This window comes from Adiantum capillus-veneris, chromosome 5 (genome assembly GCF_014529385.1).
Source record: "Adiantum capillus-veneris isolate H3 chromosome 5, ASM1452938v2, whole genome shotgun sequence".
NCBI lineage: Eukaryota > Viridiplantae > Streptophyta > Polypodiopsida > Polypodiales > Pteridaceae > Adiantum > Adiantum capillus-veneris.
In genome coordinates, this window is record NC_140935.1 from 105,033,320 (window position 1) to 105,177,498 (window position 144,179).

Consider the following 144,179-nt stretch of genomic DNA (forward strand, 5'->3'; position numbering starts at 1 on the left):
TTAAAGGCACAGTCGCCTTTAAGTGGGAGGTTGTTGGGGTATAGGCGTCTGTGCCTTGCCCGGCCGCCCAGAGTCTGGGCGCCCACTGACTTGTATACCTTATACATAGCATAAGTGTATAGGGGGATGCTCACTCTTTGTGTCTCCCCACCCACATCGTGTGTGTCTCCTTCTCTCTCTCTCTCACTCTCCGTCTGAGGTGCTCCCCGATCCCCTTCAGTTTGTGACTTGTTAATACAGTTGTTTAAGAGTGGGGCTGTTTTAGGGCTGATTTGCAACCATATTTTATAGCCATACAGGAGCTTGGTTTCCTTTACAGGAGCCTCGTACAATTGGCATTTGGGATTTGCATCATTGCCATTTGTGGAGCACAGTGTGGTTACACTACTGCGAGAGATTTTATGTGTGGATTCGCATGAGCATTGTAGGTGCTGGTGAGCTCGTTTTTTTTAGAGCATTTCCTCGTTGCAGGTTGCTTCTTTTGGATTAGTTGAGTGCATTTCATTGCTATCGTACCTAGAGTAGAGTTACAGCTCTTGGTTATTTTTGACATTCAGTTATTTTTGACATTCACTTATAGTAGTCAATATGTGTGAGACTTTCGAGTCTAGGACAATGACTCATGAGAGACGGCGTTCTCGTTCGTGTCGACACTTGAGATGTTGGCATTGTGGTCACACAGGGAACATTAGACGGCGATGCTTTTGTCGTATGAGACAGCACAGGAGACAGGCTAGTCTCAAGGATGCAATAGATGCTATAGGCTCCGTTGACTTGACAGTTGCAGGATCAGATACAGTGTCTGAGTACCCTAGTGACAGTGAGATCACATTTGCTTCCTGTATTACTCCTGATTTTTTGACGTTTGAGGATAGTGCACTTCTTTTGCAGTGGGTGCTAGACAGGGACGCTACTTTTCATGTCACTCCGTATCGTGACTCGTTCAGTAGCTATTCTAGCAGAGTGCATGGAGTGTGCGATTGGCAGATGGGTCAGTGCATGAGATTACTGATTCAGGAGATGTGAGACTGTCATTACCGAGTGGTGCATCGTACGTACTCAAAGATGTGCGTCATGTGTCAGATTTGACGATGAGTTTGATCTCTGTTGGTCAGCTCAGGGATAGTGGATGTCGGGTATTGTTGCTTGAGCGATCTTTTGCGTTGCATTTGGGTTCGCTAGTGATTGCGAGAGGTGCTAGAGTTGGCACATGGTACCCATTTCACGTAGTACTGGTGTGAGATGGTCGAGTCTCAATCTTGTTACAACCATGCAGAGAGCGAGAGACCCGGACAATCTCTTTTGCTCATGGGTTGCAGGATGCTTTGCATGGAGTGCAGAGTAGTGAGCTCGTTGTGCACACAATTGGGGCACGACTTGAGCAGTCACACAGAGAGGTGACAGAGTCAGATATGCATGCTTTGCTAGTGACTGAGCAAAGCAGAGAGTCAGTTGTGCGAGATACTTCTATGCAGGATAGACAGGTAGAGCGGTCTTGCTCTAGTGAGTCACGACAGGAGGACGTTGTGCAAGAGTCTATGCATACGGAGTTAGAGCATGAGAGCTCTCGTGAGTCACAGTAGATTGAGTGGTCATGTTTGCAGTGGATGATTGCAGAGGAGGCTGAGATGTCAGTGATTATGCAGTCATTCCTTTCTATGCTTGACAGTGAGCATGGGGATATAGTTGTGCAGGATATGTCTTCTAGCAAACACCTAGAGCAGCTGGTTTGCTCCGAGGTTGCACGACAGGTTGATGCGTCTTTTGCGAACAGTCAGGAGATGCATGTGGATGACACGCCTTGTTAGTCAGAGATGCCTATTGCAGGAGATATATATGTTGATGCATGCTCCGTAGAGCTAGCAGGGCCCGCTAGCATTTCATCGGCATTCGGTGGTCTCATGTATAAGATGTTGATCTTGAGACCAGATATCGCAGCTGCAGTGGGAGCATTTGCAGTTGGGGTTGTTAGTCGTTTGTTAACTGATGATGGCATAGTGCACGAGGGAGATATGCAGGTATTGCGTACATACTTGCAGTACGTGTGCGGTACGTCTGGTGGTGTATGGACTTACACGGGAGCAAGACAGTCGGATGCACACGATCACAGTCAGCCAGTGGGCATCGGTTGAGAGCGATTTTCTCTCGCCTTTTGTAGTCTTTAGACTAAGTTCCCTTGCTTAAAGGCACAATCGCCTTTAAGTGGGAGGTTGTTGGGGTATAGGCGCGTGTGCCTTGCCCGGCCATTAGAGTCTGGGCGCCCACTAACTTGTATACCTTATACATAGCATAAGTGTATAGGGGACTGCTCACTCTTTGAGTCTCCCCACCCATATCTGTGTGTCGTGTGTCTCCTTCTCTCTCTCACTCTCCGTTTGTGGTGCTCCCCGATCCCCTTCACACTGGAAGCCCCAACTCGGCTCCTAACACTAGGAGTCCCCCTCAGTAACGGAAAGAAGCACGCATCTTTTTGTGATTATATTAACAAGGAAGAATAGCGCCCCTCTCGTCTGTGTGGTGTGTCTGATCTATGATCACTTATAGTTTGAAATTTGCACAAACATGTCTTGCATTAATGTCTTTTGATAGAAACGTTTACATGAAGTAGCTTCTAACACTTTTCTCTTACTTGTGTGAGAGGTAAAAGGAGCCAGACCATCCTACAGCTAGCACTATTTCAACCTTGTGCCAATCAATATTTCATTTGTAGGTACATCATCTCCTTCTCTCTACTCATCTTCCATTAATGAGTGTTCTAAGTTACTATGTTCACATAAAACTCTTACAGTAACAACAACTTGGTACAATTATGGATAACTACATTATATTCTCTTCTTTATATTCAAGTTACAATTGCTCGAAACAACAATTATGGATAACTACATCATATTCTCTTCATTATTTTCAAGCTACAATTGTTCAAGAAAATATAACTACATTATATTCTCTTCATTAAGTTCAAGTTACAATTGTTCAAAACAACAATTAGTGAAACACTGATCGTGGCAAAATGGAGCAACTTGCCTGATCAAACTACAACACATTTAGATACAATGCTCTATTTCTAGCATAATTACAATCTCATTTTTGCATCAAATATATGTTTCAGAAGATATTTTATTTTCACCTTGATATATTATTCGCTATAAGAATTTGTCTGAGTATGTGGTAACGATTTGAAAATGCATGATAAGTGGAATAAAGGGATTTGATGGGGAAATTTGAAAGGGTCTAGAGCACGAGAGGGAAATGGGTAACTCCAATCTGCATTAAAGCATAGATATGTCTCCTTTTTCCTCCCTTTTGATGTGTGTGCGTGCGTGCGCACGCGTGTGTGGGCAAGGTGCCAAAGCACGCACGCATGAAAAGGGAGAGAGAACTGCACAAAAGGAAGGTTGTCGTGTTTCACTTGCAGAGGTTCCGATGATTTAGTGTGGGACACGGGAGTCGATGATGAGTGGATGGAGAAGAGAGAAGCTGCACAACTCAGTGGCTCGTTCTCAGCTTGGCTCTGGGAGGTGTGTCCACCATCTATCCGCATACCATGTCCTCTGCATGGAGCTGTCAAGAAAGAAGGGGGGAGGAGGGGGTGTGGGTGTGCGACAACAAGGTCTGCCGCAGTAAGCGTATGCAGGGAGAAGTCAAAGGTATCCAATCTTTTGGGGGTAATTGATTTTCAGACTACATAAGTACTCCTTAGTAAAGGGCTGGATTTTGGGTGCATCTCTGGCCCATTGGATAAAGCTTGCGGATTAGTGCCAGAGCAAGTTAATGATAATAAACTTTTTTAAAATTATTTCTTTTAGGCCGATGTGAGAGGTTGTGGAGTACATTTGTGTACCTCTCTCTTTAAAGAGGGACATTGAGTATTGTGTCAAATATTAATTTTCATGCTTTTGGAATATATTGTAATCTGCATAGTTCATTGAAGCTACACTTGTTTCCAAAAAACATAATATTTCATTGTGATACCACATGTTTTAAAATCATATTGTATGAGTATCCTACTATATCTTGAAAAGATAAATTGCTAGACTGCAGTCAAACGGGAGCTAGCTTAGTTGATTGATCTTTGTCACCCATGTCATGGGTTTGAACGGCTGAGTGATGCCCAAAAGCGCACTTTGTAGCTTACGAGCGGGAATGCTCCTACTTTACAAAAAGAAAAATAGCAAGTCATAAAATCACGAGGTTTGCCAAAAACTATTATGGGACGAGAGATAAGGCACACACCGAGATACAAACCAAAATTATATTAGTTAAGCTCATCACAAGAAAAGAGAAAAGAGAAGAGACACTTGGGAAAAACTCAAAAAATCCCTTTTTTTGTGGTGAAAATTGAAGGGGGTGAAAATTGGAGGGGGATGCGTACTTTTTGCAAGTATGATCACGGGATCTATGTTCTAGGCACTAGTTGTTGGGGCAGTTCTCCCTATCTCTCATCTTTGAAAGTGAATTCTCGCAAGCATCTCTATCTCTCTCTCTCTCTCTCTCTCTCTCTCTGTCTCAACTCTCTACTCTCTCTACCTCGAATCTGAGGAGGATGCAACAAGTCCAATACCGAGGGAGGAGGTTGCAAAGTTCTGGCATCCTTCACCCATGCGATCTTCTAAGAGTGCTTCAGAGAGAGGGCTTGCAGGAGGAGAAGACACAACTCGCCTCTCCTAGAGGAGCTAATGTCAAGGAGGCGTGACAATGATGAAGCAGGAGGAAGAGGGCACAAGAGTTTTGCTTGGATGCCTCTCTCTCTCTCTCTCTCTCTGTGCACAAAGGTAGGCTCGTATCATCATGAATTGCAGTTTTTATTAGTACCATCAAATACAGTGCAGCACATGAAAAGAAACAGTAAGCTACAATTGAAACACTATTCTATGGCCATTTTCAAGCATGAGCATCCCCAAACAATCTTGAGACTGAAACCTGCCATCAGCATAGCACCGATAATAGTGTCTTGCTTTGCTCCTCCCTTGAAGATCATCACTGTTGGAATACTTCGGATCCCATACTCAGTTGCTGTCGAGGGGATTTTATTTGTGCTGAGCTTCAAGCACCTAACTCGGGCTTTGTACTTCTTAGCAAGCTCATCCATCAAAGGGCCAACAATCACACGACAGGGTCCATCGTCAAAACACCGATAGTAGCTAGGGGTTTCTTGTAGCCATTCACACACGATCCTACGAGAAGCATGCTTGAGGGACTCTCCTCAACCCTAAGCAGGCAGGTAATGAGGAAGTGTGGGAGAAGAAGAAGCCACAAGGGACACAGTGGATCCATGAGCCTCTCTCTCTCTCTCTCTCTCTCTCTCTCTCTCTCTCTCTCTCTCAGGGCTAGGGTTGGCGTGTGAGATTGTTGCCTGGGGGATTCACTCTATATAAAACCGAGACGCCACCTGCGAGCGAACAACTTTGATAAAACCCCTATATACGACTCATATTAGGGAATATGACCCCCCTTTCTACGCTTATACGACAATCAATGCAGGAAATTATCATACCTCTATCTTACATATAAAATTTTGGTCTCAGATGATCTAGCTGAGTAAAACTAGTCAAAGAGCGAGCAGCATAGTGACTGGCAGCGTACTAAGGAACCACTAATGTTGATAAGTAGATGTACCCTCAATGTGTGTTAGTTTGACTTTCAAAGTATGTACCCGCTCAACTTGCACTCTAGCTAATCGTCCAATTCTACCCCATCTAAATTACTCAAAAAACATGGTCATAAAGTTGTGCTATACAACTCTTTATAGATTTCATCCCTCAACAAATGAACTATAGTCACAAAACAAACAATTGATACAAAGCAGTGTTAGTTCTTGCATGGATCTTTGTAGCTATTGACTCAAAAGTTCAAGGGAAGACTCTTTTGGGAAGCCATAATTTTGAAACACAAAAATATCCTCTCATTTTTTCCTTTTCTCACCCCCCCCCCCCCCAAAACCAATAAATATAATACCCCCTCCCTTATTTTGAAGCTTGGGAGATAAATTATTGGGGGCCTACCCTTAACTTATATGCTTATGTAACTTGTTAAAAAAACCCCCTCCCTTGCACTTACGTGGTACGATAAGTTTTTCATGGTGAATCCCTCGAGGGTTGTTGGAAGTTGGATTCGTAGGGAGCTCGAGCGTGGTCTTGAGGTAGCACGAGTGTGGTCTGCGTTGTCCTCTCTCTCTCTCTCTCTCTCTCTCTCTCTCTCTCCGCACAAGGGCGGCGAGAGAGATCAGAAAATTCCACATTTGCTAAGTAGTTTTTTTAAAAATAACTAGCGTAGGGGAGGTAGGGTAGAGGGATGATAGGAAGGGATGATGGTAAGAGCTGGGCTTTCTTTTCCTTTGAAACTTTGAGATCCCGTGCTTCTTTCACATTACGATTTCAAAAAATCTTTGTATTGAGTGTCTCCAAAGCTCTATCTTTATAAATCTCTATAATAAGTGTTTGCTCTCGTAACTAACAAATAAAAAAAATGTACATTTTTTTGAAACAACCTCTCCTCTTTTCATTAGGAAAAAGGGAACACATCAATGTATGGGAAAAATCATTTTTCCAAACATACAAAATTCCTTTCCTTGAATTTGACAAGAAGAAATTTTAGAAAATTAGGTTTATTTTGTGGGTTTTTACACTATTTTTCTTTGTTTTGGGACGGAAATTCTCCATTTCCCCTTGCCCTCAACCGGCATGTTTGAAATTGAAAACAACACGATATTAAGGTGAGACACATTTTTCCCGAACATTGGAACACATCACTATGGCATGAGTCCTTGGGTAGGCCAAAAAATTGCTAGACTAGTAAGCAGGCCAAAAATGAGGTTTTGGGACGATGTTTAGGCTGAAGCCCCGCCTCCCCTCAACACTCAAGAGCATGGGCAATTAAATTAAGCCCAAGCGGTGGGATCTACAACAAGGGAACTAGGACACGCAGATCGGGACACGCGCAACCGTAGGATGACCTAGAGTAAACTAGGACATGAAAAGGTAAACTTGAACACACAAGGAGGCTGTCCGGGTTTACTTATTTTGTATACGTTTGGGGAGTCTTGGATAGGTGACAAACCTTGCATGGTCCCCACCCCGGTTTAAATCCAACGCGCGATACTTGACACCCATTTTTTTGAGCCCTTAAACCTCCTTGAGATTCGTGCACAAGATTCCCACCGTTGATCCTCATTAAATTTCCGTACCCTTTAGTCTGCCTGCCTCTTTCTCTCCCTCTCAGTGACACTTTTTCTGTAAATCCTACACACACACACAGTGACACACTCACTCTCTCTCTCTCTCTCTCTCTCTCTCTCTCACACACACACACACACACACACACACACATTCTGCGCACGCGCGCACATGAGAACCATGGGCTTGTAATTGGTGAATTTATGGGGAACAAGCGGCAACGTCTGGCGAAAAAGCGCCTTAGAGGAGCGGAAGCTCAACAAACACAAACAGAAGAAGCTCGCCCGCCCCTCAAGGCTGCCTGCAACTCCCGCAAGATTTCAAAGAAGCATCCTCTACGGGTCGCAGGAAAGAAGCCTGGCGATGGCTGCTTCATCTGCAAATCCACCGATCATATTGCGAAGGCCTGTCCCCAGAAACTGGGCAAAGAGAGGAAAATGGTACTCCGTTCTGTTCTTTGCTCGTGTGCTTGTCCACAGGATTCCCAGTGCATGTTTATTTTAAATTTGTGCTACAGGAAACTGTAAACCTCTGGATTTTCAACGGGTTAAGCCATGTCTTTTGGGCTGAGGAGCGCTTTTTGCTAATACTGTTATGATTTCAAATTCAGTGCAAAACACATTGCATGGGAACGCCCCTTCTCCATGTGAGCAGCATAGGGAAGAGAATTGTGTGGATTTGGCTTTCCTTGTCCTCTACTTTGAATGCATTGATAGCATGCATATGTAAGAGTTCAGATTCTTGTCCGTGTGGTGGCTCCAATATCTCTCAAGAGCAGATTAGGGAGTGCATGAGGTGGGACCCTTGTTCCTAGGGTTTCTCGGTGTTAGAGAGTCTCGAGTGTTCTGCAATTGTGTTGTTAAATGTGGGTTTAGGTCACTTTTCAGTGAGTTTGCATATTTTTGAACATTTTGGCTTTTTGGCAATTTTTAAGTCATGGGGTTTCAAGCCGAGTAGGGCAAATCTAGGATTTTCCTATATAGGCAACGCTCCCCCTTTACTTGTTGGCATGTTGTGATCAGTGAGCAAAGCTTCCATCGTTTGGGCTACATCTCTCTCTAGGATTTTCTCTCTCTAAATGGTGTAGCATTTTCTCTCCCCTAACGTTTTCTCATGCATCATCGCCCTCTGCCTAGACACCCTACATAACTAGTGTGCGCCTGCGGGTTGTTTCCGTGGCCGTTTGGTGGGTGTTACGTGGTAGGAGATCGTGTACGAGGAGATTTGTCGCGATAGATCCGAGATATGTTGGCTGCTCGATCGCGAGAGGAGGTTTGCTTGTGGTTGTAGACGAGATAACCATCCTGTTCACCCTTTTTCATTGCACCTTTGACATGGTATGAAAGCCAAGACGTGCTGTTGAGTCGGATTGGTGATTTGTGCAAGTTTTTGGTGTTGAATTTTTCTGACAAAACAGGACCGTTTACTGTTTTTTTTTTGCGTTTTTCACTCATTTGGGATTGTAGTGGGCAAATTTGAAGGTTTCTCTCCCTCTACCTCGACCTAGCGTCGTCACATGCCCAAATTCTCTCACACAATGGAGAGGAGTGATGATTTTGTTAGCCACTCAAGTTATGGTAAAGAAGTATGACCTAAGGTAGCACCCGATGGTGGAGAACCACCTGTTAACGAGGAGTGGGAAGATTGGTCCCAGTTCTACTCCGCATAGGTGATCAACCAATCAAGATACCTACCTTTCCCTTGGATCAGCAAGTGAATGGCAACAACTATGCAATACGGAAATCAACCATGATTGCAATCTTCGACTCTTACGAGCTTGGAGGCTTTGTTTCGAGCAACTTTTAAAGCCAAAGGATTTGGGAGTGAAGTCATGGGAGTATGTCAACGCTCGAATCCAATCTTTCATAATCCTCAATAGTACACCATCTATTATTTGTCAAGGAGGCGTAGTTTAATTGGGATCGGCTTTCTTCTCTATATGATCGAGTCTCCTATGAAGCGGATAGCTTTAGAGGTGTAGTTGAGGACCTTGGATGCGAAGCACTCGTCCATGAGAAACTATATCAATAAGATGCAAGACCTTCAACAAGAGATACTTCATATGGGAAAGCTTATCAATTCAAAGGACATGGCCATCTACCTTTTGGTTCAATTACCCCCTCGGTATATCAATTTCTATTCTTCGCTGATTACGAGTGGCAAATTGAATACTATTTCTTGGGACGAAATTATTGGTTTTGGACCAAGAGGAGAGGTTTAATACGGGAAAGAAGCCAAGCTCCGAAGCCTTGGCCGGTTCTTCCCACATAGCAGAAACAACAAGTAGAAGGGTAAAAGAAAAGCAACAACAAGCCAGAGAGGAGTGCTGCTGAAAAGGATGCATTGAAGGCGGATCGGAATTGCAATCATTGTGGGGAAAAAGGCCATTATTGGCGGAAGTGTCCCATGGGAGTTGGAGATGCTCTGACTGCTACGGCGGCTGCGGCGGTGCATTCACCAACTTTTGTTCATTTGTCGATTCTACCCTTAGAGGACTCTCCACGGACAATGAAGGTTGAGATGTCTCTTGGGGTTCGAGATGGTCATGATTGGATTCTTGATAGTTGTCACGTGACACATCCAACCCTATGTGTCCGTGGACAAGCTACAACACGACAAGGGTTCAGTTCAGTCAGTCAAGTCTAGAATAGGAAGTGATCTGGCACTTTTGTGAGTTTGTTCGCAGACCGTGCATGTCCAGACACTTAGATTAGATGCATATCCTCTAGTTGCACACAACATGACCATCAGATTCCAGTCAGATCCCATCAGTAGCATTTTTACAGTGCATAGGCCTATTTTCCCTATTTTTGACATTTTTCACTTATTATTTTTAAGTGACTTTTGTTGGAAAGTAGGTAGGGCAATTTTGCTAAGTTTGTATATAAGAAAACCTAGCGCTAGCGCTTTCTGGCAGAAGAGGCAGCAGGAGCACCTTGCTCAACAGGCAACTTCTCAGCAAGACCAACACCTGTAGTAGCCCTAGCGTTTTCAGCCATCTGAGGACCCAGCATTTTTGCATCAGATCAGCCTTGGCGTTTTGTGCATAGTAGATCAGCCCCGGTGTCATCACGACACAGCAGATTAGCCTAGCATTTTGCATTTGCAGAACCACCGGCGACAGCAGGACCAATTTCAGCCCTAGCGTTTTTGGTTTGTAGCACAACCTTAGCATTTTTGCAGATCATCGCGACAGAATCAGCCATAGGACCAACGTTTTCAGTTTTCAGCCTTTAGCACTCGCAGATCAAGTTCCGAACCTTGCAGATCTCACCTTCCCGCAGCAGTTCCTCGTCGCACGATGGGATCCATCGAAGTTTGCAGTTTCAGCCCGGAAAATACAGATTTCAGCATCTGCGTTTTCAGCGCGTCGTCGTCGCATCGTTGCCATCGACATCGTCACCGACACAGAGTCAGAATTCAGCAGATAGAAGTTTTCGGATTTCAGCCTGTCTCGTCGTCGGCCTCATCGTCATCGACATCGTCGGCAAGTCCAAGCATTGTAGAGATTTGTGTGCAATCATAAGTAGACCGCTCTCGCCATAGAGAGTGGGGCCTTCGGAGGAGGGTTTTACAACATCTCTGGTGTCGTATTCTCTTCTCTATCTCTCAGTCTCATGCACTTCCATTCACAGTGTCCATTTACTTTGTTTGTGTCCATTGCACTCTCTCACTAAAGGAACGGAAGGCTCTTCCTTCCGTAAGTAAAAGGAACCTTGTGTTGCTAAATTGGCTTTATTTGACAGAAAAATAATTCTAAATGAATTATTAGATTTATAAGTGAGAGGGTTTTCTCGCTTGGAACACCAAGAAACTAATTCTAAATGAATTATTGGAATTTTAAGTGTGAGGGTTTTTCTCACTGGAGACATCCGAGAACAGAGTATTCTTAGTGCGTCATTTAAAGTAATGACGGGAGCACTGAGAACGGGAATATCTGTAAGGCCACCAGGAACGGGTACTTCTGATGCGTCACATCGGATGGGTGACAGGGAGCATCGGAAAGAAGTATCCGACCATCCGGGAACGGACATCTCTGATGCGTCATAGGATGGGTGACATAGAGCATCGTGAAGGGGATTGTACCGTAAGTTCGGTAGGAAAGGACTAGGTGATGGGTATTCTTGATGCGTCACAAGGTGGGTGATGGGTGCATCGGAAAGGGAATATCCATAGTCGAGAGGAAATCCGAACTGGAAAAGAGGAATACGCGTAAAGACGCAAGCACAAGAATAAAGATGGGTTATGAGAAGCTTTTCTTAAAAAGCGGAAAATTTGAACGAGTTTTCCGGGAAGAGCAAACGCTTTCCCGCGAGGAATCTATGTTTGCATTGCATTTGTGCATGTGGTTGCATCCAGGGACGCTTGGGAAGTGTTGTGAAAGCATTGATTTTAACTTATAAGGTTTTATTGAGTTTTTGGGCAGGTTCAGACCAATTTTAAAAATATGCCGGTCGTCCACTTAATAAGTGGGCAGCCACTTAGAAAATAAAGCAACAAAACCAGCCAGGGAATTCTCTCTCCCTATTTCGGGTAGAAAAGAAAAAAAAAAAAAGAAAAGAAAAGAAAAAAACGGCCGCGATCTCTCCGCGAGCAGCTATTCGTGCCATGGTGAAGGAGCTATAAAAGCACCACATGCCCTCACTGAAGGGGGGTTATCAACGCCAGCAAGAGAAGACTCTGCCGCCAGAAGACGCGAGAGATCGCGAGACTACGAAGCACGGAAGTCGCTTTTCTCGTGCAAGAGCGACAGGTATCTATTGTGGATTCGCCATGCGAATTGTTGTCGTGTGTTTGCGTGTGTGTTTGCAGGTACTTCATCGCGAAGGAGAAGCGAGAAGGCTTCGGCCTACGCTTGGGAATTCCGGGAACGGAATTCGGAAATTGTCTGCGGAGTCTCGACTCCGAGTACAGACGGAAAAAGGATTGAGAGCTCGTCTCTCGGATTTCCCTTACGGGAAGGAACGACCATCGAGTCAGAGATTTAGAACGGAGGGGTTTTCTCCGGTTCTTGTACTTGTAAAAAGATTCTCCCTAATAAAGAATTCTCTTTAAGGGGGGGGACTAGCCCATCTTCTGGTCCCCAGTACTGTGTCGATCTTCTCACTCTCTATCTCTCTCTCTATCTATTTCTCTCTATATCTTTGGCTTCAATATTAAGTGATAAATTCTATTTATCCGAGTATATTTTATATTGTTATGCGCTCTCGTTTGTGACACCTTGAGCACAGTTCGGAGCACTCATCTTGAGCAAAGTTCAACATTCATTCCGCTGCACCTTACATTGGTATCAGAGCTTTGGCAGTGTTCTGTATCACTTAAGGAAAGAACCACAAGAACCACATAATTTTTTTTGCTTGTTGAGGTCGCACGAACCCAAGTTCGCTTGGGCGTGTTGATTCCTATTCGTGTTTTTGAAGAGTGACAGGAAACCCAAGAAAGAAGGGCTTGTCCAGCCTCCCCTTGTGCCTCTTTTTACTCATTGAGAGCGGACCGTGCACTTAGCGGCCGGCCAATCGACGTGAGGTGGGAAAAAGCAACCTTGGTGTGAGCGAAAGGCGCCAAGGGGTGTGCCTGCGGAAAAGAGCAGAATTCGGGTGAAGGGAAGATTCTTCTCTAACACAGATTGCAAGCGAAAGAAGACCCTCAAGAACCTCAAGAACCTAAAGAACTCAAGACCCCCAAGAACCCAAGAACCCAAGACCCACAAGAACCTAAGTTCCTCGTGAACTTAAGAACCAAAGATCATAATGCATGGTCATCACCCGAAGCGGAATGGATACTTCGCATACAAGTGATGAGCATGAGAGAGGCGACGAAGAATTTTTCCCACCAGGAGGTTTTTCCGACCCTCCCCCTTCCCCATCTACGCCACGAGTTGTACCAAATCCTATGAAGGAGATGGTCAAGTCGATGTTGGACATGATGGCACAACAAGAAGCGACTCACATTGCCTTGGAACACGAGCACGATGAACGAAAAGAAAGAAAAGCACAAAGAAAAGAGGAAGCCGACGCAAGACGAGCGACCTTGGAGGCCGAGCATGAGGTGCAAAGGGACCTCCGCACTCAAGAATTGATTCAACAAGTACTTGCCTCAAAGTCTGAACCAGCCAAAGATGTTGGGAGTTCATCAAGTGGCGCAAGCCGAGATTCGGACTCCAAGAATCCAATCAGAGAGAGAAGTTTACTTTCAGTAAGTATGATGGTAAGATGGATGCTACGGTTATTCATTCTTGGTTGCATCAATTTAAATCTTATTTTGCGACAACTAAGAAGACAGGAAATAGCAAGGTTTTGACGGCAGCTATGTACCTTGCCGGTGATGCCATCAATTGGTACCACGCATAGCAAGAGTCACAGTTAGCCGCGCACCTAGAGGAAGCCGATGAATTCATGTCCCTTTCCTTCAATTGGGCTGATTTCCAAGACAAGCTCAAGGCGCGATTTATGCCACCTCAGTACCTCGCACGATTGAAGGACGATTGGTGCGCTCTGAAGAAAAATGGTATGCCAGTTATGTCGTTTTCTCATCGTGTTTTGCAGCTAGGTACCCAATTATGCAAGTCGGATGATGAGTGCAAGGAGACATTCCTTTATGGATTGGACGAGTATATCAAGTACGATGTCGAGGTGCTCGATCCAATCGATCTCAACAAGGCGGTAGCGAGTGCTCTCGCATAGGAGATGAAGCACAACAAGGGAAAGCCTAAGGAGAACAAGACTTCCACAAGTATCTCACAGACTTTTCAGAACCCTCAGAATGGTAAGAACGGTAAGAATGGTAACTCTTCTAACCAATCTTCCAACAGTCTCTCAGAAAAGAACTCTCAAAATGAACCTAAGGGTAAGGCTAACACAATTGCTAAACCTAAGCTCACTCCATATGAAAAGGTAGCACAAGGAATTTTAGGAGGATACATCACGTCGGAAGAGCAAAACACTTATTCTAAGAAAGGTCGTTGTTTTCATTGTCACTTTAAGGGTCACATAAAACGAGCATGTCCTAAGCTTGACTCTAATGAATCTAAAGAATCCACAGAACCCACTTCCTCTGTCAATGCAATCAATGACAACACGAGTGTGCCTCAAGTTTCTCCTGACCCTCCCATTGATGAGTCTCTCATTAAATGTTATGGTCATATGACGGGGCAACGTTTTGTCATATTGTTTGACCCAGGGAGTATGCATGATGTGATCAGTCCTGCTCTTGCTGAGAGAGCCCGCCTAGAGGTTAGTCAGAAATCGCCTCTCGAGGTCTCTGGCTTTGCTCCCGGTATGGACTCTCACACCACGAAAGAGTGCCTCGATGTGTTGTTTACAGTTTAACAAGTTGCTTTCCGTAGAAATTTTTTTGTCTCTCCTCTCTCAGGATGTGATATGATTTTGGGCATTCGATGGTTTCATGAGCATAACCCTCTCATTGATTGGGCGGAGAATACGTTTACTTTCAATGCCAAAAGTGATTCTCCCATTGTCATTCGTGGAGAGCAAGTTGTTCATTCTCCCTCTCATTGCTAATGTACAGGCGAAGATTGAACGGATTCAGGAGAAGGAGACTCTGTCAGTCTCTTCTTCTCCAAAGCATGACAAACAAGATTTGCATGATGATTTGGATGACAATGACAAACATGATGATTTGCATGATGATCAAGATGTGATTTCTCACAAGCATGATGAGTTGCATGAAGATGATGTGATTGTTCACAAGGATGATGTGTTAGTTGATACTTTCTCTAGTGAAGCTAACTTCATTGCAGATGCGATCAGTCACGAAGAACCGATCTTGGCTCTTGAGACTAGGTCAAAAGAACCCCCTTAGGAAGAACCGATCTTGGCTCTCGAGCCTCGGTCCAAAGAACCCTCATAGGAAGTATTATGTGTTCGCATGATTCATACGCATGCATTGTTCGAGTGTTTCATTCGTGATCGGTTCCTGTATTTTCGTCAGCATCTTTATGTGATCCCTTTTACTAGGCATGACATATTGTAAGTTGAGCACGTTTCACTCATGAATGAGCACAAATGTATGAGGATTGTTCATGAAAAGCTGAAAAGTATGCATTCAAGGAAGTCACATTCCATGTCTCTTCCTTGGCACGACACATTCGTAGAAAGAGCACAAGCAAGTATGAGCACCAAGCATGGGCATTTCAGTTGTGAATTGCCAAAGTTGATTGATTTAGATCAGAAAGACACTATTCGATCTCATTGTTTGCGTGTGTGTGGTGAACGGTTTGGCACTCCATCTAATTGTTCATCTACATTGCATGCACAGTCTTTAGCAGTCACTTTACATGGAATGGGTATGTTCATGTTTTTGTGTTGGAAGTGGTTTCAAGAATTTTCAGCCATGGAGATTCTTAAAGACGGAAGAAGCATGACTCTAGACGAAGTTGAAGCATCGAAGGAGCCACAGAAGACTTTGTGTCGCTTTCGGCGCGGCCCAAAGAAGCAAGCGTTGCAAACCTTTATGAAGTTCAAGTACTGCACGACCCACACATCAGAGTGGGCCGGCGAAGAGTCCCTTCCAGGATTCCGGATGCTATTGGCGATCTCCATCGATGCCATACAGTTCGGTACCAGTACCTCACTTTGAAAAGGAGGGAATATCACGTGACACATCCAACCCTATGTGTCCGTGGACAAGCTACAACACGACAAGGGTTTAGTTCAGTCAGTCAAGTCTAGAATAGGAAGTGATTTGGCACTTTTGTGAGTCTGTTCGCAGACCGTGCATGTCCAGACACTTAGATTAGATGCATATCCTCTAGTTGCACACAACATGACCATCAGATTCCAGTCGGATCCCATCAGTAGCATTTTTACAGTGCATAGGCCTATTTTCCCTATTTTTGACATTTTTCACTTATTATTTTTAAGTGACTTTTGTTGGAAAGTAGGTAGGGCAATTTTGCTAAGTTTGTATATAAGCAAACCTAGCGCTAGCACTTTCTGGCAGAAGAGGCAGCAGGAGCACCTTGCTCAACAGGCAACTTCTCAGCAAGACTAACACCCGCAGCACCCCTAGCGTTTTCAGCCATCTGAGGACCTAGCGTTTTTGCATCAGATCAACCTTGGCGTTTTGTGCACAGTAGATCAGCCCCGGCGTCATCACGACACAGCAGATCAGCCTAGCGTTTTGCATTTGCAGAACCACCGGCGACAGCAGGACCAATTTCAGCCCTAGCGTTTTTGGTTTGCAGCACAACCTCAGCGCTTTTGCAGATCACTGCGGCAGAATCAGCCATAGGACCAACGTTTTCAGTTTTCAGTCTTTAGCACTCGCAGATCAAGTCCCAAACCTCGCAGATCTCACCTTCCCGTAGCAGTTCCTCGCCGCACGGTGGGATCCATCGAAGTTTGCAGTTTCAGCCCGGAAAATGCAGATTTCAGCATCTGTGTTTTCAGCGCGTCGTCGTCGCATCGTTGCTGTCGACATCGTGACCGACATAGAGTCAGAATTCAGCAGATAGAAGATTTGCAGATTTTAGCCCTTAGAGTTTTCGGATTTCAGCCCGTCTCATCGTCGTCCTCATCGTCGTCGACATCCTCGGCAAGTCCAAGCAATGTAGAGATTTGTGCAATCATAAGTAGACCGCTCTCGCCATAGAGAGTGGGGCCTTCGAAGGAGGATTTTACGACGTCTCTGGTGTTGTATTCTCGTCTCTCTCTCAGTCTCATGCACTTCCATTCACAGTGTCCATTCACTTTGTTTGTGTCCATTGCACTCTCTCACTAAAGGAACGGAAGGCTCTCCCTTCCGTAAGTAAAAGGAACCTTGAGCATAGTTTGGAGCACTCATCTTGAGCAAAGTTCAACATTCATTCCGTTGCACCTTACAATAGTGGTGCTTCACGGCACATAACACCTTCAAAGGATCTTTTGTCCAATATGCGATGGCACTATGGTACTATTTTCATCCGCGAAAAATCTGAAACTCCTATTCATAGGGAAGGATCCATGGAGTTGATTTTAGATAGCAGAGGAAGTATATACCTCCCAAGGTTCTTTATGCTCTAAAGCTGGGATTTCATCTCGTCTGTGCACGAGGTGTGCAAGCTAGGCATGGAGGTGATTTTCACAGAGGATGCAGTGTCCATTCAGGATCGACACTCCGGTAAGGAGGTCAGAGGGAGCGGAGTGGAGAATGGTCTCTACAGGCTCCATGTGACACAAAGTGACGACGTGGCATGACCAACTGGAAGAGAAATGGCCAAGTGGACAAGAGAAATAGAACCGACCACCTTGAAGAACTTACGAGCAGTGGTGGTGGGACCTAGAACCCTAAAAGACAGAAGCTTGGACTCTGTGAGAGATTTCCACACTTTTCGTTGTTGGTGCTACGTGGTAGGCTATATGGATTTTCGCAAATTACGCTTGTTGCTTTTGGAGAGCCCAACGCTAGCTTTTGAGAGCAGATTCTTTTGGGTTGATGTGCTTTTAGCACTGAAGCTTTTTAGGGCTCTGCTTTTGGGCACCCTTGTAAGTTTAAAACAGCCCTTGTATGGTTGTAGAGTTAGAGAGCAGAGCGAGTGTCTTCGTTTCGAAAGATTACTTTGAGGGACCAGATTGAGCGGTTTTGTTGTGGTTTTCCAAAAGAGATTCGAGAGTGTTGTTTAGAACAGAAGTCTGACTCTATTCAAAGGCTTATGTGACATTCTAAGCAATGATTTGGAATGCATGCCGGCTCATTGACTTATCCTACAGACAGGATAGTATCCACCTCACCAGGGCAAGAGTCTTCCAGTACAGAGAATGAATCAGGGGAACCGGATGACAACTCATCACAGGATTCTGGAGCAGTAAGAGAATCAGATGGTAGCGCATCCGAGGGTTCCGACGAACTAAGGGAACCAACTGCAAGTTCATCGAAGGATTGCGGAGAAGAAAGCGGACCAAATGATAGTGTGTCTTAGGGTTCGGATGATTGAGACTGACGTGCCAATGGATAGAGGAGGCTAGCAAAGCTACCCATAGGTCCCAGGGCACAAGGAAAGGGAATCAACTGGTAGATCAGAGAATACCCTAGATTCAGATTGAGGTGCCAAGGACAGGGAGGCCAAAAGCGCTACAAACAGGTCAAAAGGGCACAAGAAAATAACAGAAAGGGAAGCTAGGTCCATCGGATAATTTGGTCAAGGGTAATTTTTGGCCCTCGATGCAATGTGGATGAAGGAAGAGAACCTCACAAATTCTCTTTAGAGAGAGCTGCACCTTGAAGCTTTTGGCCTATTGGTAGTGTCTATATGCCTAAAGTTGCCAATGAATCAGCAGGTTGAATCTAGTGCGGTGCAGACTGCACAAGAGGGAAAGCCACTCCACTCCTTTGTCACAGATTTCCTAGATTGAATAAAGTCACTAATTTCTCTAAAGAGATTTTAAGGTACTAATGGGCTGACATTATTTTGCGGAATGGCTTTATAAACTGTGTGCACTGAATTGGAAATTCCCTTGTTTGAAGTGAAAACATGTGCTCTTTCATGTGTGTATTGTTAGAGACATGTAGAGAAAGATGCAATGTCTGTAGCATTTTGTCTGATGAATGATTAGAACTTAGTGCATCAAGACATACGTCAAAGATTGGTGAGATCTGGATGTGATGGGTAAGTGAATGAAGAATAAATGTGATATAAACTTAGCGCATATAGACATTTGTAAGAGATCGGTGAGATCTAGATGTGATGCCTAAGTAAATGTAAATTGAATGAGATTCTAGTGCAGTAAGATGTCTATGTGGATGAGATGATTGGATACTGTTATGAGTGCATCAAGAGTTCCGGAAGGATGAGATGGTTGCACAGTGATCTAGGTGCATCAAGAGTTCTGGACGGAATGCGATGGCGGGATTAAATGATTGAAAACACAGTGTTCAGTGTGAACGCTATATGGATGTAGTGTCTTGTGGGGATGGTCATGGGCATGGTTTGCTTAATTGAAATGTGAAAAGAAAAGATATGAATTTGATTAGTAACAAGATTTAGTAGATCAAGACATCCATGAAAGCTCACCATGGTCTGGATGTGATTGCTAAATGGTTACAATGATCATGATTTGTATGTGAGACTCTCGATAGAAATGTGATTGATCAGTGACCGATGTCTTTGTAGAAGTGTTGGATTGGTGGAACCTGGTGCATGAATACATAGAGTAAGTGTCTATTGAACATGGAAGCCATGCAAATCGATACGAGTACCTCACCTTGAAAAGGGGGATGTGAGGTGCACATCTAACCCTATGTGCATGTGGACAAGCTACCTCCTATTTCTAGGGTTTAGGACAGTCTAGGAAGGGTTCTGGCACCCTTGTGAGCCTGTACTTAGGACCTGCATGTCTAGGAACTTTAAATTAGTTGCATACTCTCTGATTGCACTTGAGCATAGCTAGTGTCGGTTACGTGTAGGCACTCTAGAGTGCTCCCATATAGTTGCATTGGTACCTAGCCTAGGTATTTATCTGCATGTGACCCATGAGTTATTTTTTTTCAACTCATTAATAAGTCACATTTTCAAAAATTGTGGGATTTTTGTCGGCATTGCCCGACCTAGCTTTAATCCCGTATATAAGCGACCCTAGGGGTCACCTCTCAAGCATAAGTCAGTACCCTTAGTACCAGCCAAAGTACTCGTAGTACCTCAACATCTTTGGTGTTTTTGCACCAAATCAGCCAACGTTCTTGCACCATATCATCCAACGTTTTTTCATTAGATCAACCAGCGTTTATGCGCCAGATCCGCCCTAGTGTTTTTGCATTAGCATCATTATCTAGCGTTTTGCCAGATCATTAGCATGGAGCACTCAATATTCAACATTTAGCCATTGTATCAATATCTATGCAAGCAATTAAAGCAAGTACTTGCTCTGGGAATAGAGCAAGGGGGCCCTTGAGAGTGGTTGGGACCCCGACATGTGGTGTCGTCTCTCTTTTCTCTCTCTCTCTCTCTCTCTCTCTCTCTCTGCCTCTCTCTTCATGTATTCACTTTAGTTCTTTCAAGTAAAGTAACCTTGTGTTTTTGCGAAGTACTAGTTCTGAGTTAAAATCCTTCAACATTCCGTTGCACCCAACATTGGTATCAGAGCTTTGGACGTGCTTCGGCTTTGCGAACTAAAGGGAAGCATCAAGAACCCAAATAGAACCAGGAACCCAAAGAACATCTCTCAAATTTTTTTCCCTCAAAAAAGTTTGTCCTTGCCTTGGACTTAGTAGTGGCCACTCTCACCCTTACTCCATCGCGCATCGGGCGCGCTCTCGTCTTTTTCGCTAGGTCTTTGAACGAAGATCGACATGGGATACACGAAAATCTAGATCTTGAATATCAAGATCTGCTTGCCTCGAATGCGGATATTGAAGGAGTTGGAGAAAGGATTTCTAACCCTCCTTTGTATTTGCATTTGCATTTAGCGTGCATTCACTTACGTCGACATGGAACCATTGGATATTCCTCTGAGCATCCTGAGCTTTCATCTTCACCCGCAATGTTTTCACGACAAGACTATTCGGGTGGTAGTACTTGCTCGCAAGGCAGAGTCAGCATCAAGGTTGATATTCTGTGAGAGTAGTAACGCTACCTAGTAACTCGACTAGTCGGTGTTTACATTGCAGCAGTACCTACATCCGCAGTATTTGCAAGTTTGGAGGAGTTTTCATCGGTTTATGCATCCACAAGCATCAAAAGCATTCAACATAAGAAGTACAGAAAGCATCCACACTTGAGCCACATGGACAAGCTACTGCTATAGTTTATTGTTAGTCTTAGTTAGCTTAGGATCGAGCTTTGCATTTTGCTGAGCCTCTTGAAGGACGTGCACGATCATGCAGGTCATAGTTGCATACTCTCACTTGCAGAGTACAATCACTTAAGTATATAGGCATATGAACACTCACTTAAGTTATTTATTAATAAGTGACTTTGACATGACATATATAAAAAGTAGGTAGGGCGAATCGGGAAAGAACCTATATAAGCAACCCCTTGGTCCCTTGTAACAGACTTGGACACACCAAGTCGAGATTCTACCGCGACACCACAAGAATTCACTTCAAAACAGTTCACAGTTCACAATTGATTCGACATTGGCTTGACAGAGTTTCATGCCTAGAGATATTGGCCCCAAATATTGGCGCCCGTTTCGGTATTTCTTTTTGTATTAATCTGCAACTCAAAGTACAAGTGAGTGGTCGAGACTCACTCTCAGACTCTGCGTCCAGATGCTCTGAGAAGTGAGAGCTCAAACCACCATTAAATAAATTTACAAGGGATGCTAAAAGCAGAGCCCAAAAGCTTCAAAATCAGAAGCTTGTCTCTCTCTCTCTCTCTCTCTCTCTCTCTCTCTCTCTCTCTCTCTCTCTGTGTCACAAGCTCTCTCTTGAGAGAAAATAAAGCAAAAGCTCTCTCACTGCTTTCTCTTGTAAAATTGCGTAGCCAAAAAAACAGCCCAAAACTGTCGTAAATCTCGCCGCAAAAAGCGGACGTTCGTACAACATGCTACGTGTCAGCCAGTCCCGCAGAATGCGCCGCTTTTTATGGGCCTGTCCGTACATTGCAGCCACGTCATCAATTTTGCCGGAATTCGCGGGACTGTCCATGCTTGAAGGAGTGTGTGTGTGTGTGTAGTGGATAGCGAGCAGCCACGTCACCAGTTTGTGACATACCGCCCTCTTGAAAGCATTGTAATCGCCCTCGATTACGCTTGCAAAACAGATAGAAGCCATAAACTGTCTTAGCAGACACTAACTGCTAGTACCGACGTAGGAGGAACACACATCTAGCACATGTACCAATCGACAGTTACATCACACAGCATCACAGGACATCACTTGACATGTAACAGACTTGGACACTCCAAGTCAAGAATCTACCGCGACAGCACCAAATAACCACTTCAAAACAGTTCACAGTTCACAATTTATTCGCACTGGCCCGAAGGAGTTCCATGCCTAGAGATATTGCCCCAAAGACTGGCGCCCCTTTCGGTATTTCTTTTTGTATTAATTTGAGTTCAAAGTACAAGACTGTGGGCAGGCACTCACACTCAGACTTTGCATCCAGATGCTTTGAGTTGTGAGAGGCCTGCTCACGTATTTAAAGAGTACAAGGGATAAAAAAGAAGAGCCCCAAAAGCTTCTTTATAAAAGCTGCCTCTAAAGGCTTTTAAAATAAAGCACCTAAAATTTTTAAGCCTTATCTCTCTTACTTGTCAAATAAAGCAATAGAACTTCTTTCTCTCTTTGCCAATTTACGTAAACAAAGCAAGGCCAAAAGCTACGTAAAAACCCAGATGCTCTGCGTGGAAAAAGCATGCACAAAACTGTCCGCATCTTCCGCAGTGATTTCCGGGCTGCCACGTCTCTGCCACAGCCTGCCTTGTCAGCGCCAGCCTGCCACGCCAACAATATTGAATTTCTGCAGAGGGTGTGTATATATAGCGGGCAGCCACGTCACTACTTTGTGACATGACATCACAGGACATCACATGACAAATCACATTGAACATTCATTCGGATCTCAGACCATGATTTATCGGCAATGCAATTAGCAATCGCATTAGATCCATTGAGGACCTCAGAGATGCCCGATTGACTAATCCCTATTGCAACCATGTCTATCGAGATCATTCACACCAAAATGCTGCAGTCATTTTGTCTATGAGTTCCTGCACTTAAACAAGTCAAGAACAAGTCAGTTTCATATTATCCGGAATTCCATTTCATAAAGTCATACAGCAGAATACTGTCAGCTCTCAGTATCCCTGAAGCTCAAAGAGACATCAGTGACTCTAGTATAAAAAATTGAGGCATTTGTTGACAAAGGAGCGGACTAACTCTCCTCTTGTGCAAACCCATTGCACTAGATATCCGGCCAAGCTAAATTCGGGGTTCCATTTGGAATAGACTATGCTAAACCAAAAGCTTCAAGGTAAAGTTTCACAATTGGAGGAGTATCTGCTAGGTCCTTCTCCTCCATCCACTTCGCATCCAATGCAAGATAGTTCTTGAATTTAACCAAGAACCGCCTTCTCACTTAACCCTTAATCTTTCGGTCCTTACGTGCCAATATCTGTTCTGGAACAAGGATCTCCTCGTTTTCTTCCACTTCGGGTTGCTCATCAGGCTCCCCATCTTCGTGTACATCACCTTTAAAAGGCTTCAGGAGGCTCACATGAAGAGCATTGTGAATCTTCCGAGTGTCGGGCAGCTTCAGTCGGAAGGAGACATCATTTATCTTTTCGGAGATCTGGAAAGGTCCGTAGTATCGCATACTAAGCGTTGGAAAAAGCCTCTTCTTTCCCTTTTTCTTTCTGTGGCGTGCCTTCTCAAAATGTAAGAGCACCAATTTCAAATCGCGACAATGGCGATCTGCCGCCTTTTTCTGTCTTTCTTGAGATTTCTGCAAAGCCTCGCGGACCTTGGCAAAAGCCGTGTCGAAGTCGCGCGTGTACTCATCGGCTTCAAAAATCTTATCTTTCGTGCTTAGGAAGGTAGAACCTTCGTAGCACCTTCAATAATCTCAAATGGCGCCTTCCCCCTTGAAGAGTGTATCGTGTTATTGTAGGCAAATTTCACCAAAGGTAGATATTTTTCCCATTGAGTCTTCTGATCCGAGATGTAAGACTTCAATAAATCTAATCCACTGAATTGGCAATCTCAGATTGCCGGTCAGTCTGCGGGTGGAAAGATGACAAGAACTGCAACCGCGTGCCAATGTTCTTCCAAATAGCCTTCCAAAGCAGACTCGTGAATCTGGGGTCCTGTCGGAGACAATCGTCTCGAGCATGCCATATGTAATCTGAAGATCTGGGCCACAAACAGTCTCGCTAAGTGATCCGGCTTGACTGTTTTCTTCACTGGAATGAAATGAGCCTGCTTGCTAAATCTGTCAATAACAATCTTGATACCATCATGACCACTCTGTGTTCTCGGGAGATCAAAAAATGAAATCCATTGCAATACTTTCCCAAGGGCGGGTGGGTATAGGCAAAGGCTGTAACAATCCCTGTGCTTTATGCCTGTCAAACTTGACCTTCTCGCATACCAAGCAACTGCGCATAAACTTGTCCACATCCTTCTTGAGTCTTGGCCAAAAGAAGTATCTCTCTATCCCTTTCAAGGTGGTAGCAATGCCACGGTGACCCGTAAAATGCGGACAGTGGCATTCGGTCAATAACCTTTTCCCTCAACGGCTGTGTAACACACAACATGGTTTTCCTCATCAAGTAGCCATCGCGAATGGAATATCCAGCTACTGTCTTCCCATCCCGTATGATGTATCCGTGTGAAAATGTCTGCAAAATCTGTATCCGTGGCATATTGATCGACCATATCCTTGAAGCTCCTATGATGTATCGCGGGAATAACGAGAACCAACGGCTTTTGAGACAAAGCATCTGCCACCAAATTCTTCAGTCCTTGCACATGGACAATTTGGAAGTGGAACTGTGACGAGTAGTTCGCCCACCGCATCTGCTTTTCCGATAGCTGCTTCTGTGACAAGAAGTAGTGTAAACTTTGATGATCTGTAAAGGCAGTAAAATCCGCTCCGAGTAGGTAATGTCACCACTGAGTAAGAGCATGGATAACCGCCAAAAGCTCTTTCTCATAAATCTGTGTTGTCAATTCCGGCCTTGAGAACAATCGGCTCTTGTAGGCAATGACATGGCCTTCTTGCATTAAGACCGCACCTAGACTATGACCACAAGCATCACAATATACTTCAAATGAGTTCTGCAAGTCCAACAAAGTCAAAACTGGTCCTGTAGTCAATTTCTCTTTCAATGCCTGAAAGACTGTCACCTCTGTAGGTCCCCACGAGAAAGGGACTCCTTTCTGTGTCAAGATATGCAAAGCGGAACCAACCTTTGCAAACTTTCTAATGAACGGCCTATAGTACGAACACAAGCAGAGGAAGCTTCTAACTTCATGGACATTCTTCAAATCGGGCCTATCACAGAATCACGGATAGTCTCTATCTTGGCTGGGTCCATCTACACTCCTGTTGCTGACACAATGTGTCCCAAAAAGTGTATCTCTGGTAGGAAAAATTTACTTTTCTTTGCATTAATCAGCAACTTGTGATCTCGTAATGATTGAAAGACCTGAAGTAGATGTTCTCTATGTTTTGCCTCATCCTTGGAGAAAACAATGATGTTGTCAAAGAAAGTGCCAACAAATAGTCTATACTCTCGAAAAATCCTGTCCATCATCCGGTTAAATGTCGCAGGAGCATTGGTCAGAACAAAAGGCATCACCAAAAACTCAAATAACCCAAAAGTCGTCCGAAAGGCTGTCTTGTAGACATCTCCCGGCGCGATTCGGATATGATGATATCCGCTTTTCAAGTCGATCCTGCTAAAGCACGAGGATCCCTGTAGTCGGTCAAGTATATCATCGATCCTAGGAATCGGAAATCTGTTCTTGATGGTGATTTTGTTGAGAGCTCTATAATCGATGCACATTCTCCAAGATCCTTCTTTCTTCAAAACTAACAACACTGGAGAGTAGTATGGTGAAGTACTAGGTTGGACAAGACCCTTTTCCAAGAGGTCTTTCACTTGGTTCATAAGATGGCCGGTTCGGAGGTGTGCTTCCAGGTATCAGATCAATGGTATGATCCTCAGGACGAGCGGGTGGTAACTTGTAACAGACTTGGACACTCCAAGTCAAGAATCAATCACCACAACACCAAATAACCACTTTAAAACAATTCACAGATCACAATAGATTTGCACTGGCCCGACGGAGTTCCGTGCCTAGAGATATTGGCCCCATAGACTGGCGCCCCTTTCGGTATTTCTTTTTGTATTAAAATCAATGTCAGAGTACAAAGAGCGGTTAGGGTTTCACTCTCAGACTCTGCGTCTAGATGCTCTGAGAAGTGAGGCCCTCACCGCGTATATAAAGATTACAAGGGATGCCCAAAAGCAGAGCCCCAAAAGCTTTCAGTTCAAAAGCGGTCTCTCTCTCTCTCAAGAGAGCAAGCAAAATAAAGCAAACACTCTGTGCCTCTCAATCTCCCTTGCGTAGCCAAAAGCATGCCAAAAAAAAACGTCGCTTGCTTTTTTTTTTTCAGCCTCCGCAAATTCTGGGACGTTCGTACACTGCTGCCACGTGGCACTGGCGCTTACTTTTAGGGTTTCCAGCCACTTAGGGTTTCAGCCAGCAGTTAGGGTTAGGGTTTCTGCAAAATTAGGGTTTTTGGCAGAAATTAGGGTTTGCAGAATTTCTAGGGTTTCTGGCAGAAATTAGGGTTTCTGTTGTCGTTAGCCACGTCATCACTTTGTGACATACCCCCCCTCTTGAAAGCATTGTAATCGACCGCGATTACGCTTGCAAAACCGACAGAAGCCATAAACCGTCTTAGCAGACACTGACTGTTAGTACCTACGTACTAGGTACACACATCTAGCACATGTACCAAATCGACAGTCACATCACAGGACATCACATGACATTCAACATTCATTCGGATCTTAGACCATGATTTATCGGCAATGTAGCTAGCAATCGCATCTAGGTCCAATCGGGACCTCATTGACGTCCGATTGACTAACCCCTATTGCAACCATGTCTATTCGAGATCAATCAGACCAAAATGCTGCAGTCATTTCGTCTATCAATTCTTGCACTTGAGAGAAGTCAAGAACAAATCAATATCATAATTAGGAATTCCATTTCATTAAAGTCATACAGCAGAATACTGTTAGCTTTCAGTATCCCTGAAGCTCAAAGAGACATCAGTGACTCTAGTATCTAAATCAAGGCATCTGTTGACAAAGTAGCGGAGTGACTCCCCTCTTGTGCATCCCATTGCACTAGATCTTCGGCCAAGCTGAATTCTGGGTTCCGTTTGGAATAGCATCGAGGTAAAGTTTCACAATCTGAGGAGTATCTGCTAGGTCCTCCTCCTCCATCCACTTCGCATCCAATGCAGGATAGTTCTTGAACTTAACCAAGAACCGCCTTCGGACTTTACCATTAGTCTTCGTATCTTTATGTGCCAAAATCTGTTCAGGAACAAGGATCTCCTCGTTTTCTTCCACTTCGGGTTGCTCATCAGGCTCCCCATCATCAGGCACATCACCCTTAAAAGGTTTCAAGAGACTCACATGGAATGCATTGTGAATCCTCCAAGTATCAGGCAGTTTCAATCGGAAGGAGACATCATTTATCTTTTCAGTGCTCTGGAAAGGTCTGTAGTATCGCATACTAAGCTTTGGAAAAAGCCTCTCCTTTCCCTTTTTCTTTCGTAGGCGTGCCTTCTCAAAACGTAAGAGCCCCCAATCATCCTCCTTCAATTTCATGTCGCGACGATGGCGATCCGCTGCCTTTTTTTGTCGTTCTTGAGACTTCTGCAAAGTCTCGCGAACCTTGGCAAAAGCCGTATGCAAATCTCGCATATATTCATCCGCTTCAATATTTTATCTTTCGTGCTTAGCAAGGGTGGAACCTTCGCAGCACCTTCAACAATCTCAAATGGAGCCTTCCCCGTCGAAGAGTGTATCGTGTTATTGTAGGCAAATTCCACCAAAGGTAAGTACTTTTCCCATTGAGTCTTCTGATCAGAGATATAAGACTTCAATAAATCTAGAACCATTGAATTTGCAATTTCAGATTGCCCATCAGTCTGCGGGTGGAACGATGACAAGAACTGCAACCGCGTGCCAATGTTCTCCCAAATTGCCTTCCAAAACAAAGTCGTAAATGTGGGGTCTCTGCCGGAGACAATCGTCTCAGGCATGCCATGTACTCTGAAGATCTGGGCCACAAACAGTCTCGCTAAGTGATCCGGCTTGACTGTTTTCTTCACTGAAATGAAATGAGCCTGTTTGCTAAATCTGTCAATAATAGTCCAGTTACCATCGTGACCACTCCGTGTTCTTGGGAGATCAAAAATGAAATCCATCGCAATACTTTCCCAAGGGCGGGTGGGTATGGGTAAAGGCTGTAACAATCCTTGTGCCTTATGCCTGTCAAACTTGACCTTGTGGCATACTAAGCAACTGCGCACAAACTCTTCCACATCCTTTTTGAGTCTCGGCCAATAGAAGTATCTCTCTACCCCCTTCATGGTGGTAGCAATGCCGCGATGAACCGTAAGAGGTTGACAGTGGCATTCAGCCATAACCTTTTCCCTCAACGGCTGTGTAACGCACAACATGGTTTTTCTCATCAAGTAGCCTTCCCGAATGGAGTATCCTGCTACTGTCTCCCCATCCCGTATGCGTGTGAAAATATCTGCAGTATCTGTATCTGTGGCATATTGATCGACCATATCCTCGAAGCTCCTATGATGTATCGCGGAAATAGCTAGAACCAACGGCTTCCGAGACAAAGCATCTACCACCACATTCTTCTGTCCCTGCACATGGACAATCTGGAAGTGAAATTGTGACAAGATGTTCGCCCCCCGCATTTGCTTTTTCGAAAGCTGCTTCTGTGACAAGAAGTATCGCAAACTCTGATGGTCTGTAAAGACAGTAAAATCCGCTCCGAGTAGGTAATGCCGCCACTGAGTAAGAGCATGGATAACCGCCAAAAGCTCTTTCTCATATATCTGTGCTGTCATCTCCGGCCTAGAGAACAATTGGCTCTCGTAAGCAATGACATGGCCTTCTTGCATTAAGACCGCACCGCACCCAAACTACGACCAGAAGCATCACAATATACTTCAAATGACTTCTGCAAGTCCGACAAAGTCAAAACTTGTCCCGTAGTCAATTTCTCTTTCAATGTCTGAAAGGCAGTCACCTCTGTGGATCCCCACGAGAAAGGGACTCCTTTCTGTGTCAAGATATGCAAAGGGGAAGCAACCTCTGCAAACTTTCGTATGAACCGCCTGTAGTACGAACACAGTCCCAAGAAGCTTCTAACTTCATGGACATTCTTCAAGTCGGGCCAATCACGTATAGTCTCTATCTTGGCCGGATCCATTTGCACTCATGCTGCTGAGACAATGTGTCCCAAAAAGTGTATCTCTGGTAGGAAAAATTCACTTTTCTTTGCATTAATCACCAACTTGTGATCTCGTAATGCTTGAAAGAGCTGAAGCAGATGATCTCTGTGTTCTGCCTCATTCTTGGAGAAAACAATGATGTCGTCAAAGAAAGTACCAACAAATAGCTTGTACTCGAAATTTCCTGTCCATCATCCGGTTAAATGTCGCAGGAGCATTGGTTAAGCCAAAAGGCATCACCAAAAACTCAAAGAACCCAAAAGTAGTCCGGAAGGCTGTCTTGTAGACGTCTCCCGACACGATTCGGATCTGATGATATCCACTCTTCAAGTAATCCTGTTAAAGTACGAGGATCCCTGTAACCCGTCGAGTAGATCATCCATCCTAGGAATCGGAAATCTGTTCTTGATGGTGATTTTGTTGAGAGCTCTATAATCGATGCACATCCTCCAAGATCCGTCTTTCTTCAAAACCAACAACACTGGAGAGCAATACGGTGAAGTACTAGGCTGGACAAGACCCTTTTCCAAGGGGTCTTTCACTTGGTTCATAATCTCTTCATTCTGTGCTCGGCTCACACGGTAAGGTGGCCGGTTCGGTTGTGTGCTTCCAGGTATCAGATCAATGGTATGATCTTCATGACGAGCAGGTGGTAACTCTCCTGGTAGGCCTTCTGAGAAGCAATCGGCGTGAGAGTGGAGAAAATCTTGGCGTTCTTTATCAAGTTTAGACATATTTGTCCTATCCTTATCGCTCAATTCTTTCATGAAGATCGAGTAAACAAACATACTGGATTTCATTAATTTTGAAATGGCTGAAGCCGATACAATAGGGACAGACTCGCTCTTCAGTTTAATATCAAGTAGAATTGTTCTGCCCTTTTTTGTAGTCAAAGTCGCTTTTCTCGCCCGATAATCGACCACCGCGTTGTTCTTGTGGTACTAGGGAATCCTTAAGAGAACATCACAACCCTCCAAAGGCATTATAAAGAAGTCCTCATGCCCCAAATACCCCTGACAATGCAACCGAAGTTTGCCGATGACAAGTGTAATGGCTACGTCCCTGCCAGGTGCCGCTAGAACTGCCTCCGCAAGTGGTCCCATCCGATCGGGAGTAATCTCGAGCCGCGCCACCAATTCCGGTGAAATGAAGTGGCCTTGGCTCCTCCATCAAAGAAGATCAGGGCCTCTTGATCTTTCACTTTGCCCCAAGATCGGCAAAGTTCTGTACTCTCGTCCATGGTGTCGGGATCGGTACCCACACAATCTGGAACCAGTCCTGTTTTCATCTTGCCTTTTCGTCCACGTTCCTCAGCTGCTCTCGAACTCTCAGGCCTATCGTCGTCCTTATTATTCTGTTCTTTCTGTGCCTTTTTAGGGCACTTCGCAGAGATGTGTCCATGTTCCCCGCATCCAAAGCAATTCCCCTCCTTGATGAATCGAGCTCGCTCCTGAGGAGTAAGCTTGGGTCGTGCATCCTTTTTCTCAAGGTTGCTCTTTTTCTTTCTACTTTGATTCCCAGAAGTCTGTTCGGCTCGTTGTGTCATGGCCTCATTTGTGGGGTAGGTTAGACTGCCAGAGTGAATGGCAAAGCCCCGCTTCGCATGACTCATCATCTCCTGAATAGAAGCTAACTTCTGCTCCAAGCAGTGATCTCGGATCTCTGTAGGTAGACCCAAGGTGAACCGCTCAATCTGTTCTCTGAACGAGATCTTCTTGAATGAAGAGGCGGGTAGAAAAGAGCTCCAGAATCTTTCACAATAAGCATTGATTGTATTCTATTCAGGAGATGACTCATCATCTCCTGAATAGAAGCTAACTTCTGCTCCAAGCAGTGATCTCGGATCTCTGTAGGTAGACCCAAGGTGAACCGCTCAATCTGTTCTCTGAACGAGATCTTCTTGAATCTCGGATCTCTGTAGGTAGACCCAAGGTGAACCGCTCAATCTGTTCTCTGAACGAGATCTTCTTGAATGAAGAGGCGGGTAGAAAAGAGCTCCAGAATCTTTCACAATAAGCATTGATTGTATCTTTCTTGGTCATCCGAAGATGGTTCCAAGCAGCTCGTATATCTCGTTTATATTCTTGCGTCAACCAAGAAGAAATAAAAAGCTTCTTAAATTTCAGCCATTTAACTGGCGCATTCTTGTTTAAAAGAAGTGTGGACCACCAAGTGCGAGCATTCCCCTTAAAGTAAGAGGCAGCTCTCCGAATCTTGGAGTGCTCTGAATAGCGTCCTCCCGCGAAAGCGATGTCAAACTGCTGTATAAAAGAAGAAGCCTTCGAAGCATCTGAGTATCCTGAAAAAGTATCAAACTTGATCGAGTGGCCACCTTCCTTAAACTCTCGGACTTTCTTGCTTTTATCTTCGCGAAAGTCATACTGGTTGGCTTTGTAAAAATTCTTCTTGTTCGCATAAAAGTCTCCGTCATCGGAATCCGATCTGTTTGTAGACGAGTCCTCAGTAGAACTGTCAGTCTCTGGGCGAGATTTAGCCTTCTTTGCCTTTTTCTTGCCCTTTCCGAAGCTTTGTTTCTTGCTACGCTTTTTACCTTTTCTATCTTCCTCGCTCGAATCTGAAGAGCTAGAAGAACTGTCAGAAGAAGAAGAAGAAGAACTGGGTACTCTTCCAAATCGAACACGCTTCTTCTGTTTCTTTGCCTTGTCAAATGTCGACTGACGACCCAAATATCCCGGGAAGTCAGTTGCTTTCTTTTGTTTTTTGCCGTGCTTTTTGGCTTTCTTTTGCGCATCAAAAAGCTGAGCAATCCGTGCATCAACCACCTCTTGTAATTCCTTCTCTGAATCCTGTTTGTGATTAGAAGGTTTCTTGAGAGCGGGTTTGAGGGGTGGTGTAGTGCTTTTCTGCCACTGCGCATGCACTTCCTGAAAAGAAGTCTCGCTCATAGATTTTGCCAATTTCGGATCCTTTGCAGAACTGAGCATCATCTTTGTTGCATCGCTGATCAATTGACGACGCTTCATCTCTCTTTGCTCCGCTTGAGTAGCCCGAGGCGGGCCATACTCTCTGCTGGAATCTTCGTTGTGATCCTTGCCCGCATCTTCAGATGTAGAGGGAGTCGACTGATCCTTGCGTGAAGCCATAGGTGTCGCGGAAAAAAAATAGGGGATCAGATTTCCCGTAGAAGAGAAATCAGCCGTGCTCTGATACCACTGTAACAGACTTGGACACTCCAAGTCAAGAATCAATCACCACAACACCAAATAACCACTTCAAAACAATCACAGATCACAATAGATTTGCACTGGCCCAACGGAGTTCCGTGCCTAGAGATATTGGCCCCAAAGACTGGCGCCCCTTTCGGTATATTTTTTTGTATTAAAATCAATGTCAGAGTACAAAGAGAGGTTAGGGTTTCACTCTCAGACTCTGCGACCAGATGCTTTGAGAAGTGAGGCCCTCACCGTGTATATAAAGATTACAAGGGATGCCGAAAAGCAGAGCCCCAAAAGCTTTCAGTTCAAAAGTGGTCTCTCTCTCTCTCTCAAGAGAGCAAGCAAAATAAAGCAAACTCTCTCTTTGCCTGTGAATCTCCCTTGCATAGCCAAAAGCATGCCAAAGAAAAACGTTGCTTGCTTTTTTTTTTTCAATCTCCGCAAATTCTGGGACGTCCGTACACTGCTGCCACGTGGCACTGGCGCCAGCTTTTAGGGTTTCCAGCCACATAGGGTTTCAGCCAGCAGTTAGGGTTAGGGTCTCTGCAAAATTAGGGTTTCTGGCAGAAATTAGGGTTTGCAGGATTTTTAGGGTTCCGGCAGAAATTAGGGTTTCTGCTGTCGGTAGCCACGTCATCACTTTGTGACATAACTCACCTGGCAAGCCCTTTGAAAAGCAATCGGCATGAGTGTGGAGGAGACATATTTGTTCTATTCTCATCATTTAACTCTCTCAAAAAGATCGAGTAAACAAACAGACTGGTTTTCATTAATTTTGAAACGGCCAAAGCCGATACAATAGGGACAGACGCCCTTCTCTGCCCTTCTCTGTAGCCAAAGTCGCTTTTCTCGCCCGATAGTCGACCACGACGTTGTTCTTGTGGTACGAGGCAATTCCCAAGAGGACATCACAACCTTCCAAAGGCATTATGTAGAAGTCCTCATGCCCCAAATACCCCTGACAATGCAACCGAAGTTTGCCAATGACAGGTGTAATGGCTACGTCCGTGCCGAGTGCCGCTAGAACTGCCTCTTTTTCTTGATGTAGAGAGCTCTCTCCTGAGGAGTGAGTTTGGGTCGTGCATCCTTTTCTTTCTTTTCTGGGTTACTCTGTAACAGACTTGGACACTCCAAGTCAAGAATCAACCGCGACAGCACCAAATAACCACTTCAAAACAATTCACAGATCACAATAGATTTGCACTGGCCCGGCGGAGTTCTGTGCCTAGAGATATTGGCCCCAAAGACTGGCGTCCCTTTCGGTATTTCTTTTTATATTAATCAATCATCAAAGTACAAGAGAGCGGTTAGGGTTTCACTCTTAGACTCTGCGTCTAGATGCTCTCAGAAGTGAGGCCCTCACCACTAATTTAAAGGTTACAAGGGATGCCCAAAAGCAGAGCCCCAAAAGCTTTTCAAATCAAAAGCATCAGTTCTCTCTCTCTCTTAGAGAGTCTTTTCTCTTTTTCTTTATAAAAAAAAAGCAAAAGCAAAATTCGCGTCGCTCATCATTTTCCAAATTTTTTTTTTATAAAATTTTATTAATAATCCGCCTCCGTGATTTCCGGAATTTAGGGTTTCTAGCAAAAATTAGGGTTTGCAGGAATTTTAGGGTTTCTGGCAGAAATTAGGGTTTCTGTTGTCCGCCACGTCATCACTTTGTGACATACCCCCCTCTTGAAAGCATTGTAATCGACCACGATTACGCCTGCAAAACCGACAAAAGCCATAAACCGTCTTAGCAGACAGTGACTGTTAGTACCTACGTACTAGGAACACACATCTAGCACATTTACAAAATCGACAGTCACATCACACGACATCACAGGACATCACCAGACATCACAGGACATCACATGACATTGAACATTCATTCGGATCTTAGACCATGATTTATCGGCAATGTAGCTAGCAATCACATCTAGGTCCAATCGGGACCTCATCGATGTCCGATTGACTAACCCCTATTGCAACCATGTCTATTCGAGATCAACCAGACCAAAATGCTGCAGTCATTTCGGCTATCAGTTCCTGCACTCACAAGAAGTCAAGAACAAATCAGTATCATAATCAGGAATTCCATTTCATAAAGTCATCCAACAGAATACTGTCAGCTCTCAGTATCCCTGCAGCTCAAAGAGACATCAGTGACTTTAGTATCAAAATCGAGGCATCTGTTGACAAAGGAGTGGAGTGACTCCCCTCTTGTGCATCCCACTGCACAAGATCTTCGGCCAAGCTGAGTTTCTGGGTTCCGTTTGGAGTAGACTATGCTAAACCAAAACATCGAGGTAAAGTTTCACAATCCGAGGAGTATCTGCTAGGTCCTCCTCCTCCATCCACTTCGCATCAAATGCAGGAAAGTTCTTGAACTAAACCAAGAACCGCCTTTGGACTTTACCTTTCTTCGTATCGTTATGTGCCAAAATCTGTTCAGGAACAAGGATCTCCTCGTTTTCTTCCACTTCGGGTTGCTCATCAGGCTCCCCATCATCAGGCACATCACCCTTAACAGGGTTCAAGAGACTCACATGCAATGCATTATGAATCCTCCAAGTATCTGGCAGTTCCAATCGGAAGGAGACATCATTTATCTTGTCAGTAATCTGGAAAGGTCCGTAGTATCACATACTAAGCTTTGGAAAAAGCCTCTCCTTTCCCTTTTTCTTTCTCAGGCGTGCCTTCTCAAAAGTAAGAGCACCCAATCATCCTCCTTCAGTTTCCAGTCGCGACGATGGCGATCCGCTGCCTTTTTCTGTCGTTCTTGAGACTCCTGCAAAGTCTCGCGAACCTTGGCAAAAGCCGTATCCAAATCTTGCGAATATTCATCTGCTTCAAATTTCTAATCTTTCGTGCTCAGGAAGGATGGAACCTTCGCAGCACTTTCAACAATCTCACATGGCGTCTTCCCCGTCGAAGAGTGTATCGTGTTATTGTAGGCAAATTCCACCAAATGTAAGTTCTTTTCCCATTGAGTCTTCTGATGCGAGATACAAGACTTCAATAAATCTAAAATCACTGAATTGGCAATCTCAGATTGCCCGTCAGTCTGCAAGTGGAACGATGACGAGAACTGCAACCGCGTGCCAATGTTCTCCCAAATTGCCTTCCAAAACAAACTCATAAATCTGGGGTCTCTGTCGGAGACGATCGTCTCAGGCGTGCCATGTAATCGGAAAATCATCGTGATCATTCTGTATTCTCGGGAGATAAAAAAAAATGAAATCCATTTCAATAGTTTCCTAGGGGCGGGTGGGTATGGGTAAAGGCTGTAACAATCCCTGTGCCTTATGCCTGTCAAACTTGACCTTCTGGCATACCAAGCAACTGCGCACAAACTCTTCCACATCCTTCTTCAGTCTCCGCCAAAAGAAATCTCTCTCTACCCCTTTCATGGTGGTAGCAATGTCGCGGTGACCCGTAAAAGGTGGACAGTGGCAATCAGTCATAACCTTTTCCCTCAACGGCTGTGTAACGCACAACATAGTCTTTTTCATCAAGTAGCCTTCCCGAAGGGAGTATCCAGCTACTGTCTCCCCATCCCGTATCCGTGTGAAAATATCTGCAAAATCTGTATCTGTGGCACACTGATCGACCATATCCTCGAAGCTCCTATGATGTATCGCGGAAATAGCCAGAACCAACGGTTTCCGAGACAAAGCATCTGCCACCACATTCTTCTGACCCTGCACATGGACAATCTGGAAGTGGAACTGTGACAAGATGTTCACCCACCGCATCTGCTTTTCCGAAAGCTGCTTATGTGACAAGAAGTAGCGCAAACTCTGATGGTTTGTAAAGACAGTAAAATCCGCTCCGAGTAGGTAATGCCGCCACTGAGTAAGAGCGTGGATAACCGCCAAAAGCTCTTTCCCATAGATCTGTGCTGTCATCTCCGGCCTAGAGAACAAACGGCTCTTGTAAGCTATGACATGGCCTTCTTGCATCAAGACCGTACCCAGACTACGACCACAAGCATCACAAAATACTTCAAATGACTTCTGCAAGTCCGGCAAAGTCAAATCTGGTCCTGTAGTGAATTTCTCTTTCAATGTCTGAAAGGCAGTCACCTCTGTGGGTCCCCACGAAAAAGGTACTCCTTTCTGTGTCAAGGTATGCAAAGGGGAAGCAACCTCTGCAAACTTTCGTATGAACCGCCTGTAGTACGAACACAGTCCCAAGAAGCTTCTAGCTTCATGGACATTCCTCAAATCGGGCCAATCACGGATAGTCTCTATCTTGGCCGGGTTCATTTGCACTCCTACTGTTGACACAATGTGTCCCAAAAAGTGTATCTCTGGTAGGAAAAATTCACTTTTCTTAGCATTAATCACTAATGTGTGATCTCGTAATGCCTGAAAGACTTGAAGCAGATGATCTCTGCGTTCTGCCTCATTCTTGGAGAAAACAATGATGTCGTCAAAGAAAGTGCCAAAAAAAAAAAAAAGCCCGTACTCTCGAAAAATCCTGTCCATCATCCGGTTAAATGTCGCAGGAGCATTGGTTAAGCCAAAAGGCATCACCAAAAACTCAAATAACCCAAAAGTCGTCCGAAAAGCTGTCTTGTAGACATCTCCTGGCGCTATCCTGATCTGAAGATATCCACTCTTCAAGTCAATCCTGCTAAAGCACGAGGATCCCTGTAACCTGTCGAGTATATCATCGATCCTAGGAATCGGAAATCTGTTCTTGATGGTGATTTCGTTGAGAGTGCTATAATCGATGCACATTCTCCAAGATCCGTCTTTCTTCAAAACCAACAACACTAGAGAGCAATACGGTGAAGTACTAGGCTGGACAAGACCCTTTTCCAAGAGGTCTTTCACTGAGTTCATAATCTTTTCATTCTGTACTCGGCTCACACGATAAGGTGGCCGATTCGGTGGCGTGCTTCCAGATTTCAGATCAATGGTATGATCTTCAGGCCCTCTCAAAAGCAATCGGCATGAGCGTGGAGAAAAAAAAATCTTGGCGTTCTTTTCTTCAGGTCAAAACATATTCAACCTTTATCCATCGTTCAGTTCTCCCAAAAGAATGAGTAAGAAAACTGAAGTTCATCAAGTACAATCTCTAAGCCCTTCATTTATCAAAGTCGCTTTCTCGGCCCGGTAGTCAACCACGGCGTAGTTCTTGTGGTACCAAGGGATCCCGAGCAGAACGTCACTCGCGTGCCCTGAACACCCCTGTCATTGCAAACGAAGTTTGCCAATGCTCGGTGTAATGGCAACATCCCATCCGGGTGCCAGTCGAACTACCTCCGCTTGTGGCGTCAGTCTGTCGAGCGTAGTTCCAAATCGAGCCGCCAATTCCAAGTGAAAAGAAGTTGGCCTTGGCTCCTTCAAAAGAGCTTCCTGATCCTTCACTTTGCCCCAAAAAAAAGCAGCAAAGTTTGTACTTTCATTCATTTGATTCGGTGCAAGTCCCACGCCATGTGGTACCAGTTCTACTTTTCTATCTGCCTTTTTTGCCACATTCCTCAGCTGCTCTCAAACTCTTAGGCCTGTCGTCGTCTTTATCATTCTGTTCTTTCTGTGCCTTATCAGGGCACTCTGCGGAGATATGTCCATGTTCCCCGCATCCAAAGCACTTCCCCTCTCTGATGAAGCGAGCTCTCTCCTCAGGAGTAAGCTTGGGTCGTGCATCCTTTTGTTTTTTCTCTGGGTTGCTCTTTTTCATTCTACTTTCATTCCCAGAAGTCTGTTCGGCTCATTGTGTCATGGCCTCATCTGTGGGGTAGGTTAGACTACCAGAGTGAATGGCAAAGCCCCGCTTCACATGACTCATCAACTCCTGAATAGAAGCCGACTTCTGTTCCAAGTAGTGATTTCGGATCTCTGTAGGTAGACCCAAGGTAAACCGCTCAATCTGTTCTCTGAACGAGATCTTCTTGAATGAAGAGGCGGGTAGAAAAGAGCTCCAGAATCTTTCACAATAAGAATTCACTGTATCGCTCTTGGTCATCCGGAGATGGTTCCAAGCAGCTCGTATATCTCGCTCAAACTCTTGAGTCAACCAAGAAGAAATAAAAATCCTCTTGAATTTCAGCCATGTAACTGGCATAGTCTTGCTTAATAGAAGCGTGGACCACCAAGTACGAGCATTCCCCTTAAAGTAAGAGGCAGCTCTCTGAATCTTGGAGTGCTCTGAATAGCGTCCTCCCGCGAAAGCGATGTCAAACTGCTGTATAAAAGACAAAGCCTTCGAAGCATCTGAGTATCCTGAAAAGTATCAAACTTGATCGAGTGGCCACCTTCCTTAAACTCTCGGACTTTCTTGCTTTTATCTTCGAGAAAGTCATATTGATTGGCTTTGTAAAAATTCTTCTTCTTCGCATAAAACTTTCCGTCATCGGAACCTGAGCTGTCTGTAGACGAGTCCTCAATAGAACTGTGAGTCTCTGGGCGAGATTTAGCCTTCTTTGCCTTTCTCTTGCCCTTTCCAAAGCGTTGCTTCTTGCTTCGGTTTTTACCTTTTCTGTCTTCTTCGCTCGAATCCGAGGAGCTAGAAGAACTGTCAGAAGAAGAAGAAGAAGAACTGAGTAGGTCTTCAAACTTGACGCGCTTCTTCAATTTCTTTGCCTTGTCAAATGTCGACCGACGACCCAAATATCCCGGGAAGTCAGTGCCTTTCTTCTGCTTTTTGCCGTGCTTTTTGGCTTTCTTTTGCGTGTCAAAAAGCTGAGCAAATCGTGCATCAACCATGTTCTCCAGTTCCTGCTCCGTATATTTTCTTGGAGGCAGAAGGTTTCTTGAGAGCGGGTTTCGGGAGTGGTGTTGTGGTTCTCTGCCACTCCCTCTGTACCTCTTCCAAAGAGGTCTGGTTCATATATTTTGCCATCTTCGGGTCCTTGGCAAAATTGAGCATCATCTTTGTTGCATCGCCAATCAATTGACGACGCTCCATCTCTCTTTGCTCCGCCTGAGTAGGCCGAGGCGGGCCATACTCTCTGTCTGAATCTTCGTTGTGATCCCAGCCCGCATCTCCAGATGCAGAGGGAGTCGACTGATCATTGCCTGAAGCCATAGGTGCCGCGGAAAAAAAAATTCGGGGATCGGATTTCCCGTAGAAGAGAAATCGGCCGTGCTCTGATACCACTGTAACAGACTTTTTTTTTTTTTTCCAGAAAAAGATCCTTCTATTAGTTAATGAAAGCTGCCCATAGGGCTACATCCACCTCTGCAAGAGAGGGCTACAACAAACATGATGGGGAGACTCTCCCAATGAAAAAACAGCATATATACAATGGGGCTAAATCAAGAGATGGGAGGAGGGAAAAGCCACACAGGTGGACAGTAGTGCCATCTGAGCACCCCCTGGACCATGGAGTAAAACGGCCCAGGGCGCCAGAGACGAAGGAAAGCCTCGCGGCGCTCCCGCATGCGGTCGGAGCTGCCCTGTAGTCCCTCAAGCTGTCCTCTGAGAGTATGGATCAGCTCTAGCCAAAAGTCACGAACAGTCTCTGCTGGTGGTACAAGGCGAGCCTCAAAGATGCGGAAACAACGGGCCCGCTAGATGAACCAGAAAGCTAGGCTTGCTGATGAGCTCCCAACACTCCGCTCTCTCACTGCTCCACTCCTGTGGAGTAAGGTCTGTAGCAGGCTGGAGTGTAGGTCGACCCCCCTGTATCACTATCATCCTGCTGGTGGAAGATAGCTCAAAATGAAGTGCCGAGCCCGTGAGGGTGGACCAAGCCGCCGCCCCCCAAGTGTACTGTCGAGCCGTGGAGAGGGCAGGCATCAGCCCAAGAACTCGTAGCCACACCTGCTGGGCCGAGGGACAGTCCCAAAGACAGTGTTGCTGACTCTCTACCAACTGGTCACAGGCTGTACATGCGGCCGAGAGACCACTATGTACAAGCCAGCTCCCTACTGCTGTGGCTCTGTGTGCAACCAACCACTGGAACAAGGTGACGCGCCTCGGCTGTCTGGAGTCCCTCAGCCTCTGCCAAAAAGCTGCCAAGAACTCAACAGTGAGACCCTCCTTCTGCCAATAACGTGCTGCAGCGGGGCGGGCCTCTCTCTGTGCTGCAAGTATATGACGTCCAAGCCGAACAGTGTACTGAAAGAAAGGGACTCCTGGGCGGTCTGCAGAAGAGAATGGGTCCCTCCATAACCACTCACCAGGATCCCACTGTACTCGTGCCAGTGGACAGCACTCCCAAGCCCATAGCCTCCAGTGTCCTGTCTCAAGAGCTGCTGGGTCAAGGTCTATGACGTAAGTCCTCCCACAGATGCCCACAACTCGGATCCTCTGGAAACAACACTTTGCTACTTGCGGGGCCTCTACTGCAACTCTCTGTAATCGTCCCCCACCCTGAAGCTCGAAGAACAGGGCTGGGACAGTCTCTGAGCAAGCCCTGACTGAAATGAGAACCTCGAGTCGTGTGAAGGCTCCCATCCACCGGGGTGCTACTGGCTCGAGAGGCGTGAGCCAATCAGCTGGAACTGACTCTGAGATGTCTTGACACATGCTCTGAACCCCTCTCATGCCCTGTAGCTGGACAACCTGCACCTCCTCTGACAAACATGTGAACTCTAGCCAGTCACCTAGAGAGCGCGCAGGACCTGCTGCCATGGGACCCCAAGAAACATGAGGCCTACTCCCAACCAAGTGGCCTCTCTGAGTGCTAACCATGGGGTTCCAGACGAGGGGCTGCCGTAGGCGCTCCTCCATGTACGTCGGCTGTCGTTGCTCTAGGCCACGCCGCAATAGCTCCCAAGAACGAAGCAAACTCACAGCGAATCGGTCCTCCAGTCTCCTGCTCAAACCAACTCGGCGCAACTCTGTAAAGATCCATCTGGTCGAAGGTTTCCAAGGGCCTCCTGACTGAGGCACCCTGGCACGAAGCCTCTGCAACAAGAACTCCTTCCGGGGCTCCTCGCCTGGAAGAAGTCCTCTGACGACAAACTTCCCAAGAAGGGCTCTGCTCTGCTGTGCTGGATCAATGATCCCAAGCCCTCCCTGAGAACAAGGAAGTGTGATGACCGACCAAGCCACCTTGGCTCGGGCAATCTGAGTGTCGCGACCTGACCAAAGGAAGTTCCTGATCAGCCTCTCTACCTGGCTGATGCAAGAACTCGAGAAGATCCAGCAAGAAGTGATGTACCACATAGTCGCCAACAACACCTGGTTGGCAACTACTACTCTACCAGCCAGCGAAAGTCGTGCTGAGCTCCAATGTAACAGCTTTCTCCTGATGGACAGGAGAAGAGGAGCAATCTGTTGCTCGGGGGACAAATCCAAACCAACCTGACAACCCAAGTACCGAACTGCAGTCCCTGAAGGAATCCACCTAAAACCCTCTCCTGGCATCCAATCTGGCACAGGAGCACTACCAACTGAGAAAGCCACTGTCTTTCTCCAGTTGATCAGTGCGCCCGATGCACAGCAGAAGGTCTCCAAAGCCTACCCACATCTGTGTAAATTGGCCTCCTGGCCCTCTAAGTACAAGGTTGAGTGGTCGGCAAACTCAGCGTCCAGAAGCTCATCTCCCCGTATAGGGAGTGCTAAGCCCCTCAAACCAACCTGCTGTGACACCAAAAATCTGCTCATCGCCTCCGCATAGAACAGAAAGAGAAAGGGGGCAAGAGGACAACCCTGTCTGACCGATCGTGTGAGCATGAAGCGCTCACCTCTACCTCCTGCCAAAAGCACTTGACTGTGGGCCTGTCTGTACAAAGCTGACACCCCTCTGATCCAAGCCTCTGAGAAGCCCATCCTGCGTAGCATGCCCTCTAGAAAGTCCCAGTCAACTCTGTCGTATGCCTTCTCAAAATCGAGAAGAAGAATCACAAGGTCCTCCCCACGGAGCCGTGCAAGGGCAGAAGCCTCCCAAAAAGTGAAGATGTTGTCAAGGATACTGCGTTCCTTGACAAAACCTGTCTGAGTCCCATGTATAAGGCTCTCTAAAAGTGGCTGAATCCTCAAACTCAAAGCCTTGGCAAGAATTTTGTAGGCTGAGTTGAGAATGGTGATGGGGCGCCACTGTCGAATCTCATCCAAGGAGCCACCCTCCTTTCGAATGAGGTAAATCAGGCCCTCACTCATGCTATCCGGCATCACTCCTGTGTGCAGAATGTACTGAAAGGCACTACAAAGATCTGGGCCAAGCAGGTCCCAGTACTCCAAGAAGAAGCTGAAAGTCAGCCCATCCCCACCTGGACAGCTACCACGAGGGAGGGCCCTAAGAGCCGTGTGCAGCTCCTCAAGCTGAAGAGGTAACTCAAGCCTCTGCCGCATCTCCTCAGTCACAAGACAAGGCATCTGTACCCAAACCTGCTCCCTGCATGCATCCTGTCTCTCTGACTCGGGCTCAGCCGACAGTAGCTCACGGTAAAAGTCAGTAGCAACTGCACGCATATCCTGTGGCTCACAAACAACTGACCCATCGGGTCTCCTCAACTGATTGACCTTGGCATGCGAGTGCCGAGGTCCCATTGTCTCAAAGAAAGCACCTGTCACTCTGTCACCCACCCGAGTCCACTGAGATGCTTGTCGGCGAAAGGCAAACTCATGGCGCCTCTCCTCTGTGCAAGCAAGCTCCTGCGAGCCTGCTGTAACTGCTCCTCCAACCATGGACTGTCTGGATGCTGCACCTGCATCCTCTGTAGTGAAGCAATGCCTCGTCTGAGACGCTGCTGCTCCTCTCTCGCTGCAGCCCGTCGAGCCAAAGACTCCTGGAGAAAGAAGTGGCTAAGCTGAACTAGGCCTGAGGCCACTCTATCTGCAGGTGGAGCCTGGCTGTCCATGCCCTCTGTCCATAGAGCCTCGACCCTCTCTCTGAGTGCTGAGTCCAACAAGACCCGCTCTGGGATGCGAAGCATCGTGCTCCCACTCCTCTGCCTGTCTGCCACTGTGAGGATCACTGGTGCATGGTCCGAGAAGGATGTCCCTGCCAGGATGCCCACTGATCCCCCCAAGTCACTGAAGTGGTCACTAGTGTAGAAGCGATCTATGCGCGATAGATTCACTCCTCCCACTCTGCGGTCCGATCTAGAGAAGGCAAGACTCTCTGGAGGCCTCACAAAGCCAGAATGCTGCCATGTATTCGAGACCCTCAACGTCATACAAAACCTCTCCCAAGCTGCTAACTCGACTCCATGCAAAGTAGCATGGCTGCCTCCGATCCTGTCAGAAGGGTCCTCCAACATGTTGAAGTCCCCTCCTACACACCACTGGTCAACCTGTGGCAAAGACTCAACAATCTGTGACCAAAACTCTGCACAAGCACTCACCACATTGGGCGCATAGATGTTCAAGAAACCCACAAGGCTACCCTGAACCTGCATAGTAATCCACTGAGCCCTGCCTGGTACAATAATCCCTCTGCCCACCATGGCCTGCTGTAATGAGTCCGCAATAGTCATACATACCCCACCCTGGATGCCTCCAGGTCCAAAAGCAGCTGACCAAAAGGTATCATAGCGTCCACGCAAAATCTGACCACATCGTCGAATGCGGCTCTCAGACAAATGGTGCTCCTGAAGCATAAGGAGATCAATCTCTCCTCCCACAAGGCAACGCTGAAGCTCTTGACGCAATCGGCCCCGCTGTCGTTGAAACTGGGGCCCACCTAGTCCCTGCACGTTCCACGAGACGATCCTCATGGGGAGCGAGAGAGAACAGATGCTGCCGCAGCAGCAAGACGAGCTATCTTCGAAGCAGGCTAGGATGGGGAGTAATCCGCATCCGAGCGTCCTCTAGATAGGCGAGACTGTAGTGAGTGCCTGGTCCAAGCCCAAGTAGAGCGAGCCGTGCGTAAAGCAACCTCCTCTGTCCAGGAGTCCTCATGAATGAATACATAGCAAGGCAAACACTGCGTATCGGCAAAAAAAGTACACCACAATGTGTCTACATCCTGCTGAATCTGGGGGTGTCACCGCAAACTTGGCCAGTGGCCACAAAGTCTGTAGCAAATCTGTAACGCCCAGTTCTCCCATGTGGTGAGAGAACTCGAGAACCTGTGTATGCAACCATCCCACCACTGAGTCGAGGGACCACTCTGTGTCAGTCCTGCCACAGAGGGGGAAGGAGAATCCAACTGCTGAGTCCAAGGCCTCTGTCCCCCTAGCGGTGAGGAACAAAGCGTGGACTTTGAAGCCGGCTGCCTCGTGGTCTGCTGCGGAATCGCCAAGAAAACGAGTAAACCCGTAATCGAAGAAATCCCAGCGGCGTCGGATGTCAAAGCTCGTCAAACCACGAGGGATAGCTGCAAGAGGAGATGTCTGAATCTGCAGTGGGGGCCGCATGAAAGGCTGACCCTCTTTCGCTAGGCGACTCGTGGCGAAGGCGCTGCCAAGAGATTTTAGCCGCTGGCGAGGGTCCAGTCTCCTGAGCCGACTGTGGTACTGAAGCAGGAGGGGGAGAAGGGGCTGGGGGGGGCGGGGGAGAGGAGAAGCGGGGTGGGGCGGCAGAGACATGGGGGGGGCGAGGTGGGGAGTGAGCGGTAGCAGAGGGCGGGGGAGGGCATGAGGAGGAGGAGGGGAGATCGGAAGGCGGAGCGGCTGGCGAGGGTGAAGCGGAGGTGGTGGCTGGCGTAGGGGGCTCCTCCTGCTCAAGAGGACCAAAGCGGTTCCCCGTGGGAACCCACTGCTGCTGAGTAGGCACCTGGGGGCCACTTTGAGTGCCAGGCTGTCGCTGTGGCCCCTGGCGTCGACGGCCACGGGCCTGCTGCCACCCCTCCTCCGCTGGAGCCCCAGGCTCGGAGGGTGGCGCTGAATCTGTGCTCTGTGTCGCTGGCTGTGGCTGCGGCCCAGCCTTGGCAGGCTGGGGCTGAGGCTGGGGTGCGGGTCGTGGTCTCCTCCGTGGACAGGCCTTCGCTAGGTGGCCCATTTGTCTGCAAATGAAGCACTGGTTCGGGAGACCCGAGTACTCCACACTCTGTCTAAACCAACCCCCACTCACCTGAGGCAGAAGGATGACCTTCGGGAGCGTGTGGGTATCTCTGACCAAAACTTGAACTGAAGGGATGCCAGCCGCCTTGGCAGCTACTGATACTGCCGTACGAGGTGTCTCCAGGAGAGTTTCGATGGCGGAGCCAATCCTGGAGAGAAGTGGAAGGTACTCCCTCCGTAAACCCGGAAAGCAGACTGAGATGGGGATGTCCGCCTCCTCTAATAGCACATCCGAAGACGGGTCAAAACCATGTCGCCACTGTCGAAAGTGGGCGCGTGATGCTCGGATGGCCAATGGACTCATAGCTATGACCTTGGAGGCCATCTCGGAAGTCTCGAACTCAATCTGGTAGTACCCCCGTCCGAGAATCTGGACATCCAAGATCTTGCCCACCTCTGCGAGGAGGCGGGCCTGGAGAAGGTCTCGCAGCTCTCCTCTGCTGGGACGAGTGCCGAGAACCTTGCAGATGACAGAAGTCGCCTGCAAGCGTTCTACCTCTGTGGCAAGGCTCGCTTGCTCTGCCGGCGTAAGAGCAAGTCGAATGGTGGGCTCAGTGGGGTCGGGCGAGGGGGCTTCAGGCGAGTCCCTCTGAGGTGAAGCTGGAGCCTCCATCTGTGTCTACTGCTGAGTCGAAGAAGCGGGCGGCGAAGAAGAAACCTGCAAACAAGTCAGCGAGGCACTTTTGTGAAGAGAAAGTGCTGCCGAGCCAGGTGCAGAGGGCCTTCGGGAGCGAAGAGGATGGGGGGGGGGGGGGGGGGGGGGGGGGGTGATGAGGAGACAGCGAGGGCGAAGAGGGCAGCCGTGCAATGTGCGGGTGCACAAGCAGCAGCGAGCGGGGGGGATGGAGCGGGGAAGGCAGAGCGAGAGGAGGGCAGCGGGCTGCGGCAGCTAAGGGGCAGTGCGCAGATAGGGGTGGGCAGCGGGCTGCGGCAGCTAATGGGGCAGCGCGTGCAGATAGGGGGGGGCAGCGGGTGGGTTGAGAGGCAGTGCGCAGGGGCTGAAGGGGGTGGGGGGGGCAGCGAAGGGGCAGCGGGGGGAGGGAGGGGGGGGGAGGAGAGCGATGGCGCAACAGCAAAGGGGGGGGGGGGGCGAGCAGCAGTAGCGGGCCTCGTGGGTGTACCACTGTAACAGACTTGGACACTCCAAGTCAAGAATCAACCGCGACAGCACCAAATAACCACTTCAAAACAATTCACAGATCACAATAGATTTGCACTGGCCCGGCGGAGTTCCGTGCCTAGAGATATTGGCCCCAAAGACTGGCGCCCCTTTCGGTATTTCTTTTTATATTAATCAATCATCAAAGTACAAGAGAGCGGTTAGGGTTTCACTCTTAGACTCTGCGTCTAGATGCTCTCAGAAGTGAGGCCCTCACCACTAATTTAAAGGTTACAAGGGATGCCCAAAAGCAGAGCCCCAAAAGCTTTTAAAATCAAAAGCATCAGTTCTCTCTCTCTCTTAGAGAGTCTTTTCTCTTTTTTTTTATAAAAAAAAAGCAAAAGCAAAATTCGCGTCGCTCATCATTTTCCAAAATTTTTTTTTATAAAATTTTATTAATAATCCGCCTCCGCGATTTCCGGAATTTAGGGTTTCTAGCAAAAATTAGGGTTTGCAGGAATTTTAGGGTTTCTGGCAGAAATTAGGGTTTCTGCTGTCCGCCACGTCATCACTTTGTGACATACTCTTCCTCTTTCTACTTTTATTTTTCGAAGTCTCTTCGGTCCTTTGCGTCATGATTTCATCTGTGAGGTGAGTCAAACTGCCTGACAGAATGACAAAACTCCGTTTTGCATGACTCATCAGTTTCTGTATGGAATCTGACTTTTGTTCTAAGCAGTGATCTCTGATCTATGTAGGAAGACCCAAGGTAAGCCGCTCAATGTGTTCTTTGAACGAGATCTTAAATGAAGAGGCTGGTAGAAAAGAGCTCCAGAATTCTCTGGCATGATTTTAAAGACCACCAAGTTCGAGCATTTCCCTTGCAGTAAGAGGCAGCTCTTCGAATCTTGGAGTGCTTCGAGTAACGCCCTCCAGAGAAAGCTATGTCAAACTGCTGTATGAAAGACAAAGCGTTCGAAGCATCTCTATAACCAGAAAACGTGTCACAAACTGCTGACGTGTCAAAGTCCCGAAGAATGGAGCCAACTTGCAGATGCCGGCCGAGGGGCCTAAACCCTAAGAAGAACAAGTAACAGAAGAAGAAGAAGCAGGACCCACCCACACACACACACACACACACACAAGAAATTGCGTAGCTGCTGATGACGTGGCAGATTTAAAAAAATTACGCTAGCTAAGATGATGTGGCAGGCTGTACGGATTCCCGTGTTTTGCGCTAGCTGATGACGTGGAAGGTATGGATTTCCGTAAATTACATTGGCAGCTTTTGGCGTTGCTTTTGGGACCAAAAGCTTTTGAGTTTGAAGGCTTTTCATGTAAACTGCTTTCATAGGCCAAGGGCCTTTAAATATGTGCTAAGGGCTCGTTCTTTGGCATGCTTCTTGGAGAAGGTGCAAAGTCTGGAGTACCGGCTTGTACTTTGTTGATGCAATATAAAGGCTTTTCATGTAAACTGCTTTTCATAGGCCAAGGGCCTTTAAATATGTGCTAAGGGCTCGTTCTCTGGTATGCTTCCTGGAGAAGGTGCAGAGTCTAGAGTACCGGCTTGTACTTTGTTGATGCAATATAAAGAAATACCGAAAGGGGCGCCAAGGTTTGGGGCAAATACTCTCTGGGTGGAATTCCGCCACTCCGTGTCGCGTGTCGTCTCTCTCTTTTAGTTCAGTTGTTATTGAAGTGCTTAAAGTCTGTTCAGTCTGTTCTTTTCTATTGGCACGTGGTGCCCGTCTTGTGATAGTGGTATCAGAGCATCAGGCGTGTGCTTTTTTGAAAGCATACCGGTCCTACAAAAGAGCAGTCAGAGCTATTGGAATTTTATTTGAAGTATCCCCGGCCTTCGACCCCGGACTTATTAGCCACTCCCACCCTTACTTCATCGCGCATCGGGCGCGCTTCTGTCTTCATTTCTGTGTCTTACAGGGCATAAGCCATAAAGAACCCAAGACTTGGAATTCATGGATTCAGTAGAATATTTGCAGTTTCTGCTCAACGAGCTTCACGACATTCTTTCGCGGCATCCTCGGCAGAATCTTCCGATGTTGCAAAGTTTTCAACAATTTTTAAGCTACGTGTTACCCCCTTTGATGCCCTAGGTGGTACCTCCTCCTCCGGCACTAGAAAGTACGAGAGCTTCCAACCGGCAACCTTCTCAGCAGTCTGTTTCGATCGGCGGGGTCTTTAGGAATATGGTGCAGCCATCTGACCCTGATCCAATGCAACCGCCTTTGCCACCGCCATTGCCCCCACCTCCACCACCACCGCCACCAGGCTACAATGGTTGAAGCCCATATGGATACTCTTATTATCCATACTCGGGATATGCCCATATGGATACTCTTATTATCCATACTCGGGATATGCGCCTAACCAACCCAAAGATTTCAAAGATGGTGGCACGACAGTCAAATTTTCACTTTTTCCAGGGTGAAAGATCGCAAGAAAGCATTGGAGTTCCTACAGCAATCCGACAACATCTATGCTTTGGGGAACTATATAGAAGAATCCAAGATTTCTCGAGCAACGGGATCTTTTAAAGATAATGCTATGCAATGGTGGAGTTCAATCGTGCATGCTCCAAGGAACTGGCAAGCTTTCAAGACAGTTTTTGCACGTAGTTACATGACTTCGATGTTTGAAGTCCGGATTTTGGCAGAGTGGGGCAACTTGAAAATGCTTGCCACCAAAACCCCGGACGACTATAACCAAAGGTTTCTTTATGTGTACCTTACGGTGTCCTTCTTTAAGTTCATTCCCTTGGAGGACCAATGCGAGCGCTACACCATTGGACTACCATCACCATTGCAGGAATATTGTCTCTCCAAGCAAGTCTCTACCATGCAAGAGCTTATGGACCATGCCGCGCTCGGCTACAAGCTCATGAAAGGAAAGTTGGACTTTACCATAGAAGAACCTCCGGCCACTAACCAGAACTCTCGGCAACAACGAACAAATTCTCGTGAATCTCGTGAAAACCAACCTCAACAGCCTCGTCTGACACGTCAACGAAACGCCTTGTTACAAGAAGGTCGATGCTTCGAATGTTTCCAAACAGGGCATACGTTCAATACATGTCCTGAGCGAGCCTCGACGTCCTCAATGCAACCTTCTGCTCCCACGTCAGACAAATCCTCGGGGCTACCTCCAGCCAAGAAGGCTAGACCTGCTATTGGACTAGTACCCGATATTTATGGTATACACCTCGAGAGTTTTAATGAATTATGCAAAGCTTATGGAAAAGTCAATGGCTTGAAAGCCCTTATTTTCTTTGACCCCGGAGCTATGGAGAACTTCATGTGTCTAGAATTCTTGAAGTAGATGCACTTTGATTATGATGCAGAGGGTGGAGAAATTGAAGTTGAGCTAGCCACGGGGCAAACTCAGAAAGTGGTAATTTTCATTGGTGCACTTCCAAGTGACTATACAAGATTATCATGGAAAAGCTGATTTCCACATTATGAAGTTGGGCAATTGCGACATTCTCTTGGGCATGCCCTGGCACGATAAGAATGATGCAACTCTCCAGGTCCGGAATCGAATCATCACCGTGATGCAGAAGGGCAAGCCCGTTGTCCTCAAAGTTCGGTTGTCCGAACAAAACCCTGAATGACCTCTCTAGTTGTTTTCTAGTTAGATACTTTTGAACATGGTTTGAGAAAGTATTGTTTGAAATTTGTTTGAAATGGATGCCATTTTCTTTAAACCTGTCTTGGTGCCGATTTGAATTGTTTGACTGTGGTTTTAATACTGGTTTCAATGATTGGTGATTTTACTCCCGGGCGGAGAAGTGAGAAATACTGTTTTGGTATTGTTTGAACCTCGGAACGACGCAGGCCGATGCTTGGGGAGCGTTCTGTTGTATGCTAGAAAACCTCCGAACGACGCAGGCCGATGCTTGGGGAGCGTTTGATTGTATGCTTGAACCTCCAAGCGGTGCAGATTGCGGTTCGGGGATCGTTTGGTTGTACAGTCCTCTGAGCTCATGGCTTTAGGTTATTTGCGTGGGGAGTGACGAGCTAATCGTTCAGTAGCTTCATACCGCAAACCGTTTGTCTCGGGGGAGTGCTCAGCGGCGCTATTTGTTGTGTCTTGTAACATGCATATGTAAGCATTTGTGTTGCATTGTGATGGGTCAACTATTGAATATTCCTAATTGGATATGTCACAGGGTGATGATGTGGCTGTCCTCTCTGTGGGAAACCCTAACCCTAAAATCAAAAACCCTAATTCTGTTGAAATCCTAATCCTAAAATCATAAACACTAATTTTATTGAAACCCTAACCCTAAAATCAAAAACCCTAATTTTGTTGAAACCCTAACCCTGAAATGGTGACTGGGTGGCTGCAGCGTAAAACACGGAAAGGCTGCCACGTAGAAGGCTGTACAGACCTCCGTGATTTGCGGCAGCAGCTAGACTTGCTTTTTCCACGCAAGTTGGGAGAAAGAGAGCGAGAGACTTTTTCTGCTTTATTTTTAAAAGCTAAATATGGACAGCTTTTTGGCACTTGCTTTTATTTTATAAGCAAGAGAGAGAGAGAGCCTTTGCTTTATGTGAAAGCTTTTGATTTTTAGCTTTTGGAGCTCTGCTTTTGGCAACCCTTGTACTTTTAAATATGTGAGCAGGCCTCTCACCACTCAGAGCATCTGGACACAGAGTCTGAGTGTGAGCGCCTGCCCGCACTCTTGTACTTTGAACTCAGATTAATGCAAAAAGAAATACCAAAAGGGGCGCCGGTCTTTGGGGCCAATATCTCTAGGCACGGAACTCTGCCGGGCCAGTGTTGAATCAATTGTGAATTGTGAACTGTTTTGAAATGGTTATTTGGTGCTGTCGCGGTAGATTCTTGACTTGGAGTGTCCAAGTCTGTTACAGTGGTATCAGAGCACGACCAATTTCTCTTCTACGGGAAATCCAATCCCAATTTTTTTTCCGCGCCACCTATGGCTTCAGGCAAGGATCAGTCGACTCCCTCTGCATCCGGAGATGCTGGAAGGGATCACAACGAAGATTCCGATAAGGAGTATGGCCCGCCTCGGCCTACTTAGGCGGAGCGTCGAGAGATGGAGCGTCGTCAATTGATCGGCGATGCAACAAAGATGATGCTCAATTTTGTGAAGGACCCAAAATTTGCAAAATATATCAGCAAGACCTCTTTGGAGGTGCACACGCAGTGGCAGAAAACCAGAGAACCACCCCAAAAACCTGCTCTCAAGAAACCTCCTACTCTTAAGCAGTATACAGAGATAGAATTAGAAGAGGTGGTTGATGTCACCAGCGTGTGACTACTATCTATCCTTTTTGTTGATTTCTTTCTTATTATCTATTTACTTTCACTTTTTGGAAACACCCCTCGGGAAATCTACCTGCCCTGCATTGCATAGCTAGTGTGGAACTGTCCAGAGGGAGTCCAGGCTTGAGGGCAAGAGAGCACTAAGGTTGGACAAGGACTATGGTTAGCCAAGTGGGGTCATTGACTAGCCAAAGTGGAATCCTTTGCTACAGAGGCTACATTTCAGTTTTGGATGTGGCCGCAGTGTACAAAGAGGGTCGGATGACCTAGAAAGATACAATGGCAGCATCTCCTAAAATTTAGGGAACTGCTATTGTGGGACCTGAAAATGTGTTGACGTCATTACCTCTGGAATGACAAAGGGAACATTTTCTTGTTCTGCTGCAAAGTCAACTGACGCACCAGTTGAGATATTTTTAGCCGGGAATGCCCAAAGTCGGAAAATGTGCCGTGTGGCACTCTGTGAGCATTCTGCTACTCCTGCCAGAGAGGGGGTGCCTAAAATGAGAGAGGAGGCTGATTTTCAGATTTTGTCACAGGTTAAGAGCTATGGAGTGCTTGCTTTCCCTCTTATGCACAGTGCGGTGCCAGGAGTGATGCCCTGCACGCTATGCACTGCCCTCTCTCTCCCCTTTGGCAGTATGTTATGCCCCACTAGTGGGCTCTTCATTTGACCAATGTACAGTTGTGTGGGTTCATGCACGATTGCCGAGGCAAGAGCCTCTTGTACAGGTACTGGATTAGCTAGCGGCTAATCCCCCTGCAGGTACAGGTGAATTCGGAGAGGTTTCACGCCAGAGATCTCGTCCGATTCAAAGGGCAAGTAGCCCTACAGGTGCGGGAGCTCGAGGACTTGCTACGGATGCGACAGGCACGCGAAACGGAGCCCGAAACAGTGAATTACAGCCTGCTGTGTATTTTTGCAGGTTTAGGGTTTTGGCCCTAAACGGACCCTAATACCCCCAGGAGGTTCAGGGACGCAAGGGGACCGCTGTATAGGCGATCTGGCGCATTTTCGGGGCTGAAAACAGAGAATTCAGCGTGCTGCAGATTCTCGCCAGGTCTTGCAAAGTGCCCGTATGCGTCGGGAAAGTCACTCAATGCGTGGGAATACTGACTGTGAAGGGTCCTAGTACAGTTATGCTGCCGAAATCGGGTCGGAACAGTTGAAATTCAGCCAAGTTTGTGCGGGGCAGCTTGTAGGGATCCACAGCGTTTATTCCCTCTTTGGAAGAATAAAGAAATACCGAAAGGGGCGCCTAAGTTAGGGGCCAATCTGGTGTCGGTCTTCTCATACAGGTGCATTCTAGCATCTGTATCCCATTCCCCTCTCTTGTGTCACTATAGCGCAGGTATAATAGACGACTAATAATGGGTGAAAGCTAAATCAAGGTTTAAAGTAAAGTCTACCGCCCTTTTTGGATTGAACTGGCCGGTTTCATGGTTCCATCGACGGGATTAAATCACTTTTTCCCATAGAAGTGAGCCTTGGTCAGATTGGGCTTGAAGACACAGGGGATCATAGACTAGACACAGGAAATAGCAATTATGGTTGACAGACCAGATGATGTGACTGAAGAGGTTTCCTCTTCACAGGGTCAACAGACACATGAAGTGGGTGAGTCCTCGAGACCACCATAGACAGATGATGATATATTCAGGACCCAGTTGGCTACTGCTGTGGCTATGTTCACACAAGTAATGCAGAACCCGAGGTTTTTAGCCTTTCTGCAACCTCCTGTTCTGTCTCAGCAAGTTGGGTCACTGGATCATATTCAAAAGCCTGTTAAGGCTCGAGCACAGGTGATTCATACTGCACAGTCAATGAAAACACCTGTACACTTGACGGAGAACATGCAGTCTCCACAACCTTTGCCTAAGGTGCAAGAACAAGTGGCTGAGATGCCAGTATTTCAAGCTATACCAGTTCAGCCCGCCACCTTTCAGCAGCCTATAGTTGGTTCTAATGGGCAGGGAAGCAACCTACAGGCTATGCAACAGGTCTTCCCACCACCTTCAGTACACCCTGGCTATTTTGGAGGTGGATCGGTATTCCAGAGCATGGCTGGTCATGCACCTGGAAATCAGTTTTACACGCCGGGAACAGTGTTCGGGTGTGCTCAAACGATGATGCCTAACCCCATGTATGGTGTCACGGGCATGCTACCAGGTTTTCAGAGCACTCAGGGCCAATTTGGGATGCCACAGGCAAATTTTGGTATTGCTGGAATTACAAATCAGCGGCCAAATGTGGCGTTTCCAGGTCAACTTAATTGCGGTCAGGGAACACAAATGAACCCTAACAGTGTTCCCATGTTTCAGTCACTTCCATATGACAATTTGACGCCGTTGGAGAGGCCAACTCCGTACAAAGAAGGTGGCAAAGGTTTGACTTTCACGACCTTTACAGGGTTTGATGACAGGAAGAAGGCTCTCTCATTCCTCCAGCAGTTTAACAAGGCCTATGCAGGGGGGAACTTTACAGAGGCTTCAAAGGTCCGCAAGGCAGCCACTTTCTTGACAGGGAATGCGGGACAATGGTGGACAACTTTATTGCTTCAAGGGAAAGCTCCGTCCACATGGATTTTTTTCAAGCAGATTTTTGCAGCAGCATGGTTATCTGATGACTTTGAAGCAGATGTCGTGACAGAATGACACCAGCTTAATGTTGCCACTTGCAGAAATCTGGATGATTACAATCGGAAGTTTTGGAAAGCTCTACTTCCAGTAACTTCCTATAGGTTTGTGCCATTGACAGAACAGATTGAAAAATACTGTTGTGGCCTACCCAAAGGATTGAGAAAGTACTGCACGAAGACCAAAGTCACTACTTTGACGCAACTCATCGAGGTAGCAAACACTGGCAATGGTTTGCTCAAGGGAGAAGATTGTGAATTTAACACTGGCGTCAAGGCAAGATCAGACAAGAAAAATTCAGCCAAGAAGCACGTTCCCAATGAGGCTCCTAAAGTGACTCAGGAGCCAGCCAACGCAGGGAAAGGCAAAGCTTCGGCTAAATCAGAAAAAGGACCAACAAAGAAATGGAAAAGACGTTTTTCTCGTAAGTCAGAAGAGCAAAAGAAGGTCCTGAGGACAGAGAACAAATGCTTTATATGTGAGCAGCCTGGCCACATTGCTTACAATTGTCCTACAAAGAAAAGGCCAGCTGATTCTGATGACAAGGAAGACAAGAAAGGAAAGAAGCCCACGGCTGGTCTAGTGCCAGATATGGTGGGCGACAAGCCAAATTCAGATGCAAGTGAGCTTTGCAGAGCATGGGGAAAGGTCCGGGATCAAACAATGCTTATCTTCTTTGATCCAGGTGCCAAAGCCAACTTTATTTCCCCAGAATTGGCTTCAAAGTTGGGAATCAGACCTGAAGAGATGGGGTATACAGCAGAGGCAGGTTTGGCATGTCCTGGCCATACAGAGGCTGTGACACCCATCATTGGAAAATTGCGCCTACATATCCAGTCCTATGTAGATGCTGAAGAATTTTACATCATGCCATTGGACGGATGTGATGTGTTGTTAGGTATTCCTTGGTTGTTTCGTGTACAGGGAATCATGGATGCCTACAACAAAAAGATCACTGTACAGAGCAGGGGAAAGACTCATCTCACATTCTGGATGTAAAGCTTAAAGGGGAGTCTATTCCCACTGTATCAGCTTCTGCTATTACTTCTGTAATGAAAAAGCATCTTTCTGCGCACTTGGTTTTTGCACGTGAAGTGTCAGATTGTGATGAATCAAATTTATCTGTGCTAGATAAAGAAAGGTCAATGTTTTTACAACAGTATAGTGCTTTTCCGATTCATTACCGTCTCAATTACCGCCAGAGAGACCCGAGGACCATGCGATAGATTTGGTGCCAGGCAGTAGCCCACCAAATAAGTCTCCGTACAGGGTTAGTGCGGCTCAGCAGAAAGAGATAATGGGCCAAGTACAGGAGTTGTTAGAAAAGGGGCTGATTCAGCCCAGTTCATCTCCATTCTGCTCTCCAGTGTTGGTACAGAAAAAGGATGGCTCATGGCGTATGTGCATCGACTACCGTGCACTGAACTAGAATACCATCAAAAATAGGTTCCCTATACCTAGAATTGATGATATTATGGACAAATTAGAAGGAGCAGCTATGTTTAGCAGGATAGATCTAAAGAGTGGGTACCATCAGATCTGCATTAGATCAGAGGATGTGCACAAGACTGCTTTTAGAACGACGTTTGGCCTTTACGAATTTTTAGTGATGCCCTTTGGTCTCACGAATGCTCTTGCTACATTCAATAGGATGATGGACAGAATTTTCCGTCCACACCAGCAGTTTGTTGGTACATTCTTTGATGACATGATAGTCTACTCAAAGAATGAAGAGGAGCATAGGCATCACTTGGCCATTGTGTTCAAAGAGCTACGCAGTCATAGGTTGCTCATCAATGCAAAGAAAAGTGAATTTTTTCTGGAAGAGATCCACTTTCTTGGGACACATTGTCTCAAAGGATGGTGTCAGAATGGATCCTGCAAAAGTTGAAGCGATCAAGTCATGGCCAGATTTGAAGACGGTGCATGATGTCCGAAGCTTCTTGGGACTATGCTCCTATTACAGAAGGTTTATCCGAAATTTCGCTGAGATTGCTTCACCTTTACATGCTCTTCAAAAGAAAGCAGTCACCTTTAGATGGACACAGAAAGAGATTTCAGCTTTCAATCTCTTAAAGGAAAAGATGACTTCAGATCCAATCATTGTGTTGCCAGATCTTAGGAAGTCATTTGTGGTCCAGTGTGATGCCTATGGTAGTAGCATTGGTGCAGTGCTAATGCAAGATGGCAGGGTAGTAGCCTATGAGAGCAGAATTTTGCAAGGGCCAGAGATGACCATGCAGGTCTATGAGAAAGAGTTACTGGCTGTGATTCATGCGCTCTTAAGTTGGAAACACTACCTGCTAGGTGCAGATTTCGTTGTCCAAACGGACCATCAGACCTTGCGGTACTTCTTGACACAGACAAAGTTATCTGAGAAGCATATGCGATGGGCAAATATCTTGTCCATGTTCCATTTTCAGATTGTGCATGTGGAAGGCAAGAAGAATGTTGTGGCTGATGCCTTGTCAAGGAAGCCACAAATTTCAGCTGTGTCGATTCCTTATCATCATGCACTTGATGATATGAGAGAACAGTATGAAAATGATGAAGATTTTGCAAGGGTCTTTGAGCAGCTAATGCAAGGACAACGTCATGAACACTATCTTCTCAAAGATGGGTTCATGATGATGCATGGCAGATTGTGTGTCACAAAGCCATTGCGACACAAAGTTATGGAAGAGAGTCATGTCCCACCGTATGCAGGGCATCGTGGTATCGATGCTACAGTTAAAGCGGTTGAGACATTCTTCTATTGGCCTACATTGAGAAGGGATGTGGATGCCTTTGTGCGAGAATGCCTAATATGCCAAAAGGTCAAGTTTGACAGGCAAAAGGCACCAGGGTTATTGCAACCACTACCTATTCCAGATAAACCATGGGAAAGTATTGCTATGGATTTTATCTTTGATCTTCCGAGAACGCAGACAGGAAACGATGGTATTTGGACCATTATTTGCAGATTCAGCAAACAGGCTCATTTTATTCCTGTCAGGAAGAAGATAAAGCCAGATCAGATGGCACGCTTGTTTATGAGCAATATTTTCAAGTATCATGGCATGCTGTAACCGGCCTATTCAATCCAAAAAGGGCGGTAGACTTTACTTCAAACCTTGATTTAGCTTTCACCCATTATTAGTCGTCTATTTTACCTGCGCTATAGTGACACAAGAGAGGGGAATGGGATACAGATGCTAGAATGCACCTGTATGAGAAGACCGACACCAGATTGGCCCCTAACTTAGGCGCCCCTTTCGGTATTTCTTTATTCTTTAAAAGAGGGAATAAATGCTGTGGATCCGTACAAGCTGCCCCGCACAAACTTGGCTGAATTTCCACTGTTCCAGCCCGATTTCGGCAGCATAACTGTACTAGAACCCTTCACAGTCAGTATTCCCACGCATTGAGTGACTTTCCCGACGCATACGGGCACTTTGCAAGACCTGGCGAGAATCTGCAGCACGCTGAATTCTCTGTTTTCAGCCCTGAAAATGCGCCAGATCACCTGTACAGCGGTCCCCTTGCGTCCCCGAACCTCTTGGGGGTATTAGGGTCCGTTTAGGGCCAAAACCCTAAACCTGCAAAAATACACAGCAGGCTATAATTCACTGTTTCGGGCTCCGTTTCGCGTGCCGGTCGCATCCATAGCAAGTCCTCGAGCTCCCGCACCTGTAGGGCTACTTGCCCTTTGAATCGGACGAGATTTCTGGCGTGAAACCTCTCCGAATTCACCTGTACCTGCGGGGGGATTAGCCGCTAGCTAATCCAGTACCTGTGCAAGAGGCTCTTGCCTCGGCAATCGCGCATGAACCCACACAACTGTACATTGGTCAAATGAAGAGCCCACTAGAGGGGCATAACATACTGCCAAAGGGGAGAGAGAGGGCAGTGCGTAGCGTGCAGGGCATCACTCCTGGCACCGCATTGTGCATAAGAGGGAAAGCAAGCACTCCATAGCTCTTAACCTGTGACAAAAGCTGCAAATGAGCCTCTCCCAGCTTAAAATTCAGCGCCACTTCTTGTTGCATGAGGCAAGTGCACCAGAAGGTGCCACTTGGCACATTTATAAGCATTTTCCCGTTTCAGGGTTGTCGCCTAAAAATCTCCCAACCGGTTGCCCAGTTGACTTCACGGCAGAGTAAGAAAATGTTCCCCTTGTCATTCCAGAGGTAATGACGTCAACACATTTTCAGGTCCCAAAATAGCAGTTCCCTAAATTTTAGGAGATGCTGCCATTGTATCTTTCTAGGTCATCCGACCCTCTTTGTACACTGCGGCCACATCCAGAACTGAAATGTAGCCTCTGTAGCAAAGGATTCCACTTTGGCTAGTCAATGACCCAACTTGGCTAACCATAGTCCTTGTCCAACCTTAGTGCTCTCTTGCCCTCAGGCCTGGACTCCCTCTGGACAGTTCCACACTAGCTATGCAATGCAGGGCAGTTAGATTTCCCGAGGGGTGTTTCCAAAAAGTGAAAGTAAATAGATAATAAGAAAGAAATCAACAAAAAGGATAGATAGTAGTCACACGCTGGTGACACATGCCACAGTCGATTGTTAGCGACCGTGATCCACGCATGACAAGTTTGTTCTGGAGAGGCTTGTTTGAGAATATGGGCACCACGCTTAAATTCTCTTTGTCATTTCATCCTCAAACAAATGGGCAGTCAGAAGAGGCAAATTCTACTGTCCTGGATCTGTTGATGTGCTATGTGTCAGAGCATAAAGGAAAGTGGGAGCAGTATTTTCCATTGGTGGAGTATGCATACAATAATACAGTGCATTCATCAACTGGCAAGGCACCCTTTGAGATAGTTGAAGGTGGCAAGAAAGTTCCTCCCATACTACATACAAAGGACAAGATATTTGAAGCAGATAAGTATGTTCAGGACATGGATGAAATGTACAAGAAGGTCAAAGTGGCCTTAGAAAGGACTCAGGCAAAGCAAAAGAAAGCAGCTGATCGTCACCGTCGTGAAGTGGTATATTCACTTGGTGATTGGGTGCTTTTACGCTTTGAAAAGGCAAGGTTAAAGAAGATGAAGGGCAAGGAAAGACTGTTTCCAAAGCTTAGCATGTGTTACTATGGGCCTTTTCAAGTGTTCGACATAATCAGTGATGTTGCATATAGGCTGAAATTGCCTGACAGTTGGAAGATTCACAATGCGTTTCATGTGAGTCTTCTCAGACCCTACGTGGGTGATGTGCCAGAAGATATGCCAGCTGAAGATCAGCCGGAAGTCGAGGAACTTGACGAGATCTTGGTCCCTGAACAGATTTTGGCACATAAGGAAAGGAAAGTGAAAGGCAACGTTGCTAGGCGTTACTTGGTAAAGTTCAGAAACTATCCACCAATGGATGCTAAGTGGATGGAAGAAGGTGAACTTGCAGAGTCACCAACTGTGTTATCACTTTACCTTGAAGCCTTCGATTTGCAACCTACCTTGACCCCTTGATTTTCAGAGCTACATGGATTGTCAGTGTGACAATGGCTTTTGAAACAAATGATGTACATGGTATTTAAAGTGAGCTCAAATGAAATACCTGTTACATGAATGTTAGAGCTGTACAGATTGTCAGTTTGGCAATTGCTCTTATGGAATGTCCAAAAGTTTGGTTAGTGCTATAGAAGTGAGTATTTCTTGTCAGTTTGTCAAGGATATAGTAATTGCTTCTATTAAAGAGTACATGTGTAACTGCATTCTTAAACTGTCGGTTTGGGTATGCTTGAAAGTGTTACGGGATCCAACGTGTACTATAAGACAGTGGCAAAATGTGTAGCTACCATTTTGTCATTGGAAAGTTAGTGACTCAAAGCAATGGCACAGTGCGAAGCTACCACTATGTCATTGGGACAGGGTTCACACGCAGGGAATACATGAGTCGACGAGGTGTTGAATACACCAGGGTTGACAATGAGCATGTATGTGTCGTACATGTGTCGACAGGTGTTGAATACATCAGTGTTGACTGTAAGCATGAACGACATAGATGCAAACGAGGACGTTTGAGATTTCAAGAGGGGGGTATGTCACCAGCGTGTGACTACTATCTATCCTTTTTGTTGATTTCTTTCTTATTATCTATTTACTTTCACTTTTTGGAAACACCCCTCGGGAAATCTAACTGCCCTGCATTGCATAGATAGTGTGGAACTGTCCAGAGGGAGTCCAGACCTAAGGGCAAGAGAGCACTAAGGTTGGACAAGGACTATGGTTAGCCAAGTGGGGTCATTGACTAGCCAGAGTGGAATCCTTTGCTACAGAGGCTACATTTTAGTTCTGGATGTGGCCGCAGTGTACAAAGAGGGTCGGATGACCTAGAAAGATACAATGGCAGCATCTCCTAAAAAGCATCTCTTAAAATTTAGGGAACTGCTATTTTGGGACCTGAAAATGTGTTGACGTCATTACCTTTGGAATGACAAAGGGAACATTTTCTTGCTCTGCTGCAAAGTCAACTGACGCACCAGTTGAGATATTTTTAGCCGGGAATGCCCAAAGTCGGAAAATGTGCCGTGTGGCACTCTGTGAGCATTCTGCTACTCCTGCCAGAGAGGGGGCGCCTAAAATGAGAGGGGAGGCTGATTTTCAGATTTTGTCACAGGTTAAGAGCTATGGAGTGCTTGCTTTCCCTCTTATGCACAGTGCGGTGCCAGGAGTGATGCCCTGCACGCTACGCACTGCCCTCTCTCTCCCCTTTGGCAGTATGTTATGCCCCACTAGTGGGCTCTTCATTTGACCAATGTACAGTTGTGTGGGTTCATGCGCGATTGCCGAGGCAAGAGCCTCTTGTACAGGTACTGGATTAGCTAGCGGCTAATCCCCCTGCAGGTACAGGTGAATTCGGAGAGGTTTCACGCCAGAAATCTCGTCCGATTCAAAGGGCAAGTAGCCCTACATGTGCGGGAGCTCGAGGACTTGCTACGGATGCGACCGGCACGCGAAATGGAGCCCGAAACAGTGAATTACAGCCTGCTGTGTATTTTTGCAGGTTTAGGGTTTTGGCCCTAAACGGACCCTAATACCCCCAGGAGGTTCGGGGACGCAAGGGGACCGCTGTACAGGCGATCTGGCGCATTTTCGGGGCTGAAAACAGAGAATTCAGCGTGCTGCAGATTCTCGCCAGGTTTTGCAAAGTGCCCGTATGCGTCGGGAAAGTCACTCAATGCGTGGGAATACTGACTGTGAAGGGTCCTAGTACAGTTATGTTGCCGAAATCGGCCCGGAACAGTTGAAATTCAGCCAAGTTTGTGCGGGGCAGCTTGTAGGGATCCACAACGTTTATTCCCTCTTTGGAAGAATAAAGAAATACCGAAAGGGGCGCCTAAGTTAGGGGCCAATCTGGTGTCGGTCTTCTCATACAGGTGCATTCTAGCATCTGTATCCCATTCCCCTCTCTTGTGTCACTATAGCGCAGGTATAATAGACGACTAATAATGGGTGAAAGCTAAATCAAGGTTTAAAGTATAGTCTACCGCCCTTTTTGGATTGAACTGGCCGGTTTCAGTTGATCCACGAATTGCTCAGCTTTTTGACGCGCAAAACAAAGCTAAAAAGCACGGCAAAAAGCAAAAGAAAGGCACTGACTTCTCGGGTTATTTGGGTTGTCAGTCGACATTTGAAAAGGCAAAGAAACAGAAGAAGCGTGTTCGACTTGAAGGAGTACCAAGTTCTTCTTCTTCTTCTTCTTCTTACAGTTCTTCTAGCTCATCTTACTCGAGCGAAGCAGACCGAAAAGGCAAAAAGCGAAGCAAAAAGCAACGCTTTTGAAAGGGCAAGAAACAGACAATGAAGTCTAAATCTTGCCTCGTGATTGACAGTTCTACTGAGGACTCGTCTACAGACAGTTTGGACTCTGATGACAACTTTTACGCAAAGAAGAAGAATTTTTACAAAGCCAACGAGTATGACTTTCTGGAAGACAAAAGCAGGAAAGTCCGAGAGTTTAAGGAAGGCCTTGTCTTTTGTACAGCAGTTTGACATCGCTTTCGTGGGAGGGCGTTACTCAAAGCACTCTAAGATCCGGAGAGCTGCCTCTTACTATATGGGGAATGCTCGAACTTGGTGGTCCACGCTTCTATTAAACAAGACTGCGCCAGTTAAATGGCTGAAATTCAAGAGGCTTTTTATTTCTTCTTGGCTGACTCGAGAGTATGAACGTGATATACGAACTGGTTGGAACCATCTTCGGATGACCAAGAAGGATACAGTGGATGCTTATTGCGAGAGATTTTGGAGCCCGCCTCTTCATTTGAGAAGATCTCGTTCGAGGAACAGATTGAGCGGTTTACCTTGGGTCTTCCTATAGAGATCCGAGATCACTGTTTGGAACAAAAGTCAGCTTCCATTCAGGAGTTGATGAGTCATGCGAAACAGGGTTTTGCCATTCACTCTGGCAGTCTTGACCTACTCCACAGATGAGATCATGACACAGAGTCTAACAGACTTCTAAAAATGAAAGTAGAAAGAGCAACCCAGAATAGAAAGATAAGGATGCACGACCCAAGCTTACTCGTCAAGGGAGGGCTCCCTACATAAAGGAGGGGAAGTGCTTTGAATGCGGGGAAACTCGGTATATCTCCGCGAAGTGCCCTAGCAAGGCACCGAATGAACACGATGAAGAAAGGCCAGAAAGTTCTAAAGCAGCTAAGAGACGTGGCAGAAAAGGCAGATAAAAAGTAGAACTGGTACCAAAAAAAAAATTTTCTGAGAAAAAGATCCTTCTATTAGTTAATGAGAACTGCCCGTAGGGCTACATCCACCTCTCCAAGAGAGGGCTACAACAAGGATGATGGGGAGACTCTCCCAGTGAAAAAAAGCAGCATATGTACAATGAGGCTAAATCAAGAAATGGGACGAACTTCCCAAGAAGGGCTCTGCTCTGCTGTGCTGGATCAATGATCCCAAGCCCTCCCTGAGAACAAGGAAGTGTGATGACCGACCAAGCCACCATGGCTCGGGCAATCTGAGTGTCACGACCTGACCAAAGGAAGTTCCTGATCAGTCAGCCCATCCCCACCTGGACAGCTACCACGAGGGAGGGCCCTAAGAGCCGTGTGCAGCTCCTCAAGCTGAAGAGGTAACTCAAGCCTCTGCCGCATCTCCTCAGTCACAAGACAAGGCATCTGTGCCCAAACCTGCTCCCTGCATGCATCCTGTCTCTCTGACTCGGGCTCAGCCGACAGTAGCTCACGGTAAAAGTCAGTAGCAACTGCACGCATATCCTGTGGCTCACAAACAACTGACCCATCGGGTCTCCTCAACTGATTGACCTTGGCATGCGAGTGCCGAGGTCCCATTGTCTCAAAGAAAGCACCTGTCACTCTGTCACCCACCCGAGTCCACTGAGATGCCTGTCGGTGAAAGGCAAACTCATGGCGCCTCTCCTCTGTGCAAGCAAGCTCCTGCGAGCCTGCTGTAACTGCTCCTCCAACCATGGACTGTCTGGATGCTGCTCCTGCATCCTCTGTAGTGAAGCAATGCCTCGTCTGAGACGCTGCTCCTCCTCTCTCGCTGTAGCCCGTCGAGCCAAAGACTCCTGGAGAAAAAAATGGCTAAGTTGAGCTAGGCCTGAGGCCACTCTGTCTGTAGGAAGAGCCTGGCTGTCCATGCCCTCTGGAGAGCCTCTACCTGCTCTCTGAGTGCTGAGTCCAATAAGACCCGCTCTGGGATGCGAAGCATCGTGCTCCCACTCCTCTGCCTGTCTGCCATTGTGAGGATCACGGGTGCATGGTCCGAGAAGGATGTCCTTGCCAGGATGCCCACTGATCCCCCCAAGTCACTGAAGTGATCACTAGTGTAGAAGCGATCTATCCGTGATAGATTTACTCCTCCCACTCTGCGGTCCGATCTAGAGAAAGCAAGACTCTCTGGAGGCCTCACAAAGCCAGAGTGCTGCCATGTATCCGAGACCCTCAAAGTCAAACAAAACCTCTCCCAAGCTGCTAACTCCACTCCGTGCACAGTAGCATGGCTGTCTCCAATCCTGTCAGAAGGGTCCTCCAACATGTTGAAGTCCCCTCCTACACACCAATGGTCAGCATGCGGCAAAGACTCAACAATCTGCGACCAAAACTCTGCACGAGCACTCGCCGCATTGGGCGCATAGATGTTCAGGAAGCCCACAAGGCCACCCTGAACCTGCATAGTGATCTACTAAGCCCTGCCTGGCACAATAATCCCTCTGCCCACAATGGCCTTTTGCAATGAGTCCGCAATAGTCATACATACTCCACCCTGGATACCTCCAGGTCCAAAAGCAGTTGACCAAAAGGTGTCATATCGTCCACGCAAAATCTGACCACAACGCCGAATGCGGCTCTCAGACAAATGGTGCTCTTGAAGCATGAGGAGATCAATCTCTCCACCCACAAGGCAGCGCTGAAGCTCCTGACGCAATCGGCCCCGCTGTCGCTGAAACTGGGGCCCACCTAGTCCTTGCACGTTCCACGAGACGATCCTCATGGGGAACGAGAGAGAACAGATGATGTCGCAGCAGCGAGTCGGGATATCTTCGAGGCTGGCTTGGATGGGGAGTAATCCGCATCCGAGCGTCCTCTAGATAGGCGAGACTGCAGTGAGTGCCTAGCCCAAGCCCAGGTAGAGCGAGCCGTGCGTAAAGCAACCTCCTCTGTCCAAGAGTCCTCATGAATGTATACATAGCAAGGCAAACACTGCGTATCAGCAAAAAAGTACACCACAATGTGCCTACATCCTGCTGAGTCTGGGGGTGTCACCGCAAACTTGGCCAGTGGCCACAAAGTCTGCAGCAAATCTGTAACTCCAAGTTCATCCATGTGGTGAGAGAACTCGAGAACCTGTGTATGCAACCATCCCACCACTGAGTCGAGGGACCACTCTGTCTCGGTCCTGCCACAGAGGGGGAAGGAGAAACCAACTACTGAGTCCAAGGCCTCTGCCCCTCTAGCTGCGAGGAACAAAGCGTGGACCCTGAAGCATGCTGCCTCGTGGTCTGCTACGGAATCGCCGAGAAAGCGAGCGAACCCGTAGTCGAAGAAATCCCAGCGGCGTCAGAGGGCAATGCTCGTCAGACCACGGGGGATGGGTGCAAGGGAAGAAGTCTGAATCTGCAGAGGGGGTCGCAAGAAGGGCAGACCCTCTCTCGCTAGGCGACTCATGGTAAAGGCGCTGCCAAGAGATCTCCTAGCCGTCGGCGAGGGACCAGTCTCCCGAGTCGACTATGGAACTGGAGCAGGAGGGGGGGGGAGAAGGAGCAGGGGGGGACGGAGGGGAAGAGAAGCGGGGTGGGGCGGTAGAAGTAGATGGGCGAGGAGGGGAGTGGGCGGGAGCAGATGGCGGGGGGGAGGATGAGGAGGAGGAGGGGAACTCTGAAGGTGGGGCAGCTGACGAGGGTGAAGTGGAGGTGGAGGCTGGCGTAGGGGGCTCCTCCTGCTCAAGAGGGCCAAAACGGTTCCCCGTGGGAACCCACTGTTGCTGAGTAGGCACCTGCAGGCCACTCTAAGGGCCATGCTGTCGCTGTGGCCCCTGGCGACGACGGCCACGGGCCTGCTGCCACCCCTCCTCCGCTGGAGCCCCAGGGTCGGAGGGTGGCTCTGAATCTGTGCACTGCACCGCTGGCTGTGGCTGCGGCCCAGCCTTGGCAGGCTGGGGCTGAGGCTGAGGTGTAGGTCGAGGCCTCCTCCGTGGACAGGCCTTCGCTAAGTGGCCCATCTGTCTGCAAATGAAGCACTGGTTCGGGAGACCCGAGTACTCAACACTCTGTCTAAACCAACCCCCACTCACTCGAGGCAGAAGGATGGCCTTCGGGAGCGTGTGGGTATCTCTGACCAAAACTTGAACTGAGGGAATGCCAGCCGCCTTGGCAGCTACTGATGCCGCCGTGCGAGGTGACTCCAGGACAGTCCCGATGGCAGAGCCAATCCTGGAGAGAAGTGGTAAGTACTCCCTCCGTAAACCCGGAAAGCAGACTGAGATGGGGATGTCTGCCTCCTCTACTAGCATGTCCGAAGTCGGGTCAAAACCATGTCGCCACTGTCGAAAGTGGGCGCGTGATGCTCGGATGGCCAGTGGACTCATAGCAATGACCTTGGAAGCCATCTCGGAGGTCTCGAACTCGATCTGGTAGTACCCCCGTCCGAGAATCTGGACATCCAAGATCTTGTCCACCTCTGCGAGAAGGCGGGCCTGGAGAAGGTCTCGCAGCTCTCCTCTGCTAGGTCGGGTGCGGAGAACCTTGCAGATGACCAAAGTCGCCTGCAATCTCTCTACCTCAGCGACAAGGCTCGCTTGCTCTGTAGGCGATAGAGCAAGTCGAATGGTGGACTCAGCGGGCTCGAGCGAGGGGGCTTCTGGCGAGTCCCTCTGTGGTGAAGCTGGAGTCTTCATCTGTGTCTACTGTTGTGGCGTAAGAAGGTGGCGACGACGGGTGGGCGGTGCAATTCGGCGCGCCAACCACTGCTCCAAAGAAATGAAACAGGTGCCGAAGGTGTCGATTTGCAGAGAGTTGTCGATGCGGAGGAACCGCACGGACGGGCTAGCGGGCCAAGGCCGAGGGGGGGGGGGGGGGGGGGGGGGGGGGGGTGCAACGGGCAGGTATGGATAAGGGTAGCGCGAGGGGGGGCAGCGGGGGACTGAGGCGGCAGCTGGGCTGGGGGCGAGCGGGCGGGCAGGGATAAGGGCAGCGCGAGGGGGGGCAGCAGGGGACTGAGGGCAGGCGAGGGGGGGGGGCGGGAGGCAGCCAGCTGAGGAGGGTAGCGTGCGCGGGGGGGGGGGCAGCGGCAGCGTTGGGGGGAGGGTGGGAGCGATGGGGTTAGCACATCAGCAGCGAGCATAAGTCTACGACTATGGTCGAACTGGTACCAAATTGCGTGGGGCCTAAACCGAATCAAATGAATGAAAGTACAAACTTTGCCGCTTTTGGGGCAAAGTGAGAGATCATGAAGCTCTTTTGAAGGAGCCAAGGCCAACTTCTTTTCACTTGGAATTGGCGGCTCGATTTGGAATTACGTCCGATAGGTTGAGGCCACAAGCGAAGGTAGTTCGAGTGGCACCCGGACGGGATGTTGCCATTATACCGAGCATTGGCAAACTTCGTTTGCAATGACAGGGGTGTTTAGGGCACGAGGAGTTTTACGTATTTTCCTTGGAAGGTTGTGACGTTCTACTTGAAATCCCTCGGTATCACAACAACAACGCCGTGGTTGACTACCGGGCTAAGAAAGTGACTTTGACAAATGAAGGGCAGAGAGATTGTACTTGATGAACTTCAGTTTCTTTACTCACTTTTTTGGGAGAGAACTGAACGATGGATGAAGGTCGAATATGTTTTGACCTGAACAAAAGAACGCCAAGATTTTTTCCACTCATGCCGATTGCTTTTCAGAGGACCTGTCAAGCAAGTTACCACCCGCTCGTCTTGAAGATTATACTTTGATATGATACCAGGAAGCACACCACCGAACCGGCCACCTTATCGTGTGAGCCGAGCCCAGAACGAAGAGATTATGAACCAAGTGAAAGACCTCTTGGAAAAGGGTCTTGTCCAGCCTAGTACTTCACCGTATTGCTCTCCAGTGTTGTTGGTTTAGAAGAAAGAATGATCTTGGAGAATGTGCATCGATTATAGAGCTCTCAACAAAATCACCATCAAGAACAGATTTTCGATTCCTAGGATCGATGATATACTCGATAAATTACAACGATCTCCGTGTTTTAGCAGGATTGATTTGAAGAGTGGATATTATCAGATCCGAATCGCGCTGGAAGACGTCTACAAGACAGGCTTTTGGATGACTTTTGGGCTATTTGAGTTTTTGGTGATGCCTTTTGGCTTAACCAATGCTCCTGCGACATTGAACTGGATGATGGACATGATTTTTCGAGAGTACAGGCTATTTGTTGGCACTTGCTTTGATAATATCATTGTTTTCTCCAAGGATGAGGCAGAACACAGAGATCATTTGCTTCAAGTCTTTCAGGCATTACGAGATCACAAGTTAGTGATTAATGCGAAGAAAAGTGAATTTTTCCTACCAGAGATACACTTTTTGGGACACATTGTGTCAGCAACAGGAGTGCAAATGGATCTGGCCAAGATAGAGACTATTCGTGATTGGCCCGATTTGAAGAATATCCATGAAGTTAGAAGCTTCTTGGGATTGTGTTCGTACTACAGGGGGTTCATTCGAAAGTTTGCAAAGGTTGCTTCTCCTTTGCATATCTTGACACAGAAAGGAGTACCTTTCTCGTGGGGACCCATAGAGGTGACTGCCTTTCAGACATTGAAAGAGAAATTGACTACGGGACCAGTTTTGACTTTGCCGGACTTGCAGAAGTCATTTGAAGTATATTGTGATGCTTGTGGTCGTGTCTGGGTGTGGTCTTAATGCAAGAAGGCCATGCCATTGCTTACGAGAGCCGATTGTTCTCAAGACCGGAATTGACAGCACATATTTATGAGAAAGAGCTTTTGGCGGTTATCCATGCTCTTACTTAGTGGCGGCACTACCTACTCGGAGCAGATTTTATTGTTTTTACAGACCATTAGAGTTTACGCTACTTCTTGTCACAGAAGCCGCTATCAGAAAAGCAGATGCGGTGGGCAAACATCTTGTCACAGTTTCACTTCCAGATTGTCCATTTGTAGGGATAGAAGAATTTGGTGGCAGATGCTTTGTCTCGGAAGTCGTTGGTTCTGGCTATTTCCGCGATACATTATAGGAGCTTTGAGGATATGGTCGACCAGTATGCCACAAATCCGGATTTTGCAGACGTTTTCACACGGATGCGGGATGGTGAGACAGTAGCGGGATATTCCATTCGGGATGGCTACTTGATGAGGAAAACCATGTTGTGCATTTCACAGTCGTCGAGGGAAAAGGTTATGACTGACTGTCACTGTCCGCCTTTTACGGGTCACTGCGGCATTGTTATCACCATGAAAGGGGTAGAGATATTTCTTTTGGGTGGGACTCAAGAAGGATGTGGAAGAGTTTGTGCGCAGTTGCTTGGTATGCTAGAAGGTCAAGTTTGACAGGCATAAAGCACAGGGATTGTTACAGCCTTTGCCCATACCCCACCGCCCCTGGGAAAGTATTACAATGGATTTCATCTCTCGAGAACACAGCGTAGGTACGATTGTTTATTGCCCAGGTCTTTAGATTACATGGCATGCTTGAGACGATTGTCTTCGACAGGGACCCCAGGTTCACGAGTTTGTTTCGGACGGCTATTTGGGAGAACATAGGCACGCGGTTGCAGTTCTCGTCATTGTTCCATCCGCAGACTGACGGGCAATCAGAGATTGCTAATTCTGTGGTACTGGATTTGTTGAAGTCTTCTTGGTTGGATCAGAAGACTACTTGGGAAAGGTTTTTACCTTTGGTGAAATATGCCTACAGAAACACGTTTGACTCTTTGATGGGGAAGATGCCATTTGAGATTTTTGAATTTGCTACGAAGGTTCTACCCTTCCTTAGCGCGAAAGATAAGATTTTTCTTTGAAGCCGACCAATTCACGAGGGACTTCGTCTGGAAGCATTTACAGAAATTTCAGGAAAGATAGAAAAAGGCAGCAGATCGCCATTGTTGCGATTTGAAATTGAAGGAGAAGAATTGGGTGCTCTTACATTATGGGAAGGCACGACAGAGAAAGAAAACAAAAGGGAAAGGAGCGGCTTCTTTGTAAGCCTAGCATGACATAGTGTGGACCTTTCCAAGTTTTCCGAAAAGATAAATAATATCTCCTTTGGACTGAAGCTTCCAGAATACTTGGGAGGATTCACAATGTTTTTTTAATGTGAGTCTCTTGAAGGCTTTTGAAGGCGATGTGCCTGATGATGGGAAGCTAGATGTGCAACCCGAAATGGACGAAAACGAGCAGATACTCGTTCCAGAACAGAAATTGGCACAGAAAGAAAGAAAGAAGTTAAGCGAACTGACGGTTCTTGGTTAAATTCAAGACCTACTTCGCATTGGATGCGAAGCGAATGGAGAAGGAAGACCTAGCAGATATTCCTCGGAATGTGAATCTTTACCTTGAAGCTTTTCGTTTAGCATAGTCTACTCCAAATGGAACCCAGAATTCAGCTTGGCCGGAGATATGGTACAGTGGGTTTGCACAAGAGGGGAGTTACTCCACTCCTTTGTCAACAGATGCCTCGATTTTTGAATACTAGAGTCACTGATGTCTCTTTGAGCTTCAGGGATACTGAGAGCTGACAATATTATGCTCGATGACTTTATGAAATGTAATTTCGAAAAATATTAAACTGACTTGTTCTCGACTTGTTTTTAAGTGCAGGAACTGATAGACGAAATGATTGCAGCATTTTGGTCTAAATGATCTCGAATAGACATGGTTGCAATAGGGGTTAGTCAATCGGGCATCTATGAGGTCCTGACTGGATTTAGATGTGATTGCTAACTACATTGTCGATAAATCATGGTCTAAGATCCGAATGAATGTTGAATGTCATGTGATGTCAAGTGATGTCCTGTGATGTGACTGTCGATTGGTACATGTGCTTGATGTGTGTTCCTAGTGCGTAGGTTTATGGCCTCCAAAAGCTGAAAATCAAAAGACGATTTTTGGCACTTGCTTTATTTTTATAAGCAAGAGAGAGAAAGAGCCTTTGCTTTATGGGAAAGCTTTTGATTTTCAGCTTTTGGAGCTCTGCTTTTGGCAACCCTTGTACTTTTAAATATGTGAGCAGGCCTCTCACAACTCTGAGCATCTGGACGCAGAGTCTGAGTGTGAGCGCCTGGCCACACTCTTGTACTTTGAACTCAGATCAATACAAAAAGAAATACTGAAAGGGGCACCAGTCTTTGGGGCCAATATCTCTAGGCACGGAACTCCGCCGGGCCAGTGTTGAATCGATTGTAAATTGTGAACTGTTTTGAAGTGGTTATTTGGTGCTATCGCGGTAGATTCTTGACTTGGAGTGTCCAAGTCTGTTACAGGATGAGATTCCCTGGGTATGTAATTTTAGTGCATTAAGACACCCGTGTACGGTCTGGGTGTGATGGCTAATTTTACTACGCCGGAATATCAAGAGTTCCGATTTGGACGAAAGAAGAAGCTAACTCCTTGATCAAAAGAGCCGAAAGGAGAAGCTAACTCCTTAACAAAAAGAGCAAACTGATTGTCACTCGGAATGTCCCTTGGAATTTTTTTTGAGATAACCTGAGATATGCTGTAATCGCGGACGATTACTCTCTTTCAAGAAGGGGAGATGTCACAAACTGCTGACGTATCAAAGTCCCGAAGAATAGAGCCAACTTGCAAATGCCGGCCGAGGGGCCTAAACCCTAAGAAGAACAAGTAACAGAAGAAGTCCTACCAACTTAAGGGGACCCCGTCCGATGGGGCCCCAAGTGACCTAAAGGAAATAAAGCAGGACCCACATACACACACACACACACACACACAAGAAATTGCGTAGCTGCTGATGACGTGGCAGATTTTCGAAAATTACCCGAGTTGATGATGTGGCAGGCTGTATGGATTTCCGTAAATTACGTTGGTAGCTTTTGGCATTGCTTTTGGGACCAGAAGCTTTTGAGTTTGAAGGCTTTTCATGTAAACTGCTTTTCATAGGCCAAGGGCCTTTAAATATGTGCTAAGGGCTCGTTCTCTGGCATGCTTCCTAGAGAAGGTGCAGAGTCTGGAGTATTGGCTTGTACTTTGTTGATGCAATATAAAGAAATACCGAAAGGGACGCCAAGGTTCGGGGCCAATACTCTCTGGGGTGGAATTCTGCCACTCCGTGTCGTGGGTCGTATCTCTCTTTCAGTTCAATTGTTATTGAAGTGCCTAAAGTCTGTTCAGTCTGTTCTTTTCTATTGGAACGTGGTGCCCGTCTTGTGACAACGTGTCAAATTTAATTGACTGTCCACCTTCCTTAAACTCTCGGACTTTGAGTAGGCCGAGGTGGGCCGTACTCGCGTGAATCTTCGTTGTGATCTCTTCCCGCATCTTCGGATGCAGAGGAAGTCGACTGATCTTTGTCTGAAGCCATAAGTACCGCGTAAAAAGAATCGGATTTCTTGTAGAAGAGAAATCGGCTGTGCTCTGATACCACTGTAACAGACTTGGACACACAAAGTCGAGATTCTACCGCGAAACCACAAGAATTCACTTCAACATAGTTCACAGTTCACAATTGATTCGACCGGCGAAGTTCCGCGTGTCACCAGCGTGTGACTACTATCTATCCTTTTTGTTGATTTCTTTCTTATTATCTATTTACTTTCACTTTTTGGAAACACCCCTCGGGAAATCTAACTGCCCTGCATTGCATAGCTAGTGTGGAACTGTCCAGAGGGAGTCCAGGCCTGAGGGCAAGAGAGCACTAGAGTTGGACAAGGACTATGGTTAGCCAAGTGGGGTCATTGAGTAGCCAAAGTGGAATCCTTTGCTACAGAGGCTACATTTCAGTTCTGGATGTGGCCGCAGTGTACAAAGAGGGTCGGATGACCTAGAAAGATACAATGGCAGCATCTCCTAAAATTTAGGGAACTGCTATTTTGGGACCTGAAAATGTGTTGGCGTCATTACCTCCGGAATGACAAAGGGAACATTTTCTTACTCTGCCGTGAAGTCAACTGGGCAACCGGTTGCGATATTTTTAGGCGGCAACCCCGAAACGGGAAAATGCTTGTAAAAGTGCCAAGTGGCACCTTCTGGTGCACTTGCCTTATGCAACAAGAAGTGGCGCTGAATTTGAAGAGGAGAGAGCCTCATTTTCAGATTTTGTCACAGGTTAAGAGCTATGGAGTGCTTGCTTTCCCTCTTATGCACAATGCGGTGCCAGGAGTGATGCCCTGCACGCTACGCACTGCCCTCTCTCTCCCCTTTGGCAGTATGTTATGCCCCTCTAGTGGGCTCTTCATTTGACCAATGTACAGTTGTGTGGGTTCATGCGCGATTGCCGAGGCAAGAGCCTCTTGCACAGGTACTGGATTAGCTAGCGGCTAATCCCCCCGCAGGTACAGGTGAATTCGGAGAGGTTTCACGCCAGAAATCTCGTCCGATTCAAAGGGCAAGTAGCCCTACAGGTGCGGGAGCTCGAGGACTTGCTAGGGATGCGACCGGCACGCGGAACGGAGCCCGAAACAGTGAATTACAGCCTGCTGTGTATTTTTGCAGGTTTAGGGTTTTGGCCCTAAACGGACCCTAATACCCCCAGGAGGTTCGGGGACGCAAGGGGACCGCTGTACAGGCGATCTGGCGTATTTTCAGGGCTGAAAACAGAGAATTCAGCGTGCTGCAGATTCTCTCCAGGTTTTGCAAAGTGCCCGTATGCGTCGGGAAAGTCAGTCAATGCGTGGGAATACTGACCGTGAAGGGTTCTAGTACAGTTATGCTGCCGAAATCGGGCTGGAACAGTGGAAATTCAGCCGAGTTTGTGCGGGGCAGCTTGTAGGAACCACAGCGTTTATTCCCTCTTTTGAACAATAAAGAAATACCGAAAGGGGCGCCTAAGTTAGGGGCCAATCTGGTGTCTGTCTACTCATACAGGTGCAATCTAGCAGCCTGTATCCCTCTCCCCTTTGTTGTGTCTTGAAAATACAAGTAAAATAGACGACTAATAATGGGTGAAAGCTAAATCAAGGTTTAAAGTAAAGTCTACCGCCCTTTTTGGATCATACAGGCCGGTTACACCGCGCCTAGAGATATTGGCCCCAAAGACTGGCGCCCCTTTCGGTATTTCTTTTTGTATTAATCTGCAACTCAAAAGTACAAGTGAGTGGTCGGACTCACTCTCACTGACTCTGCGTCCAGATGCTCTGAGAAGTGAGAGCTCAAACCACCATTAAATAAACTTACAAGGGATGCTAAAAGCAAAGCCCAAAAGCTTCAAAATCAAAAGCCTGTCTCTCTCTCTCTCACAAGCTCTCTCTTGAGAGAAAATAAAGTAAAAGCTCTCTCACTGCTTTCTCTTGCAAAATTGCGTAGCCAGAAAAACAGCCCAAAACTGCCCTAAATTTCGCCGCAAAAAGCGGATGTCCTTATAGCGTGCCACATGTCAGCCAGTCCCGTAGAATGCGCCGCTTTTAACGGGCCTCTCCGTACACTGCAGCCACGTCATCAATTCTGCCGGAATTCGTGGGACTGTCCATGCTTGAAGGAGTGTGTGTGTACTGGACAGCTAGCAGCCACGTCACCAGTTTGTGACATCCCCAATGGAAGCATCAGAAGAACAATACCTAGTACCCAACAATACCCTAGCATTTTCCCTCAAGCAATTTTGCACCAGATCAGCTAGTGTTTTTGCATCAGATCAGCTCTTAACGTTTTTTCATCAATATCATCATCTAGCGTTTTTGCAGATCATCACCATGGAGCAATCAGTATTTAACATTAACCATTGTATCAGCATTTGTGCAAGTAATTGAAGCAAGCATTGCTTTGGCAACAGAGCAAGGGGGCCCTTGAGTGTGGTTGGGATCCGACATGATGTGTTCTCTGTGTGTGTGTGTGTGTGTGCCTGTAAAGTGCAGCGGAAGTGAATGTTGAACTTTGCTCAAGATGAGTGCTCCGAACTGTGCTCAAGGGTTCCTTTTACTTACGGAAGGGAGAGCCTTCCGTTCCTTTAGTGAGAGAGTGCAATGGACACAAACAAAGTGAATGACACTGTGAATGAAGGTACTGAGACTGAGAGATAGAGAGAGAAGAATACGACACCAGAATGTTGTTGAACCCTCCTCCGAAGACCCCACTCTCTATGGCGAGAGGGGTCTACTTATGATTGCACAAATCTCTACAATGTTTGGACTTGCCGACGATGTCGACGACGATGAGGACGCCGACGAGACGGGCTGAAATCTGAAAATGCTAAAGGCTGAAATCTGCAAATCTTTATTTGCTGAATTCTGACTCTATGTCGATGACGATGGCGATGGCGATGATGTGACGACGACGTGCTGAAAATGCAGATGCTGAAATCTGCGTTTTCCGGATTGAAACTGCAAACTTCGATGGATCCCACCGTGCGGCGAGGAACTGCTGCGGGAAGGTGAGATCTACGAGGTTCGGACTTCTTTTGCGGGTTCTAAATGCTGAAAACTGAAAACTGAAAACGCTGATGCTTGTGGGGATTCCGTCGTGAAGATCTGCAAAAACGCTGAAGTGTCTTGCAGATGCAAAAACGCTAGGGCTGAAAATGGTCTTGCTGCGGAGAATCTGCTAACCTTGGGGCTTCTGCTTGGTCTGCTGTCGCTAGGGATCTGCAAGAGCAAAAACGCTTGCTCATCTGGTAAAACACGCTAGCTTTCTGCTGTAAAGCAAAAACGCTAGGGCATCTAGAGGTTCTACTGAGAAGTTACCTGTTGAGCGAGTGCTCCTGTTGCCTCTTTTGCCAGGAAGTGCTAGCTCTGGTTTCCTTATATATTATCTTATGCAAATTGCCCTACCCAGTTCCCAACAAAAGTCACTTAAAAATAATAAGTGAAAAATGTCAAAAATAGGGAAAATAGGTCTATGCATTGCAAAAATGCTACTGATGGGTTCTGACTGGAATTTGATGATCATGCTGTGTGCAACCCGAGGATATGCATCTAATCTAAGTGTCTGGACATGCACGGTCTGCGAACAAACTCACAAAAGTGTCAGATCACTTCCTATTCTAGACTGACTTAACTGAACTGAACCCTGGTCATGCTGTAGCTTGTCCATAGACACATAGGGTTGGATGTGTCACGTGACATCCTGAAACCGGCTTGTACTTTCAAAAAGGGCGGTAGACCTTAGACTTAAACCTTATTTGCTTTCACCCATTTAATTTGTCGCCCACTTTACCTGTACTTTCAAGACACAACAAAGGGGAAAGGGATACAGGCCGCTAGAATGCACCTGTATGAGAAGACCGACACCAGATTGGCCCCTAACTTAGGCGCCCCTTTCGGTATTTCTTTATTGTTTAAAAGAGGGAATAAACACTGTGGTTCCCTACAAGCTGCCCCGCACAAGCTTGGCTGAATTTCAACTGTTCCGGCCCGATTTCTCTAGCATAAGTGTACTAGGACCCTTCACAGTCAGTATTCCCACGCATTGAATGACTTTCCCGACGCATACGGGCACTTTGCAAAACCTGGCGAGAATCTGCAGCACGCTGAATTCTCTGTTTTCAGCCCCGAAAATGCGCCAGATCACTTGCACAGCGGTCCCCTCGCGTCCCCGAACCTCCTGGGGGTATTAGGGTCCGTTTAGGGCCAAAACCCTAAACCTGCAAAAATACACAATAGGCAGTAATTCACTGTTTCGGGCTCCGTTTTGCGTGCCGGTCGCATCCGTAGCAAGCCCTCGAGCTCCCGCACCTGTAGGGCTACTTGCCCTTTGAATCGGACGAGATTTCTGATGTGAAACCTCTCCGAATTCACCTGTACCTGCGGGGGATTTGAACGTCGAGGGTGGCTGGGGTCTGGTGGTGCTGGTAACTTTGTGACTTCAGAGGAAGAAACCGTAGAATAGAGCCAACCAGGTACTAACTTTTCCTTGCGAGGTGGGACCACCTCCACCGAAGGAGAACCGTCATCCACAACAGAATAAGAATCTGACATGGCATGATCGAGTGAAGTAATTGGCTGGGGTGTAGAGGGTACAGGGACAGGAACAGGGATAGGGGTAGGATCAGGTGTAGGAGGTGGACGAGGAGGAGGTAGGGAAGGTATAGGCTTGGATGCTGCCCCCTCTCCAGGTGTGCTGAAAAGCTCCATGAAAGTCACATTACGGCTAACTGTGGTGGTCTTGGCGTCAGGATCAGCCGGCTCAGAGGTGGGCGGCCGGACAGTGCAGTCTAAATGCATATGCAAAGGGTGGCCAGCCCGGAGGCACACTAGCCGTACATGCATGTCCTAGACGTGTGAAGCAGCAGAGTGGTGTAAGTCTAACAAAGGTGAGGACCACCATGGGTGAGAGGTCAGTCCTAGGCTCCAAAAATGGCCACATTGCACCCGTACAAATGGTTTATGGAGCTGAGATCTTGTAAATGTAAAGAATGAAACGCATGTTTGGAGGTCTCTTTATGTTTGACTGAATCAGAGAAATTGATACTCCCTCTCTAAGGCTTCATATTACAGTAATAGTTAGTTCAAAGCACAAAAAGTTTTTAGTATTTTGCCCTTGTCACACAAGCAGACAAACATCCAACCTTATGCTTAAGCTGCAGTATGTTTTGTTTCTTTTTGTAAGAGATTATGAATCTTCCATTTGATGTCTATGTTTTTGTAGTCTGTTATGTTTTCTCACGTGAATCCTTGCTGCTAATGTATACATTTCAGGTCTGTCTACAATGCAGAAAATTGGGCCATACATTGAAAAACTGTCCAAACAAATCAAATGAAGAGGAAAAGAAGTGCTACAATTGTGGAAGCTCTGGACATCGCTTAGCAGAGTGCAAGGAACCCTGGAAGAATGGTCTGTATATGGTTGATATCTTGTTATGATTGACTTATTGTTAGAGAGTCCTATTCATGTTTAGCCGATTCTCTTTTATATAAATATGCAAAATAGATGTTCATTGGTACTGTAGACGTGCTTCTAGCTGTTAAAGATCATATATACAAGAATTCACATGGATAATTTTACCTAATGGTGTTTCTAGGGGGTACAACTTTTGCGTTATGCTTTCTCTGCAAAAAGGAAGGTCATCTCAGCAAGAATTGTCCAGAGAATGCGCATGGAATCTATCCGAAGGTTTGTCTGGGAGCTTTGTGCCATTGCCCTTTTCAAAATTTACTGCAAAAAGCTTCTTCCTGTTCATCGTTTCTTTTTCCTGAGCGTTTTTGAATGTATTTGTTTATGGTGGACTGTTTACTGCAAATATATCTTTTTCAGCATCTGAATGGCAAAGCTATATTAACATCATTGGGATTCTTGAGTATTAGAATAGGTTAGCCTTGAGGTTCTAGTATCCTGCATGAAGCTACAGGGAGTCTTTTAAGCTGTTGTTCTCTGGCCTTACACCTGGGTGGACAACTTGTTGATAAAAGCAAGTAGTGGAAGATGTGGATCTTGTAGTTTTGAAGAAAGAGGAGGACAATCTCCTCTCTATAGAAACAAGTGAGTCTAGAAAAACTGTACTTTCTTTTTGTAATTCAAAGTTGCAGAGCTCTTGCGAGTGTAGGTAGGTAGTTCTTGTTCAGGGAAATACCCTAAAGTTGCTCTCATTAGGAAAGATTTCACTAATTTGTGAGTTGAAGACCCAAAAGACAATGCTTAGTTGACCCGTTGTACTCGTAGTGTATCTCAAGAGATCATCCAGTTGCTGCTGGAGAGTCTTGCTTGGTGAATGCTTGTGTTTTTATTAAGAGAGTCTTGGGGCCTTTGCTGTGCCGATATGTGACTTCTGTGGACATCGTTTCTTCTTTTCCCCAGTTGGTTCCTTTAATTGTATTTAGGTCTCTGGTTGATCTTCTAGTTTGGAAACATCTTCCATACTCAGGGCTGAAGCCTGGACCACATCTTTCTGTTCTCTTTCAAACATGCTGAAATGTACATGTGCGTGAACACAGGCCCACATCCATGAATGGTGTATGTGCACCATTAGGCTCTCCCACACACAATTCATGAGTGCATTAGCAGCATAATGTTGTATGCATACGCATGTGCAGTGTCCACCAACATTGCAGGTCTTGTGCTGCTGTTTCACACCTCTTTAACAGAACTGACGTGCTATCTGCCAGGGCTTGGCTTCAAGCGTTGTCAAATGTTATTTTGGGAATAATTCTGTAAAAGTTGTGACTAGAATGATGGTTTACTCAATCACAAGCTTTTCCTTTACAGGGAGGGTGCTGCAAAATTTGTGGAGGCATTACACATCTTGCTAAAGATTGTCCAGAGAAGGAGAAGGGTAGCAACACAAAATCTCATGGAGCTCAACGACATAAGCTAGTCATATGTAAGTGATAAGTAGAATACCCTTATATCTGATTCATACCTTTCAGTATCCTATGTGTTGAAAGCAATGGCTAAATATCATTTGCCTTGTGTGTTGCCAGCTACAGAAGCAGCACCCACGTCAGGAAACAATGCCAAGCGAGTTGTTTTCGGAGGTGGTGATGACTTGGATGATGATTTCGCTAGCTTAGAAGATAAGGATGAAGATGGAAAACCTGAAAAATCAAAACCTACCTCTTCGAAGCCTGTGGTAAAAAAGGCCAGGAAGTCTCCAAAAGTTGTAAACTTCAAGGACCAAAAACAGAGTTTCCGCATTGCTTGAAAATAGATGCATGGAATGAACACATGCTATTTATGTTGTATCTAGAGTCCCATGGATGGTCGTTTTGTCGCTTGCTCTAAATCATAGGCATGAGATTCAGAATCTTGCACATACCTAAACCTCCGTTGGCTATGACCACGATTGGGTCGCTAGATGAATGTGTGCACCAACAGGAAATTAGATGCAGATCCTTTAGTTGTGATCTGTCCCTAGCTAGACCTTTTCCTGCTGTGATCGTGATTGGGTTGTAAGGTTAGCATGCGTTCCAACAGTAATCATAGATGATTATCTTGACCTACTGACTCTGGTTCAGTGAAATGAAAGGCAAATTAGCGAAGGCAAAAAGAGAATTTTCGTTTTTTGCTGCAAGAAAAGTGCAGCGATTTGGCAATTTATTTTCTTTGGTGTTTCTGATAAATTGCCTTGTGAGGCATCTCAAAAAGATGCCAGAGTAAGACATCTTCTAGCTAGTGTGTCTTGATTGATTTTAAGAATTGAGTGATTCCGAAAACATTTTGTAAAACCCAGTTCAACTTTTAGGACTTGGCATCTCCAACATCGTTATGGCGTCTCCAACAACATAATGATGGCTTGTCCACTCCCCTTTTGACAGCAGGCACATTCTCTCTTTGACATATTTTACCTGCATGCATTCAATGTTTTCTTCCTCCTCTTACAAGCCAGCATGAATATTACTCGACTGGATCTAGCCAAATTGGTGTATGATCTAACAATCTCAGCTTTCAAAGTACACTACCTCTTGGCATAGTTTGTCAACCAACAGTTTGACTTGGTTTGCATGTCAACGTCTTTAATAATGCTCCTTGCACTTAAAATGCAGTCATATGTGGCACTTCCAATCTCATCAAGAATCTGCTTGCCCATGTCCTTGCATGAGGTCTCATGCCTTCAAAACACATACCTAGGATCTAGAGGGAGGTCCTCACTCAATATCCCTTGACAATAGCCAAAGCTCCTTGGCCTTGCCGTTGTTGGATGTATCCTCTTGCCATGAGAGTGCATTTCAAGGGATTGCATGTCAATAACTTGTTGGGCTTTCAAAAGTACACTACACTTGACATACATACAGTCCAAATTGTTGCAACACATTGCTTCTTTTTTCAACAACCTTTGGCCATAAATCCCTTCATGAGTTTGTTGTCCATGTCAATGCCTGGCGTAATGCCATATGCCTTCAAATTGCAAGCATAGATGATTACATTTCGGAAATGCCTTCACTTTGCTCAATGCCCCGCACCCTTGCCTAGTCACACGTATGATTGTCTTTTCCTTAACAATCTAACAAACAACATGGTCTTTCCCTTGTGGTATATGAATAACTTTCCACTATGGAGAGAAACCTTTTTTGGAATGAGGAAAAAGGTTTTGCAAAACCTCATGTAAATGTGGGCAAGATCCTTATTAGCATGATTTTAGCCTTCAAGAACTAGTTGCTTTTGAAAGCTGCAAGGTTAGGTGTAGCACGTCACCTTTCAAATCCATTGGTTTTTGTCCTACATTCTTCCATGTATTTTAACTCGATGTATGCAAACGAATCATGCTTCACCTTATGCGTTGGACCATGCCACATTATCTAATCATTTGATTATGAGCTCAAGTGCATCCTAGCTCATAACCGCAATACCGTCTTAGGAAGTGATTACAATCCATCTCATGGGCATACCAGGTGCATGATTTGCACTATAGTCTTGTGGTAAAGCTTGCAAATTTAGAGAGAGTTTGCTTGACAAGAAGCCTTTTCATCACAAACATTCTAATGATGCTTACAAACTTACCAATATCTGAATTAGAGTTCTTTGGTAGTTGCATTCACATCAATTAGAGTTAGAAAATAATAAGTAAGGTTGTTATGAGAAGTAAACAGAAGCATTCTAGTTTGCCCCAAGCGTGCTCTTGCTGTTGGCCTAAGAAAGCCGATTTTCATCTTACAGTGTCGTCGGATATTGTTTTTGATAGGTGAGCTGGGATAGCAGTGGGCTACTGGATGTAAGAGAGAGGAGCGAAAAAAGAGAAAAACGCTGCAATAGACATCCACATGAACACTGCTTTTATTAAATATGCTAAAATTTATACAAAAGATGGTTGGTCTCAACCCTAAGAATCATCAAAGTAATTTAACCCATAATCTTCTTCACCCTCGAAAGAGAAAAGGTGATTGTACCCCTCTATGTTTCATGAATCTGCTCCCCAATAATCTCAAAACATTCTCCAGAGAAAGGGGAAGAAAACCTGATCTCCTTTCCCCTGAGAGAGAGAGAGAGAGAGAGAGAGAGAGAGAGAGAGAGAGAGAGAAAGTTCTCTTCCTCCCACAAATCCCTTGCTTGTTGATTACTTATGCTGCTCTTTGTAGCTTCCTTAAGCTTCTCCTCATTTCCCTCTCGTTGCCTTCTTCTCCCCCAAGTTTGAGAGAGAGAGAGAGAGAGAGAGAGAGAGAGAGAGAAGAGATTTCTCCATGCTTTTTTCCTCCCCTCAAGAGCATGCAAGAGCCCTCCCTTCTTCTCCCCATTGCCTTCTCCTTTTGGTCAAGAAGGCCATAGGGGAGTGGTAGAAAAAACGTGCAATTCTTCTTTGCACTTCGCACTATCCAATGGTCAAGATCACATTAACTTTGATTGTTGACATTTCAAGTCATTTCAAATAAACCTCACACCATAAAATTGTAATAGTTGATTGTTCACACCATGGCTTGCTTAATAAACTATGAAGAATATTTATTTGAATTGCTGGTATGCAATGTTAAAATGCTGTTTGACATACACACACACACACACACACACACACACACACACATGAGAAAGAACCTTACAAATGTACTCGTAATCATGACCCTTTTAAGTTTTCTTTGTAATGAAGCGTTACTATACTCATTTGAACATTTTCATTATGAAAGTGTGTATGTGTGTGTGCACGCGCGTATATATGTGTGCACGTGCATCTCTCTCTCTCTCTCTCTCTCTCTCTCTCTCTCTCTCTCTCAAATGTGTTCTAATAATTGCTCAATTTATTATAGTAAAAAATGTTGCCTTCTTGAGGCCATTGTGAAGTCTTCGCTTTGTTTCCTCCTCAACATGTAAAAATTTCCTTCCTTGCCAACGACAGCGACATAGTAGCTGAGTTGGGAAGGTGCACCGTTTTCGTTGCAAGCGGTGCCAAAACCTTACACCTAAGCTTGATGATAATTTTTCTTCTCTCTATCGGCTCTATCCGACCTAGGCCTACTCAATAGTCAACGCGAGCTCCCAAATGCTCTTCCTCTTGTTGTCTGCACGCCTTGCCTTTTCTTCCTTTGTTGGCACCGCTTTAAATTCCAAAAGGGAGTGTGGGATCTATGGTGAGATCATTGAGCACCTTGTCGGCTCCGAGATTACTTTTAGCGGCGTCGACTCACATTTCGTGTGAGAGTAATCTCGGTCCCATACCATCACGAAAAACGTGAGTGCTCGTGGATAAGACATGGGAGTTTCAAAGGCGAGATCAAGGGTTCGAGCATTGGGTGTGAAGTAATCTCAGGTGCCCGAGATTACTCTGGCCGCCACGATCTACGGCTCTCCTTCATCTTAGCGTAGATCTCACCTCCTCAATGCTCGTGTCATTTATTCCCATGGTATGCCCAAAGAGTTTCAGCCTGTGTAAACGGAGCACCCTTCGAATTTTGGAAGGTATCTTTTATTCTTCTCTTCTCTTTAATCTATAGTCTCTTCTTCTCCTTCTTCTCTCTCTCTCTCTCTCTCTCTCTCTCTCTCTCTCTCTCTCTAATCCACACTATTTCTTCTTCTTCTTCTCTCTCTCTCTCTCTCTCTCTCTCTCTCTCTCTCTCTCTCTCTCCCCAATTCGGAGTGAAAGGTAGTGCCAATGTTTGTCTCCAGACACCTTGTTTATATTATTCTTCTTTTGACTCATTGGGCGGCCATAAATGTTAACACTAGTTTGGTACCAAAACAGAACACTTAAGTGTCCATTTTTTACAAATTTAAATTAAATGCTACTTGCATTAGACAATGTATTTAAGAAAACCCTCTTGATACGCTCAAATATGTTACTTAGAGAGTCTTCTAAAAATATAACATTGCATTTTAGAATCTATCATAATCAAGAACTATAGTCTTCAAGTTGATTCTCGTCAGATTGCAACTGATGCTTTGAAGAAATCGACTTTATAAGCTCAAGAAAAAATGAAGTGAGCTAGTACAAATTTTTACGTGACTTTTCAACAATTGTGCTCTGTATAATTGAAAGTTTTATGTTAAAAAAATTTCACTTTAGAGTATATAAAATGATAGAAAATTCTACGTGTTTGATATTTCCATTTCAAGCATATCGTTCTATACAAAAAAAAATATGTTTTTGAAGTATTTGTGAGTTTTAGAAAGTGATACATTGCTTACACTCTCCATTGAGGACTCAAGGTAGAAAATAGAAGGGCTTTGCTATGCAACAACTATTGTATTATTTTAAATATTCAAAACTGCGTAAGAGAAAAGTGACCTATGCTTTACATCTTGGAACTCTTATTGAGCCCGTAACATGTTACAATTATCACAATGGCTAAATAAATCGAGAAATTACAATACATGGCCATTTTGGAAAAATGTGAAAAGTGTGTAACTCCAATCTTCAGTGCTTCTTCATATTCATCTTTTGATGCATTCATAAGGCTTCGATCTTTAGCAGCTCCTATTAACTGACATCAGCTCAGTTAACATTCCCTCCTTCTGATTTTAGTGCCCGTCCTCGGGCACTGTTGAAAAGTGTCCGTGGAGGCTGTGGAAGGTTTTGATTGGTTGTTGATGGGCTGATCATCTGCATTTGTCTTTGAATTTGTTGATGAGGTTCAATTTGCTGCAGCATCTACAATGGTCCGAATATGTCTGATGTGAGAGATGATGTTGCATTTGTCCGTTGTAATAGCATAATGATGAGGCTTCTATTTATTTACGAAAAGTATGTACAAGGGAAATAGAATGATGAGGTTCTAAATTAGGGTCTAATATCTGGATGACCAAAGGGAAAAAAACCCATTGGAAAAAAAGTGCCTTTGGGATACGTGCATTATTGGAGTACTTATTAGCATAGGAAATATTAATTAAGTACTCAAAGGATTATTTGTTGATAGATATGGAAATAAAGAGATAGTAAATATGAAAGGATAGCATGATGGAACATTTGTTGCCTATTGTAGTGCACTCAAGGTGCATAGGTGGAAGCAAAAAAGAGTGTCTAATGCATATGTCCAATGGTGGGACATCCTATTTATGCATACACAAAAATGCATGGAAAACAATATGCTATGCCAGAAGGATTTTGAGGGGTCTTCAAAAAGATAGTGTAGCTATAAAAGCATATGACATAGCTTTGCAAGTTGGCACCCCTTTAAGAATGGTTTTTGTTGACGAGGATATGTGCTCTCATCTTACTGTGCACTATGCGTGAGTGTTAGACTCTACGACACTCCACCAATTGTAAGTTAATAGACTTCGACTCTTATGCTCATCTCATCCAGCATGAGAAACATGACTTTAGATATGCTCAACCCTTCCAGCTTGAGCGTAAGCCTAATAACTACGACTCTTAGCACAGAGTTTAATATGACTTGAAGCTTTGAGACTAATGCTTTGCTCATTTTATAGCTCAGCAGCTTGACTCTGACTATGCCAAAGAGTGTTTTTTGCACCCTGGCGACTTGAATTTTCACATTCTTATGCTTACTAAAAACATTTCTTCAGGTAAAAGTAAGCTTGAATCCTCAAAAAGAGGATTAGTGAAGGACCAAGTTGGCATTGAAGGTTTCTTCTACCATACCTGTTTTATCATCTTTGAATCTGTATTCTTGTTGGTTGGGTTGTCCTTCTTTGACTGTGAAGACTGCATTATCCATTTGATTCTCCAAGTAGACCTGTTGATAGGAGTCTTTGATGTTGTTGTAGGCCTCTGTTGACTATCGACATTTGGCTTTTGACTAGGAGTATTGGAAGACTTAGGAATCCAAATCTCTTGATGACCTTTGTATCTCCTTTATTGACTTTGTTGAGCTCTAGGTCTTGTTGAGCTCTTGAGATCTTCATGCAGGTCTAGTGTAGTTGCAGTTTGCTTGTGGTTGACTGGTAGCCAAATCTTTGTATACCTTGTGTAAAATCCTTGTCCAAGGGGAAGACTCTGTGAGATCCATCTTTTTTCTGTATCCTCTTGAAAGTTGTGGTAGACTTTAGCCTCTTTCAATGTTGTTCTGTTGTATATCTGCTTCTTATGTATTCTAGGATATTGTCGAGATTGATACCTTGTGGGCCTTCTTTCTTGGGAGGGACTTGAAGCTACTTCATATGCCCTAGGCTGCGGTTTTGGCACCAATATCTGTCTGCTACCTCCATAGTACTCCTATTTCTTTAAGCTCCAGTGTGATGCTATCCATCCCATGTGTTTGTCTTTCTGTGTTGATTTCCCGTCTTTAACCCAAATCCGATTATTGACTTTGACTAAACTGCTCGGAACGAACACTTGCTTAACTTTTCTTTGCTCTCTTGAGTACATTGGTTGATATACCTTTGCTTTTCCGGGTGTCTCCATTGAGGTTTCAATTGGGTCAGCAATTGACTTGAAGTTTTGAAAGCCTAACTTGCTTGAAGAAGTTGATCCATGAGGGTTATTTGATGTAGAGACATATGCTTTCACACCTTCTTTGCTAATCGGTGAAAGTTCCACTTTAGCTTTACCTTTGTCTGCACAATTTGTCTTTGATTCTAGTGACTCTTGCAACTCTGAATCTAGCATTAACCGTACCTGTAATTGTTGTTGGCTACCTCTTGGAGCAGAAGTATTAGCGTTTTATCTTCTTTGTAGGCCTTGTGTTGGTCTAACCACTGATGTCCAAGGATGACATCTGCAAGCATTTCCTTTGAAGGATTCACCTAAAACTTTCACCTGCTCTTCATGATTTTGGATGCTAAGGGTATCAACCGTTTCTTTTTTACTTGTATGCAAACCTCGGATTATTTCGCTATCATGTTTTCATGGAGTGATCTGGAGGATTCTTTGGATGTTCTCTGCAACCATATTATATTTTGCTTCTTTATCTTGTAGAGCATTGCATTTGACACTTGCTCCTTTTGTACTGCTGAGAACTATAACTATTCTCATTGTTGGTGCTATTGAAGATCTTTGTATTTGTTTTGCTTTTTCTATGGTCTCATCTTGATCTGATTGTGTCTCTATGGAGAGTAGCTTGAGACTTTGTGTTCCAATCTGGCTTGCATCAGCTGATTCGACTGGCATTGTCTTATTGATCTTTGGACTTCCTATTTCATCCTGGTTGTTTGCAATCTCATTCTTCGTAACTTCTGGCTCTGGTGGCATTCTTTGCTCAATAGCTATCGTGGTTGCTTTTTGTTCTGTTTGATCTGCACTTGCTATTGCCTGATTTGCTTTAAGCTCTTTTGAAGTTCTAAATGATGGAGATGAATCATCTTCCATAAGCTTTGTTTTGGCATCAGTCTCCATTTTAACTATGCTTGAGGACTTTGTTTTTTTGTCCGCGGATGACCAGTCTTGGTCTTCATTCTTTGTTGTCTCTGAAGACTGCATCCTGTTTACATCCTGTATCTCTAACATCTTTTGGGCCATTGGCATTCCCATTATGATGTTGTCTGGCATATCTTTTGCTATGATCACATAGAATTGAGCTATGATGATCTGTGAACCTACTTCAATGGTAGTGGAGATGATTTCCCAGCATTCTGCTCGTTTGTTTCCTATATGCTCACAAATTCAGGAGCATCTTCCAATTGTGGTTGACCACATCTTTTCTAAGTGTGAAAGGACATGAGGTTCTTATCTAGCTGAAAATATAGCTTTACTTCTTTTGACAGCTTTTCTTCATTCTCACCAACAATGTGACATTTGATCGTCTCATGATTTCTTTCTGTATTGACTGCTTTTGTTGTGGTAGTGTCCTTGGTTGAGCTTTATCTGCATCTTCTTTGCTTTGATCACCTGCTTCAATTGATGTTGGCTCATTTTGTTGTAATACCGCACCTTTTTCTTGCAATTGTTGAGCATTGTGTGCCTGCATTTGAGTAACTTTTGATCTTAGAAGATCCACTGTACTTTCTGGCAGAATCTATCTCTTCGGAGGAGATTTTGGTGGTGACCTTTGTGTATCTTTCTGGACTTTAGCTTTCGTTGATCTTGATTTTTTTTGTCACCGGTTCTGGCAACTTGAGGGTTTGCATCATCTTTAGATAGTCTTTGACTTCAGGTTTAGCATCCATAGGGGCTTGTACAAGGTCAGGATCTTGCTGATATTCGTTACCATGTGCATCTCGATATGCATACGTGAGTTTGGTCTCATGAAATTGCTTGAGCACTATGGGATTTGTCAGCTTTTGGCTTTGACTCGTGGAGATCAACTGAAACTTTTGCCCTTGATGATCTTCATAGAAGATTTTTTTTGCAAATTTTGATGGGATTTGGGTTAGTGGGAAACTTCCAACAACCATATGATCTTTCAATGGTTTTTGCTTTGAAGGGGTCTGTTGGCTAGAGGCTCTAGGGCTTCTAACTGACATTGCGATTCTTGGTACAAGCTGATTTTGGTGGATTTGCAGCTCCCACCTTTCTAGAGTGATCACTATAGCCTGCTTCATTGTGAGAGTTCAAAACTGTTTGACTCTGGTTTAGTATCACCTTTTGGGACTGTGAAGGCACACTTTGGGTAGCATTGTTGATGTTTGGCATATGTAAGCCTTCTGCATAGTTTCCTATGTATCTCCGTGAAACATGACAAATTATTCCCCAAGTTAAGCTGTAGATAGCATTATCTTTGCCCTGATATTTTGTATCCCATGGGTCTCCTATGATATGAGCTTCTGTGGTTTCAGGACCCAAGGCATCATAGATGCTAGAATCTCGTCTATCTCTACAACTGTTTTGGTCAAAGTATATACCCGTTTGGTCATAACATCGAAGCTTGATTTTTGATGGAGGAGAGTTTGGCTCTGAACAGATTTCCGGGTTCACTCGGGTAATATCCTTCAGCTCTAGAGAGGATGGACTATGATAGATTCTTTTTTCTGAAATGAACCATCTTTTCTGATCTATCACTGGACGCACTTCTATGAGTTGGTATGTGGACCGTTCAAGCACTAGTTGATCCTTTTTGTATAGCTACCCTTTTTGGTCTACATAGTGTGCATATGAGTTATGTGTACCATACAAAGCTAACATCATTCTGTCTGATGTGTCCCTTAGACTCATGAATGATTGCACACTTGTGGTAGTGGATACAAAATCATTTGCAAACCTTACAGTCTTTTCAACATTCTGTGATATTTCGACACCTTGACCAAATTCATGCAGGAATTTATTGTTCAAAGAATCAATTTTAAGCTTTTCAGATGTCTGTGCATCTTTATGCTAATTTTGAATTTGCAGTGTTTTTACTGGTGCTTCTAATGGTAATGTAGAATCATCTGATTGCATTAAAAGTGACGAGTTAAATGCACTTACATCGAGATTCGCATTTTCAATTTTTTATGTACCTTGCTTGGTAGTTGATATGTCCCTGTTGTCTGGATTTCTTGGACAATCTTCAAAAAAATATCCACGTTTTTGTCCACAATCTGAGCAATACGCTGACTGGTGGTATTTCAACTGGCTTTGTCATGCCAAGCTCTTGCTAAGGAGTTTCTGCTTTTATGCTTGCCAAGTTGTCGGCATCTTCTTTTAAAACACTGAGCATCAAGCTTCTATTGGTTGATATGTTGGATCTTGCAATTCTGGTTCTCGACTATAGATCTGACCACTATAATCCATGTACAATGATCCTGATTGCATATGCACTAAATGGATGCTTTGCGGACTTGTGCAGATTTCCGGATAAACACTTGGGTTAACCATCTGAACCTCTATCTGCACTTCATCTTTGAGCTTTCAATACCTGGCTCCACTGAAGTCTGTGAACATTTGGGAGTTCTCTAAATCTGGCTTTACTTTGATCAATAAGATCTTGGCTCCTGTGCTGCTTTTGCTACTCATTAGATATCTATGGCATTCTGAATCTGTACATAAGACTTAATCTCCATTGTAACCATATAGTTGTAAAATCTGCTCTGTCGCACTTATACACTGCTACTGGCTTGCTCTACTGTACTTGAACTCTCAGCTAGAGATGAGTCCATGTCGACTGGTTCTGTAAAAACTGTCTCCTAGCAGATTTTGGTATTGATTAGCAAAAACTTTTCTGCTCGGGTTTGATAAGACTGCTTTTGCCAAAGTACTTTTGGCAGTTGATTTCTCTTAGACTCACAAGAGTTGATGAACTCTAGCTCAAAAGTGTCAGAATTGATTGCAGCCTTTGAAATGATGAAAATCTGAGCCTTGAATAACCTAACCTGTGGATTGAATTGTTATCCATTTTTTCCACTTGACTTAAATTCGGCTCTTGTCAAGCTCCCAATTCTTTGCCTGCAACTTGGTTCTTCAATCTGAGCTAAGTGAGTCAGCAATTGAGATTTCCAAATTCTATCCTTGTAAGAAGGACTAATCTGCAACTTGAAAACTGAGTTATCGTGTATTAATTTTGATCCGATGGAACGCAAACTTGGCCAATGGCCTTGTATCATGTTGTTCTAACATTATATAAGCTCGAAAGTCCAAAATCTTGTTTCTGGGGCTCAAAAGTATATAATCTCGATTATTTACTTTTCTCAGTTTCTACACTTTTTAGGCTTGTTTTGCCAAGTAATTACCTTATTGTGGTCTTTGGACAAGTTTGGTTAAGTTGATCAAGATTTGTCCAAGTTATCTATTGTTTAGTGTCCGCAGACTTTGATTCCAAGAATCTAGCTTAAGTCTCAATTTTGTAATCCAAATTTCACCAAATTTGATTTGTGGAGTCTACTTTATATGCTTGACCCTGTGGTATACTCAGTTGTGCAAAATTTCTCAATTCTGGAGCAAATGTAAATAATCACGATTATTTACTACAAGGATTTTTTTTAAAAAAAAATATTTTTTTAAAAAACAAAAAATAATTTTATTTTAAAAAAACCCTCAAAAGTAAATAATCACAATTATTTACTTTTGATAATTTTTTATATATTTTGGTCAACTGAGCATGTACACTTGTTTAACACATCAATATAAGCCTATGAGTCAAGTTTCACTGAATTTGAATAAGATTTACCAAGTCACACTCAATTTCTCGACAATTAGTACAAATTTCAGTTTTTGTCAAGTTTTTAGTATGTTTTGTGATCCAAACTCTATGAGCCTTCACAAGAGATGTTTGTAATTTTGCATAGAGTCTTTGATATCAACCTTGATCAGTTTTGAGCCAAAAGTAAATAATTGAGATTATTTACTTTTGACTTAAAATGGATAATTTTTTTAACTTTTTCAGTGGACAATCTTTTTATGATCTATTTTGAGCCTTTGAGTCAAATTAAAACTTAATTTGAACAAGATTTGTTAAAGTTATCAACAGTTTTCTGTCCGCCGCAGACTCAGTTTTCAAGAATCTGGCTTAAGTCTCAATTTTGTGATCCAAATTTCATCAAAATTGATTTGTGTGGTCTACTTGGTATGCTTGACCTAGTGATATACTCAAATGTGCAAGATTGTCAATTTTTGAAGCAGATGTAAATAATCGCGATTATTTACTCCAGCTAAATTTTTACAAGTTTTTGTCCCAATCTTGACACAAGTCTGTTAAGAAACTCAACTTACGGTCTCTAGCCAAGTTTCATCAAGTTTGGATAATTTTTTGTCAAATGGTCATCACTTTGCAAATTTGGTCACAATTTTCAATCCAATGATCCAAATCTTACCAAATTTGGTTTGTGGGCTTATTACAACATGGTAAAACTAGTGGTATGCTAACTTAGTCAAAAAGTTGAAAAATGGGGCAGATATAAATAATCGAGATTATTTACAAATGGCAACTTTTTGCATCTTTTTGGTCAAGTGATCATGTACAAATGTTTATCACATCAATATAAGCCTATGAATGAAATTTCATCAAGTTTGGACAAATTTTTTCCCAATTTACACTCAAGTTTCAAAAAGTCAGTACAGACTTTAGTTTTTACCCAGTTTTTTGCCAGTTTGGTGATCCAAATCTTTTGTGCCTTTACAAAAGTTGTTTGTACACATGCAATGAGTCAATGATATGAACCTTGGTCAAATCTGAGCTAAAAGTTAATAATCACGATTATTAACTTCAGGCTTGAAATGAACACTTTTTTTGTAATTTTTCACTGGAGAGTCTTTTCATGATCTATTTTGAGCCTATGAATCAAGTTAAAACTTAATTTGACATAAAATATCAAGAAAAAGTAAATAATCTGAGTTTTTGCAAACTTTTAAAAATTTACCTCAAATGTATCCTTAAACTTACCCACTGGTTCGGACAACTTTTATGAGCATAATCTCCATCCGGTTCAATGATTGGCAGTCTTTTGGTGTTGTTTCAAGCCGTAGACCTGAATCTCTATAACTTCACATAAACAACTCACAATGATTCTTTCAGAGAGAGCAATGTTCTGAAATCCACTTCGGATCCTACTTACCCTACTCTTAGATTCTCATGCAATAAAGTTGTGGAAAGTGTCCGCAAACACTAGTTTTCTTGTTTTTTATGGTTTCCTGAGCAGTGATCTTAAGACTTGTTTCGTCTATCAATCATTCTCAAAATCCTACTCTGTCTTTACAATCCTACTATTCTAAAGGCACTCGACAAGTACGACTACTTCCAAGCTACCTCTACACAGCAAAAGACGACAATCTTAAGCTATGCGGTTTCTAAAAAGAAATTTTTACTTTAGGTGAACCTAAAGGAAGTTAATGGACAACTACACAAGACGCTCGTGTTTTCCCTAGTTTAAGTCTATTCGTCCCTGACAACGACGCCAAATGTGAGATGCATATCAAACCTCACCATCCTATCTTATTGCAGCATTAGTGAGAACCACGATTAAATTGTCAATCCATGGGATGAAGCTGACTCGACTAGTGCATAGAGGCTACAAGAGGTTGTCAATATCTCGGAAAACAACTAACAACTCGCATCTAACTCAAGCTACACTCAAGTGACTGAAATCACCAAAAGCCAATCGCTCATCGGCAAACAATCACATCCGTTACAGCATCAGATGGCATCCAAACATAACGAAACTTTTAAGAAATGTTTATAAGACCTAAGCACACATGCTTATGGTCTCAAACCCCACTTTAAATCAAGTTCCAAAATCGCGATTATTAACAGCAGTGCATTTTTGACCTAGTCGTTTTCGACCCAGAATGCATTTATATACTTAGCAATGATGCCCCAATGCCCTGCCTATGCTTAGTTTTTTATTTGAAAGTGTAAATTCTTAGCTATGATGAAATTAAGCCGCGTGTCGACGACGCCAAAAGCTACGAAATACCGTGATGTGTTTACGTCAATGCGTAGAGCTCTTACCTACGATTGCAATGCAACAAACGCGACTACAATGTGACAAGCGGGGAGGGAGTAGGAAGCGCGAGAAGGAGAGGAGTGAGCACCATTAGCTCACGCTGTGTATTTCATTATCCAAAACTTGATTGGAACTTTACAAAGTTGGCTTTTATACTTTAGCCAAGGTCTAAAATGTGTAATGTTCGGTGCCCAAGACCTTTGAGGCTCCACACTTATTGTATTTGCAACCTAGATACACTAAGTGACCTATGCTTTACATCTTGGAACTCTTATTGAGCCCGTAACATGTTACAATTATCACAATGGTTAAATAAATCGGGAAATTACAAAACATGGCCATTTTGGAAAAATGTGAAAAGTGTGTTACTCCAATCTTCAATGTTTCTTCATAATCATCTTTCGATGTGAATTCATAAGGCTTCGATCTTTAGCAGCTCCTGTTAACTGACGTCAGCTCAGTTAACAACTAGCATATTGTCAATATGTAGGGAAATGACTCGGATAGGACATGGAAACTATTTGAGGGTGTCAACCTCAAGAAGTGAATCTATGGAGCGAAACCATCTCTAACACTAACAAATTTGTCACTCTCTACTTAAGCAATATACCTATGTTCTGTTTCACGGCTCTCGATTGTCATGCCATTTTGTCACTCAAACGAAGTCCAAATGTAATGAAACTTTAGCAAAAGGTCTAAGACACCTTGGACACTATCCTACTAAGTCTGGTCGTAATTCGGCAATGTATCAAAATCACGATCCATCATGATCAAGGTCCTGAAACTGTAAGAGAACAATCCAGAAAGGTCGTTGTATGGACTAAGAACACTCTCCTAATGGTCAAAACGTCAAAAAACAACCATTAAAGCACTCAAAACATCAGATTTAGCTCGTAGACAAATTGTGGAGATCCGCAACGAAATTGACAATGGTTACGCTTAAATTAAAGAGCAGTAGACACTTGGGGGGTTCACCTCTTAAACATGTAAATTACCACGTGAGTTTAATTGAATGGATTTTTTAATTGTCAAAATGTTAAAATTTTAACAGGATTATATTAACAGAAAGGGGTTTTTAATTGATTTTAGAAAAAATTCCATAAATTTTTGAAGAAAAAGGAGTCATTTTATTACCTTGAACATACAAGTAAAGGGGATTTTTTTAAATACCCTTTGAACGCACATTATATGAATAGTTTCTTAAATGTGCACCCCACGAGAGTAGACAAGGAACACAATGAAATTGTCGAAAATGAATTTGGATTACCACATATTAAAAAAAATATATTACAATGCGCAAGAGAGTCGTACGCTTCAAACTCCAAAACCTTTGATAATAGATCAGGATGTCCTTTCATACCTGCAAAAATTAGGCTTCATATCTAGGGCTTCTCTTGGCCAGTGGCCGACTTACAAGGCTCAGACCTCAAAACCAAACTTTACAACTCAAATGTTACACGGGTTGGATCAGACGTTATTTGGCTAAAAATCAGAATCTCTCATTTTTACAAGGTTTTCTCAATAAAATAATATTGGGATTACAAATTTTATGGCTTCATGACGAGGAGGACGCCCGTTTAGTCCATCGGCCAACAATACTCTCTAGAAATTTACTCGTCCACCCCTCAATTTCACAACCATATAAAGTAAACTAATCGCAAACAAAAGTGAACTTCTACATTAATAGAAAACCACAACCCCACCCAACAAACCCCACAATCATACTCGCTCACTAAAAAAGGAATTTGATTCTAAGTGTCGGATACCCCCAAATGTTCTCTTTTATACCCTCCCCTTTCCACGTCAACACCAAACGTCCCATCTCTCGCTGCCTCACTCCTACGCCTAGCTCCACCTCCACCGCTGCTACCATGTCTACTCCTCCCGCTCTCCTACCTCTCGACTCCTTACCCGCGCCCTCCTCCCTCGCTTGCTGCATCGCCGCCTTCTTTGCTCTACCCTCCCCTAACCGCCATGTTTGCACCTCTCCCTTGTTTGTCACACACACACACATAGAGCTACCTGTGCCCCCTCTCATGATGTTTGCCGGTCACGAGAGACACACACAGAGAAAGATCTTTCAGGTTCGGCCTACAAGCACTAGGCTAACGGCATGGCAACAAGAGAAGGAGAGACAAATCCACGTAGCCTCTTAAGTTTTCGCACCATGTGGCGGCTCCACAGCCCTGTTATTCAAAAAACCAGCATCTCCCCCTTCTCTACGCTTTTTTTAAAAATCATGCACACATACAACAAACCCCACATTCGTGAAAAGCATGCCCAAGTAACCCACACTGCTTGGTCTTCGTTCAAGAACTCTAGCAACGATTCCCTAAATTAGTCTAAGCTATCTTGCAATTTTGCCTTGGGCGGTTAACAGGGATACCATCTCTTCCTTGTCTGGTAATGAGTTTTGATGGGGCTCTCTCTCCCTCTCTCTCTCTCTCTCTCTCTCTCCACTTCTCTTGCAGCCTTGAAAACATTGTTGCCAATTGCAAATGATTATATTACATTGAAACAATCTTTAATTGAGCAATGTGTCCAATATGTGAGCTCTGCATACATAATCCCAACCTCTGCTTGATTGGCAGAGAAAAATGACAAAGCCCCAAGGGATTAATGAACCATGGCGGACTATGAAAAGCAGGAAGCAGCGTGCTGTAACCGGTGTTGACGAATTCCCTTGTACAGAGCCAGTCTGTTGGCGGGCATCTGGGGACGGTAAGATGGCCGTCTGGGGACTGCACAGACCTCCTGCACGTCTGCAGTCTGTGCAAATCTGAGTCTGTACTGTCGACTGTCGCCACGAGGCTCCCTGACGTCATCTGCAAAGTGCACCCGTTTCTTCACCCCATGATCCTTGCGAGACGCAGCCATGGTCCCGGTACCGCTACTGCTTACATCTTCACTGTCCGCTGCGGACGGCAAGGATCCGTCGGCCTCTTCCTCATGGAGCCTGCTGAAATTGAGCTTTCCAGCGAGCGTGAGGAGGGCAACGCTGGTCGAGATGGCAAGAAAAGACACAAGGCCTACGACGTGGCATGTAGGATGGCCTCTGAGGCTGGAATCGGGGATGAGTTTAATTAAATTAGCGACTGCCATGGTGATGCCGTCATACAAGCACAGACACTGTCACAGAGAGAGAGAGAGAGAGAGAGAGAGAGAATTTGGAAGAATCGGTGGGTGTCACCGAGACGAGAGGGGAGGGGAGGGGCGCGGGCGCTTTGGTCCTGCAGAGTAGCCTGCGCGCGCGGGCGTCTGTTTTCGGGGGACTGTCTTGCTGGCGCACACACAGGCACTTGAACTTTGAAGCCTTTGAATCCCTCAAAGCTTGAGACACTTGGAAGCACGCCAATGGCTCCACCACCCCTTGTTAATAATACAGAAATCGTGCCTTCAGCTGCCCTGTTCCTAGGTACTCTCCTCTCTTGAGTCTTCGCTTTGGACTTGGCGACAGCATATAGTTGCCTACCTAGAACGTGCCGCATTTCCCCTCCGTCCGGAACTTTCCCACTCCCACAACCTTTCAAATTTCAACACCACACGATTCATATTGCCCACAACCTCGTCACGCAAATCTTCTTGGGTTCGAATTCTAACTTTGTAGACTAGTCACCAAAATAGTCAAAATACCAAAAGAAAGTCACTTTTGAATGATTTTGAGTGATGGGCCACCATATCTACAACTTGGGGCATCTTGAGTCTTGACAATCCATTCCAAACTCAACAACTTTGTCTCTCAAGAAGTGAAGACTTTAGTGCACACAAAGGTGCGGCCTTTCAAGAAGGGTAGACTTAATGCGTACAAAATTGTGCCTTTAAAAAATTTCAAGCGGTGTCTTCCAAGTATTTCTTTACAAATGTTATTGTTGCAATTTCTGAAATTTTTCGGGGTTTAAAGGGCATGCACATTTCTATCGCTAACATGTGTTTTTTTGCTATGTGCAGATGGAAGACGTACTTTACCATGATGATATAGCACAAATGCACATCAGGATCCCTATTTCAACCATGAACTAACACAACAAATCTCCAAAGAGGAGGGGATCCATGTTGTTAAAGACGGTCTAAGAGGTTTGCTAAGGTCCCATAGGACGAGTCAAGACACAATGGAGAGTTGTTGAGCTACAACCAAATACAAAGAGTTGTGGCCAACCATTTTGTGTGGCACACACTTTTCAGAGCCATAGGCAGCACAAGGGGATCCCCTCTTTTATAGATATTTGACTTGCAACACACAATTTTGCCACAACATATATGCACGCCAGATTCTTACAAGTGTGTAGACAAAACCCAAACAACAATTGGATAGCCATTTACTTTGTGCAACAATGCTACTGTGATTACATTTTTGGACACAAAGTAGATTGGAATGATTCTCCTAGCATGGAAGGGTGAGTAAGGGACGCCCAATAGAATGTGATTCTCCCAGCACAAAAGGGGTGAGCAAGGGACACCCAATACAGCGAGCTCATGCTCGAAAGGCAAATCAAGTAGAGTCTTTGCGCAGAAAGAGATTCACCTATCTCCCAAAGGACATAACAATCCGTGAGCAACTGCCAACACAAGACGTAGAAAATTGGTAAGCCAAGGAGAGATTGCGATGTCATTGTGCATCCATTACGAGGCACTGGAAGCTGAGAATGTTGAATTGAAGCACATACGAGCAAGTTACGAGATGAAGTTTGGTCCCTTGAAAGAGGATATATTAGAAGTAGGGACAAGCAGCTCTATGGGAATAGATGAATTTCGTATATCAGATATCAGGAGGAGACTATATCCAAGACCTAAACCAAATCTTTTTTATGTAAAAGCCTCTTTTTGTAGCAACTCCTTTTAATCAAAATGTGTGCTTTGTAAAAACCAAATCAAGGATTTTTGTGATCAACAACTGTGTGTGTGTGTGTGTGTGTGTGTGTGTGTGTGTGTGAGAGAGAGAGAGAGAGAGAGAGAGAGAGAGAGAGAGAGAGAGAGATTTTACACCAAAAAATTTATATAATTAAAGGTATGTTGGATTTCTCACCCATGTGTGGCTTTAATGGAGTATGTCTCTAAACCATCATATACAAAAGTATTAGTCATTACAGAAATGGAATGCCTCTCTAAACCATCATATACAAAGGTAACATAAGTGTAGTTGAAAGCACATAATAATCATTACAAAAGTACAATTCTTTGCCACAATATTAACTTTCACATACATCATTTGGAGCATCAATCACAGGCACCATATCATCCACTTCCTCCACATTTGAACACTCTAGATCCACATCTTCCAAATCCCACTCAATTTCATCAGCAGAGTGGGCTCCACCTACAATTGCTTCATGGGTCTGGAAACGTCAAAAGATTTGCTATGTAGCTTGTGTGGCTATTGTTGTAGGGTTGCCCATTAGTCGCATATTGAAAAAGACATACACTAGGTCTGTAGCTCATTTAACACTCAATCGATTTCTTTTCTCTGTGTGCACAAAAGCAAAAGAGAACCAATTTTTCTCACAACTTCCACTAGAGGCGGTCACCGGTAAGACCTTGACAGCCACATAATGTAGCTCCACTTTCTCTCCTTCATATTAATTCCACCAAATAGGTGCACTCAATGTCTTAATCACATTTATCTGCCATGAATCCCCAAACATTCCTTCTTTGTTGGTGTAGGTCATCTTCTGCATGTAAGCTACCTTGATATCCACATCACCTAACAGCTATGCACAAACTTTCTTGATATTGTTGATGACTTCATTAATTTTTTGTAAAGATTATGGTGGATAGACCAATGAGGCATTCATGGTTCCACCATAGAAAATAGATAATTAGGAGTACATTAGAGAGTGAGAAAAATATAGAATGAAAATAACTTGTTTGATTGAGTAGAATTGGAGAGAGAGATTTACAAGCTTTGGATATTGACCATTTATATACTCAATGTGGAGAAGTGCAATCAATGATTGAATGGCTATGCACCACAAGTGGAAATGAGAAGTTTAATGTGAGCTACCACAAGTGGTGTGTGGCCATCAAGTGTATAGCATGTGTTAAGGGAATGAGTAGCATATGTGAGGCTTTATAGGTTCCATAGAAAAAATGTGACTATGCACTTAAATGGTGCATGCTTGGCTTTTAGGGAGTGTTCTCAATGTGAGTGTAAGCTAAGGCTTACCCCAATAGATACCCTCGTAAGTTGAAGCTTATACAATAGAGCATGGATTCTAATTAGGGAGTCTAGCATGGGTTACATCGAGTAACTACACAGGGCTCATAAAAATCTAATCAGATGCGAAAATGTTGTAGGTCTTTCTTCAAAACTATATGGTTTGTGGTAGTGCCTAAACACTTACAAATTCATGTCATCGTTTTGTTTTTTGGGACTTCATTAGGGTCTCACCATTAATGCACTAATTTCATTGATTTGGAATATGTGGGATTCTGATGATGGTGCATATATGCGGTGCACATGGGATTCATGTTAGGTGTATATTCATCATAGAAGCACGTTTTGTGTATATGCATGATAAAGTTGGTGCCTTTGGTTATGGGATGGTCTTACCAATAGATATTGGGAGTGTCTATGACCCCTTACAATCTTGAGATTAGGTATATCAGACATAGCATAAATGGTTGCACTTTTCTCTCAGAGCTTTGACGCGTCAAGTTTTGTATATGTTTCAAAAAAGTTTGAATATTTTGACTTGCTTTACAATACTTTGTTGTTGTTGAAGTGTTGTGCTAAGTAGCATTATTCATTATTCAGGAGACGAATAATACGTGAATAATAGGCATATTATTCGTTGAACCATACTAAACGTCCAATTTATACGGAACCGTGTTAGCAAAAAAGGGGTCCCATAGAAAATTTGTTTGATTGAAAAAAATTGTACATAAGCAAACAAAATTGCCTCTTGGGCACATTTGGCACTTCAAAAGGTAATCAATAAAGAAAGTTAACCCTTGATTTTATAAATAATTGGAAGTTGATAAAATAGTTTTAAAATAAATTTGATCAAAAATAATTTAAACTCTTGTTGATCAAAATTTGACAAATAATTTTATTTTTAGAGTCAAATAGCCTTGTATATTGTGTAGAGCTTGGTCTCTCATTCTTTGCAAGGTGTTTGTTTTATAAGATTCGCTTGTTCTGTACTCAATTAATTGACACTTGGAATAATTTAGGATATTTTGTTGTGTGCAGAGGGTACTCTCACATGAGGTAATCAATTTGAGAAATATAACATAATAGAGATTAGTTTTATTTAGTTTAGTGTTCGATTTTGATGTGCATAGATTTTCTCATTTCAAAGTGAGCACAGGTAGACCTTTTTCTGTCCTGTGTAGAGCCATCACATTATGCTCTCACTAGAATTAAAATTTAGGAGTATTATGTCCAAATATATTGATATTTAATTACCTTTATTTGGACTACAAGATCTATCATATTGTGTGATCATACCCCGGGGCAGTCACTTATCAAAAGACCCCTATATCACGTGCGTTCAAGAGGTACTTAATAATACCCCAATATACATAATACACTTACACTGTGAGACTATTTCAAAAACCCCCACCCCCCTCTGTATGTATACATTTTTATACATTATGGTCTTTTAATAATCCTCTCCGGTTAACTCACGTGATATCATACACATTCTAAAAATTGACCGCCCCAGGGATCATACACGTGCTTGAATTGTAGATAGATAAAAGATTAAAGATCTATGGTGGAGTGTGAGAACTTCAAGTTCTCACTTCAGATAGATATGGTAATCGTCAAGGTCTGCGATTGATTATCATTTAGCAATGTCACTTATAGCTCATGTAGCTTGTGCATTTTGTAATGATAGTCATTTCCAAAATTTGATTAATATTATCGACTATTGTAATGTGTGAAAGTCGTAAGCTTGCACTTTAGATAAAACAATATAGTGCATTGTGAAATGATGTAATTTATATGTATTGTTTTTTATAAGTGATTAAGATTTTTGATTATCGTAATGTGTGAAAGCCAAAAGCTTGCACTTTAGATAAATCGATGTACTAGGATGTGAACACAATGTGATTGAAATGTTTTGTTTTAAATCATTATGTCTTACAACGTTTGGAATGATGTGGATTGATTGTCATGAGTTGATATATAGAGAACGATATACCATCATTGCTTAATTGGTAATGTAGATTGATTTTGACCATGAGATTGGTAGATAGTGTGTGAGTCTAATTGATAATGTAGATAGATTTTGATCATTAGATTGATACCTAGAGCATTGCTTGTGTTGTTTGATGCTTAAATTGATTTTAACCTCAAAATTGATAGTTGAATTTGATGTATTTCCAGTAGATTATCCTTGTGTAACATGGTGAAAGGACACTAGTAGAATTATGTGCACGAGTTGCGTGCCGAAAATAATACATCTCGATTGAAATGCAAAACATGTGGCCACGAGCTCAATCGTAATGCAACTAGAATCAAAGAGCATTTGTTTAAATTCTCTGGCAATGTGAAAAAGTATACGGCCCCGCCAAAAGACATTCATGCTAGATTTTCCAAGTACTCTCGCAAAGCGGAACATATTATTGCAGCTAAAAAGAAAGGTGGCTCCTTTAACAAAGTTTGTGTGGATGTTGAAATGTCCATTGGCAATGAGGAAATGGAGCATGTGTTTATGCAAGTAAATAAGCAATGTTCTCCTCATTTGACTCCTCTTGATGGGCATGCTTCAATGTCAGTAACATGTCCTAGCACAACTAAATCATGTAAAGTATCATCCAATGGACAAACGTTGTATGAAGCGTTAGATAAGCAATGGTTGCTTGAATTTCACTTGAAATGGATGCAAGATTTTGTGGTGTGCAGTATACCACTCAATGCTATGTGCAACCCATATTCAAGATGCTTTAATGAGCACGATCAAAAAAGGGTTTGTGCTATTACAATAAGATGCACATTGAGTATCTAGGTAAAGTCAAAGATAATACTGAAGCCATCCTCAAGCGCATGGTGATAGATTTTGTTGCTATATAAGGTTGCACCATAGCATTAGATGGATGGATTAACTGTCAGAAGAAGCCGTTGATCAATGTGATGCTTATCAATCCTATAGGTTTCATGTTGGTAGAAGCTATTTTGACACCTCGTTGAAAGAGAAGACGAACGACTAGAAAGGGTGTACAAGCGTGCAAAAGCAAGGGCAGGTGGACCAAAGCATGTGACTGCAATTGTCACAAACAATGCATCCAACTATAAGGCTGCATGAAAGGCTAGCCAAGCTAAGTTGCTCAGATTGCTGGGATTCCATGTGCAGTGCATACTCTTAATTTGCTTCTAAAGGAAATTGGTAAAATGGCTTGCATAAAAAAAACTCTATTGGATGCAAACCATGTGGTAAAATTTATCAGAGCATCAACTTTTGTATGCTTTTTTTCCAACAAAGTGCCCAATAATACTTTATAGATATTTTGTGCAACAAGGTTTTCTATTGCATACTATTTTCTTGCCACCTTGCAAGAAGTGAAGCCTAATTGATTAAAACTATAGCCGATAGATGATCTGATGCATGGATCAGCAAGTATTATAGCTATCAGGATGTAGCTACAAGATGTGCACAGCTTATCAACTTGCAAGTTTTATGGCATAATGTAGAGAGGGCTGTTACTTTGGCAAAACCATTTGTAGATCTTTTGTGAACTGTTGATAAAGGGTCTTTCATCTTTGGTCGAATTTATTGGTATATGTCGAAGCCCTTATGCAAAGTAAGAGATCATGTTGGAAGTGGTGCAAAGGACAAAGCTGTCATAATCACACATACTAACAAGCGATGGATGCAATTGCATACATCGTTTTATGGTGCGGCATTTATATTGGATCCTAAATTCTAAATGCATCAACGGTTTGCCAATAAAGAAGTGATGAACGACTTCAAAACAATGTGCTCCCAACTCTTGGGGCATGTGGATGGGAAAGTAGCTTTTCATCAACCAGTTGATTATACTAACATAACTGGTATGTTTCAAGATTCATGGCATATAGATGCCATTTCCAAAACAAGTGTGCCTCTATGGTGGAAAAGAGTATGGTGGGGAGAAAGTGGAGCAGCAACACATTGCAGTCTCGGGGGGTCACTTAATAATTATGTGGCTATCACATGAGTGCAATAGAACGGGTTATTAAATTTTTTTTTTCTCACATTTTCACATACAGAAGGGTACCCTAAAATGGAATGGGGAATTTTTTTTACAAATTGAATAGGCAAAGGGTGTATTTTCTTCGTCAAAGATTCACAGATAAGAAATTATATAAATAGTCCTTGAACACATGCGATATACACAATTTATACATAGTGACCCCCCGCGATTGCAATAAGGGTTTTATTAGTTATTGCATCAGCTAGAAGCTGCAAGAGAAACTGGTTGGCATTCAACTTTATGCATACCAAAAAATGAAATTGGCTTCATCCTAAATGGGCTTCTAGATTGGTGTATGTTTTGTGCAATATGAGACTTATCCATAAGCCTCAAAACATTGCAGCAAGAGTAATGCAAAAGCACTATGGTGTCTTCCAAACCCGTGAAACTATCGCTACAAAAGTTGGAGACGACGATGATATGGAATGGGAGATATCATAAGAATGCTCAGATATGGATGAACTAGATGATATGGTTGGTGTGTTTGACACCGAAGATGATTTGTGACTTAAGCCTTGTAACTTTTGCTCATTTTGATAATAGTGCACGATGGAATACAATGCGTTGCTACTTGATGTTCACCTCTCTCTCTCTCTCTCTCTCTCTCTCTCTCTCTCGTTTTACAAACACATTCGCAATTACAGTTTAAGATAACACAATGTATTTTTGAGAATACAAATAGGGGGAGATGAGAGGGGAAAATGTAGTTCCGAGATTACAAAAAAATTGATACAACACATTGGCTTCTTGAGAAAAGAGACAGGTGGAAGTGAGGGGGTGACTTAAGCCAATGATTGTGCCAGTTTGTCTAGTATGTCATCCCAGGGGATTCACCATGGAAAACTTACCGCACCACGTAAGTGCAAGGGAGGGGGTTTTTTTACAAGTTACATAAGTGTTTCAAAATCATGGCTTCCCAAAAGAGTCTTCCCTCAAACTTGTAAGTCAATAGCTACAAAGATAAATGCAAGAACTAGCATTGCTTTGTATCAATTCTTTGTTTTGTGATTATAGTTCATTTGTTGAGGGATGAAAGCTATAAAGAGATTGTATAGATGCAAATTCACACGGAGAACCTAATACAACTTTATAACCATGTTTTTGAGTAATTTAGATGGGTCCAAATTGGATGAGTAGCTAGAGTGCAGGTTGTATGGGCACATAGTTTGAAAGTCAAACTAAGATACATTGAGGGTACATCTAGTTATCAACAGAAGTGGTTCCTTTGTACATTGCCAATGACTTGCTACACGCTTTTTGACTAGTTTTACTCAGTTAGATCATATGAAACCTAAATTTTATATGTAAGATAGGGGTATGATAGTTTTCTGCATTGATTATCGTATAAGCGTAGAAAGGGGGTCACATTCCCTAATATGAGTCGTATATAGGGGTTTTATCAAAGTTGTCCGCTCATAGGTGGCGCCCCATTTTGTATATAGAGTGAATCCCCAGGGTATGTCATCTATCTAGAACTCAAAATTTCTGAGAAAAAAATACTGGTCTGCAGATCCTTGTTGCGAAGGACCACCCTCGTCTAGCAGAGGTCCATATAAAGAGGCATATCGTTCAAGCTTTGCTTGGGCTTCCACTAGTTCTATCTCAAGCTCAATGATCGGCCACATAGCATGTCAAGTGTCTCTCCTTGGGTTGCAAGGTCTTGTCCTGGCTTGTTAATTCAATCAGTGTCTTCGACTCTTTGGGAAGTAGAACTATAGGGAATTTGCGTGTATGCATTGGATTATTGGGGCTGCGTGCTGTCACTTATTCTACAATGCGACTTTGGCCAATGCCAGCATTCCCTGGGTGGTCTAACCAATCCACCCGCCACATAAGATGTCATACCATTTGGTTGTTGTTTGGCATACACCTCTCTTGCCGTATGAATATTTATATCAATACTCGTGCCAGTCATTTGTGCTGCAAATCTGACAATTTTTTTGGAGATGCATCTTTTGTGTTCCTTTGGATTCGAAATAATTGATGTCGCACAAAGTGATTTGGGCATAGCTTCCTACACTCTTTGAGGCTCAATGGCTTGCCTTACAACCAAGATTCATCACGTAGCTCATGCAGGTTTTGGGATCTAGGCCATGATTATATAGCTTCAATTTTCTTGGGGTCTACATGTATTCCCTTACCCAATACAATATGTCCCAAATATTCTATTTCAGATTCAAAAAATGAACTCTTTTTGGGATTCAGGTATAGATTTTTTTGTGATAGAAGGTCAAAGACACGTGTTAAATGCTCCTTATGTTCTTACTCAGATTTACTAAACACCTGAATATCATCAAAAAATACAATGACAAAGTGAAAATTGGATTCATTATATGAGTGAAAGTAGCTCAAACTGAGTGAGAGTTAAAGTGTGTGTTTTGTAATTGATTGGTGGATTAAATTCATATAAAAAAGGCATCCCCAAAATCATATCAATAGCATGCAAAGGTGGGACTATAAATGTACAAGTTCGGGGGATTTGTGTTTGAAAGGTGAGCCGAGAAGGCGCGAGGCTTTGGGAGAGAGAGGTTTGCAGGTATGGCTAAGAGAGCTTGCTAAGAAAGCTTGGCTATGGAGGCTCGGCTCCTCTAATCCCCCCCGAGAGAGAGCTCTTGAGCTTTGATAAGATTTCTCCTACAAATTTTTGGAGAGAGCTCTAAAGAACTTTTTTCCCTTTTTATAATCTCCCCCCCCCCCCGTGCATGCAAACTCAAAATTCTAATTATAGTCAAAGTTTGCTCCCTCCCTACCACTAGCACTAGCGCTAGTGCTAGGGCGGGCACGACCTCCTGTTAATGTGGCAGGTCGACTTGCAACACGGCATCAAAACCTGTCAAAAGTGATACCAAAAAGTGTGCAAGGCCGTGTTGAGTAACTCTCGACACAACTTCAAGCTTGTATGAGCCTTCTACTAGCCATTGCAATCTTCTTTTGCTCTCCTCTGTGCCTCTGCTTGCTGTCTCTCTCGTCATCTCTCCCCCCATTCACATTATATTAAAAAAAAACTTTGATTTACTTCAAGTTGGGTGGCCATTGATGGCATTCGGCTCCCCCTTGGGCCTCTTGGTGGTTATGGGCGGCCTTTAGCCCTTATATTACACCATGTTTGGCATGCACAGTCGGCCAAGGCATTGCTAAGCACCACATTGAGACAAAAATTTCATCAATAACTCAATGTTCTTTCATAATGGCACCACATTTGGCCACTAGTCCTCCACCTTCCCATTGCCATATTGGGCATTCCTCGTAATCAATGCTCTCTAAGAGACGATATTTGACATACATAATAACTAAGGCAATGCTAAGCATGCCAACAGTTCATCGTGGTTCTCCAATAGCCGTCATTGGCTTGCATTCTCTATCAAAGACGCACCAAGCATGACTTCTTTCTCCAATTGGCCCTCTTTTCCATTGATTCAAGGTGCAAGCATAAAGTAATGCTATTATGAAAAAAACCAAATTTAACATGCTTATCAGCCAAGGCATTGTTAAGCACAATTTCTCCCTTTGGTTATCCATAATTCCACTACCATGTCGGATATTTTAGGCAATCACTGCATCCCATGCAATGACATTCTTGATGGAAGCCTTTCAACTTTTCAAGAAGTGTCCAAGCTTTCGTGAAAGCTTCACACTTAGCATACAGATCAACCCCAAACACTTCCAAACATAATTTTTGATACCTATCAACCAAGCATTCACAAGAACCCATATAATTCTGACTAAACTAGTGTCGAGCTCAACATCAATTGCATTCACACCTGTAGATGGCGGAGGCAGTCTCACTGGTGGAGGCAATTTCACTAGGTGGGAACCAGCTCCTGGAAAGCCAAGCAGCGGATCAGTCAGTAATTACCATGACGGTTACCATAGTAACTCCAAGAATCTATAAATAGGACCCATTACATTGTAATCGGGTTGGCTGTACTTTTGGGTTGTTTTATCTTTTGACTTCCTACTCTTAGTGTGTGGTTGTAGTCTTGAAGCTGTTCCTAAGCTACATTATCCCCACTTGTACTCTTACTCTGTAATTCCTAATACAGTAGTCGAGTATACTTCAGCCAGATATGCTTTGTATCCATTCCTTCTGAATCTGAATCTAAACTGATGAGTGCAAGCTGAGCGGGTACATAATTTGAAAGTCAAACTAAGACATATTGAGGGTACATCTAATTATCAACATAAGTGGTTCCTTAGTACATTTCTAGTAACTATGCTACATGCTCTTTAACTAGTTCTACTCATTTAAATCATGTGAGACCTAAATTTTATATGTAAGATAGGGGTATGATAATTTTCTGCATTGATTTTTGTATAAGCGTAGAAAGGGGGGTCATATTCCCCAGAATGAGTCGTATATAGGGGTTTTATCAAAGGTGTCCGCTCGCAGGTGGCATGTCGTTTTATATATATAGTGAATCCCTCGGGATTTGCACTAAGAACTCTTTTAACTGGCTTCTGACATCTTTCATACATCTATATATCGGCTTATTCCCCAGCAGGAGTTCTAATTCCATACAAAGGGAATGGCAATCTGCAGTAGAATGCCTCTGCCAATGTGGATTAACCAATTTATCATCAACAGTTAATATCCATTCAAACACTATCTCTAGCAGTTGTATTGTACTAGGATGCTTAGGCAATTGGCACACCTCCTGATCATGGAAAGCAGCTAATTTCCAATGTTGAACCATTTCCCTAGCGCCGACATATAGTTGCTGAAATCGCTCCAGATTAGTGATAAGATCTTCATCCTCCAAATACATCCTGGTTACAAGAGCCTGCTGATGTTGTAATCTCTTGTTCAACGTGATGAGCTGTAATGAATGTTGCTCATCACTTGTTGGAATCTCAGTCACAGCTTTGCCTTTCCCTTTATCATTTGTACCATGCTGTGACTGGTGTGCTAGTAAATTTCCAGCATCACTGGTTTGTTGATCTCCCCCTTGTTGTCCCCCTTGTTGGTCACTCGATTGATGTCCTTCAGGCTGGTCTAATTGGTCTGTCTTGGACTGACTCCCTCTTGTAGCCCCCACTCCACCATGACTAGGTCCTGAAGGTGGAGATGGAGGAAAGTCATCATTACCATGCCCATCATCACCATGCCCTTCTTTGGATTCCTTCCCCTTCTCTTCCTTATCAGCTTCGGCCTTATCATCCTCTTTCTCAAGGTTATTCTGATGCTCAATATAATCAAGGATAGCTTGATTTTCCAGAGCACTGTTATATTCAGAGAGTTTGTCTTGCAAGTCACTCTACATTGTCTCCATGAGAGTCCTCAAATTGTCTATATTGAAAACAACATTTCCTTTTGGATTTAATATCTTAGCAAGATTATTATAGATGCATTGTTCTGTTAAGGTGGCATTCAGAGCAGTGTGGGTATTCAGCAAGGAGTTGAAATCAACTCGCTTCATTCTCAGCAGAGTTTCGAATCTGTTTGCAGCCCTTTTAGCTTCTACCTTTTCTTCCCTCAAATTCCGTACCTCAGACTCCACCTTGGATAACCTATTTTCTAATTGCTGAATGGTCCTAGCCGATTGAGCTTCAATGATACTGTGGCGTAGGGTCTGGGCGGCCCTCTCCTGCTCCATCTTTTCAATCTGCTACTTAGCTTCCTTCAGTTCAATCTTTGCCTTGGTTAATTCATCATCTGATACTGAAGTATCCAGCATTTGTCCTATGGCATTCACAATAGTGTTCCAAGATGACTTAATTAGTACAAAACAACCATCATGCACTGTGGCTGGGTCACAGGCAGTTGGCTCATAAACTGTGACAGGAGCCATATATGGTACTGTAGAATAATTAGATTTCTGCAAAATTAGACGTCCTGTGAGAGGATGAGTCTGCAGCTGCTGCAACCTGTCTTTCTTTGTTAATCGTAGGGCCGCTTCACTATAAGGAATGGAAACCTTTCCTAGTGGACTTGAAGGTGCTGGCCCTTTTCCCTTGTCAGCCTGATCTGCTAGCTGCTCAGCACTGGCCTTATCTGACTGGTCTTGTCCCGTACTGGTATTGAAGAAAATCGCCATGTTGACTGGGTAACTCCACCAGTGGTCTGATTGAGAGGTTGTTCAGTCTGACTAGCCAGAGTCTTTTCGGTGGACACTGTTTGAATATGGATTTCTAACTGCTTAAGAAGAGCAGTGCTTTTAGTCAAAGTCTTCCTTCATCTTTTAGAACTTCCAGCCTCCTCTTGTGTGGCCTTCCTCTTTTGTCCAGTGATAACTAACTGGTTTTTTGGGGACTCTTCATCTGAAGATACTTCAACATTGCTAGGCGTTGGAAATGGACTTTGGTTCCAAGCCAATCTTACCTGGGCATGGGCGCCCGGAGCAGATGCCCAGTAAAGAAACTGCCAAACATACCAAGCTTTGAAGACATTCTTGGACTTCAACTTGGCAGTCTGCTGAAGCACATTGTGTGGTAATATCTGACAAAGATTGATAGAAACTGTAGAGTCCAATCTTTTTGCTAAGAGCATAGCAAATAGCTTTTCGGACACATAAGTACGATTATTTTTAAGACTCACAGCTTCAACCACAAAGCGGTAGGCATCAGGAATGTCCAAACCTGCTACTAGCACTCCTTGTGCACTGGCTTTTTGTTTCTGTTTGACAACATCGTCTTCTTTCAAAGCTTCACTGATTTGCTTTGCAGTTGCCACATATGGCTTTGGCTCATTTGGAATTCGAAAGGCAAAAGCAATGTTCTCTAGGGTGACTGACACTTTTCTACCATAGACCATAGCGCTTCCATCTTTGGCATTGAAGGAATCCAAATCTTGCCTTATAATTGCTGTGTCAAACTCTATCCTTGTTGCTTGCACAACCACATGGAAATCCCACAGCCTCAGTAATGCCTTTGCTTGCTCAGTAAACACATATCTTTGTATTTTGTTGTGAGGAATAAGAAAAAGAGTCACTTTTGCAACAACAATAAGGGCTTGGGTTTCATCTATAGTTTCCTACATCTTCTCCGACATTTTCTTCCTACCCATACACCGTGAAGACGATGAATCAGTATACGAAGAAGAATGACTTACTTGATTCATCAAACCCGTATTCTGGTGTGGCTGGCAAGGATAAACTGCAGTCTACAGTCTCCTCGGATGAAGAGGTTTGCGGCTGTTGTGAAGAAACTTCAGAGCTCGGTGATGGCGAATGAACAAGAGTCTGCAGGCATCGCGTAGGAGACTTGCGGGGAAAAACGCTTACTCGCCTTACTGTTATACACGTTCTCACCATAAAAGCTCCACCACTTACCGTTCCTAGAGTTCTATGCACCGCAAGTGACGTGGCGTGGCAGACATGCATTGGACAAGACTTTCTCTTGTCTTTCAAATGACTACTACTGATAATCACTCCGACTGTTGTTTCCCTAAGAACTGATATTGGTGCCCATACTTTTCTGGTTCTAGTATGGACAGGGTTTGATCACACTGGTACTGTTTTGGCTTTTTGATTGGTTTTGGAACTGGTTGTATGTGGAAAAGACCTAAAATAGCTGATTCCGGATTTTCCTGGTCTTCAACTCCGAGACCATCAATACCCGTTTCCCTGGCTTCTGAATAATAGAGCTTGATTTTAGCTCCATTATATACCCTTGGCAACAATAATCCAGACAGATCTTTCAGCCTTACCGTGCCATTTGAGAACACCCAATCAACTTCAAATGGTCCTGCCCAAGCTATCTTCAAGCTTGGTTTCTTAGGGCCTAATTTTGACTGATATAAGAGAACTAGATCGCCTTTCTGAAACTCTCGGACCTTAATTCGTCTGTCGTGCCAGTGTTTCCTTCTTTGCTCAACAATTTCTTGTTCCAGCATAGCCCTCTGTCTCAGCTCATCTAGCTATGTTATCTCTTCCAGTCTCTTTTTCAGATTGTGTTTAAAATCCAGGCCATGCTCAACAGCCATTCTGAGACTGGGTATGACAAATTCCATTGGTACAACAGCTTCAGTGCCATACACCATTCTAAATGGTGTTAGCCTGGTGGTGACCTTATAAGCTGTTCTATATGCCCATAGAGCAGTTTGAAGTTTCAAGTCCCACTGCTCTGGCTTCTTTTGCACGATCTTGGTGAGGATAGTCTTGACAGTCTTGTTACTGCTTTCCGCTTGCCCATTGCATCTAGGATAATAAGGTGTTGATTTTGATACTTGACTGAAAGCAGATCCATGAGAATATCCATAGTTTCATTTATAAAGTGTGTGCCTTGGTCTGACACAATCTCCACAGGACATCCGTATCGGCAGACAATATTCTCAAATAGGAACCTAGCCGTGGACTTTGCTGTGTTGTCGGGAAGAGCCTTAGCCTCAACCCACTTAGTCACATAACAGGTAGCCATTAATATTATCTATTCTTCCTAGGGGTAATTTTTTTGAATGGCCCCATAAAATCCAAAACCCATTTCATGAAAACACCCAGTGGTGGCTAGATTGGTGTTAAAGGAGTCATGTCTACTGCTGTGGGTCTTCCCATTCTTTGGCATATATCACAGGTTTTGCAAAAGCTTCTGACATTAGATATTAAAGTTTGCCACCATAACCGAGCCAGCAAAATCTTCTTGAAAGTAATATCAGTAGAAAAATGTCCACCAGATTCCCCATTATGTGCCTCTGCAATAACTTGCCTTCTACCTTCCATAGGCACACATCGACGAAGAATTCCATCGACACCCAATCTGTAGAGTGAGCCGCCGATGATAGTGAGCTTAAGACTTTTAATAACCAGAGCCTTCTTATGATTCTGAGTCCAATCATTTGGGAACCCTCCCTCAGACAAGAACTGATATACTTCATACAATCCTGGATAAATTGACTCTGCCGCTTTGAGCTGAAAAAGTTCTACATCTACCGGTTCGTCTCTTAAAGACTCCTTAGAGTAGCCTTCTGTACTCCTAGATAGGAAATCAACACCACAATGGTTTTTGCCAGGTTTATGGAAAATACGAAAGTCAAATTCCATGAGGAACATCATCCACCGTATCAGCCTGCCTTGAATAATGACTTTATTAATCAGAAATAATAAGGCTTGATGATCCACATAGAAATGAAACAACTTGCCCAGCAAATAATGTCTGAATTTGGTGGCACTAAAAACCATCCTTAAGGCTTCTCTTTCAGTAGTTGTATACCCTTTTTCAGCTTGACTGAACCTGCAACTGGCAAAGTATACCGGATAATCGGTTCTTCCTTCTGGTTGAGCTAGAATTTCTCCCATTGCCAATCCCAAAGCATCCACAAGTACATGGAAAATGACATCCCAATTCGGTTGTCGAAGAACTGGTTTACTGACGATGGCATTCTTTAATTTCTGAAAACTTTCTTCACATTCAGTAGTCCAACAGTACTTGCTGGTTTTCTTTGTAAGCTCATACAATGGTAATGCTTGAGAAGCAAACTTATGCACAAACCTATCCCAGAAAAGAACTTAATTCTGATGCATTCCTAGGCGCCTTGGCCTGTTGGATGCACTGGATCTTGTCATTGGACATTTCTATTCCATTTTTGGACACCTTATGTCCCAGTAGTTTTCCTTTCCAGACTAAGAAAACATATTTGAATGGATTTAGACAAATCTTCTTTTCCTGACAGCGCTTAAAAACCATCTCCAGAAATAGTAAATGCTTTTCCTTTGTGGAATATACGTGAAGTCATCCATGAATATGGCGAGGAATTGATGAAGAAATTCACTAAATATTTCCATCATACATCTTTGAAAAGTGGCCTGTGCATTGCAAAGGCCAAATGGTATTACCAAATACATAAATGCTCCCCACTCTGTAATGAATCCTCAGGAGCAATTTGTAACTGGTTATAACCACTATACCCATCCATAAAGCTATACATCTCATATCCTACAACTTCATCAAGTAACATATCTATGAAGGGTAATGGAAATGGGTCCTTGATGGTTTGAGCATTCAGTTTCCTATAATCTACACATACTCTCAGCTTCCATTCTTCTTAGGCACAACCACAATAGGAAACAACCAATCACTATTGGCTACTTCAGTAATGAACCTAGCTAGCATAATTTGGATTCATTCGATAGCGCTACAGTCGTATTGACCTAGCATCGGGTTTCACTGGTATCCGATGTTGACAGACCTCTCGATCCACTCCTTTGAGATCAGTATGTTCCCATGCAAACACATCTTTATAGTGCTGGAACATATGTCGTGCCTTCTCTTTCATCGTAGGATTCAGATGTTTATTAACCTTGATCATTCTAGGGTTTTCTTCATACCCTAAATTCCATTCCTCTATCTCCTGATCATCTGGAAGCAACCAGTTAGGCCCTCCACCCTTTGTCTTGGTTGACTCCTCAGCATAATCCCAGGACGATCCTCTGAGCTCTGAATTACCATTCTGATTTCCAGTAGCTCCTCCAGAGCATGCCGGTTCTACTAGTGTGTTGAACTCAACTGGTTCTTCTGGCCTTCCAGTTAACTGAACTAGACGTTCTCTTGAATTCAGTTCATTGAATTGTTCTGGAAATTGTTTCTTTTGCTTTTCAACTTCATCTTTGTTTATTAAAACTGCATTGAGATCTATCTATGTTAATCGAAAAATATTCATAGCTGCCAACATTCTCTCAATTTTCTTCACCTTGTACTTCTAGAAGAGCTCTTTGGGTCTCAGTTATTTTCTCCAACTTCTAGTGTTATTTGTATGATTCTGGATTTTGCTACTGGCCCCTTGTATTGTCAAAGTTTGATTAGCATATTCGTCCCAGTAGCATCCCATACGCTCCTTGCACATCCATACTAGGAAACTGGCTTTGAACTTTTCTTTGCCCATTCGTATCTGCAATTCTCTACCATTCCAGTTGCCTACACCACTCGATGATCCGCCATTCGGACTTTGAAAGGTGCTGGTTTCAGGTTAGTAATCCCATCCTTTGCTGAAGATGTACTCCCAAAATGTTTACTCCTGCTCCTCCATCTAGTATGACGCTTGAGAGTGGTTCCCACTGTTTTCGCACTTTGTAGTCTACATGAATCATCGGCACTTCATCATCTCTTACAGTTGTCGAGTCGACTGATCTAGCCTCCACCTCAGCCTTCATTCACTGCCTGATGAATTTCGCTGCTTCAGGTAAAGTTCTTCTAATGTCCTCTAACTCCACAGTGAGTTTCTGAATTCTGTCACAAATTTTGACATGAATTTTCTCTTTCTCATGATCATAGTTGTCGTCAGAACTTGAAGAACTGGTAGTATCTTCACAATACCATTCCTTTGGTTCAGTGCTTTCGGCTCCTTTAGCAGTTCCCAACTCTTCCATCAACCCTTGTACTGCAGCCAACATGGTCTCAGGCATCCCAGGCTTCGACTGATTTGGTTGTGCTATCTCAAACAACTGGGTAGGTATCTTATGAATGACCCGGGCATCAGAACTCTCTGGCTGCTCTGGCAGCTTCTTGGGTAAATCCTCAGTGATTTTCGCCGCTAGTTCTCTTTGCTCCGCCATTCATCAACCACCTTTTCTTTACCCTTGGCCTTCCATACCTCTCTCTGCTGAGCCCATTTTCTACTTTCAGGAGTGACTGGTTTCGCTAGACTTTTTGGAATTTCCTCAATCACCACCCCTTTACTTCGTATAATTGCTTGTACAGGAACCGGTTCTAGAACCTTCACCTCGGTATCCGCCGCAGCCCCAGGTGTTTCTGGACACTGAGCCGCGAAGTGCCCATACTTACCACATGTATAGCAATTCAGGCTTCGATTCTGAAAATTACCACGACCTCGGCCCCGACTAGTACCCGCTTGGTATCTACCGCACCCTGCACGAGTACCAATTACACCTGGTTTCTCTTCTTGAGAAGCACTGGTGTTTCCACTCTTACTGGTTCAGCATTGGTGAATCCCACCACTGACAAATCTTTTCCCTTCTTAAAATGATGAATTCGAATACCACAGTTGTTCCATAGATGGCCATAGGCTTTGCAATAAGTGCACTATGGACGTTTGTTTGAAACATGTTCTTTAGATTTACACTTTGAACACCAAGTTTCCATTCTTCTTACTGGATGTCTGGTCTGGCTAATTTCAGCAATTTGCTGGGCCATCTCTTCAATCTTCCTATACCAAGATCCTTTCTTAATATTGTCTTTGGTTCTTTCATCTGAGCTACTTTTAGAGCTACTGGAGGCTCTACTGGACTCAGAATCTTCAGTAGAAGTACTGCTACTAGTGGACCTCCTCTTCTTATGACTCTTTTCCTTCTTAGCTTGTTCTTCTAGCTTCAGGGCCCGCTGCACCAAATCATTGAATTTCTTGGTCGGTGCCAGCACCTCATGTTCCCTACACTTATTACTGCGAAAACCATTCAAAAACCATGCTCGCAGCCACTTTTCGAATGGTGGTTCCTACAGTTGTCTAGTTAGTTCTTTGATTTTCTCAACATAGCTTTTGAATGACAATTTTCCCTGCCTTATCTTACCCAGCTCACAAAGTATATCCTCATCCCCTCTGTTGTCTGAATATTCTAGTCGGAAAGCTTTAAGAAGTTTATTATATGATCTGAGTTGACAAGCCGGGTAATGGTAGTACCATTTTCTTGCTGCCTCCTTTAATGTTTGCGGAAAGTATTCACTCCAATCATCTTCATCAATATTTTTTAACTCAGCATACTACTCAAAGGCTTGGATATGAACATCCGGGTCATCCTTCTTTCCCCCTTTGAACATGGGAGAAGAAATTTCCAATGAAGATGTGTAATCATGTCTATCAGCCTCATTTCTTCCTCTTCTTACCTTGGAATCCTTACTCCTTTTGGAAGCTTTCTTATAATGGTCCGTGTCTGCATCCCAATTAATTTCTATCTTTGTCTCAATTGTTGTTTCCTCCCTGGCTTTTCTACTGGAAGTATGACGACTTCCTTTACTTCCTTTGGCTCCTTTGTCTCCTTGTGTGGTCCGAGAACTCTTGGCCTTGCGTTCCTCCCTTTCAGCCCTGTGTCTTCTGGACTGACTAGAATGCTGAGATTCCTGTGCCTCATCATCATGATTGTGCTCCTCCTGAGCCTCAGTGTCAGTTACTTGTTCATCCTTGGGATCAGAGTCTCTTTCTGACTCCTCAGGAATAGGGTCAACACGGTAGGATGGTTTCCGGCCACGACTGGGTTTGGGTGCCATTACTGCAGCTGAAACTCAGACTGGGAGAGGAGTCTGCTAGTCAACAAGCAACAGCTCTAGTCACCGTGATCGCCAAAATGGAATTGGAGTTGATCTCTTTAGATAGCTTATTCCAGTGCTAGAGTTTACAGCTACTGGTGATTCATTAGTTCAATCAGTAGAAATGGAGGAAAAGATAGAAACGAGCTAGAATAGTTACATGAAGTGGAATACATTTGTTGAGAAATAGACAAGCTGAATGACTAGATTTAGTGTTCAGATTCAGATTTAGATTCAGATTCAGAAGGAATGGATACAAAGCATATCTGGCTGAAGTATACTCAACTACTGTATTAGGAATTACAGAGTAAGAGTACAAGTGGGGATAATGTAGCTTAGAAACAGCTTCAGAACTACAACCACACACTAAGAATAGGAAGTCAAAAGATAAAACATACAAAAAGTACAGCCAACCCAATTACAATGTAATGGCTCCTATTTATAGCTTCTTGGAGTTATTGTGGTAACCGTCATGGTAATTAGTGACTGATCCACTGCTCGGCTTTCCAATAGCTGGTTCCCACCTAGTCAAACTTCCTCCGCCAGTGAGTCTGTCTCCACCATCTACAACACCAATCCCTCCTGCACTTCAAATAGGTTTAATATGCATCTTTTATTCTCGTTTCCCATTGTGGAAGAGGAACGGCACGACAACGTGTATGAGAGAATTCACCAATGCAAACTTCACCAGTGATTTGAGTTTTGCAGTTAAAACGTTGATTTTGAAAAATAGTTTTCACTTTGTGAGGTGAAGAGAGTTGTGAAAGAGATAGTTGTTGTGCCAATCGTGTAGAGATGAAATCATGGCTACTACCATCATCTAAACAAATTGTGATGTCTTCACCTTTAGGTATGCCTTTCACTTTGAGTAGAGTGTGTGGAGATATAGGAATACCTGGAGAAGGATCTTCATTGGCATCATACTCAAGATCATAGCCCTCACCATAGTTGACCTACATTTATTCTCGTCGGGGTTAGCATCCTCGATGAATTTGATTTGTGCACCATTTGGGCGGTTGATGTTGAATGGTTTTTGGTTGTGGTTGCGTGCGACTCCATTAGGTTGTCTATTGGAATGACCATTGCTCTTAACAGGGTTGTTTGGACACTTATATAATGGAAATGGCCTATGAATTGAGAGTAGCGAAATTAAGGAATTAGATAAATCACTTATGTGAGATTACTTTGTGAGCATAGCGGGTGAACTTAATTGATGGTAGCAACATAAACATGGTACCTAGTTATCTTGGCATGAATAATACTTTTGCAAAAGAGAGAGTTTAGAGAACATGACAACAGTTGAGGACCCTATTCATACGGAGCCAGTCCCCCCTCCAATAGGCATTTGTATTATAGTTTCTCCCATCAAGAGAGACTTGGTACAATACAATCTTTGTGTTCCTTGTGACCTAGGTGATGCAATGAAGATGGAAAGCTTCATGCATCACGGGCATAACATAAACTTTGTAGAAAGCATTAACTATCCCAACGCCTCAAACACCTTCGAAGGTGGAGAGAGCTAGCAAGGAATGAGAATAGGGAAGAGGAAGAAGAAACATTCCATAGGAGAAAGAAATAGTTCGTCACTTATCATCACTCTTCTTGCTAGCATACATAACAACATAGTAATGAAGATGGAGAAGATGGAAAGCTTAAGCATTGAAGCATGGATCTTGGTTGGATTTGCATCCCATAGCCAAGAGTGTTGGTGTAGGCTCTCACTTATCACAAGCTTGGAGAAGGAGGTGGAGTTCCTCTACTTTCACCAAGTGAGAATGAATCCACAAAATGAATGTGTGAGTGGTGTATACCCCCCCCAGCACACCCCTTGCTTGCTTCGCGCGAGTTCTACTTTTTGCTCATGCCTCAAGATCATTGGACCCCTCTCTCCCTAGCCAATCATATGCACCATGCATTTCAAGTACATGGATAGTCTTTGGACAAGTGTCCTCCTTACCCCTTAGAGAGAGAGAGAGAGCTTGAAAATATCTAGATATTTGTTGAATGGAACTAGAAGCACATTGGACCCCTCTTTAGCCAAGCCAATATCATTCAAGCACACCATGTGGCTAAGCATAGGGAGAGTCTGACATGTGTCCCATGTGTCCCTTGAGAAAAGGGTGCCCTTTGGGTTAGTGGGAGGTTAAGTCAAAGATCCCCCTAACTTTGGGGCTTTCCCCCTCCTTTGTAGGGTCTCTTTTTTACTCAATCACCTTACCCCCCATGCATAGGAAGCTTCTCAAGCACCTTCCTCATCAAGCATGACAAACACCTCAAGCACCTTAGTCATCAAGCAGGACAAGCACCTTAGTCATCAAGCACGACAAGCGCCTCAAGCACCTTAGTCATCAAGCATGACAAGCACCTCAAGCACCTTAGTCAGCAAGCACAACCAACACCTCAAGCTTAGGTCGGGTTCCCACCTCAAGCTCAGCCCTAGATTGCCTAAGGTCAAAGGAATTTTAACACTAACCATTGGGTCTTTAATGAAGCTAACCCTAAGGTCATTTAAGCTCCAATGCACGTTTCTCTTTGATAGACTACCTCCTTTAGGACCCCTATTGAGATGTAACCATCTCTCCTCTTGGTCCGCTGCTGAGGTAAGTTTAGAAGCACTTATTGCACATTGCTCTTTGATAGACCCATCTCCTTTTGGACCCCTATTGAGATGCAACCATCTCTCCTTTTGGTCCCCTGCTGAGATAGGTCTAGAAGCACATGCCTCTATTCTAACTCTTGTTCCCTTTTATTATTCCACATTAAATGATCAGTTTAATTTGAGAAAACCATTTGGGTTAGTTAGATATTAGTTTATATGACATCACCCCTCTCTTGAAATCATAGTCATCCTTGACTATGAGGTAGAGAAGATAAAGCCTAAATATTAGTCCATGTTTCTTAGCGAGTAGAGGATCCCTTTTTACCCTACGACATCATTCCAATATGGATGACTAATCCATTTGGTTCTAGGGAGACGTAGCTGCCGCAAGCATGTATGCTCTTTAGTCCATTTCATCCTCCCAAGTAGGGTGACAAATTCTACTTGGTGTTTGAGAGACGTCGTGCATGCATACTATTTAAATTTGTGCACACTAAAAAGAGAACTAGTGTTATAAGATAAAAACATTTTTCATTTATAAAATGCATTTTCATATGCTTACTCTAGTGCAGCATTGTAAGCATTGACAAGGTTCATATTATCCTTAAGCTAGGTTTCTTGCATCCATTTAGCATCTTTAAAAGGATAATTCTTTAACTTAATAAGATATCGTTAGATAATCTTATCGTTTCTTAATACCTTGTCTTCATGTCATAGAATGGACTCAGATTGAAGTACTTCTTTTTTATCTTTAATTTTTGGAGGGTCTACAACTATTGCTTCTTTTGGTGGTGCTCCTTTGTAAGCCTTACATAGTCTCTCATGGAAAACATGGTGCATGAGCCAATGGTTGGGCAACTTTAATTGATAATCCATCTATTGGCTTAAGAATTTAAAAAGAAACATAGTATCTTTTTGCTAGTTTAGCAAATACTCTTGGTGGCCCATAGGATTCTTGCCCGTAATATGCCTTAGACGAGCCTTGAGAAACTTTAACAAGACTCAATCATTTTACTTAAAGGCTAAGGCTCTTCTATTCTTATTAGCAGCAACCCTTTTTGCCTTTGCTTTGAGATGGATATAACCTCTTCAATCTTTGGAAAAGATCCTTGTAAGTCTTGGCTATATTCATCAGTAGCGAAGATCTTCCCATGTACTTTCAGTAGTAGGGGACTTTTGGATCTTCCATCTTTAACCTCGAAAGGTGTTTTCCCCATAGAAGTATGTACAATGTCATTGTACTCATACTCTATAAGAGGTAACTACTTCTATCATTGAGAACGTTGATCTACTTCCATGACATAGGCTTTTAGTAGATTCAATAATCATTAAAAAAGTTATTTCACTTTGGTCATCCGTTTGTGGATGATAGGCCGAAAGAGAAATTTAATCTACTTCTTAGATTCCAAAGAGACCCTTCTAGAAACTACTGGTCATTCTAGGATCTTTGTTCGACACTATGGATGTTGGAAAGCCATGATGCTTGAGAATTTGAGATTTGAAGAGGGTTGCCATTTGATGTGCCTTAATGGTCTTTTTGATAGGCATAGAGTGTGCTTCTTGTTAAGCCTATTGACTAAAACAATCCAAGTTGCTTCCCTCGATCAAATTTCAACTTTTGGTATACCACGCATTTTGAAACATACTCATATGTTTACTTTTCATGGTAGACCAACAAAAATACATTTCTACTCTTTGAAGAGTAGATTATGGATTCCCTTTTTACCCCGCATAAGGAGAAGTATGGGATTCATACATGACTTTCTTATTGTATGGGTGAGTAACACATAGCCTATTGTCGTTTGGAAGATAACCATCCTTCAAGGTGAATGGTTCTTTTTTCTTCCCTAATGAAAAGGTTATAATTACATACTTAAAGTCTTGGTCGGTAGCATACTCATCTATCATAAAAGATAGATCATTGTGAGTCAACCACTTGATTGTGCTTGCCAACAATGTGAGCAATATGAAATTTAAATTGCAAAAGAAAATTTTTCCACCTCATTTGTTTGTCGGAGAGCTTGGTTTGCGTCATAAAGTTCTTGAGGCTTTGTGATCCATTCGTAGGATGAATGGAGTTTCCAAGAGATAGTGTTTCCACGTGTTTAAGGCATATAGAATAGCTAGTAGCTCTTTTTCGTATTTGCCCAATACTCAGTTATCGAAGTTGAGTCTTTGACTCTCATATGCTATGGCATGCCCTTCTTGAAGCAAAATAGCTCCAAGGCAATTACCACAAGCATCACATTGGACCTCAAATGGCTTTGAGAGATCTAGTAGTGTGAGCACATGTTGAGAGATAAGATTCTTCTTAAGCTTCTTGCACTTTTGCAGTCCATGAATACTTAACATTCTTTTTTGTTAAGTCATGTAATGGGCTTGCTATTAGCGAGAATTTTTTTTAATGAAGCATCTACAATATGCACACATACCTATGAAGCTTCGTACCTCCTGTAGATTCCTTGGATTAGGCCATCCTTTTATTATCTCTAACTTTGTTTTATCCATACGGGTGCCATCTTTAGAGATAATGTGACCTAGATATTGAATCTCTTGTAGGAAAAATTCACTTTTCTATTGATTAATGAAAAGCTTATTCTCTCTCACAACAAGAAAGATTACCTGGAGGTGTCGCTTGTACTCCTCAAGAGAATTTGAATGGCCTAAAGCTTTTTGTCCATCATGAGTTTGAATGCGTCTGGAGTATTTGTCATGCCAAAACTTGTAAATTATCAAATAGATCTTCTACTCGCGGCATGGGAAATCTATTTTTGATAGTAATATTATTTAGTACTCTATAGTCAACACACATGTGATATGTGTCGTCTTTCTTTTGCACTAAAAGTAATGGTGAACAAAATAGGGACGAGCTAGACCTCACCATCCATTTTTCCACCAATTCATACACTTTCCTCATGATCTCCTCTTGTTGAGCTTGTGAAACTGGATAAGGAGGCTTGTTAGGCGGTGAGCTTCCTGATAGGAGATCAATTGCATGGTCATCATCCCTAATTTTAGAGGTAGCTCACTAGGGATGTCATCAATGAAAACATCTTGGAATCCATTTAGGAAATTAGACAACTCTAATTCCTCTTGATTCCCTTTATTGCAGGGATATGGTGTTCCCCCGAAGGCCAATACTTTGTTGGTAGCACCAAAGGTGCCATCATAGGGAAGGAAAGAGATACCCTTTCCTCCCTCTTTGCACTTCTTGAGCTTTTAGGACCTTCACCATGCAAGGTAAGATTTGTGATGTCCTCCCCTCTTGTATTCTCTAGGAGATCGAATAGCTATTTCTTTTGTCGGAAGAGGAGGAAGGTGAAGAAGAAGGAGAGGAGGGTGACCTCTTGCTTGTACTTTTCTTCCTTTGTTTCGTCTCTTCCCTTTTGGAGCGACGAGGAGAAGGACTATGGGTTGACCGTTTCCTCTTGGGAGGAGTTGACGATCGTTTAGTTCATCGTCTTCATGGAGCCACATCTTCGGAGGAAGTTAGGGATTCATTACTTTCTCATTCTTTGGATTTGTCCTCTCTTATGGGAGAGAGTCTTCTTTTGGGATTCTCATCAAGAGGCCTCCTAAGCTCTCTCTTCCCTTGGAGAGGAAAGGAAATCCCATAAGCACGAAGTTGTTGAGTAACTTTGGCTTGCAAAGCAAGGTTTCCCATAGCTTGTTGCAACCTAATAACAAGATAACTGACAAACATGGGGGCATCATCATTATCACCTTCATGTGCAAAATCAAAGTTGTCAATGTTCATTCTACTCTCTTGGTTATTGTGAGCCATGTTAACAAAATTTGTGTGTTTACTTAGTGTATTCTTTGGCAATTCAAAACCTTAGTTGCTACTCCTCTTAGCCTTTGAAAATGAGAACTTAAGCATCTACACCCACGGCTCAAATTGGTTAATTATAGAGAGTAGTGGAGTGGGTCTAACATAGCAAAGTTGCCAAGGGATAGCTCCTTTCAGACTTCTTATGGCTCAATAATGGTAAAGCCGTAGGCAAGTCTAAAAAGGCTCCATTATTAAGACCAAATCTCCCAAGGTGTGCACCATATCCCACATAGTGGGCTCAACAAAATCGATAATAGATCCCAGTCCCACTTACCCTAATATAGCTAACAAAATCAACCATTAATAGGCTACTTAAGGAGCTCTCTTCTTAATCAAGAAAAGAGAAACCAAATGCTCTGATACCAATGTAATGGAAGTGGCCTATGAACTTTGAGAGTAGTGGAATTAAGGAATTAGATAAAGTACTTCTGTGAGAGTACTTTGTGAGAGCATAGCGGATGAACTTAATTGATGGTAGCAACATAAACATGGTACTAAGTTATCTTGGCATGAACAATCCTTTTGCAATAGAGAGAGTTTAGAGAACATGACAACAGTTAGGACCGTATTCATACGGAGCTGGTCTCCCCTCCAATAGGCATTTGTATTATAGTTTCTCCCATCAAGAGAGACTTGGTACAATACAATCTTTGTTTTCCTTGTGACCTAGGTGATGCAATGAAGATGGAAAGCTTCATGCATCACGGGCATAACATAAACTTTGTAGAAAGCATTAACTATCCCAAGCCTCAGTCCCAAGGCCTCAAACACCTTCCAAGGTGGAGAGAGCTAGCAGGGAATGAGAGTAGGGAAGAGGAAGAAGAAACATTCCATAGGAGAAAGAAATAGTTCCTCACTCATCATCACTCTTCTTGCTAGCATACATAATAGCATAGTAATGAAGATGGAGAAGATGGCAAGCTTAAGCATTGAAGCATGGATCTTGGTTGGACTTGCATTCCATAGCCAAGAGTGTCGGTGTAGGCTCTCACTTCTCACAAGCTTGGAGAAGGAGGTGGAGTTCCTCTACTTTCACCAAGTGAGAATGAATCCACAAAATGAATGTGTGAGTGGTGTATACCCCCCCAGCACACCCCTTGCTTGCTTAGGGTGAGTTCTACTTTTTGCTCATGTCTCAAGCTCATTGGATCCCTCTCCCCCTAGCCAATCATATGCACCATGCATTTCAAGTACATGGGTAGTCTTTGGACAAGTGTCCTCCTTACCCCTTAGAGAGAGAGAGAGAGAGAGAGCTTGAAAATATCTAGATATTTGCTGAATGGAACTAGAAGCTCATTGGACCCCTCTTTAGCCCAGCCAATAGCATTCAAGAGCACCATGTGGCTAAGCATAGGGAGAGTTTGACATGTGTCCCATGTGTCCCTTGAGAAAAGGGTGCCCTTTGGGTGAGTGGGAGGTTAAGTCAAAGATCCCCCTAACTTTGGGGCTTTCCCCCTCCTTTGTAGGATCTCTTTTTTACTCAAGCACCTTACCCCCCATGCATAGGAAGCTTCTCAAGCACCTTCCTCATCAAGCATGACAAACACCTCAAGCACCTTAGTCATCAAGCACGACAAGCGCCTCAAGCACCTTAGTCATCAAGCACGACAAGCACCTCAAGCACCTTAGTCAGCAAGCACGACAAACACCTCAAGCTTAGGTCGGGTTCCCACCTCAAGCTCAGCCCTAGCTTGCCTAAGGTCAAAGGAATTTTAATACTAACCATTGGAGGTCTTTAATGAAGGTAACCCTAAGGTATTTTAAGCTCCATTAGATGCACGTTGCTCTTTGATAGACTACCTCCTTTTGGACCCATATTGAGATGTAACCATCTCTCCTCTTGGTCCCCTGCTGAGGTAAGTCTAGAAGCACGTATTGCACATTTCTCTTTGATAGACCATCTCCTTCAAGACCCCTATTGAGATGCAACCATCTCTCCTTTTGGTCCCCTGTTGAGATTGGTCTAGAAGCACATGTCTCTATTCTAACTCTTGTTCCCTTTTATTCTCCCACATTAAATGACCAGTTTAATATGAGAAAATCATTTGGGTTAGTTAGATATTAAATTTTTAAACACTTATCTACATAATGGACAAACTGAAAGCATTTGTAACTTTTCACCTTTTTATTATTGTTGGAAGAGTGATTAGGGTGTGGGTTGTTGGAAGGATTCTGGTTGGTCTCCTGTTGCATGTGGGGTGTTGTTGTTGCCATGAGGTTGGTAAAAGATAGAAAGTTTTCAAATCTACGTCTCTTGAAGAAGGTACGACTTTGGTGTTTGTTCCTATCAAAGTTAGGAGAGGAAAGAATTCTCTTGTTACGGTGTGTTAGTAGACCGATCAACTTGAAGTTGATGTCCACCTTTCTTTTTCTCCACATTGAGTGTAAAATCTATGGCTTTTGACAATGAATGTGGATCAGACATGTCCACGTCAACACCAATTTGCAGTTCTAACCTAGATATATACTTACACTTTAATTTCCTGTGGTGGTTGACATGTTGGATAGCTTGAAGTTGAATGAGATAGTTCCAAAAACGAATAGTGTAAGCTTGTACATCTTCATTTCTACCTTGGCGAATTAAATCCCATTAGCATCGAGCTTTAGCTTTGTACTGTATGGGTAGAAAATGGGGTAAATTTTTTTTTTTGAATGTAGGCCAGGTACGTGGTCTTTTACCATGCTGTTTGGTGGCATTCTAACATAGTGCATCACTACTCTCATGAGGTGATTTGATGCACATTTTACCATTTCATGTTTAGGGAAATTTTCATCATGAAAATAGTCATCTAATTGACTAACTTATGCTAGAACCGTGCTAGCATCTTTGGTGCCATCAAAATCCTTGAAAGTGAAGGTTTTTCTGCTAATTTTGTTTGGTTTTGGTGGTGGTGAAGATTCAACATGTGCCACGTGTAGTAATTTATCCTCAAGCTCTTGCCAGGTGAAGATTCAACATGTGCCAAGTGTAGTAATTTATCCTCAAGTTCTTGCCTTCGCATGCATTCATACGTGAGAGATTCTTGCAAATTTGTGAATTGTTCCAGCAATTGTGGGCGGATGTGGAAGATGTGCCATGGTTGCGTGTTTGTTTATATATATATATATATATATATATATATATATATATATATACTATCTTTTTTATATTTTTAAATGGTTATAGAGAAATATATATATGATCGGGATGCACAATCAATTCAAAAATAAAGTAAATAATGAAATAACTGGTTCTTAGCTTGGCAATTGCAGATGACGTCTAGTCCAGAAATGTAGAGCACCAAGGAAAGGTCAAAAACAGCGTGATTGGTTGAGCAAGTCGGATGCAAGTGATTTGAATTTTTGGCATCCAATCTCCCTTGTCCCCAATGGCAATAACAATCGGCTGAAGAATTTAATTTTCATTGTATAGTCTGAGTCGTAGGATCGGCTTCCATTATGTCATTCAGATCTCATCTGGTATTATCTTTGGTTGAGCAATGTCAAGTGACGAGGTTTGTGGTAATTGAAAATGGTGTAGCTTGAGGAGTCTTGGACAATTCGAGGTTGAAGGAGCTCAGGTTCGAGTGAGTATATGTATATATATATATATATATATCTTGGGCTAATGGCCCTTGAAATTGTAATGGTAGCCGAAAAGAAGATGAAGAGTGGGTAGCCGAGGGACTCTGAAGATGGGTTGAGAAGGTTGTTGATGATGGATGGCCAAGTATTCTTTACTGCTTATGTCCACGACAGCCGACCGAAGAGGTTGAATGAGGTGAATTGGCTTTAAAGTGGCTGGTTTTAGTGCTCAATGGGTGGCCGACCAAAGATTGTGGCTTCTTTTTTAATATTTAAATAAGAGCCACACCTTTTTAACTCTCAGTTAAAAAGGTGAAGTGTATGGCAGACAGTGAACAGTGAGGGAAAACAACATAGCACGAGGGAGTTTGGACTGATGGTGACCTCCAGTAGCAAATTTGGATACCGAGCAAGAAGAGAAAAGATTTTAGCAATCTGGGTGACCCTGTTGCAAGTTACTGGTCACAAATTGATGGTGGCCGACAATAAGGAGTCTGTGGTTGCAAGGGCTCACTCTTACGGTGTTGACCGAGTTGGATTGGAATGGGTTTTGAATTTGGTTTTGCGTCGAAGGGCTTCAATGTTTGCCAATCTTGGACTTTGGAGCTTCTAATCCACTTCTTTTGCCTCTCCTCAATTCTCCACCCCTTCTTCTTGTCATAGACCCCGCTAATGATCTTCTTGAATGAATTTGAAGACGATGCAAAGCTGGCCGAATTTGGAGATCTCAAAACTTCTTCTTGATTGACCTCTTTTAATCTCTTCCAATGGAATTTGATGCCAACTCAGAATCACAAATTACTCAAAGTTCCTCAGAATCATCTTCTTCTCAATTCCTCCGTATATCTTCATAGATCCACAATTTTAGCAATTTCTTGAATTAAATGCTACAGATATCTGAGTCGCGACTGTCGATAAACAAATTTGTTGAATAATATTGCTAATTAAGCTTTCCTTTGCAAAACAGATGTTGCCGATTCAAGAATTATTCTTCAACTTTGAAAATCAATTGATGATTAACTCGAACCAAATGCTCTGATACCACTATTGGGAGTCTAAGAGGGGATAACTGTTGCTTCCAATTCCAATTTTGCTTGCACACTTACCTATCAACCTCTCCCCATCTCTCCCTATTCCCAAGTACACACACACCTAGCATAGAATTGATAAGGAAAATATTGCAAGGAGAAGGTGATCTAGACAAGATTAGAGAGTACACAACAAAGCATAACACAACATGGGTTCCCAGTCTCATAACAATTATTTATCCACTTACCATTGTTTGCCATTTGGAGCGTCCAATGTTCATTTCACATTTTTGGAATGGGGACCATATAGAGCAGTGGATAAAACAGTGCAATACAGATGGCAGTCAACCTGCCATTCGCTATTAGGTAACCACTAAAGGAACAATAGAGATGTTCCAAAATCATATTTTTGCAAATTATTAATGCTCTTCTTCAAAACCTAAAGTATCTGCATGCGCATGACTACCTCCACAATAATCTACACTCTTTCAACATGATGCTCCATTTTGGCTAGAAGGGCATCTACACATGCATTGTGGATTGGGGGTCATGCACAAAGACAAAAACTACAACCCACTCTTGAGGTCCCCCTTTTCTCCTCTCCATAATTTCCAAATAGAAACCAAAAAGCAAAGCGATATATTTTTTGTGGGCCACCCTCGAATGTATATCTACTAATCCTCCCCCTCTTGGACTAAAGCCATGGACATTTTCTGCATGTGTCATATCTGTAAACGGCTCTTAAAGTGCATTCTAGTGCCCCATGAACAAAACAAAGGGGATTTTTTGAGCAATGTACTTATACACCTTGAGAGTGGCAAGCAAAATAATCCCTCAACCAGGCCTAACGCTTTTGCTATCTCTCTCTCTGTGTGTGTCTAAATGGTGCCCATAGAGTAGGTTACAACATTGTAATGACTTCTGGTCTACGACCAGCTCATGTCTAAAGTGATGATTCATTTTTTGTCTTGTTTCTAGTGGAGAATGAAAAATATAATATTTGATTAAGTTATTCTATCTCTTTCTTGCAACATGATGGTATAAATGAATAAGTGGTTTCAACGTGATGACTTATTGACTTTGCCCCCGAGCTTTCTAATCATGACATGTTTGCTTGATTTGCAAATATGGAAGAAGAACTCAACCATGTTGAAGCTCAGAAAATATTTAAAGAAGAGAGAGCGATTTAGGAAAGAGAAGAACCTCACAACTATTGCTAGCATCAAAGATTAGGAGAACTTCGTTTGATACAATGCCTGATACTTATGCACACGACAATGACTTTAAAACCACTTGGTTGCATACACTTGAAAATTTGGTGCACGCCTTTCTCCAATACACTATGCAAGAAAATTTTCTTTACTCCAAACAGAAACTGTGTGTCACAAAACCATTTTGAGTTTTTGTCATTGAAGAGTTACATAAACCACCTTATGGTAAACGTAGAGGGTTTGTTGCTACTTTTCAGAACTTATATCGTGATTTTCATTGGCCTGTGATTTGATGAAAAGTGATGTTAAATAGTATGTTTCATCTTGTTTGATTTGCCAAAAGATTAAAGAAGTAAAATGTAAGAAATTAGGTTTGTTACACCCTCTTCATATTCCTGAAAGACCTTGGGAACACATTTCTATGGATTTTGTTACTGGTTTTCCATTCACTTCTCACAAACATGACATGATTTGGACTGTTATTGATCGTTTTTCTAAGTAAGCATATTTCATTCCATGCAAAAAAAACTCTCAGTGCACATGAAGCTGCACTTCTCTTTTTAAAAGATATTTTTTCTCATCATGGTTTGTCAAAAGTAATCATAAAAGAAAAGAAAAAAGATAAGGACCTTGAGATCAATGGGTGGCTGAATTTGAAATTTAATAGAAGCCACACACTTTTGTTCAAAAAATTGAAAAGGAGGGGTGAAAAAAAATGGCCAACAACGTGCAAAGTTGAGAACGACAATGTCGAGAGAGAGAAGGGAATAGGGGTTCTGCAGGCAATTTAGGGCTTCGAGGCAGGAAGGAAATTTGATGCCAACCTCAGGGTGGTCCCTTTGATGCAGATCTTGCAAGATTTGGTGGTGGTCCATAGAGGGATCTCTTTGCATGCTAGGGGTGTTTCCCACCATGGATCGCCATCGAGTCAGGAGAAACAATACGAGGCAACTCCTTGCATTGTCCGAGTTCTTCTCAGGATTCTTTGAAAATTGCCAATTCTTTTCTTCCAATTCCACTTCTTCTTCTTGTCATAGACCCCACTAATGTTCTTCTTGAACAAATTTGAAGACGATGCAAAGCTAGCCAAATTTAGGTTCTCAAAACTCTTTTTGATTGGCCTCTTATTTCACCCAATTAAAATTTGTCTTGTCTAATCTCCTTCAATGGAATTCGATGCTGAGTTGGAATCACCATCAAAGTTCTTTAGGATCTCCTTCTTCTCGATTTCTCGCTCGTATATCTTCATATATAGGTCCACAAATTTAGCAATTGCTTGAATTAAATGTTGCACATACCCGAGTTGCAATTGTGGATAGACGAAATTGTTGAATAATATTTCCGATTCAGCTTCCCTTTGCAAACCCGCAATGGCTGTGATACCAATGTTGGAAGAAGGGTCGGATTTTACCCTTGGCGATGAAATTCAACCCTTGACCTTGCCATGGTGGAGAAGGGAAAAGAGAGAGATAGTAGGGGAAGATGTTGACACAGAAAGAAAAGGGATGGAGATGTTTACATACCTACACATAATAGTACACAGAGAAGCATAGGATACAAACTCTTACATACTCTTACACAAGAAGGTGACGCAAAGAAACTCCATAGGCCAAGACATATGTTAAGAGAGGGGAAAGGGAAAAGTTGAGAGCATTTTCACAAGAATGGCCTATAGATTGTAGCCCCAAAATCCACGACACCTCTTGTGGAGTTTGGTATTTAATACTTGATATTACTTATTCGTGCCAAAATTGGAGGCCCCTCATTTACACTTAGTTCCACTTTAGTTATGAGTAGAGCATATCACTTCCTGCATGACCCTCTTGGGGTAAGTTCTCACTATCCTATTTACAAAGTAGTCATAGTGGCTTATTAATAAAAGATCTAAAGAACTATGCAAATGTAAAATGACCGAGGAATTTATTTATTGCCGATGCCTTCTCCTGAACTCCCAGAATTTCAATCTACAAGTCATCAACTCACCGTTAGCAAAAAAATAAAAAGGCATCACATTAATTAACCATTACGCTTCAGCTATCGCAATTGTAGTTAACAACATACAATAGGAGGGTGTCGAGTCTTATAAAAAATCGTGCATTCCTTTTTACATACTTAGCTTTCCAACCCAAGGAAAGCATCTTGCTTGATTCAATCAAACAAATGCTTTAAAATCGTACCAAACATACTAGATCTACCACTCCATTACTTAAGGTAATACTATTTGATAGTTATGTAAGTAGCGTTTGTTGATTTATGTCATATCTCAAACACTACACATCTTGAAATTCTTATTTTTTATTGATCAAAGATTAGCCTTAAAATAAAGCCCATTTTTGACTTTTTTTTATTCATCTTATTTATTTTGTATACAAATACCTCATAGGGACACAATTGGAGAATCCATATGCACACTTTCATTGGTTTTTCATAGCAATGGTTCGTTTTCAAGAAATTACGCACTATAAATTTTCTTAAATGGGCTTAAATTACAAGTTTAAAACCTTGAAAATGCTTACCTGTATGGATGTTGGCCTATAGATGCATTATAAATCTTAAGTTTTTCCCCCCATAACCTCATCATTTTAACGGAAGAGGCTTTAAAAGACTAAAATCTCCTCTGTCAAGATTTCGGTTTCTTTGATGATAAGAAAAAATTGGTCTAAGAACTAAGTTATGAAGCTGGAGTTTTTGTTTTTTCCTATACATAAATTTTGAAATCTATATCAAACCTCATTTTGATGAGAAGTTATATTGAAAATTTTGTTAAAATACACTAAATTTTCACTTTTTTCCATCTTAAGACTCATCACCATAATCTAATATGGTACTAATTTTGGCAAAAAAAAAGGCTATATTCTTCACTTCATAAGACATGAACATGCATTATAAATCTTGTTTCTATCTTCACCATATAATTATAAAAATTTGCTAAAAGACAAGACACTTTAGTATCTCAAGACACTTGAGTGTCCAATTACAGAACTAGTGTTGAAGTAGACCTTACGTATATATTTGTGGTATAATTTTATACTACATAGCTATCATACATCACCATGGAAAGCATCTAATCATAAAAAATAAGAGAATTCCATCAAAGCATCATATGATAGAAAATAAGAGAACTAAGGATGCTTTTGTAAACTACTAAATTTGCTCACCGACAAAAAAATTGGCTTGAAGATTTTGACCTTCATAACAATCCCTTCAAAATTGATTCAAATTGGAATTTGGCATAAAGTTTGACATGATCCAGATTTCTATGAATTTTTTAACATAATCTATAGTTTGAATAATATTCTTATGCACACACACACATACAAATTATTTCTACTCCAATAGACAGTTGCCCAATATTTTCGCCTTAACTTCTTCATCCAAACTCTAATCTTGGCAAACTTTGGCTCCAATCAAATAGAATGATGCTCTTTATGTGTTTACGTAAAAAATAGGGTGAGAGAGAGAGAGAGAGAGAGAGAGAGAGAGAGAGAGAGAGAGAGAGAGAGAGATGCTTGTGTAAGAGGTGTTTGCATAGCCGGGATTAATGCTAGCCCTACTCATGTAAGCTTACATCTTCCCCTCACTTCTAACTTTGTCGATTTTTGGCATAGTTGGCTCCACCCCCACCCTCTCCAAGTATTTGCTTACAATGTAAAGAAAGAAGCTTAGAGGGCTCCCCCATAGTCCCTACAAGAGTCGCTATTCGAGGGCCCTTGAAACTGTGTAATGCAGCCTCATAAATCTGCACGAGTGGGAAAGGACCTCCAACAAAATTTACGAAGGTGAAGAGCTTGCATGGTGCTCCTGAAAGTTGAATCACTTCTACAATAGTTGATAACAGATTGGCCAATGAATGTGTTGTTTGTAGGACGTGCATAGTGCCGGAACAATTGTGAGAGCCTTGGCTAAATCACCCACTACTTCTACTCGCAGCTCCTCCTACGGGAAGCTATCCTATTTTATTACCAAAAATCTATCGAGATGCCTTCATGCCCTTGCTACGTAAAAGTGCAACGATCAAGATTCAAACCAAGATATATTGCGTCTACGGCACATTTCCTACACGACTCGTGCAATCCCTGATGGATGCTGAGATATACACTCTCTTTACATTTAAAAAAAAAGACGGTTGCTATCGCTCCTACCTGCGCCCTCCACCTCCTTTGCCACCTGCCCCACCTCCCACCTACTGGTTATCGCCATGGCAAACTTTCTCCCATGCGCCCTGCCGTCTCTCTGTCGTGCATCAACTATCAAACATTTGTATATAGTGTCATACACTATGCTACCAATTTCCCTCCGCTTCCCTGCGCATCTTCTCAAGATTCTTCTAATAGAGCAATAAAATTGATTTGCCCCCCCCCCCCCCCCCCCCCCCAACTACATATTGGCTCCATCCTCTTCTCATATATGACGAATCTTCACAGATTCCCCTACCTCACGGTTTGCAAGCTAAAGGAAGCTCCTGGAGTGAGAAGAAATTTGTAGCCGTGAGGATTGGAACACGAATGCCACCAGAGAATTCATCAATCACAATTGGGCAAATCTACAGGCCACGTCGCGCTTGCTACCTTCAAGTCCCCCATTGCATATTAAAAAAAACATATGCATGCGCAACCTACCGAGCGGAGGTCCAAATCCACCTGCCCCCCGCTCTTTGTCGCCAGCTGCTCGCCGCCGTTTTAGTTTTCACTTGAACATCACATTAGCATCTTGCTGGATTCGCATCAAAGAAAGTGCCACGCAATGTTCGGGAAAAATGTGTATTAGCTTAATATTGTGCCATTTTCAATTTAAAAGATGCCAGTTGAGAAAAGGGGAAAGGTAGAAATTTTGCCTCAAAACAGAGAAAAACCCACAAAATAAACTTAATTTTTAAAAATTTCCTCTTGGCAAATTCAAGGAAAGGAATTTTATACGTTTGGAAAAATGATTTTTCCCGAACACTGCGCGAAACCCCTGTGTGTGTTTTGAAAAAGGTCACGGACATTTGGGCGGCCATGCAGACTGACACGCGTATGCGAGCTAGCAAGAGGAATTTAAGACACAGGAGCGGAGGAGCCTTCTAGAGGGAAGTTAAGCCAAGTTTGCATAATTCACGAGAGAAGCGGGACAAGCAACGAAAGAAGATCATCAAAAGAGGGCGGCAGCAACAGCAGCAGAGATGCCGGGCATAACGCTGGGTGATCGCATTCCCAATCTCGCAGGCAACTCCACTCTTGACCACCTGAAGCTCTACGACTACATTGGTGATCACTGGGCCATCATCTTTTCGCACCCCGGTACTTACTCTCTCTCTCTCTCTCTCACACACACACACACACACACACACACACACACACACACACACACACACACACACACACACACACATACATGTATATGTATGTGGTATGTGTGCCTCAGCTGCTCATTTTTGTTTTGTGCCACAGCGGACTTTACCCCTGTCTGCACCACCGAGCTTGGCAGCATTGCCAGGTATATTCCGGAGTTTGAGAAGCGAAATGTCAAGATTATCGGCGTATCTAACGACAGTGTAGAAGACCACAAGGCTTGGATCAAGGATATCGAAGCATATAACGTAAGCAGACATCATGTGTACTCCATCAGTGCTTTTCTTGTGAATTTGCGTGTGTTGGTGGGTTGGGTGTATTTTGAGTGTGCTAGGTGGGAAGTCTGTGTGTATGAGCACATGTTATCTGCTCAGGTTTTAGATATTTTCTTGCAGGGGGTTAAAATAACTTATCCCATCTTGGAAGATCCCAACCGGGAAATCACGTCCCAACTTAACATGCTGGACCCCGATGAGAAGGATGAGAAAGGAAGGCCTCTCCCTTCACGAGCGCTCCACATAATTGGACCAGAAAAAACTGTAAGCAGTCGCGTTTCCATGCTAGATCGAATAATGTCTTTAGGACAGTGCTAGCTTCTCATCCATTGCATCCATTTTTCTGAAATGCTTCCATTTATTGCTATTGTGGTGACCTCATTGTGCAGATCAAGTGTAGCTTTTTGTACCCGGGGACAACAGGCCGCAATTTTGAGGAGGTGATTCGCTCTTTGGACTCCCTTCTCTTAGCTTCAAAGAAGAAAATAGCAACCCCTGCCAACTGGAAGCCAGGTCAACCTGTCCTTATTTCACCTTCCGTGACCGATGAAGAGGCAAAGAAAATGTTCAAGACCTTTGACAAGGTGGATCTTCCTTCCGGGAAAGGCTATATTCGCTTCACCACTGACGTGTAAGCAAATAGTTCGGCTCCTCGCGAGAGAATAAGACACCCTTTATGTAATTCTTTTTGACAGTGCTGGTAATCACACCTATATACATAGTTGTTCGTAAACTTTTTTGAACTAAATGAATGCTTGCATGGAGGGGTGTGCTGCAATTACTAGACCATAAAACATTGTCTCAATGCCCTGTAAAAAGGGCTGTAGGAGCCCTGTCATTGGGGCTCGGAAGAATGGTTTTATGGATTTGAATCCTTCTCACCACTTTATGGGATGGTCAAAACCATGTTTGAAAGAATTCCACAAATTTGATATCAAATTAAGTACCTTGAAAGCAGAGCCGACCTTGAATCCTTTTTGTGCAAATTCGAGGCAGCCATTTTCTGATGCGGGCAGGTTTTTGGTAAATCGAACCAACCGTTTCCTGAGCCCTGCCCGTCATATTAATGGGTCTCAATTCGCTCATCTTCCACGATACGGCTGAAAAAACGTAGTTTTACTATTTTCAAGATCCAAGTTATTATGTAGAGGTAATATGTGACAAAGCATGAACTTTCTGCGTTTTAAGTTGGCAAGACGTTTCACAAGAGTATCATACAGAACTAAAGGAAAACCCTGATCGGCTTGTGATGGTTTTATCCTTTTCTTGTGAACAGTTTTTTGGTGGTTGCTCGTTAGTGGTAGGACAATTTGGTGGGGAATGTCCACGTGCATAGTGCTTTATATAGTATCTCTCTCTCTCTCTCTCTCTCTCTCTGTCATTCTCTCTCATTCTCTCTCTCTGTGGGGAAGTAACTTCTTGTCTCCTCTTTTGGAGTGGCTTATGAGTCGCCAGAAATGGAGTTTAAATTACACAGGCTAAAACTGCACTGTCTTTGCTAGATTACAAACAAATGCTTCAAATTTTCATAAGGGTTTTTATTTGAGTGGTGTTTGGTTAGAAAAATTGTTTGCCAAGTCCTTGGTCGGTAGTAAGTAGCATAGTACGGTATTAAGGAAATGTGTGATGTGTTATGTTGGTGTCTCTTCTAGACTGGAAAAGTTTTTTTGAGACGAGATGATTTTCAAGTTGATGCGTTTGATGCAACTGCTTGTCATGGCCAAGGGCCTTTACATATTTGGCAAGACCTCATTCTTTGGCATGTTTTTGCCGTAGAAGTGCAGAGCAAAGAGTATTGGTGGTACCGAGTTGTAGCAATATATAAAGAAATATGAAAGGGGTCTTGAGGGTTCAGGGCAGTGCACTATTGCGGTGGAACTTCGCCACTCACTGTTCGAGTGTTGTGCAACTCTTTTCAGTTAAAATGTTTTGAAGTGCTAAAAGTCGTTTCTTTTCCATTGGTGTGTGATGGCCTCCCAGAAGACTTATGTTGCTCTGTGTGGTGTGTGTGTGAGATATTTACCAAAAAAGTGTCGAAATCCTGAACAACTTTTTATTTACTTGGTGAGCCTAATGAGCTATTTCAGCTTCTTGATTCCAAGTGGTCACTTGGCATTGCCCTTGGCTTCAATTGCCAAGGAGGAGGACGAGCGAGGGTTGGAGGACTTGCCATGAAGAACAGAAGCTGTAGAGGCACTTGTTGAGTATTGTGTTAGCTTTTGGGAAGGAGCTAGTGCCACCAACGATGGAGTAGGGTTGGGAAAGAGCTCTTATACGCCTTATGGTTCGCAAGCATGGCACAAACACTCGTGCAGAAAAGCAATCTTCCCAGCGCTCGCAGGGTCTCTCCCAACTCGTAGGATTGCCGTACATCAGAACAGGGGGTTCTGCAAGGAGGGGCATTAGGACTGACTGTAAGGAGAAGGGCGAGCATGCAAATGGGAGCTGCAAAGAGGACGGTGAGCGAGGATTGGGGCACTTGCCAGGAGAAACACAAGCTGTAGAGGCACTTGTTGCTGAAAGGAGCTAGTGTCATCAACGCTGGAGTAGCTGGGCTGGGAAAGAGCTGTTATATGCCTCGTTGGCAAGCATGGTGAAGACACTATCTCGCATATTCAACCCGGTCATCAATAGGGAGTTTCTCTTCCACTCAGAGGCAGATGGTATACCTCTCGTTATTCACGACACAAATGGCATGGCTGCCTCTTAACACGGTGCTACAAAAGGAGGAGATGAGGGATTTCCTAATCAAACCCCTGATCTCTTAACCAAACGCCAAAAGTCAGATGACATCCCAGAGCATGTCCACATAGTTTGGTATGTCATAAGTGCCATGGATAATCTCATTACAACTGCCAATGTCGTAATACAGATATTTGGTGAATTCAAAATCCCTCTACTTCTCATCAAGACACATGATGATTGCACGAGTAATGTGTCATCCCCGAAAGTGTGCACTTGCTTCTACAAGGCTATACCACCGAAGAAGGTAGACAAGCTGTCACGCCATCCATGGTATCAGCGGGAAATAAGGCAGTTTTTGGGGCGAACAATGAGCTTCTACCAAAACATCAATAATAGATGGTCCTGGACTCGGATTGGTGGGGCAGAGAATGCAATAGGTGATAAGACAAGGCTTCTAAAGACGTGGATATCCGCCCAAGTAATGGACATGGATGCAAAGCTTGAGGCATCAGTGCGGGAGATCGCATATTTTCGTTGTTGACATCGCTACCAAAAGCGGGTCCGTTGGCACACCCTGTGGAGCTGAGCATCATCTTTTGGAGAATGACGGTGTTAAATGTGCAGAATATGGATGGTGCGACCTGAGTGTCAAAGAGGCATTAAAGGATAAACCGCTAAGGAAAGAGGGGGGCTTGGCCATTTTGAACAGCGTAGCACAGGATGTTCTTCATCTTGCGTGAGTGGGGATAGAGGTAGGGGCAGGACTTTCTCAGCTCTTCCAATTGTCCTTGCCTTGGTGAAGACAGTCAACTTGCAGGTATTGGGGACAATTTTGTACGCCAAGTTTGTGCAATCTCTGAGCACGAAGATGCATGGATGGGACAAGGAGGTGGGCAAGCCTTGAGACTAAGTAACACCTATATTTAATGGACAGCCAAGTAATGGGATCTACGGTCGGCGCTGGGGGTGGGATCTCGAGGCACACTAAACTAGGCCAGCATGAAAAACGAGGCACGTCGTCGGAAAAAAGGAGGGTGCTAAATTGGGCCAGCGCGAAAAACGAGGTCGATCGGCGCGATATGAACCTGTGACCTCGGGGGTCCACGTTTGGGGGTCAAGCGGGCTAACCACCTCACTCGCGCGCTCTCCGAAACCATTTTGACGTTGTGATATTGTGAGTTCGGGGTGCATTGGCCACGTTGTCCAAGTTTAGCGCCCGTCCAGGTTTAGTTTTTAAGCAGCCCAGGTTTAGTTTTTGAGCAGACATCTATGGCTGCGAGCTTTTCGATCTTCGTGCGTGAACTTCCTCGTCGTCGATCCCATTACTTGGCCCCGCATTAAATATAGGTGTTAATTAGTCCTGAGGGTGAGCAAGGAAAGGTATGTACGGTTGTGTGAAGATTTTGACCAGAACGAGCACTCTGCGTCTGTTGTTAACGGAATTTTCCATGGAGTACAACTCATTGTTGGACTTAGTTGTGCATGAGAAGAAGGCTCATCAAGAGCAAAGCGGTGGACATTCTCGGAAACGTAATTATGAAGGATTGACCCAAGAGCTTCAAATTTACTCGCGTATCCACGACACTAAGTGACACGGGGGGGCACGTGGGGGCGGGTAAGGGGATCGACGGCGAAGAGCTATGGCGGGCATCTCGAGGCGGGCAAGCCCACCCAAAAAATGGAGGCGCTGTTGAGATGGAATTGGAACCCGCGACGTCACATCTCAATGCTTTTTGAAGCATGGGCTAACCACGTCGCCTGTCCGCACATATGAAAGCACTCCCATTTTACACAATGATATAAATGATAAACTTGGACGGGCCTACAACTACACTTGGACGGGCGCCCGTGCGTGCCAGGTTTAGTTCTTGGCCGGGTTTAGTTTTAATAAGCCATGTACGGTGCAGATCATCTCGACGGTCACGCGTGGATCTCTAGTCCATTGATCCCCCCCCCCCCCCCCCCCCCCCCCCCCCCCCCCCCCCCCCTCTCTTAAATGATCCGTGTCACTTAGTCCTGAGGCTCGCGTATGGCCATGTGGCATGATATGAGCCATTGCCCTCAAGCCCAATTGTACGAACAAGAGCCTTAGGCTTGGTTTTAATAATGACCTCACGTATTCTTTTAATATTATCATCGAAAACAAAGTACTGCATACTCCTATTTTGATGACACCTGCGCTGTTCTGACAAAGCATTGTCGACCTCATCCCTTGAGACTTAGAAGCACGAACAACGTTCTCTCTTTCTCTCACACTCCCAAGACTAGGATAGTAACCTCCTACAACAATGGACGTTGAAACATATTTTACGAGCAACATTATCATTTATGAGGCGCTACTCGTCAACAACCACATCATCAAAGATAAGTGCTACCATGAGCAGAAAACCTTCATTCAATCTAGACTGAGGTCAATGGCCTCCCTTGCAATGTATTGCAGTTTAACAAGACACAGATAGAAGTGCAAAGTTGGCCACAATCAAAGATCGGCTCCCGTTCAAACCTTGAAGTGGACAATCATCTCTCTTGTAGTGTATATAGGACACAGTTGTATACAAAAAAAAAAAGTGCATCAGAGGTAACATCTATCAAGCACAAAGCCGAGCAACTTCGGGAAGAGATTGGAAAGCCTCAAAGCTATCGGCCCTCCCAGCTTTAATGCCTCAAAGCTGATCACCAGTAATCGATCACCAACAATTACTTCGTTGGCCTTCTTATCAAATGAATGTGGAGGGGTCTCCACGTCGTCTAGTTCGTTGACGTCTGATTCGTGGCATCAAGCACAATGCTAGCAACAACTTGGAAGAGCTTAGAGGAGATTTCTGTCTGGAATGTCATCTCTTGGAATGCATTTATATACTCAACAGGTGTGTAGGGTAGAAAGCTTTGAACTATTTTCAATGGATATTGTTAGCCAGCGGCTCTTAAAACAAAACGCCATTTTAGATTCCTACCAGGGATTTCGAAATGATGTGATCACACTATAATTTCAGGTTAATAACAATAGAAATGCAAAATAACAAATATTTTGTTAATTGACATTCATCTTTTTTGACCTCCAGGGAGACATGGAGACCGGCTCGTAGCCCGTTGGGCCCACTGGGCTAGTGAATCTTCCCGGCGGTCACGCCGGGTAAAGCTATTTGTCCGTCGGGCCCGCCGTGGCTATATAAAGGTGACGCCGATGCTTGTCTTTTCACAAAAGAGGTACATTGAAAAGTCTTCACCAAACTTTCTGGCAGCTTTCCACATTCTCAAAGCAGTGTAGCAGTAATTTTTTAAACCCTTCCTTATTTTATTGATGTTTTTTTGAGTTTTTTGCGTTAAAACTTAAAGGTTTAAAATTTCTTTTATCAAATCATCGTACGTGGATGCATTGGCACATGGTTGCAATTGCGGCTAGGTGTGTCATTGCAAAAACGTACGATGATTATGTTTTATATTGCTCCCAGTCATTCATGCTTCGGCACATGGTTGCGATTGCGACTAGGTGTGTTGCTGCTAGAATGACAGGAGCATTTATTTGAAAGAAGTAACCGTGCGTGAATGCATTGGCACATGGTTGCAATTGCGGTTAGGTGTGTCATTGCAAAAGCGTAGGGTCATTATGTTTTATGTTGCTCCCAGTCATTCATGCTTCGGCACATGGTTGCAATTGCGATTAGGTGTGTTGCTGCTAGAATGACATGAGCATTTGTTTGAAAGAAGTCACCGTGCGTGGATGCACTGGCACATGGTTGCAATTGCGGCTAGGTGTGTCATTGCAAAAACGCAAGATGACTATGTTTTATGTTGCTCCCAGTCATTCATGCTCCGACACATGGTTGCAATTGCGACTAGGTGTGTTGTTGCTAGATTGACGGTAGCATCTAATGCATGAATGTGTGCTCAAATAATTTCATAATGTTTCATATGCTTGAATCTTGAAAGAAGACATCGTGCGTGAATGCACTGGCACATGGTTGCAATTGCGACTAGGTGTGTCATTGCAAAAGCGTAGGATGACTATGTTTTATGTTGCTCCCAGTCATTCATGCTTCGGCACATGGTTGCAATTGCGACTAGGTGTGTTGCTGTTAGAATGACAGGAGCATCTGTTTGAAAGAATTCACCGTGCGTGGATGCACTGGCACATGGTTGCAATTGCGACTAGGTGTGTCATTGCAAAAGCGTAAGATGACTATGTTTTATGTTGCTCCCAGTCATTCATGCTTCAGCACATGGTTGCAATTGCGACTAGGTGTGTTGCTGCTAGAATGACAGGAGCATCTGTTTGAAAGAAGTCACCGTGCGTGGATGCACTAGCACACGGTTGCAATTGCGGCTAGGTGTGTCATTGCAAAAGCGTAGGGTGACTATGTTTTATGTTGCTCCCAGTCATTCATGCTTCGGCACATGGTTGCAATTGCGACTAGGTGTGTTGCTGCTAGAATGACAGGAGCATCTGTTTGTAAGTTGTCGTACGGTGAGGCATTGGCATATGGTTGCAATTTCCATTAGGTGTGCCACTGCCCAAGCGTACGAGATCTATGGTCTATATTGCACTTTTTCTTTCACGTAGAAAAGATCCAAATGCAGTGGCACATAGTTATATTTCACAATGTGTTGTTTGCAATAATACCATTGCAGGCAAAATGGATCCTTCTCCTACTTCAATGATAGAGCTCAAAAAGAAAATTAGACAATTGTTGATTACGATCGTCAGTGCACTAGATCCTGACGATATAGCGCAGATTGTTGCAGATGAGTCTAAATTTCAATCATTATACAGCGAGATTGCCCGCAAAATGTTGTTATATCCAGACAAAACAACCGAATCAATAAACTCATTACTGAGCAGTTGGGTGGGCAATTTGGCCAAGGTGGCCTCTGATTTGAAAGAGGAATGCCCTCAAGAAGTAGACAAGGGTAAGCTAGAGCATTGGAACACTAGATGGAGAGCTAAAAAGGAGAGGTCAAGGCGAGCATCCCACATAGACACACAATTTGGCCTAAGCAAGAAAATGTGAATGGCTGTCACCAGAGTTGTGGGGAGCAGCCAAGTTGGAGAACCGTTTATTGAGGAGGCTGCCATTGAGGGAACATCGGGTTCTACTGCTTCTGCCAGTCACCTGGAGAGCAGTATATACAATTCTAAATGTAGTATGACTCTGGTCAAAGTTGGTTCAATTTCCAAATTCTCTTCAATCTCTTCTAAAGTACATGTAGTTTCTACTTCATGAGATTCCCCTTGCAGCTCACTGTCTTTGTCCACCTTATCATTGGTTACATCATAAGTCCAACACGGCATCTCCTCTTTGTAGTTCTCACCTTGCACTCTTGCCAATAGCCGATGGTTGCAATACATATACACCAATTTTTCAGTTCTTGAATTTAGAAGGCGGTTTCTGATGGTGGAATGTACATATTTATATGAACTCCAGTTTCTCTCAGAACTTGAATTGGATGTACATTGGGCTAGGATTTTAATAGCTAGGCGTTTAAGGGTGGGTGCACTACCACCATTCATCATCCACCACTTCCACGCTGGTTGCTCCGTGGCAAGTTTCTGCACAAATTCTATACCAAACTTACCCTCTTTGAGTTTAAACTTCGTAAGATCAGTAACACCTGATGCATGCTCATCGAGATCAGCATAAAACCTGCCTATCACATCATAAAAGTCTTCCAGCACCTCCTCATCAAGTTTGTCTATTTCCATTTCCCAATACTCTAGATCCAATAAGAAATCTATGCTGTGTAGTGGACTATGTGCTCCAACCCATCGACCATGCACATACTTTCTCAGAATTTCTCTCCTCTTTTGAGTGAATGGTGTCTTCCAAGGCTTCACAATTGGCTCTTGGGGCTCCTCTGGATTTGCAAGGCTTTCTTGAACACTCCACCAAGCCATCCACACCTTACCTATGTTAGGCAAGGCAGAATCCAGTTGGCGTAATGCGAGCATAATTGGCATCATGACATTGTGCACATCCACCGCATCATCCCAGAAGTGGCGATCAGCTAGTAGATCTCTGATCACCCCTATTTTTCTTTTTATCTTCTCCCTTTGACCGACCTCCCATTCTGAAAAAGTGGCACAAACAAATGTCTCCATCACAACATTCTTATTTTTTATTAGTGATTCTACGGTATAGTAGTTGGTGCAAAATCTAGTTTTGCACGGCAATTTTAACATAGTAGACATCCTCTGACGGTACATGTCAAGAACCCTCTGACGCTTCAAAACAAACTTGACTATTAAGCGAGCATTGTCTACTATCCATTTGAACCACTCTGTGTCATTACTCTTGTACCAATCTTGCAATACCAAGTTCAAGCTGTGTGTACTGCAACCAGCACTATATAGGTGAGAGAAGCGACTTTCAAGTATCGTACCTGCAGCCCTACAATTTTTGGCATTGTCCATGATTACTTGGACAACATTTTCTTTTCCAAGTTCCTCAACTGTGTCGCCAATGATGTCAGCTATAAAACTGCCAGACTTTATTTGACCAGAGATATCCATAGCTTTGATAAAAAATTCACCACGAGGATATACAAGCATGATGTTTATCAATGTCCGCCTTTGAACATTGGACCAACCATCACTAACTATGGTGTATCCAGATTGTTCTGTTGCATTTAATATTACCCTTTGAATATCCTGTTGTGTGCTTGTGTAACATTTATCCAACAGTTGGTTTCTCATATGGTGATATGTTGGGAGGGGTAAATCCAGCACCATACTCCCCAATGCGTTTCCAAGCTGAATTCCATGCATCACGGGTGACAATGGCCAATGATCCCCCAGTGAAATAGACGGCTTTAGCTAGTGCAAGTTGTGCTTCTTCTAAGGCAAGCATTTTGAAGCTCGTCTGTAAGCTAACCTGTCTACTTTTTGACGATCCTACCTGAAAGTCAGGAGATCCATGGTTTGGAGGTGTAGTTCCATCGATATGAGAAGTTGGTTCCCTGCTTTGAGTGCTTCCATTGGTGGGCGTTACACCCAATGATCCCTCGCCCTGGTTTGATCTTATCGATACCGGGGTGTGATGATCGAAAGTAGAGAGTTTTGATCTTTTGCTCGTGGAAATTAGCTTACCAATTAAAGCTTTTAAGCGCATAGCTGCTTCTTCTGCACCTAAGCCCTTGCACTTTCCTCCTTGGATTCTGGTATTGCCACCTAGCAAATGATCCCTTATTCTTGGTGCTCCTCCAGATTTCTCTTCGCCACAAAAGTTACATTTCCAATCTTGATACTTATTTAAATTTGTGGCAAAATTCCACTCGGGTCCTAGAATTTTTTCACCTGCCTTTTGCTTGCCCTGCGAAGTGGTGCCCTACGAAGCAGGACCTGGCATCGAGGTAGGAGGTCTCCTCAAGGAAGCCAGGCTTGAG

The 144,179-nt window shown here is 43.9% G+C and overlaps 3 protein-coding genes across 3 annotated transcripts; 2 read left to right on the plus strand and 1 right to left on the minus strand.

The window, feature by feature from the left end:
- The first annotated feature begins 7,230 nt into the window (after positions 1–7,230).
- LOC147457865 (VASCULAR-RELATED NAC-DOMAIN 6) lies at positions 7,231–79,792 on the plus strand. Its single transcript, XM_086512648.1, has 5 exons — positions 7,231–7,612; positions 77,503–77,638; positions 77,826–77,917; positions 79,007–79,121; positions 79,222–79,792. The coding sequence occupies exons 1-5, from the start codon at positions 7,376–7,378 to the stop codon at positions 79,440–79,442; spliced, it is 801 nt and encodes a 266-aa protein (XP_086368774.1). The 5' UTR covers positions 7,231–7,375; the 3' UTR covers positions 79,443–79,792.
- A 15,589-nt stretch (positions 79,793–95,381) lies between these two features.
- On the minus strand, positions 95,382–96,166 carry LOC147457866 (uncharacterized). The gene has a single exon (XM_086511711.1). It carries the CDS (start codon positions 96,011–96,013, stop codon positions 95,546–95,548), a length of 468 nt encoding a protein of 155 aa, XP_086367837.1. The 5' UTR covers positions 96,014–96,166; the 3' UTR covers positions 95,382–95,545.
- Positions 96,167–133,569: 37,403 nt separating this feature from the next.
- PER1 (1-cysteine peroxiredoxin 1) lies at positions 133,570–134,847 on the plus strand. Its single transcript, XM_086511712.1, has 4 exons — positions 133,570–133,788; positions 133,939–134,087; positions 134,235–134,378; positions 134,504–134,847. Exons 1-4 carry the CDS (start codon positions 133,671–133,673, stop codon positions 134,747–134,749), a joined length of 657 nt encoding a protein of 218 aa, XP_086367838.1. The 5' UTR covers positions 133,570–133,670; the 3' UTR covers positions 134,750–134,847.
- The last annotated feature ends 9,332 nt before the right edge of the window (positions 134,848–144,179 follow it).

What these genes read in the sequence shown, in the direction of transcription:
- LOC147457865 (XM_086512648.1), top strand. Translation starts at nt 7,376, where the DNA reads ATGGGGAACAAGCGGCAACGTCTGGCGAAAAAGCGCCTTAGAGGAGCG. An exon ending in CAAGGAACCCTGGAAGAATG is followed by an intron (nt 77,639 to 77,825) that starts GTCTGTATATGG and finishes TGGTGTTTCTAG; the next exon opens with GGGGTACAACTTTTGCGTTA. An exon ending in ACGACATAAGCTAGTCATAT is followed by an intron (nt 79,122 to 79,221) that starts GTAAGTGATAAG and finishes GTGTGTTGCCAG; the next exon opens with CTACAGAAGCAGCACCCACG.
- PER1 (XM_086511712.1), top strand. Translation starts at nt 133,671, where the DNA reads ATGCCGGGCATAACGCTGGGTGATCGCATTCCCAATCTCGCAGGCAAC. An exon ending in CATCATCTTTTCGCACCCCG is followed by an intron (nt 133,789 to 133,938) that starts GTACTTACTCTC and finishes TTTGTGCCACAG; the next exon opens with CGGACTTTACCCCTGTCTGC. An exon ending in TAATTGGACCAGAAAAAACT is followed by an intron (nt 134,379 to 134,503) that starts GTAAGCAGTCGC and finishes CTCATTGTGCAG; the next exon opens with ATCAAGTGTAGCTTTTTGTA.
- LOC147457866 (XM_086511711.1), bottom strand. Translation starts at nt 96,013, where the DNA reads ATGGCAGTCGCTAATTTAATTAAACTCATCCCCGATTCCAGCCTCAGA.